The 144179-nt window shown below is 36.9% G+C and overlaps 1 protein-coding gene across 2 annotated transcripts; it reads right to left on the reverse strand.

Annotated features, from left to right (window-relative positions):
- Positions 1–17095: 17095 nt before the first annotated feature.
- RFX7 (regulatory factor X7) lies at positions 17096–113682 on the reverse strand. 2 transcript variants are annotated; one of them, XM_088797221.1, is made up of 10 exons: positions 113548–113682; positions 113229–113391; positions 73988–74021; positions 47918–48000; positions 46163–46285; positions 30167–30287; positions 28766–28846; positions 27905–28112; positions 24361–24656; positions 17096–23194 (listed from the first exon to the last, which is right to left on the reverse strand). In XM_088797221.1, the coding sequence occupies exons 2-10, from the start codon at positions 113387–113389 to the stop codon at positions 19931–19933; spliced, it is 4371 nt and encodes a 1456-aa protein (XP_088653347.1). In that variant the 5' UTR covers positions 113390–113391; positions 113548–113682; the 3' UTR covers positions 17096–19930. The 2 variants fall into 2 exon arrangements, with proteins under 2 accessions (XP_088653347.1, XP_088653348.1); XM_088797222.1 differs by having other exon boundaries at positions 113229–113394; positions 113548–113679.
- Positions 113683–144179: the final 30497 nt, after the last annotated feature.

Raw genomic sequence — 144179 nt, forward strand, 5'->3', positions numbered from 1 at the left:
ACTACAAGTTCTAGAGACTCAGCTTCCAGGAGCCTTTCGGCTCCTGCCTTTTCCCTCTGGGAACACTGCCCTAAGACCACCACATGAGGAAACTGGTCTAGGATACTGAATATAAGAGGCCAGGTGGAAGGAGGACCAAGGTGCCTCAGCTGACAACTAGTGTGAACTGCCAGCCCTGTAAGTGAGGCCATCTTGGACTTTCCAGCCCAGCTAACCCTGTGAGTTACGGGTTACAGCCCTATGAGTAAGCCCAGGCAAAGCCTCTACCTTTTAATAAGAGAACCCCAAAGAACTTGAAGCCATCTTTAGTCCATCACACTATGTCTGTTGTATTCATCTATTGCTTTGTAATTAGCTACGGCAAAACTTAGCAGTTTGAAACAACCTCCACATATTTACTCACAATTCTGCAATTTGGGTTTGCTGCACTTACCAGGACAGTTCTTAGCCTGTGGGTGGGCATTCAAGGTAGATTTTCCCACAAGTCTGTGACCCATTGTGACTGCTTGAACATCTAGGGCTTTGCTGGTGTGACCCTGTAATAAAATAAGACATATGCATTTGGTCTTTGTCCCTAGTTCCTGTCACAGAGCTCCTAAAACTCGTGTAATTTCCTGAATGATGGGCTGAGGGACTCTTGTAAATCATAATAAACCCCTTTCAACCATATATGAGTTTAAGTTAATATGATGACTGGTGGCCCAAAAGCCCCTAGATAGCTTTAGGATAGGGGCTGGTCACAAGAGAAACCAACCATGTGATTAGAGGGTTGGAACTTTCAACCCAAACCCCCCACCGACCTCCCCCACAGACCCCACAGGTTAAGGGCTCAATCCTACATGACTGCCCCCACCTCCAGGGAGGGGAGAGGAGCTAGAGTTTGAGATGACCACCCATGGCCAATGATTTGATTAGTTATGCCCGCATAATGGAGCCTTCACAAAATGACGAAACTGTGGTGTTCAGAGAGCTTCTAGATTGGTGAACACATCCATGGCTGGAAGGGTTCACACCCCAACTTCTTGGGACAGAAGCTCCTGTGCTAAGGACTCTCCCAGTCCCCACCTTATGAACCTCTTCCTTTGGCTAGTCCTGTGTATCCTTTATAATAAGCCAGTGAAAATAAGTAAAGTGTTTCCCTGAGTTCTGTGAGCCATTAAAGCAAATTATCAAACCTGAGGAGGGGGTTGTGGGGATTTCCGATTTGTAGCCAAGTTGGACAGAAGTGTGGGTAACCTGGGAGCCCCTACTTGTGATTGACGTCTGAAGGTGGGGGCAGTCTTGTGGGATTGAGCCCTTAACCTGTGGGGCCTGTGGTAACTCTGGGTAAATAAGTCAGAGTTGAATTAAATTGTGGGACACTCTGGCATCCACAGAGAACTGGAGAATTGCTTGGTGTGGAAAACCTACACACTTGGTGTCAGAAGTGATGTTGAGTAGAGAAACAGTTTTCCTGTAGCCAGGCATCTTTCAGCATTCCATCTGTGTAGCTGAACCTCTTTCTATGTGGCTTACAGCTCCAAGAGGGCAAAAGTGGAAACTGTCTTGAAAAATCTGGCACAGTGTCCCTTCCGCTGCATTCTATTCGTCAAGACAAGTCACAAAGCCAGCCCAGATTCAAGCAGGAGGGGAAATAGACTCCATGTCTCTCTGCGTGGAACAGAAAAGATCTTGTGGCCATCTTTAATCTACCACGGTGTATCCTCTGTCCATAAATTACTTGCATTTCTCCCACATGCAAAATACATTCATCTCCTCCCAAGACCTCCCAAAGTTTCATTCAATATGGTAGCAGCTCAGTGTTCAGAATTTCATCATCTGGATCAGGTCTGGAAGTGGATGAAGTTGCTTGGGTGTAGCTCTTCTCAATCTGGAAACCTGTGATCTATAAATGTAAGTTACCTGCCACCATAACTACTCCCCTGCAACTGAACCCTACGTGTAATGGTGAACCACATTCCTCTTCCCGGGGAGGGGGAAACTGAAGGCACATAGCAGGCACAGGTCCTTGACAATTCTGAAATCCAGCCACACATGTGCTGCCAGTTTCTCTGCTCCAGAGGCAAGGACTGTTAACTTACTTAGGGTCTGTTTCTGCTCCCTGGAAATGCTTCCTTAATTTAACTGTTGGCTCTGTCCTCAGACATCTTTTTTCTTCTCCAGGAGAAATGGTTCATGTTTGCAGCTAAGTACTTTCTATATCTGCTTCTTGCTCACAGAAAGTTGGGGACTCAGAGGTCTCTTTTCATTTTGAAAGCGTGTTCCTTTAGCCTGAGTGTGTACTATTCCTTTTAAAATGTTGTGGGTTTTCTATATATTGTTACAATCTACTTCAGTTGACAAAAGTCATCCACACATCTCTTGGAGACACGCCCTCTTTTCTGTGGGCTATGAAGTTTTAAAACAGGTCTTACAGACACACCCTCAACTTGATATTGACTAAGGTCACATTTTGCTAGCAGCTCCCTCAGGCCATTTCTTACTTTAAAAACCCTTGAGGGCAGGAAGTTCTGGAAAAGAGTTTTATTTTCCATTCCAGCAAGTCCAAGGTTGCAAATATTTTCTCTAAATTCTGCTTGAAAACTGAATTCCTCCCTTTTTGGTTCACCTCTCCTTCCCATATTTTATCTCTGGCAGCTAAAAAGAAACAAATTAGCCTCTTCATCATGCTATTGGAAATTTCCTTTGGTCTGATCCACAAGTTCATTAAGTTCTATCTACCATGCTACTGTAGTCATCAGCTTCGCTAATTGTTGCACTACTTAGCAACACAGATGACCAGCTTTCCAGCCTCCAATCGCAATGTCCTCTCTGCGCCTGCCATCCCTTTTAGCCCTTCCCCACGGCTCAGTCTCAGAATCACCTGTTCGCAGTTTCTGTTACAGCAGCACACCACTTCCAGTTACTTTCTGTTTCAGTTCTCTACTGCTGTGTAATAAACTACCCCAAAGTATAATGGCTAAAAACAATGACTTACAATTTCTCATGATTTTGCGGGTTGGCTGCAGTAATGTGCAACTTTCATCTAGTTGCTCGCTGGGGCTAGACTGTGCACCATGCACTCATCCTCCAGCCGGTGGCTCCATCATTCAGTGGTCGAGCCTAAGTCACTTTTCAGCATGGAGAGCACATTCCAAGAGAACAAACCCCAATGTGCAAGTGCTTATCTAATCTCCTTTCATCACACTTGCTAATGTCGCCTTGGCCAAAGCAAGTCACGCAACAAAGTCCAGAGTCAGTGTTTTAGGGGAAACCAAGGACATGAATACTGGAAGGCGCGATTTATTGGGAAGTTACTGTCTACCGCATTCTCCAACTTTCTCTCTTACTATTTTCTCCTTTGTTCACTATGATGAATTTACACTGTGTTCCTAGCTGTTCCTTGACACAGAAATCTCTGCTTTGCCTCAGCCTTTGTTTTTTATTTTCTCTACCCGGATCGTTCTATCTCTAGTCTTCAAAGGGCTGTGTCTTTTATATTCTTCCCATAACAGCTGAAATGTCACCCCCCTCATTACTATCACATTACCTTGTTCCTTTCTTTCTTTCCATCTGAAATGATCTTCTTTATAAATTTTCTAAGGTGTTTATTTTTTTCTTGCACCAATCAAAATAAAACATCAAGAGGTCTTGTCTACTTTGTTCACAGCTGTATTCATAGCACCCCAAATAGGCTAAACACATAGTAAGTACTTAATAAAATGTTCTGAATGTATGAAGAATGAACAAATGGATGGACAAATGAATTACCTAAATTTTAGTGTAAAGAAATTTAGAATAAACCTTTTTTTACAAAAACTATATCGAAATTTTAAATAACTGTCTACTTCTAAAAACCAGGAGTGATCCAAAATAGTCCTTTTTGAGAACTAGACTTAATATTGGTTATAGCTGAAATATTTAAAATAAATGATATACTTAAGATTTGCTTCAAAATAGTTTGGAGAACATGGGGAAATAGGCTGGGGTACAGAAGAAATGAGATTGACTCTGAATTGATACTTATTTGAGTTAAGGGTACATGAAGGTTCCTTATACTGTTCTCATATATTTGTTTGAAATTTCCATATTAAAAAGTTTAAAAATTACATGTAGATTAATAAAGGATTGAAAAGCATTAGAAAGATTATGACAAATTTTCACAACTATTAACTAATTTATTAATATTCCCACTTTTCCTACGTCTTTTAGAAAGAGATGTGTATGCTTACATGATAGAAGGGAAGCATTTTTAAAAACCATCTAGAAAAATCATTGAGATGATCTGAGGCTTATTTAGAAGTTGCATTTAATCTGTGATGGACCTCATTTTAAGATATTCCTGGAACTTTGCATTCAGGACAGATTTCTGTAAAGCAAATCATTTCCCCATTGATTTCCATTCAGTTGTGGAAAGCATGCTCATACTTCCTGTTGATTTCCTGTCTGCTAATTATAGCTCAAGGCAGGAGATGGGAAGTGCAGAAGCGCAAGTAGGCACTGGCATTTTGCCTTGATCTGGGGCTCAAGGCAGGTATCTGATGCGACACATTTTTGTGTTTTCTGCCTGGATCAAGAAGGAGAATAGGAGTTTGCTTCAACAGATGCCATTCTCAAGCTGACAGTCACTTTGTCTGGCTCTGATATCAGCCTGGGGAGTTGCTCAATGTTGGCAGAATTCAATTATGAAGGGACTTTTAATTATTGTATGTTTTCCATACGAGTCTTTATTTGGGGGACTATAAAAGAAATGTGGCTTTGTTCCAGGTATCAAGGACCCTGAAGACTCAAAGGGCTCAGGGACACCACCAGCCTTCATACAGTACCTGATATTTTCCACCCAGAACTAGAAGAAAACCATTACAAGTTTGAGAGTTGCTATATCCTGGGCATTCATTTAAGGAATCAGGACCATGGAGCCAAAACCATCCAGTGACAAAGCCTCCCGGTGCAATGAGCCATGGAAAGGATGATGTCGTCCTGTGGGCAGAAGACCAAGTGGCGGGTTTCCAGGCGGAGCGGGATGTTGCTCTTCTCTTCCTAATGACTCCAGATTTATAACCAGGCAAATCCATTCAGGAAGACTATTCTGCTGGGGATTTCTGCCTCTGGAATAGAGGTAAGAAACCAAATGTGAATGTGTTTTCATGGAAGTCTCTTCGCTGGGACTTTTCCTCACCCACAACTCACACACACTCTTCATGTAATGTCCGATTACAAAGGTGGTTGAAGAAAGGCCAAGACACAAATGAAGGTGTGGAGGGGAGAAACCTGGGGTAAGAGAGGCATATCTGTTTAGGGTGCTTTCAGCTGCAAGTAACAGTGAACTGGAAGTATGGGTTGCTTCATCCAGTCTTACCTCCCCAGACAGCTGCATGTTCTCAGGGAGGCCCTGAGTTTATAGTGGAAAAAACACTGGGCCGAGGGGCAGGCAACACGAGCACTAGTCTTGACTCATTGTTTTCCTCACCTTCCAAAACCTGTTTTCCCAACTTAATAAGGAAGGAGGATGGTCTAAATTCTCTAATACATCAGTTCTAAAGGTCCAGGAATCAGTAAATAAATGATAAGATAAAAACGTGTAGACTATTGGACAGGAGCAAACTTAGGAGGGGTTTGTAGTTAGGGCCTCTGGAGCACTGGGGCTTCCAACGGATGGGTAGCCGATCTTTGAGAAGTAGGACGAACTATCCTCACTTTGAGATTATGTTCAAAGCTCCAAACTGACCTTGACTTTTTGGAACAAGTTAAATGAAGTTATCTACCACAGTGCTTAATAATGTTAGTCTCCTGCTCCCTTCCCATAAGTGAAGCCCACTTTTCCTATGTACAACCAACTCACCCAGACAAGAAAGAAGACATGATTTGCAAATGCAAACACGGGCCTATGTCAAGACTTCTTTTAAAAGAGTACTTTAAATACATTTTAAAAGTATGTTAGCATCGCATAATTTTGCAAAGATTACAGTTGACTCCAGTCACTAAACTAAAAATAAAAATATTATATTTTTATTGGGATTCAGTTGGATTTGAGAATTTTCCCATTTACAGACTCACACAATAAAATAGGAGCTTAATCAAAGATTTGTTTAATGCAAATATTTGGCATCCTACCAGAAAGACCATAAGGCTATTGTCAAATCAGTTAAATTTCTGTTACAAGCACTAAGGGAAGCCATCTGCTGTGGTTGGCAAATAAATTAACATATTTGAAAATGCAAACACATCTCAGTCTCCCCCTACAGATCTCAAAGCCAGCATCTTGGCTATAGACAATTTGGATCTAATATTTAAGAACTTCAACTAAAATGATATCCAATATCTTTAAATAGATGAGAGAGCTTAGTTAATTAATGTTCTATTTATTTGCAATTTATGAAGGGTGACAATTTCTTAGCTTAATACTTTGTGCCTTCTTAACTCTACTTGAAATCATTAGTGGCAATTCAATTTAGCAAATGAGTCTAGTGCCTTGCTACCGACAAGTTGTTGGGTTTGGTGCTTTGAGCCGTATAATGAAAGAGGCCTTGAAAGAGTTTCCAATCTAGTGGGCGTGGGGATACATACCAGCTGGCCATACCAGGCAGAATACTGTCATGGAGGATGGAGTCCAGTGCCACAGGAGTCTTCTTATGTTATAGGCAGGGATGGCAAAGGCTTCCCCTCAGATGGCAGTTAAGGTGGGTTTTGAAGGGAAGTATGACTCATATAAAAAACAAAAACAAAATACAGAAAACAACTTGAGCCAGACTTAGAGGCACAGAAGTGTGTGCTCTGTTCAGGAAACAGCAAGTGGTTTCCTTTGGCTAAGTACGTTTTGTAAAATGAAGCTCAAAAAATTGTGTGGAACAATGGTGGGCATCTATTATATTTTTTGCCTGGCTTCGACTCCCCTTCTTCTGGAAACAGCACCTTGATTTTCCTTTAGGAAAAACTACCCTGCCCTTTTGTCAGCTCATGTAACTGGAAGCTGATTGGGCAATGCTATGAACACCATCCAAAGGAGTTTAAGTTGTATATTTTAAGTATCTTATTTAATAAAATGAGGAATCATAAAAACCTTTTTAAATGAAAAATTTTCAAATATATCCAAAAGTAAAAAAACAAAACAAAAAAATCCCCGCACACTATGAATCTCTAAAATCCCAGACAGCCTGTGTTTTCACTTCTGCATATTTTAGTATGCCTAAGCAGCATGGACAAACAAAATGCCATTATTACACCCTGTGATTGACTAATTCCTTGCGCTTGACTAATATCCAGTCCATATTCAAATTTCCCCAATTATCTCAAAAATGTCTTTTTCTGCTGGGTTTTTTGAATCATGTTCTAAACAAGGTACACACATGCCATGTGGTTTTATAGCTCTTAAGTCCTTTTTAATCTATAGTAGTCCCCCTCACCCTACTGTTTTCTTTATGCCACTGACTTGTTAAGAAAACCATGTCAGTTGTCCCTTAGAATGCTCCCAGTTCTGGATTGGTCTGATTGATTCCCTCTGGTGTTATGTAACTTGTTCCTCTATCTTCTGTATTTCTCATAAATGGAAATTACCCTATGTCTATTCATTCATAATGAATGAAATGTATATTCATTAATATTAATAGTAATGCTAAGATTGATCCGTGGTTTCAGGTGGTAACAACCTGATTCTTCCACTATTAAATTTCTTACCCATCCACTATCTATTGGTTTTATCCATTGATGGTCTTTGCCTGAATTCTATTCCATCAGGGATTGAAAAGCATTGGTTTTCTAATTTTATCTCTCTTTCCACACTTATTACCTGGAAATTTTCACTAAAGAAAAATTTTCTCTGTGTCAAGTATGGCTATTTGGCCATCCTAAATACAGTTGATACAGGAAAGGAAAATTTCCTTATAATTGCCAATTTTCAACATACTTTAAAAAACAATTTTTTAAAACTGCAAAATATAACAAGGTACAGAAAGCCACATAAAATAAATTAATACCTTAATAAATGACTGTAAGCAAACACCCTTGTAGCCCCACCTAGGTGAGGAAACAGAACTTTGACAGCCACCCCAGAAGCCCTCCGTGTATCCTTAATATAGTTTCTATGGTAATCATTTCTTTGCTTTGCTTTATATTTTATCATACAGTATGCATCCCTAAATACTATAGCTTATTTATCTGTTTTTTTAAAATTTAATATGAACTTTACTATGACTTTTTAAAAGTCTCTTTTACTCTATAGGCTCATTGCTTCCCCCCTCCCCATTTAAATTTATTTGTTAAACTTGACTGTTTGATCTATAGTTTCCCAGTTTCTGGATTTTACTGATTGCGTCCCCATGACACTGTTTCATGATCTATGTACTTTGTGTAAATTGGTAATTGGATATCAAGACCTGATAAGGTGTCAGTTTAATTTTTTAGAAGCAAGGCGACTTCATTGTGAGTTGTGTTCTTCTGTTATTAGACACACAATGTCTGTTTGCCTCTTTTTGTGATGTTAGTAGCTACTGAAGCCTTTTGTCTGGATCAATTCAATTTATTTGGGGTTGAAAAATGATGATATTACAATATTGTCACTCCTTCCTCATTTATTAGCTAGAATATTTCTATATAGAGGACCCCCGCCCCATATGCTATTTGGTTATTCAGGGGCACAGCTCACCCAGGAAAGGCAGGGCAGAGAACCATAGAATTAGAATATCACAGTTACTGTTTGCATTGTCTTGCTTTATACACACAACAGTCTCGGAAAACTCACCCATTCTACCACCACCAATATTATTGAAAAAGTTTAAAAGTTGTTTGCATAAAAAATGCGAAAAAAAGTTTGCATATACTCTCTCCATTGCCTATAGTTGTATTTTATCTACATTTTCAGAGCATATATCCATCACATAGTACCATGCTTCCCCAAAAATAAGACCTAACCAGAAAATAAGCCCTAGCATGATTTTTCAGGATGACATCCCTTAGACATAAGCCCTAATGTGTCTTTTGGAGCAATAATTACTATAAAACCCAGTCTTATTTTCAGGTAAACACAGTATGTACTCTCCTCTTTAACCAAAAGATAGTCTTGGTTTTTTATAAGACAGTAGATTTTAATGGTCACCACCAGTCCTTGGGTCGACATCTCTCTAGTCATTTGGACATCTGAAGTTTGTTCTAGTAGATTCTTTAAGAAACGTGCGAGAAAATAACATTGAATGATTGTGCCCTCACAATGTTTCCAACAGAGGATGCTGTCAAACTTAGATTTCTTTGTATTTCTCTTATTATGAGTCAGGTTGAACATGTTTTTTTCATGTTTAAGGATCATTTCTTTTTCTGTTCATCGTTCGTCCACTTTCTATTGGGTTGTTGGCTTCCCCCTTCCCCCATTTTTAGAAGCTCTTTCCTTATTAGGATTATTACCCCTTTTTATGTGATATGGCTTACAAATATCTCTTCCTACTTTGTCATTTGTTGTTTGACTTATAGGGATTTTGATATGTGACCTCATTATATGTTTAATATCTTCTAGGATTAGACACTCAAGTCATTTTTCAGGTTTTTGGGGGGCTATAATTATTTATGGTCTCATTTTTAATGTATATTCAATTCATCTAGCTCTAGAAAAAAATCACTAACATTTTTGTTGGGATCATTTTAAATTTATCAATTAACTTGGGGAGAATTGATATCTTTATGATGTTGAGCCTTCCCATGTAAGAACATGGTTTCTCACTCGATTTGCTCTGGTGTAACTTGTGTCTTTCAGTAAAAGTGTCTTAAAAGTTTTCCTTATATAAGTTTTGCATATTTCTTATTAAGTTCACGCCTGGATATTTTACGTTTTTTTGTTGCTAGCATTATCTCTTGCATTGTATCTTCTAGCTGTTCGTTTATATATACGTAGAATATTGACTTCTGCATATCAAAAGCTTTTGAGTTAAGGATTTCTATGGTGACACTACATAGAAATTATTAGAGAAATGAAAGATAACTCAGTATTTCAAATGAGAAATGAGTCCAAGTACTAGGGTGGGGTGGGGAGGAAAAGGAAGAAATAAAGAGATACGTAACTCAAAACATATGACTTGGAAACTCATTTGATATTGAGGAGGGGATGAAGGAACAGGCACATGAGCTTTCAACTGGGTGACTGCAATGATGACAATGTTGATAACAGATAATAGGAAGAATAGAAAGTTGAGGAAAGAGAGAATTAATTTCAATTCTGCACAATTAACTTTTGAGACTAAAAGTCAGAGAAAGGTCAAATCTGAAAATTTAGATTTGGAAGCCATCAGGTAGAGCTGTAGGAGTGTTTGAAATGACTAGGGAGAGAAAGTAGAACAAAAAAAGCCAATGGTAGAATATGAAAGGATTTCTATATTTCAATCATAGGCAGAGGGAGCTGATGATCCCTGAAAGAGACCAAGAATGTAGGGTCTGAGGTAGGAAGTGAATCAGAATGCAAAGTTATAGAAACCAAAAGAACAAAGTCACTGGGTTTACTAATTATAAAATCACCAGTAATTTTTGAAACAGCCATTTCAAAACTGTTATCAGGGTAAGATAAGATTGTGAAAGATTAAGTAATCGTATTGACCAGGGGTAGATCTATGTAGGACATTTAAACTGTGTGTATTTCAAACCTGTGAAATCCAAATACAAGATGATTTAAATAATCATGTAGTTAGCAGTTACACAACCATGATCAGATGAGAATAACTTGACCTAAATTAAATTTTATTAATGGTAATTTGTTTATGGCCATATAATCCAAATTCAAAGTTCAGCCCTTTGTCTGAATACACATTCTTACTTCACCTCCTGACGGATGTGTTTGTGGCTTCAAGTAAAACACCACATTTAAGTGCTGAAAAACTTTTCCCACTCCTACATAAATGTCCTTTTATGTAGGCATTTATAACAATCATAATAGCTTATACTTAGGGTTTACAAAATACTGTCATATCTCACCAAAGATTCTGGAAAGTAGCCAGGACAGAGATCACTATTCTTAATAAAGTGCAGAAAGGGGAAGGAATGACAGAACCAAGTCTAGATCTCACATGTTCTTGACTCCTAGCCTCCGCGCATGTGTTATGAGTCCGAGTTAAGAGTAGGAAATGCTTATTGAAGGCACTTTAAGAAGAAAAAGGCTTAATGTAGGGAATTAGATGCTTATACATCAATGGAAGAAAAAGCTTCAGACTGTGCATCTAGAAATGACTTCATACCTGGAAATGAGTTCATACCTGGAATCACTGGAGGTCAGGAAGCCAGACAGGGAAGTTGCTGCTGCTGCTGCTACCATCACCACCACCACTGGACTGTATTGCCATTCACAGAACCGGTGACTTGGCACTGGAACACGGACCCTTGAAACCTAAGACCCTCAAGTACGGACTCCAGAACACTGCTGCTGAAAAACTATGACCTTGCTTGCAAGAAAAAGGAGGAGGAGGAGAGCTCCTTCTTCATTTTCATCCTCCAAACCTTTCAAGAATGCATCTAATAGACGGAATGTAATTCATATCCAGAACCTAAGCTGTGAGGGAGTCTAGAAAATGTAGTTTTTGGCTTCCCAGGATCTGCATATCGGGAAGAGGCTGGAATGAAACTGAGCAAGCCAATCCACAATATTTGCCACAGCCAATTCTTTTGTCTTCATTCAAGATGTTGGCAAAAATAATGAATGGGCTGGAACCATGTGGCCCACCACTAGAAAACGCTCTCCAGATGGATGTCATTACTGGTATTCAAATAACTTGCCCAGGAGTCATGGTTGTAATTGGCAGAACTGAGACTTCAACCCAGGTCCGACACCAATAATTAGAAAGCCTATATTGCCTTTCCATTTGATTCATTAATTCTCTTTAGTTGTTTAAACAGCTTATAATCCACCTAATTTTATCCTAACCTATTTTTTGGGGACAGCTATGAAACAATAGTCAAATGCTATGCTAAACTGAGGGTATTCTTTCTAAGACTCCTCTCCTGATTTACCAATTCCAGTGAAAAAGAGATGCAGTTTGCCATGGTATGGAATCCATGATGGTTTAGTGAGCCTCCTACTAATCTAACATTCCCCACAACTGCTTAAAACCTCCTGGAAGCAACATTGAGTTAGAATTTAGATTTGCATTGAGTGACAGAGAAGTCAAAGTAATTATGACTTAAACCAGAAAGAAATTTTTCTCATGTAAAACACATCCAGAGGCAAGCAGTAGGGACTAGCAGGGCAGCTTCCTTCATAGCCATCAGGGCCTCAGGCTCCTTCTGTGTTGTTACTCCATCATCTTCAGCATGTGACTTTACCTCCAAGTCCAAGAGAGCTACTAGGGTTCTAAGTCATCACATGTGCGTTCCAGCCAGCAGGGAGGTAGGAGGGCAAGAACACTGAAAGTTGCACACAAACCTTTTGATTACCTACTTTTGGTTGAGTACTTGGTAAGTGGCTCCACTTAACTGAGGGAAGCTGGGAAATGTAGTCTTTCATGCAGATGACTAGGAGAACGCTACTAGTGGCCAACAGTAGTCTGCTACAGTGACCTCACTGTATCCTGCAATACTCTCCGTTGTGCATCTTCCTCATTATGTTGCAAAATTTCAAAAGTGCAGTTGTCTTCCTAGCACCTGGCATAGAGACTGACATATTTTAGGCACTTTACTATTTGTTCAACAAACAGCCTAGTTTTTATTTTCTAATGAAATTTTAAAACTGGTTTAAAAATATGATTAAGTATACATCTAAATAATGTGCTTGAAAAGTTGTGTGTAAAACAAAATTTTGTATTTAAATCTTATTTCTTACATGACTTCCAATACGTTAGGGCATGTATTTTCATGGGGGGTATAGAAGGAAAAGAACTAAAAAAATTACAGGAAAGTTACAAAATACACGTAAAATCCAAAAGCAACATAAATGAAAAGGAAGCATAAGGGATATAAGGATTGGAGGTTAAAGAGAAATAAAGTCCCCACAACAATCAAACTTAGTCATAGTTTTTAAACCAGAATGGAAATTCCAAAGAAGCCACCAAACCAAACTACAGTAGATAGTTTGATGGTAAAGAACTATGCTTCGGAACCAAATTAATCACAGCTCTTCTTGTTACCTTCATTTAACCCTACCAGTTAATCTCTGAGTTAAAATTTTCTCACTTGAAAAATAATATTCTTTCAGAATTGTCTACAATGAGGAAATGAGAATATGCAAATTATTTAAGTGTCTAGTGCAAGGAAATATTCTACATATCGTAGCAATACCATTCTCATGATACATTTTATTTATAAAATTACTTTCCCTTCTCTTCAAAATTCGGTACTTAGAAATAAAATCTATTTTGAAAACTATAGGTATTTTTGTTTTTTCTTTTCCACACATATAAGCAGATCATAGTTCCAGGCTGGTCATAATTTTTTAAACTTTCAGATGAAATATTTTTGAAAAATAAGCCTATCCACAAATTTGTAATTCTAACTAAAAAAATCATTTATCGCAACACATATCAAAAGCAACCTCTGCTTTACAGATTTAACAGAACAAAAATTTTGGTCTTCTATTATGGTAACAAGTGCTGAGGCAATTTGCATCCATAACAATAATACCTGATTTTTCAACTCAGAGAGGGAAGGCAGTATATCAGTTAACAGTTTACAGTAGTAAACAGTCTACTTCTAAATGTAGTCCTTACTAAGAATCATTTTTTGCCTGTTCTTGGCTCCTCAGTGTGAATTCTTACCTGTTTTCTACTATATAGAGGTATACATATAATTGGCACCTTTTAAAGAATGTATAATTAGCTCTTTACAAGACTATGAGCCCATCAAAGGCGGGCACAAGATTTTAAGTCTCTCGTATCTTTCCTAGGTTATGGAACTCATTTTAGGTGGATGACCACAGGCTCCAGAAAATGGGCCCTCCCCCTAGCTACCCTGTTTCCCTGAAAATAAGACCTAGCTGGACAATCAGCTCTAATGTGTCTTTTAGAGCAAAAATTAATATGACTATATTATTATTAATATAAATATATTAATATAATTATTATTATATTATTATTAGTCTATATTATATTCTATATTATTATTAATATAAGACTATATTATTAATATAAGACTATATTATTATTATATTATAAAGACCTGGTCTTATATTATAGTAAAATAAGACCAGGTCTTATGTTAATTTTTGTTCCAAAAGACGCATTAGAGCTGATGGTCTGGCTAGGTCTTATTTTTGGGGAAACACAGTATAAAAGATGAATAAAGAATCTAAGCTAATTGGCTTTAGCGTGAGACTGACCTTGTTTTGTCCAATGAGACTAAATGGCAGATGGAGGGTGGGGAAGGAGTGCCTAATGGGAGATTCTGGAATTGTTTTCTCTCTGATAAAAGGCTGAGAGCTGCCCTTACCACTTTGTCTGGGATGTATGAAGATACAATATTTGGAGCTGTGGCAGCTATTTTGTGACCATGAGGCAATAGACACAGGAAAGCAAAGTTGAGGATGATGGAACAGAAAAACAGAATCTGGTTCTTGATAACATTGAGCCATTGCATGAATCCTGCTCTCTCCAAAATGCTTAAGCTAAAAATAAGTGTCCTTATAGCCAGTGCTAGGTTTTCTCTGACTTGCAGCGAAAAGCATCTCATGTATTACACAATATTTTTTCCCAGATTTGCTTACTGGTTCATTATATCCACTGGTTCTTACTTTGTTCACCTGCTCTTAATTAAATTTTCTTTTCCTTTGGTTACTGAGAATTCTAATACTTATTTTAAAGTAACAAGATAGTTCATTGTTTTCATCCTGAGTGATTACTGATTGTCGTTCTTAGGACTGGTTTCATTTACAAGTACTTTAGAACTTTGGTTTGAGGCTCGTCTCGTGTGGGTCTTCCTGTTCCTCACCTCCTCCCTTCCTAGTCTCTACTCTCTTCTTTCCTTTATAACTGCTTCCACCAGCTGTCCACACTCGGGGCTCCAGTCCTGTGGTGATAGTAGGCCTATCCCAGATCTATGCACACAGACAAGTAGGTCGTTTAACTCGGGACCTGGCTACAATATTATTGTCCGAGGCACTGGTTGTGGCTGCGTCTGTTTCAAGAGTGAGGACTTTCCGCAGCCGCGGAGGTCCACAGCGCTGCGAGAAACCACCCACAGCGTGGGCTGGCCTCCGTGTGCAGGAGGCGCTGGGGGCCCTGGGGCCACGGAGCTGGGGCGGGCGGTCCTGGCAGCAGCCAGGTCAGGGGCTGGTATCTCGGCCTCAGCCTCTCGGGGACAGAAGAGCCACGGAGGAGCTCGCCACTGAGAAGGCGGCTGGGGAGAGCCACCCGCTCGGGCTGTACAGGTAATTGATCTGTAGACTGCCAGATTGTTGTAGGAATATTGACTCCACTGACAGATTGTGGTAGGTGTACTGGAAGTAAGTCGAAAGCAGCTCTTTGAGGTGCTACACTTCCTGGCAGAGAACTTCACCTTCTACCTGGGCCTGGCACTGTTTACCTATGAGAAGCACGTTTTTAGATCCGTTTTCATCCTTGGAGCTTTCGTTACCATCTTCCTGGGCAGAGCTGCGCCTATCTACCTGTTCTCCTTCTTCCTCAACTTGGGCAGGAGTAAGGTTGGCTGGAATTTTCGACGTAGGACGTTTCTGGCCTCAGGGGAGTGGTGGCATTTGCACGGCCGAGACACGGCATCCAAAGCTCGCCAGATGACGTTCACGACCCATCATCGTCTTCTTCACCACCTGATACTTGGAGGCGCGATGCCCACATGTCATGCTTTAATGAGCTAAGGGTCGAGGAGCCTTCCAAGAGGACCAGAATGAAGAGTGCTGGCAGCACTTCAGAGTTGGTGCTCTTAAGTCTTGTAATGGGATGGTCCAGAATCTGCTGGGGGAAACTGGGCAAAGCAGCAGTGCGAGGGGATATTCAGGCTGTTGTAACTTTGACCACAAGTACTCGTAGCCCATCCTCAAACAGTGGCCCCCCCCATTAACCACCACTCTCCCAGCCTGGTGTGGCTCATTAGATGCCTGACCAGTCCCCAAGGGTACGATAACCAAGAGCCACTGAGAGAAAGACTGCTTTTATCCTGAGGGTGACCTCACCTTGACTGTGGGGACAGCACACTGACTGCCAATGACTCCTCAGGCTCCCACACGGCTTCCATGAGCCTCCATGGTGGTCGGAGAACAAAGAGCATCTTGGAGGTGCTGGAACAAGACCTGGGAATGGGAGACCAGGTTTTAAGCTGGGCCACTGCCTAGTGTTCCTCCTGGAGCATAATGCATGAGTTCCCCCCAAACCCTGAAGCGATGGGGTAGGCCCACCGGTCGGGTGACGCTGGCTGCATGCTCCCGTGTTATTTGAAGTGGGACAGTGTCTGAATGGAACTAACACTTCTATTGTATTGAGGTCTGAAGACATCTTAACATTTAAAATTTAACCTAAGATGCAGATGGTGGGGGCTGAAGTGTCTCTAAACCCAGACAAATACAGAACTATTACCACTTTTTCACACAGTAGCGTGCCATTCAGAGTTAAACAAATTAAAAAACAAAACAAAACCATAGCACGTTTTTTAAAAAAAAAAGTGAGGAGACTCCTTCTCAGACTCTGGTTTCATTACTCTGTAGGAATTGAAATTTCTGGCTTTTTCCTGCTTCCAAACCTACAACTCAGGTTCAGATTTACAAGTTCAATAAACTTACCAGTTTGTATTTCTGGTTCACCTATATTGCTTTTGGATACAGTTGTGCTTTAAATTTTTCTCCATTTTTTTCTATTGTCTTTCTTTTCAAAGCTCCAAAATATATATTATCTCCATAGGCTAACATTGTAAAGCAAACATTATGTGAATGAGCAAAAGAAATGATGGCTTTTTTGGACATCGTGAAAGCTCTATGCCATGTACCATTCATTGGCAACAAATCCTAAGTGAACAGCAGAGATCTGATGAGTAAAATCTGTGTGTCCTTCTGGATGAACAGCAGAGAGCAGATTAGCAGCACTGTTCTGCCTTGTACTGATTTTCACCCATTTCCCTGAATTTCATGAGCTCAAAGAAGGGTATCAGGTCTGTTTATAAAATGGCACGCTGCCTATATAAAATAGATCCCATAAATCACCTTACGATCCAGTCAGTTTAATATAAAATGTTTTTAATTGTTCTTGAAAACATTTAAAAAAACAATTTTTGAGCACTTTCAATAAAAAAAGAGAACTGAAATGCTACTGCAATATTCAACTACTGTAGTTTCAGCAGGTACAACAGACAACAAAACACTGGGAAATCTGACTTTTTTGCACTAAATGAAAACATGAAACAGGGCTTGTTTTTTTCATTTATGATGTAGTTAAGCACATTATAGTACAAGACTATTATATGAACCTCAGATGCACTGCACAAAACACTTTCCTTCTTTTTCAGTTCAAAAGTCAGTGCTTATTGCAATTATATGCAAAATTATTTACTTCATGAAGTCCTATCATGATAAACAGTATGCAAAATGTTTTAAACATCAAAACAATGAAAATAATCTGAGAAAAGAACATATTCAACAATAACTAAGCAGAATTAGTAAACATAAAAAAGTAAATAACTTGTGAATAACTATGCTTGCCTGGTTAACACTGAACCAGTTTCAATACAGCCAAGAAAAAAAAAGTGGTTACAGGAATACCTAGTACTGTACAAGATAAGTCAATAACACTCATGCACATTTTGTGATCATGTATTAACATGGTGAAGCAAACTAAACTTAATTCTTCCTGCTGTAATATTCTCATGTAAGAGAATAAGAAATAGAAATATCTCATTGAGATCAATGCACATTGCTACATAAGACAATTTTATCTGTCACTTTGATGACATTTTGTCTTTTCATAATGAAACACATTTAAAAAGTTTAATCTGTGGACTGTATTGTTGCATTTATCCTAAGAGATGTGCCTACCACAGGTTCAACAAATTTAGTGCAATATATGAACCCCAGAAAGTTTGCTGGACGAATTCAACCAAATTTAAAGTGTTTGCTGCAATACTGTACAGGGGGTTAAAAATCCTCCAGTCTTGGTATTTTTATCAAAAAAGATTTCCATTATTTTTTTATTAGTAGGAAGCTAATAATGTAAACAAGGGATTAGAATGGCCTCAAAATCTCCCTTTCAGAGTATCTCATATAGAAAGGCTCCCATCATTTATTAAAATAAATCACACAGTTTCCTTTGGGTATTGCATACTTTGGTGTGCAGTAGTGCTGTGTCTCAATGTACAGTGAAGAAATAACTAGCATTAAGAAAAAAATATCTAACAGATTAAATCAAGATAACAGCAAACACACACAAATGCCAATAACTAGGACATATCAATATATAAACCTCTCAGCCAACCCTAGCACCATTTAGTTATCAAAATATGTTAATACCCTACCTTGCAAATTTATTGAATAAAACCTTATTAAATTAATCCCTTCATCACAACTGTTAAATATTCATTGACTGTAGTCTTCTGATTGGCTTACTAATTGAGGTAAAGGAAAGCTTAGCTAGGTTCAATGTAGTATAGAAATGGTTTAATGTTAGCTTTAAAAACTTAATGGCAATTTTTAAATCTATCTGAAAATAATCTTGAAAATGCTTAAATGGAGCTGTAAACTAGTGAGAAGATTTGTGTCAACATGAAATTCATAAATAATTATTCATAGAACAAAATGGGAGCCACAGAGAGAAACATTTTAAAACAAATCCTGAGTGCTTATTTTGCAATTGTGGTTATCACAATAAATAAATTAAGCATGTAATAAAATGCTCCTCTTCTTCAAGTACTATTGATATCCCCCTTTGTTTTAGCAGAGATATAAAGATTTGTGGCTTCAGACCTCAGGTGGTGAAATGGTTTTTGTTCAGCTTTTTTAAATCTTCTTCCTGCTTGTTTTTCAGAGAGGTCCCACGATCAAACTGTACTACCAGATTCAGGAGGAGTGAAGGAGTCAGTCACTAAATTGAGGACTTAAGAATATTATAAGTAAAAAAAACTTCAAAATAAATCTTAAGTAGACTTTTAATATGTGCATGCAGCCATTGTGATGAAATTAAGAAAATGCTTTTCTTTCTAAATTCCCCTATCTCAGTTACCAAATAGTAAAATATAAAATGTTTTCTAACATGCTTGTATTTATTCTGGTAAATTACAATGTTTGGAGTTATTTATACTGTGTGCATGTGTTTTGTGTGTGTTGGCTCCATATTAAAATCAACATTTTAAAATAAGACTAATGCAAGGTCATAAATATAAATGGCTACTAGTTTTTCCTTTTAAAAATTTTAATGCAGCTTTTGCTTTCCTTAAATTAATAGTTAATATTCCGTTATTTTCTCCCTATTGAAGCCCTTCATTGCAGGTGCAAATGGTACTGAAGTCCCAGAAAGTCCTACAGAGATTTTTCGTTCTACAGTAGCTCTATGCTTCAAGCCTAAATACTTGTAATAACCTGAATATTATCCCTGTTTCAAGGAAGACCTTCTTGTCTACAATTCCCCTTAGCTATGATTTCATATCTAAAAGATAATGCCAACAACAAAAAAGCCTATACCTAAAATCAATGGTTTCCTCTAAATTCTGTGTAGATCAACCAATGAATTAAAATGAACTTATACAAAACAAAGATCTAGACTGCTCTTGTCAAAGCTGGTTAGTCAATTGCTTACTAGCAAACAATGTGATTAAAACAGGGAACATTATAAAAACTTAAAACCTAACACTTGTTCTTCTACAGCCTACTGTCTTCAGAAACTTTTTAAGAACTGAGGCGAGTCTAACCATTTCCTATTGAAGAAGAAACCACTTCTGCAGCAAACTCTTTTAAAATGTCACAATTAATAGTGAGTGTTTCTGCTGCGGGAGGCACTTCCATTAAGACAAATACAATACATATGTCTTTAGATACAGTGTGCTACATATTATAAAACACAATTTAACCCAACATTTCAACAGTAGGATGGTCCTTGCTTTCTATCCATTCAAAACCTGATGAAGTCATAGAGCTCATGGATTCACTGCAAATTTGTTGAAACAATGGGTCATTCTTTAATTCTTCCAGTGTAGCTTCATCATCTTGTCCCTGATGACGACCTGGATCAAACAGTAGATTTGGGTCTAAAGTGTTCAAATCATTGATGCTGCCTGAGAGCTCAGAAGACAACCTGATATCGCTAGAGAAATCAGATGCACTAGTAGTGAGGTCAGAGGCTACCTGACCCACCAGCTGCTGGTTGGTTTGCAAGCCGTCTCCACTCAACAGGTCTTTAACAGTGCTATTGAAATCTAATTGTTGCTCTTCAATTTCTGATTGTGCTTGATTATCTCCAGGAGAAAAACTGATCCGATCGGTGCTATTACTTTTGGTGAGGTAAGATGGTGTTTGGAATTCATAAACAGAAGTGCTGGAATCGATCATATTTTGATTGGCACTAGGAAAAACAGTGGAAGTTTCCAAAATCTGAGTGAGATTCATCCGAGCGGTGTAATTGGACGGTAGGTTGTTCATGCCCAAACCTCTCATTGCGTCATCATTGTCAGAATCTAGTTTACTCAACAAAACATTGGTTATTTTCTTACTGTTTGTCTGCTTCTGAAGAGCATTCGGGAAGGCTGTCTGCATCATGACTGTCAATGGGACTGACTGACTTCTCTGAGCGATGTTGTTGGCACATGCGTCTGTGTGAACGTTTGTGAAAACATGAACTTCTGGGGTCACTGGGCTTCCGAAGGGGGTCACATTAGATCGGGGGATATTGGATACTGGATAGAGGGTACTTCCACTAAGATTACGTTGGCGATGGACAGCGGGGCTCACACTTCGGCATCTGAAGTTGCTGCTGGCAGATGAATTATTTCCTTTATTATCGAGGGGGGCGGGGACTGCAAAACCCTCCTGTTTGTTGGTGTTATTTACAGTGGCACCTTGATGCTGCACAGGCGAGACAGGAGTCAAACGACCAAAATGAGTGTCATGGTGTCTGGATTGAGACTGGTAAGACTGCCCAGGCACAGCAAACGCATGAGGTTTCCGGAAACGGTCTTCCACGAGTTCCTGATAGCTTGGGAGAATGCCATGGCCAGACACTGATGAATTCCCAACCCCACTATACCCATTATTCATCCATTCAAGCTTAGTTTTGTCAGGGTGTGTGGCCATGGGCCTCTGCATCGGTTTCACAGGACTACTTGAGACAATGCTGGCATCATGATATGCCATACTAGAGCTTATTGGGGTAAATGCAAATGGATTCCTGCATTCAACAGGGCTGGGAGGGACACTACTGCTGCAGTTAGAATGCGGGGTACCAATGGGCGTATGTCGGCTACTTCCTAAAGCACTATCCACAGGTGTGGTCTGGGCTAGCCTGGAGCAAGGGCTCTCCCGGGACAGACTCTGAGACCCAGCAATCATTTCCGAGGTTGGGGTTGGGGTTGGGGTTGGGGTAGGAGTGGGTGTGGGTGTGGGTGTGTGGATTGGAGTGCCATTGCTATGGATTGGATGATAGAAGTGGGTGCTGGAGGCGTGAGATGACATTGGAGCGCCTGGAGTTACTGACTGATTCTGAAGGGTCATTCCCAAACAGTTACCATAAGAATGAGAATTGTTCATTGACATTTGCTGCTCCATAAGCACCAGCTCTTCCACAATGCTATCTTGTGTGAGTTCATCATCAAAAGGAAAGTAGCTTTCATTTGTTTGGGAGACAGAAGGCTCAAACTCCTTCAGTTCGGACTGTAGAGGTAACTGATCTGAAGACTGTGCTTGTATTTGATTCAAAGAAGATTCTTGTATCTGGCTGTGTAGCTGCTGGGTATAGGTGTCCTGCGGCATTCCTTCTAATTCCCAAACAGATTTCTCTAAGTCACTGATATCAGAGTGCTCAGGAATTGTCATAACACTGATATCTTGCTGTTGTTCACAGCCGGCGGATACAAACTCAGAATCCTTAGTGACCTGTTGCCATTCATTTGGATTAAAGCTGCCATCTGTTTTTGAATCACTGTCTAAGAGAAAGACACTCCCTTCAAGTTTTACTTTTATATCTGGAGATGACGATGGTGTTTGCTGTTCTGAAGCTGAATCACTGCTAATAAGAGCAGAAGAATTCAAGGGTCGGTTTGCCACTGTGTGTGAATTGACATTTACTGATACCTTGCTAGGAAGCTGAGCACCGGCTGTTGAACTTTCTGTTTTCCCTGAATGTGGAACCTTTTGGTCCTTCTTAACACTGCCTGGCTTCTGACCTTGTATGGTAACTGCAGAAGGCTGCTCCACAATTGGTTTCTTTACAGGAGGCACCTGGGACTCTTGCAATGCAGATGACAGTCGCTTTCTTGGACTTCTAGTGCATGATTTAGGGTCTTTATTTATTGAGTCACCATTAGATGGTGAGCTGATGCTGGTGAATGTTAAGTTCTGAGTGGCAACTGAGAGAGTGAGAGTGCTTGGATTATTGCCTGCTGAAGTGCCTGGTAGATTTTCATTACAGCGACTTTTACATTTGGTCCTCTGGTCACAGACCTTAGTTGTTTTTATTTCAGTGACACCTTCATTTGAAGGTTTTTGCACTACTCCATCTGCATTACCTTTCTGTCCCGAAAGGGCACTCGGTGTTTTGGGGGCTTTAGTCCCATCAGAGTTCTCTTGGCACTGTACAGGATTCTCATCTGACGACACTTCCGGTTCCATTTTGACTTCCACAGCAGACGGTCCCCCAGCACCGCTGGCTTTGGAGCCAGGAGACTGAAGTGAAACAACAGAACCATTCTTGATCTGTGGGAAGGTCCGCGACTCTTCTGTTGTTCCTGTAGCACTGTTTACTGAGGCAGAAGGTTTAAGAGGGGCACTACTATTGCTGGGTGTGAGGGATATTGCTGTCATTTTCACCACATTTAGAGAACTCATGTGTGAAGTGGGTACAACAGCGGTTTTAATGGGGCTGCTAGTAAAGAGGACAGTAGTGGGAGAGCGGATGGTGAGTGCACTGGTGTTGGCTGGTTTAGGTAAGATCTGAGGGTAGCGGTGCCGGGCAGAACGATCCCCACCAGGACTGGCTGGAACGTTCTGAGGAGTCTTTGGTGCCTGTTTCACAGACTGCATGTGCTGAGTGACCACCTGTACATTGAGGGGAAGAACTTTGCCATCAGAAGAACTCATTGGACTTGGTGAAGTTACCAACTGCCTGGTCCGCTGGACCTGTTAAAAAGTGGAAAACAAGAAAATCAGATTTGACGAGTCTAGGATACAAACTGTTAATTCCTGTATATGTATAGTATTAAGGCATTTAAGAAATGTAATGCTTAAAAGGAAAAATAAGACAGTTCCTATGTTAGATGAGAGTTCTTCTAGACTAGGTTCTATATAATCAGACGCATCAATATTATAATAAATGCAACATAGTGCAATATAGTTACAAAACACAGTAATAGGTAAGAAGAACATTAAAATGATGAACACTTGCCAAAACAATGATTTTTAAGGAGGTTATAGGAAGAGGAGATAAAATCTTGAAGAAACATGCGACTATAAAGGTATCTACCCGAGTGTGCCAGGAAGGTGACTCACTCCCAGGGAGATGGTTGTGTAAGTGTCTACCTTGTGCGTTAGGAACTAAGCCACTGTGGGCAAGGTCTCAGACAAAACTACTGTCTCTCCAAGTTTGCTCTACGGGGAAGAGTGCAAATGTGGTTACCAGGAAGTCCGTGTATTAATGACATGATACTGATGATGATAAGAAAAACAAGGTGAAATAGCTCCTTAATAATAGCATCTATAAAAACAAAAATGCCATCTTGTTTTAGCACGCTGCACTCTCATTTAAAAGCTCCTTTCATCATAACCTCAGCTGTGTTGAGACAGGAAAGGAGAAGGCTGTAACTTCTATTTGTCGATAAGGACAAGAGTCGGAGTAGCTAAGGGACTTGCCCAAGGTCCTATGTCCAGCAAGCCACAGAACTAGGTCTATATTAAAGCATCGTCTATACACATTACAATCTCGCTCCATCTGAATGTTAAAAAGAAAAAAATATTAAACAAAAACTGTTTGTCATTGCATCATCTTGGCTTAGCTAGAGATCAAACACCTCTGAAAATGATTCATCTCTTACATAAACCTCTGATTATATGCATATTTGATGTATCTTGGATTTTTGCATTTTCACTTATTTTATAGCTCACTTTGGAATCAACAAAGTATATCCCGAATAAAAGACGACCAACTGAAGCTGAATCTATGTGTGGTCACAAAATCAGTTTATAACTGAATCTACACTTTTACTTGCCTTCTTCTCATGTGCCAGTTTTAATTAATTGATAGATTTCCCACCATCCCAGTAAGACCAAACACAATTTAATGATATTACCGGAATAGGACTAGGGACAGCTGCCACAACGATACCAATAGGTTGAGGAGAAAGGATTGCAGGATTTCCATTAGAAAGATTAGTCACTCCATTGGTTGTAGTGCCTTCTGATTTTTTTGCTGTGGATTCTCCTGGCAAAGGGGACTGTAATTTCTGTTCTTGCTGCTTCTTCTGAATTTTCCGTTGCAATTGCTGTTTAGCATCAATAGGAGATGGCAAAGTCTTCATTTGAGGCTGAAAGGAATTACTTTCAGCTGTAGGTATAAAAGCAGAAGGCTGGGTAATTCCTTTAATTCCTGAAAATAAACAGGAAGGAGAGCTAAAATAAATACCCTCTTTTATAGAAGGCAGGTACAACTATATTTCTTTGAATATGTAGCCATCTACTGGACAAAGCGACCCAAACCAGCAAATGTTACCTCACAATTTCTTTATAAAGAAAGCATAAGGATTAAATTTCCAATTTATAAACATGTGTCAATATAGTTTTACATGACACCTTAAAATATGGTTCCACTCAGGAGACAGTTTCAGTTAAATGCACAATAACAGATGAAGATTTTGAAGAGTAGTAGTAGTTATGCTGAATGTATTACATTTTATCAGATGCCAGAAATTTCCCTCCCTCCTTCTCTAATTAGAACTTGATTTTACTATTTAGCCCACAAGGGGCACTCAATAAATATTTGCTGAAACCATCCATACCTTAGAAAAAAATTGTATGGGGAAGGCTTTAATTTAATTCTACCAGAAATTCATGAAAACAGGTACTACTATATAAGTATTCCAGTATGATCTATGAGAAGTTCAGCAGTTTCTTAATAAGACAGAGGTTAAGATATTTTTAAATAGTGTCACTGAGAAAACTTTTTACATCAGTTAGTAAGATCAACAACGAGAAAAAGGAATGATACGATAAGCAAGAGATAAATTTTAATACAAGAAATATTGATTATATAGTATAATTAATTTTTTCAAAAGCTCATTTCCCATGTAAGATGTTGTAGGAAGATCGTCAGAAAGTAAGCTGTGGCTGGCACCCTGCTATTCCTTTCGTCAGTACAATTGCTACATTTCAATGTTCGTTAACAGCAAAAACTTGGAGTGGGGAGACAGGAAGGAGAGAAAGAAATAACTAAACTCTCACATACTCACTCCTCCCTAGTCACTCATCTTTTGACCTCTCTTCTATCCCCTAAGTACTATTTTTTCTCTTTAAATCCAGCTTGAATTGCAGTCTCCCTCTTGGCCCCCAGCCTCAGCTCTGGCTTCTGGGCACCTGCACCCCTCAGAGCCTCTGCCAAAGACTCAAAGCTGTCTTATCCCTCTTGCCAGGGTTTCTGGACAGGGATGAGTTCCAAGCAGCTGACTTAGAAAAGAACATTTGTAACACAACCTGTTCTCAATATGGAGACTAGATTTATTAAAAACCAAATTCACCTTCAAAGGAAGATTAATCACTACCAAAGGTATTAAAAAAAAAAAGTGGCAATGGCTGAGAACAAAATTTCAAGAGAGATTCTAAAAATGTCTTGAGTGATGATACAATTGTCGCTGTCAGCTTCCCAGGCTGACCATTCTCATACTGGGAAAACATGTTTATATACATAATATTTCCTATTTTGGTTTAAAAACACACTTTTCTTTACACGTATGCTTTCAAAGTTCATTCAATTCATTTCACGTTTCTTTCAGTCAGACTTTGTGAACAGTGTGGGAAACAAGAAAGATAGAGATGTTTCTTTTCCCATGATGCCTCCTCAGTCCTCAACTTGTTCAAGTGCTCTTCTAGGTGTCAGCAGGGTAGGAGAAACAGTACGCAAAAATGCTGAAGGGCCCCTATGTTTTAAAACCTCCTTTTGCCTGAAGATAAGAAGACAGTATGGTGTAATGGAGTTAACCTGGGCTTCTGAGGTAAATAAATCCAATTTCAAATCCTGGCCCCTCGACGTTTCTGCCCATGGACAAATGACTTAACCTCCCCAAGTCTGTTTCCTGATCTGTAAAATGGGATTAAATTTCACCTACCTCACAGGACTGCTGGGCGAATAAGTGAGGTGACATATGCAAGCTATCTAGCTAGATAAGGCTGTCCTAGCACTGTCCTACTCGTGTACAAGCAGACAGATGTAAGTCAGACAATTTACATCTTGACTCCTGTAAGAAATTATTTTGCTGAAGTGGGTCCCAAATTGACCATAAAATGAAAGGACAAAATAATTACAAACACACACACCACAAAAAACTTAAGGCTTCTGATGAGTACAAACTAAAAGAAACATGATTCATTATTAAAATGATTAAGTAAAAAAGTGACGTTATTTAAGAGACTATAATTCTGGCTGAGATAAATCTATTGTAGATATAAAAATATTTACATGGAACATTCGGAGGAATCATCTCTGGAAAACAAGTTTCACATTAATACATTTTTTCATAGAAATTATAATTTCCTATAGTAATAACACAATTTATTCACTCTTTTAGGTTTATAAGGTATGACCTAAATGAGACATTTAAAAACTTACATCAAACAGATACTTTTACATAGCTTTAATTTAGGAGGAAGTAATTTATCCCAACAATACTTGCAATTCCTAAAACTGCCATTTCAAAGATTCCCATTTGAAAATACTCACTTGCATATTAAAAATCACTCTTGCTATTTTATAGTAATGTTTCATAGAAGTTTTTTTTGTTGTTTGTTTTTAAATTTTTATAAGAGTTTATTTGAGCCAAACTGATGACATATGCAAGGGAGCATGATCTCAAATGCTCCAGAGAGTAAGTTTTGCAGCTTCTTTTTTGCATTTGAAATTAAGGAGGGGATGCAAAGGAGATTGGAGAAAGCAAGTCAGGGACTGGACTGCAGGACAGTTAACAAGACTATGTGCTCTCTAACAAGAGAGTTAGTACCCCCCCTTCCAGGGGTATCACTTCCGGCATTTCAAAGGTGTGTTAAACTAGATGCACTAGAACAACAGGGCTGGCTTAAAACCTGTCACTAAAGAAGTTACAGGCCTGGGATATGACTATGTACCCACCACGACTGCCCAGTTAGGAATTTTCATCAGACAACTTATTTTTTTGTGAGACTAAGGTACCTCTCACATGGTCCAAAGATCATTTTATTTGTTACCGTTAGTTTCTGGGAGAGGAGTCCAGCCAAGTAATTTTAAAATTTAATCTTATCTAATGTTTAATTTATTAATTTAGACACACACATATACTTAAAAGTACATACACACATATTCTTCCAATTTTAAATCAATGGAAAGATTGATATCAACTGGGAAATCTTCAAAGTTTCATATTTCAGCAGAGCAATATACGTAAGTATAGCTCTAAGCTTTAAAAGGAAAGGACTGTTATTAGTACTATTTTTGTTGGCTCAATAAATCCATATGAATTTAGTGTTAAGTGAAGTTACGCGTGAACTCATACATACAAATATTAAAAAGACAAATGCTTAACTCTTCTTTGCTACCAACTCAAATAGAGTAACATCCCTGTTGCAGTCAGCTTGTTTCCAACCATTCTGTACCTGGCGGTGCGGCTGCCATCACAGTTAGAGCTGCCATGGACTTGGTGCCTATGTAATGACTTTTTACAAGGAAGCGGGCTAATTCCAAGACCGTGTCAAATGGCTGGCTCAACACTTTCTGGGCCCACTCACACACAAGACGGCAGGCAGAAGAGATAACTTCTTCGTCAATATTTTGAAACTGCCCAGAAGGTTCAGCTCCTTCCAACTAAATAAAAGAAAATGAAACAGTTAACTTGTAAAAGAAAGTTCAGAGAAATTAAACCAAAGTACATTCAAGGTATGTATTCTTAATTAGAAGACATAATCTAATTCTGTTAGGTCAAAGTATCGTGAAGTGATCCGCTGGCAAGCCTACTGGTGCCTTGCAAATGAAAGGCCTATGCTTACACCCCCCAGTACACAGCCATCAGTAGCACTGTGAATATAACACTTAAATGGTTGTCAACCAATATGTAAATACTAAGAGATCTTTTGAATCTTTCTAAAGCCTCTTCTGACATCAATAAAACAAACTATGTCACTAGCCTTTCTCTTCTGAAAACATTTATAATATGCATACTATTCTACAACTTAACCTTTCCTCCTGACAATATATATTGTCAACATATATTATGGATGTATTTACGTATCAGTAAGATTAGACCTGTATTTGTTCCCCCTAATTTCAGGAATCATGTTGATGTAAGTCATGTACGCTAACATTTTTCAGCCACGGTTGAATTTTTTTGTCTCATTTATTTTGTAAAAGGCAGACGTCCTGGTCCCTGGTTTTATCTAAATGAGACCATGCAGTATGCATTTCAAGGTTGATATTAAGGTACATTTTAACTTACTAAAAAGAAAAGGCAGAATTCTTACCCCATCTCCAGTTTTGTGAAAGTCAAGATTGGGCAGTGTTGGCATATGAACAAAAGCTTTTTTCCTTAGTCCACTGTAGCAATATGTAATAAACAGTTAAGGTCTCAAGTATTCTAAATTAAATGAACTGCTTATATAATTAGCACCTGAGACGTAACCATATACGAAATGAAAATAAAATCAGCATGAAATAACAACTACTTTCTGAGTTTCTCAGTAAAAGAAACCTTAATATTATGAACTCAGGATTTTTACTCTTTTGAAACTAGAATAGTCTTTGTTACTGTTACTAGAATGTTACTGTCTTAAATGAAACAAAATTATTCTCATCTGTTATAAATTTAATGAATAAATGTTTTTAATAAGCTGTGCCAGCCACCAGTAACAGGTCAGAAGGAAAGGAATATCCAGATGGAAACCTGGCACAGAGAAGGGAAACTTTAGCCCAGGGCACTGGGACAAAAACAACTCTTAAGAGTGTCACAAGGGCTTTAACCTTTTCATTTCTCTTTTTCCACTGAAACACACAGGATTATCGCCTGTAACATGCCAAAGACACATTAAGACATTTCTGTTTGTACTCAGGAAACAAGGACAGTTCATGTAACAAGTGGTTAAAGAACACCTGGAAGCATTTTAGAAAAGCAGCCTTCCACCTTTCCCGTTCTCTCCTTTCCTCCATAGAAGTGAATTTTTACACTGTGAAAAAGGCCAACAGCTAAGCAGAGAGAAATGAAGTATTTCCAATATGACACAGAGACCCTTCATGTTACAATCTTCTTCCAAAAACAGGAAGAACTTTAATAAATTCTTAATTTTCATTTCCTTACTCCTGTTTGCTCTGAAGTATTTCTCTATCACAAGAGGGACCTTTTCCATACCCTGGCTTTAATTTTAATACAGACTTTAAATGGTTGGCTGAAAAATATTTTAGAGAACATTAATCTTCCGGTAGAAGTTCCACAAGAAACTGTTTTGAGTGTTGTGTATTCTGCCAAGGAGATCCTTATGTTTCTACATTAGAGGAAGGAAAGAAGATAAGCTAACATCTTTCTCCACTTTTATTGATAATTTACAATTGCTGTACTGTGGCAGACCTCAGTAATTCTTAGTGTTAAAAAAAAAAACGAGATCAGAACATTAAGTACACATTACAGTAACAGAGTAATGAAATCTATCACAATCCTAAGAACCACTATTTGTAATTTCTCTTGCAGTCTGTTAAGCAGCTGGGAAAATGACGTTTGTAATTATTCTACTAAGTACTTTTGAGTTGTTTATGATTAATGATTTAATGATTTAAATTTATTTCTAAATATAGTTGCCGGTTGAACTACAACAGCAGACATTCTGTGGTAAATGAGAACTTAAGGAAACTACTAAAAAACATTCTGGTAAAGGATATTTAGATTTGCCTCTCGTGCCCAGACGACGTGCCTTCATGTTTGGAAAGACATTCTTCATGATCTTTCCAAAGTCAGCAGCACTTAGTGGATGGTAACCAAGATTGTCACAATAGCTCCTGCAAAAGGAGGAGAGACCAGTTTAGAGAGCAACAGAACACAGAACTATACAGCATAGTGTTATTTCAGTATAATTCGATCCCTTTGACAAAGTGAAAAAACACATCATCTTCGAGTCATTCACCACAATTTTCACTGATAGCTGATCACCATTCTCCGGAGACGAACTCAGGTTTAGTTCGCTTGTTTCATCCTCAGGGTATACAGTACCGCTGCTTTCAACAGCATTCAAGAAACTTGCAATAAGAGACACTGGTGATACAAAGTTTTGCAACTACAATCCAACCCTGCACTTTGAAATAAGTGTATCCAGATCAAGCAGCAGGGCTACAAGTTTCCACATATATATCAAGCTCACGGACTGGATAATTTCCAATATAAACATTATGTACACCAGACATTGAGACAAAACTACTACACTGTTTAGAACAGAAACATGACATATTAGAACTAAGAGGCACCTTAGAGATCGTCTATACCACCACTCTCATCTTACCCATGAGGGAAAAGAACGAAGGCACAGAGAGAAGTTCTGAAGGTCCAGTGTTCTCCCCTCAGCCTTACTACCCGTATTATTGTCAGGAAAAAAGTACATTGTAAGGCAGTAACTTAAAATGTGACCAGAGAAACAAACCAAGTCTTAACTACTGCTGGAATCAGGGGTTCTGTTTCTCCAGAGGTGCCAGTCATAGGTAAGAGGCCAATCTGTCCTCGACCAGTTCAGCAGCAGACCAAGGGCACATCTTGTTCTGGCTACCAAGACCTTCCTCATAACTGTTGGGACTTTGGGAGAACCCCTAGCTAAGAAACGCCAAAGAGGAAGTCAGAGGAACTGCAAAGTACTTTAAGCAAATCTCCCCACCTCACCTCCCATTTCAGCATCAACCAAAGCAGGTTCTTGATGAAGTCATGGGGTGGTGAGCCAAAGAAAGAGCTTTAGGATGAAGCAAGAAAGGAAAAGCACTGGAAGACCTGCTGGGCAGGATATAATGGTAACGAACTCGAGTTCTTGCAGACTGCTGAAAATCCCGGCAACATGCCTGAAGTGACCCGAACACACGAAGTTGAACTGGGAGAGACGCAGGGACCCTTGAGAGTCTTAGAGAGAAGTATTACCCCTTTTTTGGAGACAGTGGTTGGTATTTTTCTTTTCTTTTCTTTTTCAAAGATTTTATTGGGGAAGGGGAACAGGACTTTATTGGGGAACAGTGTGTACTTCCAGGACTTTTTTCCAAGTCAAGTCGTTGTCCTTTCAATCTTAGTTGTGGAGGGTGCAGCTCAGCTCCAGGTCCAGTTGCCCTTGCTAGTTGCAGGGAGTGCAGCCCACCATCCCTTGAGGGAGTCAAACCAGCAACCTTGAGGTTGAGAGGATGGGCTCCAACCAACTGAGCCATCTGGGAGCTCAGCGGCAGCTCAGCTCAAGGTGCCATGTTCAATCTTAGTTGCAGGGGGCGGAGCCCACCATCCCTTGTGGGGCTCGAGGAGTTGAACCAGCAACCTCATGGTTGAGAGCCCACTGGCCCATGTGGGAATCGAACCGGCAGCCTTCAGAGTTAGGAGCACGGAGCTCCAACTGCCTGAGCCACCGGGCCAGCACAGTGGTATTTTTCTTGACTGTGCCCTCCCTAGCCCCAAACCAAATCCCACAAACTTCTGGTGGGGGGAGAGGGAAAAGATGCCCAGCAAACACATTCCCAACCATGCTGAAGAGGAGGGAGAAGGGAAAGGAGCTAACACATATCGAGAATTCCCTCTACAGAAGTATTAGATTAGACACGTCCTATTTAAATTGAGACTAAATGCAATACTCTAAGTGGTTCGGGGGTCAAAGTTTAAGTTACAAAGTGAAGGGGTGACTGTTTTTGGATGCTGACAATTTAAATGAATTGTATTAAGTCGTAACCATTTCAGTAGCAAGTTAAATCCGTCATTTTATGGCTTAAACCATCACAGAAAGAAAAGGTGAATGGAGTTCTTTTGCATCTCAGGGACAGAACACATGTTTCCTTGACCTGGAACGTAACTTCTCTTATCATTCAAGTCCCAACTTAAAAGTTACAATTTTTGAAAGCGCATCTTATGACTATCCTATCTAACGAAGTGCCCTTGCTTGTCACAACCTCACCATATTCCCCATCAGTGGACTCTGTTCCTTTTCCTCTCATGACCTAATTATGTAATAGCCAATTTACCCGTTGTCTCTTCAATCAGAGCAGTGACCCTATCTGTCTAGTTCACCATCTTACTCTCAGCACCAGGAACAAGATTTAAGAGTCACATTCTGCCTTAATACGACATTAAGTATGCCATATTTAAAATGACAAGAAACATTAAAGAAACACATAAGGAAAAAAAGCAAAAAAGAAACCACATCAAAAACAAAAGACTGCCCACTGGCTTCTATGACAACACTGGCAGATGGGCCTAAAAAAACTGATACCAAGTAAAGTGAAGCAGGGCAGTGAGCCTACTGAGATAAAATATCCATTCTATTCTCCCTCTGAGATTTTAATTTTGATGTTTTTTCATTCTATATCAAAATTTTTTACTTTGGTAGAAGTGGTAGGTGAAAGGTTGGCAAAGTTAATTACCAAAATGATCAATTTGCTTGTCAAATACAACTAATCCTGAGTGTGATTTCAGATTGTGGCCATCTGAATTCATCTGAATTTTGCTTCTTAATTACTCCACTAAAAGAGAATAACTCACCTTCTGGAAGAATGAGTCTTGTTTTTTATTTTTTTTTTATAATGACCATATCATTAAAATACTCTTTTGAGGATAAATATAAAAAGTATCTTGTAGACACATAAACAGCTCAAATCATTTATTCCTCCTGAATCAAACAGTAGGCAATGTTAAGAATAAAACTGTTCATGATTCAAAATTCTATACTTTGACATCTTGTATGTCAAAGACAAAATAAAGAGAGCCTCAGTTTAAAACCAACAGTAACAATGCCGGAACAGGCCCTCAATTTCTTAAATTTTGTGAAATCTTAAAACTGGAAATGAGCTCAGCAGTTGTACAGCTCAATTTCCTGCCAGATGTGGAAATGGCCGGACTCCTAAATGAGGGGTTACCTCAATATGAACACTTGCTCTGATGGGGAGGGCTCTACACTGTGAGGTAAAGCCTACCCAATTTTCAACAGTTCTAATTTTCAAAGAAAAAGAATTTCATTATAAGCATCCCTTCTTCACTGAGAAGATCTAGATACTCAATGATTGTTTTTCATCTAATTATTTATTGGTTATATATTTGTAATTATAAAGCCAGAGTTATATGACAAACTATAGGTCATTCCAGGCCATGTAGAAATCTTGGTTAGTTTATATCTCATTTTCATGCTTCATAATTAACTGCAGGTTGATTAAGCAAGATATGATGTCAATTAACACCTAACTCAGAATCAGATTATATTTATCTAAGACTCAAAAAGAGCAACAGAGAATGTTAAGATGCTCTAATGCCATTATTAAAGTGAGATAATTTGTTTTTTTCTCACTCTTTTTTTTTCAAGTATGCGTTTAAGACTTTGAAATTGGGCCGGCCCAGTGGCTCAGGTGGTTAGAGCTCCATGCTCGTAACTCCGAAGGCTGCCGGTTCGATTCCCACATGCGCCAGTGGGCTCTCAACCACAAGGTTGCCGGTTCATCTCCTCCAAATCCCGCAAGGGATGGTGGGCAGCGCCCCCTGCAACTAAGATTGAACATGGCACCTTGAGCTGAGCTGCCGCTGAGCTCCCGCTGAGCTCCCGGATGGCTCCGTTGGTTGGAGTGCATCCTCTCAACCACAAGGTTGCCGGTTTGACTCCCGGAAGGGATGGTGGGCTGCGCCTCCTGCAACTAAGATTGAACATGGTACCTTGAGCTGAGCTGCCGCTGAGCTCCCGGATGGCTCCGTTGATTGGAGCGCATCCTCTCAACCACAAGGTTGCCGGTTCGACTCTCGGAAGGGATGGTGGGCTGCGCCCCCTGCAACTAGAAAACGGCAACTGGACCTGGAGCTGAGCTGCCCCCTCCACCACTAAGACTGAAAGGACAACAACTTGACTTGGAAAAAAGTCCTGGAAGTGCACACTGTTCCCCAATAAAGTCCTGTTCCCCTTCCCCAATAAAAATCTTAAAAAAAAAACAGACTTTGAAATTAAGCCTCATATTCAACATGACCATCAACACGTCACTCAAAATTCTTGTTAGCAAATCAATCTTAAATGTTTAGTCATACCATTTAAAAATTAAATATATAAGTTAAAGGTATACATTATTTAAAGGTACAAAAATATAAACAAAAACCATAAGACGAGTGGCAAAATAAGACTCAAAGGATACCCATACATACTTGAACATTTTTTCAGTGCTTTGTATGTATTGGATCATTTAATCCAACAACCTTGAGGCTGGTATTTCTTTTTCCTGCAGAGTTGTTTTTATACTCCTTTTGAAACACTAAGTTTCAAACCATTATACAGGAGCTCCAATTTTCTTACAGATGTAAAAAAAATGGTCTCAACATTATTTACGTGAAAACATAAACATGTATTTCACTATATATAAGTACATGCCTGTTATTTATAGTGCCTAAGTTCAATAAGTGCCAGTTGATAAGGACGGTAATAAGTAGTCCCTAACATGCACTTAAGCTGTCTCATCGTAATAGTACATTACTATTACACATACAAAAAGTGTGATGCAAAAAAACGGTCTACAATACCATAGAAAATCAAGGAAGACATTACACGTGTATGAAATATTATCAAGTTTAACTACTTTAATGTAAAAAACATACTTTTAATTTGTGTGGGAAAAATTCTATTTGGCTATTGAGTTACATGAGTTCTTTCTACATTTTAGATATTAATCCCTTATCAGACTCCAATGATTTACAAATATTTTATCCCATTCAGTAGGTTGGCTTTTAATTTTGTTGATATTCCCTTTGCTATGGAAAACTTTTTCATTTGATGTAGTTCCACTTATTTTTGCTTTCGCTGCTTTTACTTTTGGTGTCACATTAAAAAAAAAATCATTGCCAAAACCTATGTCAAGGAGCTTACTGCCTATGTGTATATTTTCTTTTGGTTTCAAGGAGCTTACTGCCTATGTGTATATTTTCTTTTGGTTTCTGGTTGCAGAGTATCTTTTTCTATCCTGTTACTTTGAGTCTACGTGTGTCCTTACATATAAAGTGAGTCTCTTGCAGACAGTATATAAATGGTTGTTTTTTAAAAATCCTTTTAGCCACTCCATGTCTTTGGATTGGAGAATTTAGTCTATTTACATTTGAAGTAATTATTGATAGGTATGTACTTAGTGCCGTTTTGTTCATTGTTTTCTGGTGTTTTTGTAGTTCTTTCCTGTTTCCTTCTTCTTCTCTTGCTCTCTTCCTTTGGCTTATATTGCTTCCTCTTTAACCTTTGTGTTTACTACAGGTTTTTGCTTTGTGGTTACCATAAGGCTTACATATAACAACTTATATCTATAACAGTCCATTTTAAGTTGATAATAGCTTAAGTTTGATTACATTGTAAAGCCCAAGATTTTTACTCCCCCTCCACATTTTGTGATTTTATCCCACATTATTACATCTTGTGTATCCCTTAATTATTGTAATCAGTTATTTTTACTACTTTTGTCTTTTACTCTTCATACTAACTTTATAAGTGATTAATCCACTACCTTTACTATGTATTTGCCTTTCCAGTGAGACTTATTCTTTCACAAGTTTTCTTCTTACTAGTTTGTACCCTTTAACTTCAGCTTTAAAAAGTTCCTTTAACATTTCTTGTAAGGTTTAGTGATGATGAACTCCTTAAGCTGTTTGTCTGACAAATCTCTTTATCTCACCTTCAATTCTGAATGATAACTGCTAGATACAGTATTCTTAGAGATTGCTTTCTTTCAGCACTTAGAATAGACCATGCCACTACCTTCTGGCCTGCAAAGTTTCTTCTGAGAAACTCCTGATGGTTTTACAGGGGTTCCCTTGTATGTAACAAGTTGTCTTGCTGCTTTTCAGATTCTCTCCTTGTCTTTAACTGTTGACACATTATAATGTGTCTTAGTGTGAGTCTCTTGGGGTTATTTGGAACGTTCTAGGCTTCTTTGATCTGGGTACGTGTCCTTCCTCAGGTTAAGGAAGTTTTCAGCCACCACTTCTTCAAAGAAGAACTCTACCCCTTTCTCTCTTCTTCTGCGAGCCCTATAATGTGAATGTCAGTGTGTGTGATGTGTCCCATAAGTACCTTAACCTATCTTTACTTTTTCTTTAATCTGTTTTCTATTTTCTGCTCTGACAGGGTGAGTTCCACTGCCTTGTCTTTGAGTTTACTGATCCTTTCTTCTGCTTGATCTAGTCTGCTGTTAAACCCCTCCTAGTATATTTTTCAGTTCAGTTATTGCATTCTTCAGCTCTGTGATTTGTATTTGGTATTTTCTTATACTTTCCACCTCTTTACTGAAGTTCTCACTGTGTTTATCCATTCTTCTCCAGTGTTCAGAGAGCATCTTTATGGCCATTACTTTGAATTCTTTATTAGGTAAATAAGTTATCTCCATTTCATTAAGGTTTTTTTCTGAGGTTTTATCGTGATTTTCGATCTGGAACATATTCCTGTTTCTTCATTTTGCACTACTCTGTGTTTCTATGTAGTTTATGAAACAACTACCTCTTCCAGTCTTGAAGAAGCGACCTTGTGTAGGAGATGAACCTTGTCTTTTAACCAAGCTCTAACTCTTGCTTGTCTCTCAAAAACCTTTGGGCCTGTCCACAGATTATTATACTTTTAATAGCTTCCAGTATGTTCCAAGACCTGTCAGCATCCCAGAGGGGAGGATCTCAGCACCTAGACTTAGACTGATTGCAAGTCAGATCCCCCGGCAACAGCCTTAAATTAGTATGTAAATATACAGAGTCCCATGAAACTGAAAACATAAGCCTCACGGGCCACCTGTGCTAAGCGACCTGACCTGGAAGTGTCCTCTGGGTAAGTCACAAAAATGAGGGCTCCTGACGAGTGTATAAAGCTCTTTCCTGGGAGATACCAGCAAGCTGGAGCAAGGCAGAGGGAGTGCCAAGATGGCATCCACAGCATCCACTTCTTGAGAGCAGCTCTGCAGGCTACTAGATGTATACCGATCCTCAAGCCTGCCCCTCAGGCCAAAGCTCCAAGACAAGCAAAGAGGCCTCCTTCACAGAAAGACTGGGGGGCGGGGGGGAATTCCCCAGTCTACTAGGGGGTGGTAGCCTGCCAAAAGCTGTCTGACTGGCACAGTCCCTATGGAACCCAGGAATGAAAGCACCACTGACCAACAGAGACAGATGAGTAAGGGATGTCCCCTGGGCCACAGCTGTAAAATCAGGGCACCAGATGTAAAAACCAGGGCATGAGACACATGTAAGGCTTCTCTCTGGGAGACACTAGTGCTCTGGAGAAAGGCAGAGGGAGAGGTCCAAGATAGCACCTGGTCTCTGGAAAGGGTTACAGTCTGTCCCTAGATGCATATTTAATTAGAAGCTTGCCCCTCAGGCTGCATCCATGATAATTAGCTAATAGGCCTCCTTCACAGAAAGACCAAGCTTCTGTTGCCTCCCGCTGCGCTCTGGGGGCGTGTGGGGGGTGGGGTGGTAGCTGTTTAAGAACACTTTGTCTGTTAGTAACATTCATATGGGACCCACCAGCATAGGCCCCACTGGCCATCAGACCCAAGAGATGTAAAGGTGTCCCCTGGCAGCAGCTGCAAAACTCAGGGCACCAGACAAGGATCTAAGCTCCTTTCTGGGTGACTTCTGTTTATTAAAGTCCATAGGACCAGGTACGCAAGCTCCCCTGGCCCCCAGAGCCAGGTGATTACGGTGTCCCCTGGGTGGCAGCCACAAAAATCAGAGCACCAGATGTGTAATTCCTATACCATCTCTCTTCTCTAAATTTCCACCCAAATTCAATTTTACTACACTAATAGTTCTTCAATAGTTCAAACATTTCTGAAATCATGTTAGTAAAAGGATAAATTCAGATATGAACAAGGTTGTCTACATAAAAAACAAAACAAAACAAAAAACACCCAGTAAACTCTAACATCATCTTGTATAATCATATCGTTTTGTAGATGAAGAAACTAAGGAATAGAGAAGTGAAGATGATTTGCAATGGTAGTTACTTAGTGAGTGGTTATTTACATCACACTTGTGAGTCAAGCAGAGTTGTATACAATGGGTATTCAACACATATTTGTCGACTGGTGGGCATGCAACATTGTCAAAAGGTTTCTTCTGAAGAATAGTCAACAGTCACCAATCTGCTTAGCTGCATAAAATCTCAAATTGATAAATACATACAGCTATAATGTAAACAGTATGACATTCTTTTAGAAACTATGCTAGCAGAAAATGATGAGTAATATATATTTACCTGCCTTTAATGATTATATAGGAGAGAAAAATGAACAAAACAGGATATCCAATTGGCAAAAAATAAATAAAATTAGTCATCAAGGAAATGCAAATTAAAACCCAAATGGGAAAAAACCTAATGTCCATACAGAGGAGAATGGACAAAGAAATTATGGTATATATTTATAAATAGAATACTAAACATAATTTAAATGAATGAAACAAAATTACACAAAACAAAATGCATGAATCTACTATGGTATTAGGTTGGTGCAAAAGTAAATGCGATTTAAACGGTTAAAAATTGCAGAAACTTCCTAGTTCAGCCTGGTGCCCACCAGAACACAGCTGGAGCGTTCTCAAAGCTTTATCCCAAAGAAGTGTCATTATTTGTCGTGAGTGGTGGATTCTACAGAAGAAGCCCCCTACAGGCTATCTGACCTGTCATGGAGCTTGCCCACTACAAAATGCTTTCTCCCTTGCAGGGGTGGAAGGGTGGAGTGGGGAAGTTAAAAAGTATTACAAGCAAGTATGCTAACTTCATGGCTGCCTGAGACAGTGGATACAAGTTGGGGCAAACAAGATACTAACCAAAAAGCTTAAAAGAAAAAGCTGGGAAACAAGATGTCCATAGAAGCTTTGAAAAACTCCGACATATTCCTGGGAACCGTGGAAGGCCTTGCATATGTAAAGAGCTATGTGTACTTCAAGAACTGAGAAGGCCCCGAGCTCTCACCTCTGGCTAAACTTGAGGCTCTGCAAAAGCAGAAGTGAAGGTTAAGGAAGGGTTTTCAACTGCTGGATTGTTTATGGTGTACACACACACACACACACACACACACACACACACACACACACAGCCCGTTGGCAAAGCCTGGGACATTTAACTGGTCCAAGGTGTTTAAGGAAATCTCTGTCCAATCAATAGCTGACCACTAAGCTAACCAAGTAGAAACTTCAATGGCTCGACAAAAAAATGAGAGAATTTATCACTGGCAAAACTGGTCTTATAGAAGTACTAAAGGGAGTCATTCAGGCTTAAATGACAGGACACTAAACAGTAACTCAAATCCACATGAATCAATTTATTCTTCTTATATTGCTCTTTCTGTAGTAAAGGTAACTATAGGATCCAGTTCTTTCCACAAATTTGGAAAGTTCTCATTGACTATTTGTTTGAATATACTCTGTTCCGTTGTCTCTTTCTTCTCCTTCTGGTATGCCTATTATTCTTATATAACTCTTTCTGTAGTAAAGGTAACTACTTAAGTAAATTTAAACACACTCTATTTGTTGCTTTGTAACTCCTTTACTCTCCTATCTGATCCAGAAGACAGCTACATAAAGCCCCAGATAAAAATGTGTTGATGAGCACACGATGCATAAAAATGAATGGGGATGAAGGAGAGAACAGATATATAGAATTCACTCACACATATACATATATACTTTTACACAGATGGATATCTAAATTAATTAAGTTGGTATGGACGGGAGAGAGAGAGAGAGAGAGAGAGAGAGAGAGAGAGAGAGAGAGAGAGAGAGACAGACACTGTGTGTATACTCACACACATGGTGCCCCAAAAATGTATACATGTTTTAAGAAAGGAAAAAAACTATTAAAATTGTAATACTCAATATATACCAATAACAAAAGATGAATCCAAGTCACATTTGACTTCTGCAATTATAAGAGGTGCTCAAAGTAGTTACCATCAGCATCCAGACACTTCTGATTACAGCGAACTACTGATTGAGCAACGTTGACTAAAGTGTCCACATGTATACATTTTTTTGGCACTCCCCCCCACCCCCAGTATACACACACGCCATGCTTTTTTTAAAAAAATAAATTAAGGTGTTAACTAATCTCTAGGACAACTACAGAAGAAAATAATTTTTAAAATATACATAGTAAAAGAAACAAGTAAATTAAAATGGTTTGACAGAAAATACCTATTTAACACAAAAGAAGTCAGTAATGGGTAACTGAGGAATAAATACAGGCATAAGACATATAGAAAACAAATAGAAAATGGCAAGTGTAAATCCTATCTTCTCCAGTAATTACATTAAATGTAAATGGATTAAACTCTTCAACTGAAAGGCAGGGATAGGCAGAATAGATTTAGAATAAAATATGATCAAACTATATGAGGTATGATCATACAATATGGTGAATGTTTAAATAAAAAAAATGTATTACAGTAAAAGACACATTGCCATTAATCACCCTCGCTTCGAACACTCTTATCCCATCATCCTTGCAACTTTCTGAAGCAGTTCTGGAAGACCTCTTCTGTGAGTGCCGGCTGCCTCGATGTCCTGAGTCATTTTGACTTTGGGGAAGAGCCAGAAGTCGCACAGTGCCAGATCTGGTGAATAAGGTGGATGAGGACACACCGTAATGTTTTTGACAGAAATTGCCATATACCAAAAGTGATGTGTGACATGGAGCACTGTCATGATGGAGGATGATTTACGGCACACTTTAAACCACACCTCTCTCAACCATAGCTGATTTCTCACACCTGACTGACTATACCGAACAAGTTGAAACTTGTCACATGCTGTTACTAAGGTTTGATGCACTGCTTCCCATATTGAAGATCTCTGCCTTTCCGTTGGATGACACTTGGCAGCAGCATTCACTCTATTTTGTCATCACAACAGAAAGGCTCCGTGTCACACATCACTTCTGGTATGGCAATTTCTGTCAAATAAAAACATTACGGCATGTCCTCATCCATCTTATTCACTGGATCTGGCATGGTGCGACTTCTGGCTCTTCCCCAAGTCAAAATGACCATGAAAGGTAAATGTTTTGAATCGACAGGATATTGAGGCAGCCACAATGGTGTAACTAAAGACACTCACAAAAAAGGATTTCCAGAACTGCTTCTGAAAGTGGCAAGAACAATGGGATAAGTGTGTTCAAAGCGAGGGGGAATATTTTGAAGGGGATTAATGGCAATGTGTCTCGTATAGTAATAATTTTTAAAATGTAAACATTCACTGTAGTTTTTGATCACACCTTGTATGTCATCTACATACTACATATATATTTTAGACTCAAAGACACAAATAGGTTGAAAGTAAAAGAACAGGATATAGCATGCCAGAAGTAACCAAAAGAGAACTGGAGTGGCTATACTAATATCATAGAAAAAGACTTCAAGATAAAAATTGTTACTAGAGACAAAGATAAACATTATTTTATGATAAAAATTTCAGTCCATCAAGAAGATATAACAATCAACCTATTATGCACCTAACAACTGAGTTCCAAATACACAAACAAAAATGGACAGAATTGAAGGGAGAAATAGATAATTCAACAATAACTGGAGACTTTAATGGTACACTTTCAATAATAGATAGAACTAAGCAGAAGATAAACAAGGAAACAGAAGACATAAAACAGTATAAATCAACTAAACCTCACAGATATCTATAGAACACTCCACCATCTAGCCAACAGCAGAATATGCATTCTTCTTAAGTGCACATGGAATACTCTCCAGGATAGATCATATTTTAGGCTATAAAACAACTCTCAGTACATTTGAAAGGAATGAAATCACATAAAGTATTTTCTGCAACTATAATGGAATGAAATTAGAAATCAATAACTGAAGGAAATGGGAAATTCACAAATATGTGGAAATAATAATAGGTCAAAGAAGAAATCAAAAGAGAAATTAGAAAATACTTTGAGATGAATAAAAATGCAAGCACAACATACCAAAACTTACGGAATGTAGTGAAAGCAGTACTTAGAGGGAAATTTATGGCTGCATATACCTACATTAACAAAGAAGAAAGGTCTCAAATGAATAACTTAATCTTCCATGTTAAGAAACTAGAAAAATAAGAGGAAACCACAACCAAAGTAGGCAGAAGGGAGGGAATAATAAGGATTAGAATGGAAATAAATGAAATAGGGACTAGAACAAAATTAACACATCCAAAAATTGATTCTTTGAAAAGATCAACAAAACTGGTAAACCTTTACCTAAGCTGACCAAGATTTAAAAAAGACTCAAATAACTAAAATCGGGACATTACTACCAACCTTCTAGAAATAAAAGGGACTAAAAGAGAATACTATGAAAAACTGTATACCAACAAATTGGACAACCTACATGAAATAGACAAATTCCTAGAAAACCATAAAGTACCAAAATAGAATCAAAATGGACTCAGAAAGAAAGAAGGCAATCTCACCTATAAAGAGATTGAATTAGTAATTTTAAAAGCATCCACAAAAAAAAAAAAAAAAAAGTCCAGGTCTAGATGGCTTCACTGGTGAATTCCACCGAACAATTAAAAATTAATACCAATCGTTTATAAACGCTTTTGTAAATATAGAAGAGGGGATACTTCCAAACTCATTCTGTAAAGCCAACATTAACCTGATTCTAAAACCTGACAAACGCATCACAAGACATATACAAACCAATATCCCTTATGAATATGTATGTGAAAACCTTTAAGAAAATACTGGCAAACTGAGTCTATCAGTATATGTGATTTATGATTTATCCCAGGAGAACAAGATGGGTGTAACATGATTTAAAACTCCGGTTCTTTAAAAAATATATATAGCTGTAATCCATTTTGCTTTCTTTAGACAATATAATTTTAAAACTTTTAACTTGTTACTTCCTAATACTTGGATCTACTTCTCGCCTGTCTGCAGTCTTTCTATTTTTCTTATCTCTCAAGTTATTTAAATCCACATGGCAAATTATAGTTTTAGGCAATGCACAGTCAAATGAGAGAATGGCCTGGAACTCCCACATACTCTAATTCTGTGGAAACACAAACATTCTTTCTTCTTAGCATATGTTGTGAAGCTAATACATGTTACTGTGCTGTTTATCTTATAACACTCATTTGTATGCATATATACTAATTGTTTGTGAACTAATTCATACTTTGAGCAGCTTATTTATTCACACTATGTGGAAAATCCTAACCAACTTGACTTGTAATTACTTGCCTAACCTTTTCTACCCATTCAGTTTGATATTACTCAAATTTAACAAGTTTGCCTTCTCACCTATATGAACCACTCATGGAATCTGAGTTCCAGCTTGATATTCATCCCTAACTAGTTTTGTGACACTGGAAGAGTCACCTAACTTCTCTGGGCTTTAAAATTTACATCTATACAATGGGGATGGGAGTGTACTAGAAGACTTAAGTCTTTAACAATAGTGAAATTTTATGTCAGAGATCAGATTCCATTCCAATTACTGTTAATATTAAGTTAGTGACCACTATGTAGAAACACTGTGGGGAAACAACAGTAAATAAAATATATTCTTAGTGAAGTGTCTTTTTTGAACTACAATACCCAGACTCAGATACCCATACTGTATAGTACTACAGGATGTATGGTGCTGTACTGATTATAAAGACAGGCATAATTATCTGCATAATTCTTTCAAATTTCATGAAAAGAACTGATATTTTTTCTTAGTCACATTTATTATAAAAAATTTCCCTTACCTACTACTTCCTTTTAAAACTCTAGTCTAGGTCACTTCTTTTTATCTTTACTGAACTGCAAATGAAAAGCTCATAATTGGAGCTCCCACTACTCACCCCCAAAAATATGTTTTGGTTCTCTTTTGTTTAGGAAAACCCTTGAACTTTTCTCAGTGAAAAAAATTATAAGGATTTATGAAAACCTTAGAAAATGATTTAGAAAAATAGAAAAAATGTTATAGAAAAATAGACCATGCCTTGCCCAAGGCAGGAAACTTGAAGGAACATAAGGACTGCTTTCATGAGCCAGAGTCATACTTCCACAAATGTAGGATGCTGTCCCTAACGGTGATGGCAAAGGGTTGTGCAGTGGAAGGACATTACCTCAAAAATGTGAAAATCCTGGCTTCCCTTATTAATTCACTGTGGAAATGTCATACATTAATTTGTCTTTTGGAAAACTAGCAGGACATCTCTGGATAACTAGCTCTTCAACATTTCCTACTTCAGACAACTTTTAGAATTTTAGAGCTAAAAGAAACCTCAAATCTCTTCAATTGCCTCATTTTAGAGATGATGCAACTGACAAAAAAGTGGTCAAAACACTTTTCAGGTCACAAAACACTTGTTCAGGTTCATGTTTAATGACAGAATCTACTCGCTTGATTATCAAACCAGGGTTTCTTCAACATATCACACATTTGCCCAATATTAGCTTTTAGTGAATTCAAATTTGTTTCTTTGTAGTATCATAGGGTTATCTCTATTTTAACAAACTTGAAGTTAGTGAAGAATTTGTGAGATACACACAACGTGATTGTATATAAATATACACACACACACACTCATGTATTCTTGATGAGCGTAAGAGCTGTGTCTTATTAATATTATCTTCAAAACTTATTATAGGGATGGATACATTGCAGGTATTCAACAGATTGTTGTAGATTGAGAGAAAGAACTTTATAAACTTGGATTAATATGCACTGTTAGCTTTAATTTTCCTAAAGGGAAAAAAACCTAAAGCTCTTCAGTTTTACTTTGTTCTCTTGATCATTTCAGACATTTTTCTCTAAATTTTCTCCAGTTCCATTATGTTTCTTAAGGTGAGGAAATCAGAATTTTGAATGAGGGTAGCAAGTTCTCTTCCTAGATACCAATAGTCTTCTCATTAAGTGTAGTTCCTTTGCATTATCTTACATTGGTTAGCAGCAGCACTTATTTGACTGTTTTCTTCCAAATTGTGTAAGTACAACACATTAATGCTTGCTGGTTTGACATTTCAATACCCAGAACATTTTGGTTCTACTCACTCTGCCAGAATAAATTTCCTCTTCCAAATCAATTATAAAAATGTTAAACAAGACTAGATTTGGCATCTAATAATTTTTCTTTATCCAGAAAGGCCCATTAGCTTTTATACTTTTGTTTCCTGTGTTTAAATTATCTATATAATCAAAATCATTTGAGTGTCTAATATGTGTAAGTCACTGAACTCCTTTTTCCATGTGTAAGTAATTCACAACACTTCAGATATCTTATCTTTTTCTTTGGTTGGTACAGAAAAGGATTTAAAAAGTTTTAGATTCATGAAAAAGGCCTTTCAGAATAAAAACATATTTTAGTTTTCCACATGCACTGATTTATTCATTGCCTTCCACTGTCCTGTTAACCCCAAGACCCTTCCTGTTACCCTTAAGAATGCTACAGGAATCCACTTATTCAGCAATCCTACGCCACTGTCCCTCTACCCTCAGACACCTCTCCTGTCATCCAGGAGAAGTCCTTTTAGTCAGTAATCCTGTCCTTAGTTACATATGCTACCAGAGAAACTTAGAGGTGGAAGGAATATCAGAGACTTCTACATTAAACTCCTATATACCACCGTGATATTCACCAATGATAAAACAAATCATTGTAGCCAAGAATAGTACTTAAGCTTTTTAATACATCGGTGTGCCTGACATATACATACAATACTTACTTGTACTCATCATAGACTTCCTGTTTGGGGAGTGAAGTCTCAGGATGCTCCTCTAGAGTATTCCGAATCCAGAAAAAGGCATGCCTTTGCTGTGCCCGACTAGATGACATGGCATTCTGATCACTAATCGTGAAACGAAAACGGGTTTTAGTTGCACTAGACAGCAATTCGTGGACAATTTTTGAGCCAGGGCTAAAATGTTCCACTAAATAATTCTGTGTAAACACACTATAAATGACCAAACCAAACTCAGGACGTACAGCAGATGTCCAGTTATCTATAAAGAAGTGTCCACCTGTGGTTGTGGGTTATTTTCTATAGCTAGTGTCCGACTGAAGTGATTGCCCCGTTCCATCCCTCCCCATAGTCTCTAAAGTGGTTTAAGTGATGGAGCATTAACAACAGAAGGTATTTATTTTGGCCAAAATTACCTCTAATTGGGTATTTGGTCACTTAATTGCCTGTTCATTTGCCTAAACTTACTAAATCATCAAACTTTTAAGAGTGATAGAAAAAATTATTTTCTAATTGCTCAGCATTCTCAAGTAACTGCCCTGAAATCTTACTAAAGCACTCTATGCTCTAGAACAGGGGTGTCCAAACTTTCTTCAACATTTTTAAACAAAGGGCCATATGTGGTAAAATACACAAACAGCCGGGCCAGGCCACTCACTCAAGAAGTACGTATTGCCTCACCTCACCTCACCTCGTTTATTTAAGTAAACTAAATATATTTTTGGAATTTGCTGTGGGCCAATTAACAATGGATTGCGGACCGCAGCCAGCGCAGGCTGCAGTTTTGACACCCCTGCTCTAGAAGGAAATTCACACCAGAGAGATGTTAAAAGGACAAATCTCCCCCTATTGTCCTTTCTGTAACCGGGTCCCCTCCCAGGCAAACACCTCCCTTAAACACTGTAAGTTTGTATTACATGGCAGTGTCACTTATAAACTAATTGCATGAAATGGACACCCAAGATAATAAGAAAGCTCCTCTATTAATTCTGACATTGATCTCAGTTAACTATAACAATAATTTATTTAATTCCAAAGATAACTGAGAAAGTTTCTAGACAGAAAATGATTAAAATAGTTGTGAAATTTTTTCTGAGGGAAAAAAGGTATAAGCAACAGAATTTTCATTCCATTTCTTTTTACACACAATTGTAAATTAATAGAATGTTAAGCATATATGAATGTTAACTTATATGAATGAAATTAATTCTGAAAAACACTTAAACGGGTAAAGAAACTTTTAGAATGCATGAACCAACAACTTCTTTCTATATTTTCTAGATGAGACTATTACATATCTTTAATAATGAAAATATAGTAATAGCTTCTGGCATTTAAAAATATCTTACGTTTATCATAAATTCACGTTCCATAACGGCAATTTCAGTTTTTTTTTTTCTTTTTTATATTTTGTGATCTACTCACCTAACAATACCTACTTATCGGTTTACTCTTTAGTTTTCTGTTTAATTTTCACCGTCCCTATACTACATAAATATACTGATCTGTTTATAAAACATATCCCAAATTGCATTTCATAGTATTTACCCAGGTGCACAAATGAATTAGCAAAAACTATAGGTAAACACTCAACCAATTATGATCAAAGACTAAAATGATGTTTTGCCATTCTGATTTCCTGATTTCTGATGATTTTAAGAATAGTGCAACACAATAACAATCTCTCTCTCTCCAGATTTCCTATAAACACTAAAGTTAAGGCAAAGAAAAGAGACATACCTTTTCTCTCCATTGCTGAGACCAGAAGGCAGCTGAAGGTAGAGGTAGAGTTTCTCTAGGTCTGTAAACTTCTCAACTTCTTGCTGGTTACAAAGGATTAAAAAGAAAGATCATTTTAAAAACACATGTTTCTCCTTCAACACAATTTACTAACACCTTTCTAAAAAAATATTGACTGTCTAAATTTAAAATCAGATGAAATGAGTCACCTGCCAAAGAAACAAGATCTAGGCTTTTTTATCATCACTAAAATAATATCATAGAATTTTGGTAGCCTAACTAACTGCATTGTAATTGAAAATGTGGACAGGTAACTGGCATTACTGGTGGCAGAATTTATTCTTATATAATAAAGCACAGCTTAGACACAGATCCAACTTTTTTTTTAGAAAAAGAAAAGCTTAAAATGACATAACTGCCTATTCTTATTCTCACCAAAAGTCATCTACAAAACAGTTTAATCTTAGAATTGATCCAGACTGATTTAATCTACCAATTACATGTGAATAACTCCCAGATCCACATCTTGTTTCTTTCCACTGTCAATGGGGTATTTTCCAATTAGCTCTCATTCTAATACCTAATAGATTTACCAGCAATACTCTCCCCTCAAAGGAAAAAAAAAAAAAGGCAAAGCACATTTCCAAAAGACACTTCCTTTCTCAATTGTTATTTAATGCTTTCTTTTCTCCAGTTCCTGTGTTCAGTTTTGGAGTTTGCTTAATTTTGTTCCTCTTGGTGCATTCCACTTTAATCCTTTACTTACTCTTCTTTAACGTTTTCCCCCATACTCTACCAGTCTCTTTATTTTCCCAGCCACCACATTAATCTAGGTCTTCAGCTGTTATTCTTTTTACAATAAAGAAGAAATCATTTACTTATTTATTTATTCATTTTTATTTTCTGCCATGTTTCACAAACAATTTTACGGTAACTATGAACTTACATTGTGTATCACAATCTAAACAAAGACCAGAAATACACAGTTGAACAACATAGTAATAGTTCTTGTTCTTAAGGAACTTACAATGATTCTCAAATTATTAAAATGTTTACCTAGCTGATTTCCCTGCCTCTAACCTCTCCCCATTTAACCTGTCTTAAACATAGTTGCTACTGTGTTTCCCAAAAAATAAGACCTAACGGGAAAATAAACCCTAGCATGATTTTTTTCAGGATAACATCCCCTGAACATAAGCCCTAATGCATCTTTTGAAGCAAACATTAATATAAGACCTGGTCTTATTTTTGGGGAAACACGGTAAAATACTTTTTATTGATTATTATTATCTCCCACTTAATCTTAACAATGTCTACCTTATTAAATCCAAAGTAGGTTATATTACCAAAGAAACCCACAAAAGTATCATCATGGGCAACATCTGAGAAAATGTAATATAAAAAATCATTTTTTTTGGATAAAGGAAATATAGTGTATATATGTGCAATAGAATATTACTCAGCTGTAAGAAAAGAATGAAATCTTGCCATTTGCCACTGCAACATGGATAGAACTTGGGGCAATTATGCTAAGTGAAATCAGTCACTTATTTCTGAAAAAGACACATACTGTACGATCTCACTTATATGTGGAATCTAAACAACAAAAAGCAAACAAAGAAAATAAATAGCCTCCCTACCCTCCTCGAGTTCATGGATATAGAGAACAGATTGATGGTGGCCTGAGGTAAGGGGTGGGCAAAATGGATAAAGGGGCTCAAAAGGTACAAATTTCCACTCATAAAATGAATAAGCCACAGGGATGTAATGTACAGCATGGTGACTATGATAAATAAATAAATAATACTGTATTGAATATTTGAAAGTAGCTAGGAGTGGATCTCATCACAAGAAAAATAAATTTTTATAGCTATGTTTTGTGACAGATGTTAGCCAGACTTATTTTGATGATCATTTTTCAATATGTACAAATATGGAATCATTATGTTGTACACCTGAATTTAATTTTATGTCAATTATACCTCAATTAAAAAAACCTCAGGGAAACAAAACATTATTTTTGATGACTAAGAATAAAAAACCTTCATACTGTTGGAGAAACCTTGGATTCTATGGTTTCCAAATTTTACATATACTAGAGAAAAGAGCAGAGAAGAAATTCCAGGAGGAATTCAGAAGATAATCCAAATTAGGATAAGGTGCCAAACAGATGATTTAAAGACGGATGCCAGAAAAAATTTTGATAAAGATCAAACTCACTGCCTTGTTTTCTTTATTTTTGCCTTTCGAACAATGAAAACTTATTACTGTTAATTATTCTTTAATTTGTTATGTGGGACTCAATAGACAGAAGAAAAAAATCTGGAGTTTACTGAAACTGATAATGTCAAAATTCTATGAAGCAAATGTGAACAAAATGACTGAAGCATGTAGCGATGGCATTCTTTCTAGTCCAGCAAGGCTGAGTTTACTGTGAAGATTTTTGATTTTGGAGATACTGCGTTATTTATAGTTAATTACTGGCTTCTAAAACAATGATCAGTTGTGTAGTAGAAGACCTTAACCCTCTTTGATTACTATCAAGGCAAGAATATCAGGTGGCAAGTATGTTAAACATCAGATTATTTGGTATGTCTTGTAAAGATTTAAATGTCAAGAATAAGAGTTTTCTGTTCCATGTTAAGATTTACTGGTTGTCAAAAAGAAATATGTTGGCTGGATTTATGAAATGGAAGAACAAAGTTGCTTTATTTTTAGAGCATTAGAAAAAAGACGAACTGCATAAACTTTCAAAAAATATAATTTTTAAATTCAGCCACAAAAAGGACTGATAGATACAACATGGATGAACCTTGAAACATTATGCTAAGTGAAAAAGCCAGACACAAAAGACCACATACTGTATGATTCCATTTCTATGAAATAACCAGAATAGGCAAATCCATAGCTAGAAAGATTAGTGGTTGCCAGGGATTGAGGGGAGGGTAGTACAAAGACTGACTGCATAATGGTTTCCCTTTGGGGTGATGAAACTGGTTTTGGAACTAGACAGAGGTAGTAGTGGTTACACAACATTGTGAATATACTAAAATATCACTAATGGTAAATTTTATGTTATTTGTACCCTACAATAAAATTACACCGTAGAATACAGCTGGCAGACCAGATATATCTGACATATTTGACCTGAAATTTCAAATGACAAACTTCAACATCCCGATTTATTAGGTTTACAAGTCTTCCATTTTATTGAGTTGAATAACTTAAATTCTCAAAGCAAAATTATTGAAAATGGTTTCAAGTTTCGGGGAACCTCAAATATTACCTAGCCTGTTAAATGAACCAAGGTGATAATTTCCTACTGTTGTGGTTGAAGATCTTGCCTGAAAGCTTATGAGGACTTCTCATACATTTCAATCTTAGCAAAAAGATATCTAAAAGGAATTTTTGAACTAAAGTTTGATTTAGATGTCAAAGACATTCCAGAAAACCACTGTGGAAAATTTTGTGTAAAAATCTCCCTGTTTACTCCAGACGTTATGTGTCATCACACCATTTACATAAGGATACAGTTATGAAGCTGTTTTTTTCAAACCTTTGGCTATGAAAACAAAGCAATGCTACAGACAGCGTTGCAAATGACCTAGATAGTGTTTTGATCTTTCACATTCGGACAGAAAAGCTTGGAGCAAACAAACCGATTCAACTTTCACTTTGATATCATGTGATCCAGAGGAAAATAAAGGTGTAATGCAAGATAGGCAAAATCGTTACTTTTGGAGGTTCAAGATGAAGTTGGTTTGAATCCTACCACTTGATTCCCTTCCCTTCTGAAGCTTTGGCTGATAAACATTCACACTAAGAACTATCTAATATTCACACAAGGAGCTATCTAATTCCTTCTATGAGGTGCAAATAGAGTGAAGAGAAAGAACATGGGACACAAACAGTGCTTATCAAATAATCCATCTGCTCACTTATATTTCTCAGCCTCCACTGCAGTTAGCTTGGGGCCATGAAATGAGCACAAATGATGCATTTCATTTCATAGCTGACGTAGTTAGGAATCAATGTGTCACCTCTCTCCTTCTTCCTCATTTGTGCACCTTCCAAGGTATGTGTTTCACTGATTAGGTTACAACATGACAGAGTCTGTCAATATAGGTTCCCGAGGGACTAATGATTTGTGCATAAAATGATTTAGGTTGGTACAAAAGTAATTGTGGTTTAAAAAGTTAAAAATTGCAAAAACTGTAATTACTTTTGCACCAACCTAATAAATGAAAATAATTTTTGTGGTCAGATCACTGATGTTTCCAGCTTACTTTGTTACCAGCAACATAGCCTAGCCCATCCTGATTAATACAGAAAGTAGGCTTTTCCCTCTAGCACTTCTGAAAGAACTGAAGATCCCTATTATACATGCAGATAAAAATGTAGGCAGAAGAAAAGGGCTCCTCTCTGTAATCACAAAAGCTTTCATTCACTCATTTGTAGAGTAGTATTTAACTTGTTTTGAAATTTCAAATTATATTAACCAAGAACATATTTATGTTTTTCAAAATGGAGCATGGGCTAAAAAAAGGTCGAGAAGCACCAGTTTAGAATATACAGCTTTCACATTCTCTTCCACTTAACTTTTACTTAAAACAAATAAACAAACAACCTAGTTAAAAATTCAACTCTAGTATGTTTCGTATACATGATCCTACAATACGCCTGTTTGCCCCTCTACTTTCAGCCACAGAAAGTACTCAGAAATTTATACTCAATAAATTCATATTTACTGATTGTTTTAAAAAATGTTTTTCACTATGTAGTTACATCCCCCCCTCCCCCGCCCCACTAGACTGAAGATGCTGATTTGTCCAAACTGAATCATCTTTTGAGGTAGAATCCTGAAAGATAAGAAAGAGCCTGATGGGAACTCTTTAATATTTTAATATCCTATTTAAAATTGAAATTATAAAGTATTTCAAACAAAGTACACAAAGCAGGTAAACATGTATCACTATCCATATTTAAAATATGGTAACTTTCTGCCATTTTTGCTCCAGAATTCTTTGACTTCTAAACAGATTTATACAACAGTGTTACATGGATTGAAACCAGCTTATTCATTTTTCTACTGATAGATAACTAGTTATTATAAAACGTCACTATTTCAAGTATTGCTGCAATGAAGATCCTTATTTGTGACTGCTGTGTCCCTGTGTGAGAGCTTTTCTTATGGAATATACCCCAAAATAGAAGTACTTGGTCATAAAGGATGTACATGATCAATTTTATTGGGTATTTCCAAACTACAGCCCAAAACTGTTACGCCAATTTATATTTCCCACAGCAATGCTACAATTTCTCCACATCCTTGGTTAAAATTTAAGGTTTAAATGTTAGCTAATCTCATGGATACGATTACCCAAAGTATCTCACTGTTTTATTTCACATTTTCTGATGAAGATGAGACTGAGTATCTTTTCATATTACTTATCATTTGAGTTTAATACAATGGCTATCGAGTTTTATTTAGCATCAGGAACACCTGGAGAGCTTGTTAAAAGATTGTAGGACCCCTCACCTCCAGAGCTGTAGTTTCTGAATTAGTAGGTCGTGAGTGAGGGCCTGAGAACCTGGATTTCTATTAATAATAAGCTCCCAGGGATGCTGACGCTGCTGGTCAGAGGCTCACATCTGAAGAACCACTGTTCAAGGAACTGCACATTGAAAATGGGGATATTTTGGGTGGGGATGGAGAAGGCAAAGGGATTAGAAAGTACAAATTAGTCACAGTATAGCCATGGGGATATGAAATACAGTTTGGGGAATATAATCAATAATGTTGTAAAGATTATGTAGGGTGCCAGATGGGCACTGGACTTATTAGGGAGACCCCTTCATAGACTGTGTTGATGCCTGATCACTGTGCTGTACACCTGAAGCTGAATAATAATGAATGTCCAAGATAATTAGATAGATAGACAGATAGATAGATAGATAGATAGATAGATAGATAGATAGATAGATAGATAGAGGAGTACAACATAGGGGAAGATAGCCAGTGGAATTCTAACAGCTATATTCAATGTCAGAGTATTGTGAGGGGTGTAAATGTCTAAGTATCACATTGTTTTGTACACCTGAAACTAAAAAAAAGAGAGGGGGGATATTTTATCATGTAATCTGTATACTAATGCTCTACTGGTTAGAAACGCTGCTAATATCTTCCCCTAGTTATAGTTTATCTTTTCATTTTGTTTTTGAGTCCTGTGATAATTTCCAGGCAAATATACCAATCTTTTCATTTATAATCTGTGTTTTTTGCATCCTGTTTTGAAATCCTGCCCTATCCCAATGTCATAATGATAGCCCATGTTTTCTTTTTAAAGTTTTGTTTTTCACATTTATATCTTTAGGTCTTTAATTCCTCTGGAATTTACTTTTCCATAAGATATAAAGTATGGACCAAATTAAAATTTGTCCACAAGGTTACTAATTGTCCCAGTATAATTATTGAGTAATTCACCAATTCCCATCTAATTTTTCATGCCACATCTATTATGGGATTCTTGCTTATTGTAGGTTAAAAAGAATGTCATCTTTACTTTCAGTATTTAAAAACATCTTTCTCAGAGTTGGAATTTTATTTAGAAAAAAAAATCAACAATTTATTCTTGAGAAGGTCACGTAGCAAAATGCAGGATTCACTGACTTTTCCTGAATTGGTGTTCTAGAAACTTTTCACATAAGAATACCACTCATTAACTGATTAGTATACTAATAAAGCAGCTTTGGTTAGGTTAACAGTGCATCTCCTACTGATAAACTAATAGCTAATAAAAATATAGGACCTATATTATATATTACAGATGAATGAAGCAGCTGTTACATGAGCTTGACTGACTGACCCTTCAAATCTAACGTGTCTAAAGCAGTAGGATATAGTGGTGAGGTATAGGATACAGAATCAGAAGGGCTGGATCTGAGTTCCAGATTTGCCACTCGCTAGCTTGGTGATATTAGGCAAGCCATTCAAGCTGAGTATTAATTTTCAAATATGTACAACAGTGGCAAAATGCTCATAAAATTTTTGTTTTAAAAGTAGTGTACAAAATGCATGTATGATAAATATTCTGAAAATACAGAATTGCTTAAAATCAGATTTTCGCAGAAGAATTTATAATGCAGATTCCATCAAAAAGAATAGAATCTTTTATTTGAAAAGCAAGGTGTCTTAAGAAATTTAAGCAATATGTATGTAGCCTGGTGACCTCACTAACTTAGGAGGCACATCATAAGAGCAAAGCTCCTAGATTTTATATGTGAGCATTAGACTTGGCCATGGTTACTGAAGACAATGTTCCCCCAGCACTGACTTTCCCCAGGGTGAGTGCAAAAAAGGGTGGATACTCTTCCCTCCCAAGCCATCAAGACGAAATTGAAGATAGATAATATTTCCGAAAATAATTGTGCTACTGGAGACAAAGGAATCAATCTAAGCAAATAGGTCAGAAATAAAAGCTTTTCCCAGGTTGGACTTGGAACAAAATGTGTAACTTTCCACTTATCGCCTACTGTCATAAAAAAACAAAAACACCTGAAACAATATCCTATATTTCAAAAACAGAGTTAATTTTTAGCGTTTCTACTTGTCTCCTCAGGACATTTGCCTCTGAGCTGTCAATACATACCAGATGGACTGCACAGAACCAGGTAGAATTTTGAATGTCTTATTTCTGAAACTTGAAGACCTTCGAACAGATGGTAAGGAAATATGTTCCCACTATTTACTGGCAGAATACAGCAATAATACAGTCGGAGTGGCGAGATCTGCTCCTATTTTTCGGGACCATCTTGAGTCAGGTTTACTCTACAATTTCTCAAATGTTAATAAAAAAGGATTTCTTTTGTTTGACATAAATTTCTCTGCAGTGATGTGTTTCCTGTTATGAGAATTCCACCTCAGGTGTTATTCAGGTTGTTGTTTATTCCCCCAGGGTCACAGAACTGGGGAAGGGCTGATGCTGATGAAGAACAAAACAATTAAAAACTTAATTGAGGAGTTTTCATGCAACTCCTTGATAGTGAAATTACATCCAAGGTATACTGTGTTTCCCCGAAAACAAGACCTAGCTAGACCATCAGCTCTAATGCGTCTTTTGGAGCAAAAATTAATATAAGACCTGGTATTATATCATAGTATATTATAGTATACTGTATTGTATTACATTATTATATTACCCGGTATTATATTATATTATATTATATTATATTATATTATACCCGGTAAGATCAAGTCTTATATTAATTTTTCCTCCGAAAGACGCATTAGAGCTGATAGTCTGGCTGGGTCTTATTTTTGGGGATACACGGTATTATTTTTATTTCCAGAAGCAGCAGAAACTCTCCTGTTGAGATTTATAAACACCTTTCAAGAACTGTCCTCGTTAACAAGGACTGAGTTCTGATGAAACATGACTAACAGGGTATCTTAATTAGTTCTTTAAACTTTACTTTTCAAACTTGTACCAGAAAAAGGTTTTACAATTTTATTATATTTAAATTTGTATTTAGAACAGTCAGCTTAAAATCCAGAAACCTAAATTCTCCAGTTTGATTATTTGTTAAGTTACCATGTACAGAGCCAAATATATACACTCATAGAATAATCATACTTGACTTTGATTTGGTAAACTAGAAAACCAAAACATGAAAAAAAATTCTAATCTTCCTTCCCCTTAGGTGACACTGATTCAGGAGTAGTTCCTAAAGGCTTCTTTCTTCACCAGAGTCACTGACAGAAGGATTAAAAGGGGGAAGATAGAACCCTATTCTATAGCCTTTTTAAAATTTATGGAAATGTCAACATACGTGATATTGTATTTTCTCAGGCCCCAGAAGTTGTGAAAGCTGTCCTCCCACAGGACTGAATAAGGAAGATAGAGAAAAGGTCAAGGAATGAAGACTGTTTTTCAATGATGTTGCTGAGAATTCTTAATTTTCGGTTTTCTAACTTGCTATGAGAACCATGATGTGTGTGTGTGTGTGTGTGTATGTGTGATTTTCTTTTGAGAGCTACCTACTGCAAGCAATGTAAAGGGAAATTGTTTTTCTACTCTCAGTTCTAGAAAACATAAATCAAATGGGAAGAGTAATTTTTATTGTACTTATATTATTGTGAGGATTACTCTATTTATAAACCTACTGAATTAGATGTCAAATGAAATGATTTAATTTTCTGTTTGAAATGTTCTGCTCTGAGATAAGGAATATGTGATCTGAGTTCATCTGAAAGATGTCAGTTACTAAGGGATAGTTAAGGAAAATAAAGCAAGGCTAACAAGCAAACTTCAGCAAAACTCAAAATCTGTTTCTCACTTTCTTCTTACTAATTCTGCTGGGTGACCTCACGATCATCTGAAAACAACAAACAAAAAACCCCTTTCAACTTTCCTGAACGACAATCAATCCTAGAGGAATTCTGACTTCAAGAAGCCCAAAGGGGCTGCAGTGTAAGCACTGGAAAATTCACACCCCAAGGTACATATATGTAAGGTATTTCTCAGTAGATTATGTGTGTATTAATTAGGAAGGTTCTGCACAAAAAAATTAGAAATAGATTAAATTATAAAAGAAAAAAGTTAAAGAGCATGCCGAGGACATTGATTGCATCTAAACAGTGGTCATCACCCCCCCACCCCCCACCCCCAGTCTAGGCTTAATAATAAAAAAGGAAGGTGAATCTCTGAAACTGAAGTAATGCATAACATGTAGCAAGTATCATGGCTATAAGTACATAAGTGCCCAAATGACTAAAAACCAAATAAAATGCTGAGACAAGGGCATATGTGTTGTTAAAGTACTCCTACAGCAAGGTACTAGGGTCTAAATAGGCAGAGGGTACATACACCATAGATTCAAGTCCTTTTGAGATAGGGAGGACACATCTGTCCATAGTTAAACCCTACAAAAAATGACCATCATGGGATGATGACATACTATTTCTCTGGATCACTTCAGGTTATTGTCAATGTTTCTGTACTCTGTCTGAAAAGACCCTAGGGTCCCACTAGTAGTTGGTGGAGAGGGTGGGGGCACTAGAAAGAATAATAAGGTTTATCTAGATCATTCTAGTCACTGTGGTTTTAACGTTTTTCCAGCATGGAAAGAAAGGATGGTCCCTGAGAGCCCAGCTACTATTGTATTCTCAAAAAAATTACATTTCTAATTGAGTCTTCAAAATTACAAAGCTACACCCTCAACAAAGTAGGCCATGGAGAGGAAAAGTCAGTTGTTTAATTCCTGTCTGCTCCTGGTAAACTGTACTCCTTTTTCCCTTAGTCTACTTTTGCGTAACTTTGAAATGACTTAAAATGCAAAGTTAGAATAACTAGAAGACTGTAAGAATTTGTTTTCTATCAGAGCACATTTTCATGTATTATGTCATTCTTTGGATATAAATATATTAATGAAAACTGAGTTTCTTTCAGGTATTGGTAAGAGATTGCCATTGTAGTCTTTCCTGCTCCTCTTTGCGACAATTAAAATGAATTTGAAAGCTAGTTGACAATGATTAGGGTATTTTTGAATCATTATGAAACAGAAAAGTTACCAGAACTCATGATTTGGGCCTTAGTGGCCATGTAGAGTTTAGCCCCCTTGAATGGAACGAACAGAAAACACTATCTATATGTCCTCCCATACTAAGAGAGAATAAAATAACTCATGTGCTTCATGTATTTTTAAAAAGAGTTTAAAAGAAATCCTCCAAATGGCATGGCTTTATACAGATTATTTCTTTTTGGGCTACTCAAAACACAAAACAAAACCACCTATTTAAATCTAGCCCTTTCGTCAAGTTTTTCCCCCCCAAGTAATTCTACACAAAAATGCTCTTTTGGAAGTTAGTGATTTCTTCTCCACCAAGTAACGGAAAGGAAAAAGTCAGGTTCTGAGATAGGTCTTTCCTAACGGTAACCCCAGTGCAACATCAAGACACCCCCTATCTTCTATTTTAACAATAAACCTTTTTCAGGCCATAATGATTTTTAATTCGATATCCCAAACAAAATTTTCAGTTTCAATCAAGTCTGGGTCAGTAAGGTGACCTTGGTCATCATTTAGCATTCATTGTGACAAGAATTTGAGGTGACAAAGCATGCTTTCTCCCATAAAGGGGAAAGACAGGAAGTCCTTTCAAAGATTGTATACACCTCATATATGCCCCTTCAATGACATATTATATACCTCTGGAGGGCAGGAGAGGAGGTATGCTTCTTGTTAAGAATTACTCCTTGAGCAAGTTACTCAAATTTATGTATATCTGGGAATGTGTCATCTATCTTAGAAAGTTCCACTCGAATAATACTGGTCTAGTTCTCAGGAAGCAGACAGTCTATACCCTAATGTTTCACGTATCTTTTAGTTCCCATCCAATCACTTCAGCAGTAAGCACATTAAAAGAATTGGCTTCTAACTTAAAATGTTAATCATGGGATAGACTTGAAAAGTTTAAAAATTAAATGAGACCATTCATTCACTCATCCAGCATGGAGTATCTATTATGCTTTAGGCATGACCTTACATTTTAGTAACGAGAAGACAGTAAACAAAAATTAATATATATATATATATTACATGATGATGATAAATGCCAGGAAGAAAAAGTGTTGGAAGGGGCTACAATTTAGAGTGGTCAGGGAAGGTTTCACTGGGCATTAAGAAGATAAAATGTTTTGTACAATGGCTAACCAGTAGGAAAGACTCTCAAAAGAGTTACCATTATTGTTTCCTCTACCTTACTTTGGCTTTCTATTGCATGACTGGCTGTTGTAATGGCCAGCCAGGGCAGGAATTGATAGTAAAAAGAGGTCACATTTGTAAGAAACAAAAATAGAGGCTGTCTTCTCATTCTCTGCCCTCGTGAATACTATGGTAGCTCCTCCAATCCTGTAAAGAACGGCTCTCAGAAGAACTTTGCCCCAAAAGAATCTCACACAGAGGCCACAAACTTAAATGCCATGTAGGTAATGCAAATGATTAAAGTAGATTACAGGTAACGGAAATGTCTATGTTGGGGAGCTAAACACATGGCAAGAACTGAGAAGATTGGAGCACACATCAAGTTTGAAAGGGGTATCTGCTATGTAGGTCCAGACAGTTGCTGTCATGTAGAAATAAGGACCCCGTGTCCTAAGTTTTCAAGGGAAACCAGGCACTTAATTTTTTCTGTGAACTTTCCTGATTTTGAAATTTCAATTTTTAAATAAGCCAACCAATTCAAAATTTTTAAAATGTCAGTGTAAGCCAAACAAACACCTCTGTGGAACAGATCTAGTCTGTGGGTCTCCAGTTTAGCTCCCCCGGTCTACAGGGTCATGGGCTGAGTCCTTCTAGGTAGAATGTTTGATTCCCTTGACCGGGCCTGCTTATTATCATCATCCAGTCTTTATCTGAACAACTACAGGTTTTAATGTCCAGGATCTCTGGAAGATATAGTACTTAGATTCAGAGCAAGCCATAAGAATAAGATGCCCGATGCCAAGATGAAAAACTAGAAAGGTTATACTCAGAGTACTCTCTATTGTAGTGTTCCAGATATGAGTCTGGTGAGAATCCAGGAACTGCTGAACTTCCACAAAGATATCCATGATAAATGAATAGACTTTCTACAAGAACAGATGGCTTGCCCTGCCCACTTTCCCCTTACCTGTTCCTAACCAACTTATTACTATGCTAAACAGAATTTTTCAAATGGGGTAGTTAGTACCTCTGTTGTGATTCTCTCTTCAGGTTTTAGATTTTGTAATGGACAATTCATGTGTGCCCAGAAAGTTGGTTCTTAAGGTTTATTTAATAATAAGGCTTTGGTGCCCACTAAAGAAGGAAAATTTTTAGAGACTATCGCTTAAGCTGTTAATTTTTGTTCGTTTTCCTAAGGAGGACAAACACTATTCCAGTAGAGGTAGGAATAAAGAGCAGAGGCCCTGAAGGATTACTTAATCAGTACTCAGTACCTAAGATACACTGACTATGGATTAAGTACGATTTCACCCTGTCCAGTTTTGTACTGTATTCCCTTTGTAAATGAAAAAAGGGGTTCTGTGGCGAGTAACTGCACAGGGTGATCTGATCATAAATTCCTAAATGGGCAGGTAGGTCATGGTGGGTAGTCATGCCCCAGGCATATAACTTTTTAGTAAAACATTTATCTTTGCCTTAAGCGAGGCTTGTCCATTGTTTCTGTGCATCTAAGTTAACAAACCTTTGAAATGCCTCTTTCAGACCCCTGAGAAGTGTAACCACCCTCAAGAGAGCATATAATCTTGTTATCTATCCTAAAATCCAATATCAGGCTTACTTTCTCACACCTCATGTGATCTTCCTTAGTTCCCTCCTTAATTTCAAATGCATAAAAAAAGCTGCAAAACTTATTTTCTGGGGCATATGAGATCTTGTTCCCCCGCATATGTTGTCAGTTTGGCTCAAATACACTCTTATAAAAATTCTCTACAGTTTTGGATGTTTCTTACGTGGACACCTCGCAAGAGGATCCTACTGAGAAGAATGTTCCCCCGACCGAGGGAACCCACCTCACTACTGAATAATCTGATGATGGCAGCTGTCACCTAGTTTCAGGTTTCTCTAGCCCTCCGGAAGGACCAGGCTTTCTGGCAACTTCACATCACTTTCAATTTCTCCCTCCTAATGATAATCCTAGGAAGTCCTCCTTTGGTCAACTCTCACAAATAAAACCTATTCCAGGAGAGCTGACTTAGGTCAGGAAGCCCCTAACTCATCTGTGACAAGGAACTCATTAGACAGGTTCAATTTTTGCCCAGCTGAGTTTCTGTGGCTTTTGAGGTGCACAACGAAGCATGCTCTGTAAAGCAGTTGTTTTATTAGGCTCTGCTGAGTCACCAAAAAGGCCAGGACTGCATTGTTTAAACCTAGAAGTAGCTGCTTGTACATAAGAGTCCTCTCTTAGAACGCTGGTCAGCTAGCGAGTCCTGAAAGTAAAGCAGTACATACTCTTCCTGGGAGGTTTAAAATATGGACTTAAAAGGATTTAAAATACTCAGCCTCCCTTATTCCTGGTTTTAAGCCTTTTATCTCTCCAGCTGATTGGGGAAATAAGTAAACAAAGATTGTCTACTCTTATCTCTATGATCTCACTAGGATTGTTGTTGAATTGCCTAGTCCACTGAGACAAAAATATTTTATTTCTTGCTTTCAACTGATTTCCTGACAAAGCTCAATGTTATTTGTTTTAATGTTTACATATGGTCATTTCCCCCTCTTTTAACTGTTAGTCGTTCGAATAATTCCAAAGCAGAACTAATCCATTTAGGTAATCTGAATATTAGAACTGGTGGGAAGATTGCTTCCTGGTGGTATACACACCTAGAAGACAGTAATATAAATAGGAAGTTCTCAGTATCCTGGTAGTTCTGAATGGTAACATGTGGGAAATAATTTCTCTATTCCAGAACTTGCCCTATAGATTTTACCCATCACTTCCCAAATAATAGGCCCTAGACCACCAGTTTCATGAAAAGTTTTACGAGGGGAAAAAAGTTTGGAATACATTGAATACTTGTTAAGTTTCATGATATACAGCTGCATATTAATAATAGCTCTAAGACACATTTTATTTCAGACTTCATGAAACATATTTGACTTTTGGCATTTTTTTTTTTTTTTAGCATAACATGAACAGTCTATGGAATTATTCTTCCAAGGACAACACTGGACTATTATTTCCCATCCTCCTGTAGTTGATGCCCACCAAACCAGGCCTTTTCTACGCCAAACATTTAGGATTTTTTCTCTCATATTTTAGGCCTTGCTACAGCTTTCAGGTAAGTTCAATTTAACTGAACTTATGAGGACTAGTTAATACAGATTGAACAACTTTCACACTCTGCTGGGGTCTAGCTAATCCTCTGGTGTTGGATATATCAAGGGTAAGATTTTGCCTTGACTACAAAATAGGTTAGGAAAAATATATTTGGATCAGCTTTACAAATGTATACTGATACTATAAACGTAAAATTGTTACAACTTATGAGAAATTTAAGACATGCTGGTTATTATTAAAATTAAGTAAAAATCAACTCTTTATTGCAAAAACACTAACAAAAAAACTTTATTTACAATTATGCTATGACAAATATTTTCATTGTCTTTACTGATATAAAGCAGGCAAAGTGTGAGGCTTTAAAAATAGCAGAGATACATTATATTTTTTCACTTCTAGTATATTTCAGAGTGCCATAATTCTTCACAACTGTAATCAATTTGAATAACTAAAATTATTTTAGCTATAATATTTTGTTTTAGTGAGCATACTACGAGTTTTTTAAATGGCATTCAAACAACCTGCTTGCGAAAAAGAGACTGTATTTAGAATTACTGATTACTAAAATTCTGTAAGATAATGAGGCCAGCTTTTAATTTTTTCATTTCTGATCTATTTTCAAGGTGAAAAATTACTTTCAAGAACATTTCCTTGATTATAAAAAGTAGAATTAAAAAAAATTCATGTAGAAGCTCATATTTCAGACACTTTAAAAATAATAATATAGTTTATCTTAGTTTTTAAAAAGCCTGGGCTCTGGAGTGAGACTATCAGGATTAAAAGTCTAATTCTACCAATTAGCAAGTTTTATGACCTTGGGTAAGTTACTTAACCTGTCGGAGCCTGCTCCTTCATCTATAAACTGAGGATGGTAACAGATTAACCTCATTGTAAATTATGAGAACTGAATGGTGAAATATGTAAATACTTGTCTGGCACATAATAAACACTCAATAAATGCTAATAATAATAACAAATACAAAGAAACTGTTTAGAGGATATTATGTATATATTATGCATTCTTTTTAATAATTAGTTTGTGAAGAATCATTCAGCATTTACTGAGTGTCTTCCATGGACCATATGCTGTGCTAAGCACTGGAGATACAAAGACCATGAAGGACTGCTCTTACTTCCAAAAGCTTACTTTGGAGAAGACAAATTAATCTGGTGATTAGCATGCTATATGGTAAGAGCTTTAATAGGGGTACTGAGCTTTAATGGGGTGCATGACAGCAGGGGCCCTTAACATGAGAAGGTATGGCATATAAGTTGGATTCATACATCTATTGCTAAACACCTTCTTCTTTGTCTTCCTCTGGTATAGAAGATAGAAAATGCAATACTCTATGTTCTAGTTTCCCTTGCAGCTAGGGGTACCCAAATGACATTGCTCTAGAGGTTGAAGTTCCTGAGGTGGGTTTTCAGAATAAAGTAGGTGTCATGAAAATGCAGACAGAGCTTCCCTAGAAGAAAGTCCTTTTGCCCTTTCTCCCTTCTTCATGCCTCAGCACTTGGACAGAAGGCAAGTAAGTGCAGCAGCCATCAATGATCAAACAGGACAAAAGATAACACAGCCAAAAAGCAAGAGTGTAGGACTCTGGTGGCACTGCTGAATTATTGCACCATTTCCTGAATGCCTAACTTTGGACTTACTGGATGATACAGACTCTTATTTCTTTAAGCCACCGATAGCTGGCGTTTTCTTTTATCTGCAGCTGAATGCATTCCTAGCACATAAATTAATATTTCTGACTAGGTTTTTGAGCTGAGTCCAAAGGGAGTAGGAGTTATCCAAGGGAAGAAATCTGACAAGGGCACCGCTGGCAGAGCATCTACACGGGGGATCATGGAGTGCTGATACTGGCACCTGCTCGACAATATGCGCCTCTGGCTTCCTGGATGGCTCTGGCCAGGTGATTCCCAGCCTTCTCCATCTCCCACTCCCATGTTTCAGAGATTCAATCTCTCCCCTCAGTGATTACACATAGTGAGCATTCATTATTAAATGGTAAGTTCTGGGATCAACATAAAATGTGTTCCTTAACTAATGTTTAGCCTTCTAGAAACATAAATTTATGACAATTAAGCCAATTAGATCCACATGATCAATTTACACAGGCAATGCCGTCAACTGAAGCTACCATGTACACTGTATTTACACTAGTTATTTAATAAGCACAACTCCTTTTTGATCTATGATCCCTTTCCTTTTTTTACAGAACTAAACTAGGTTAAAACTATCCAAAGGCAGACAGTAATGGCAATCATGGCAGGGGCAAAGATTCACATGCAGGCCGGCTCCATTCTGCAGCCTGCGCTCTGGGCCATTCTGCTGCACTGCTTCAGCCCCTGAGTTCCTGGCCTCCGGGTCCCACTACACTCGCTCAGATCCTTCCTGAATCTATTCAATACGTTTTAGTTCCCCATTTGGGCTCTGAGGATGCGAATGGGGAGATTCAGGCTGGTTAATACTTAGTAGGAGAAAGTGTAAGGAAGGGGCATACCTAAGCTGAGTAGAACAGAAAAAAAGGGAAGAAAGCCAAAAAAGAAAATAAATGTTCTTTCCCTCTAAAGGAAATGTGACAGGTTTCTATTCTTACCGGCAAACTGTAAAGTAATTCCAAAAAATAAATTCAAATATTTTAACAAATGAATGGTCTCTAAAAGGCCTAAAATGAAGGAGGCAACAAACACTTCTTTATATTTTAAATTGCAATCTATTTAACAATTGATTCATTAGTTTCTACTCATTCACACATTCAATATTTATTGATCATTCTCATGTGCCTCTGGCACATTCCAATGAATATGTTCTTACACACAAGAAGCAATAAAAATGCTAATTATAATTATCATAGAGGTGACTACATAATACAAATAAAAAATAAAGGTAAATACAGGATATTATGGGCCGGAAGATGGATCAAACTCAGGCCTCAGAAATCAGAGACAGATTAAACTCATAGGCAAATTATGAAAACTGAATGGAGAATTATGTAAAACACGTATCTGGCACATGGTAATAATACTCCAGAGGTGACGATACCCTAAGATGAATCTTAAAATAGAACTAGGTATGTTCCTCTCCCCCCCAAAAAGGGGCATAGTGTAGGCCACTAGATCAGAGTTTCTTAACTTCAACACTACTGACAATTTTGGGCTGAGAAGTCTGTTATGGGTGATGTCCTGAGCTTTGTAGGATGTTTAAACAGAATCCTTGGCCTCTACCCACTTGATGCTGGTAGCACATCTTCAGTGTGAAAACTTAAAATGTCTCTGGATATTGTCACATGTCTCCCGGAGGGCAAAACCGCCTCTGGTTGAGAACCACTGTTCTAAACCTACGCTATCCAAAATGGTTGCTCCTAGCCACATGTCGTTATTGAACTTCAAATTAATTCAAGTTATATACAATTAAAAGTTCAGTTCCTCAGTCATACTAGCCACATTTAAAGTGCCCAATTGCTACCGGTGGTTAGTGGCTACCACATGGAATAGTGCATAGAGAACACATTTCTAACCACAGAACGTTCTAACAGACAATGCTGGACAATGTTCTAGACTGAGAGAATATATCTTCTCTTCTTTTAACTCCACCACTACTCACTACAGTTTGCAGATAGCTTGTGGAGGGAGTGGGTAAAGATGAACTAAATAAGAAAAGTAAGACCTGAGCATGAAGGGTCTTCAGTGCCTTAAGAGAGAACATCAGGGAGCCAGTGAAAGGTTTTAGGGCCAGGGTGTGAAATAAACAGATTCACATTTTATACACATGATTGTGAGGGTACTATGGAGAATGGAATGAAAGTGGAGAAACTTGAAGCAGAAAAACAGTTGCAGATTTCCAACAAGTATGGTGATCCAGATCAAGGAGCAGCAGTAGGGATGGACAGAAATGGAGCAATTAAGGAGACGGATTTGACAGGACTTGGTTTATGACTAAATGTGAGGTAAGTTGAGGAAGAGGGTGAAGTCAAAAATGACCACCAGGTTTTTAGGTTGAAGGAGCGAGTACATTCACTAATGTACTACGGGAGAAAGAACACTGGCTCTCCAAGATGTTCATGTCCTAATCCTCGAATCCCCAGAACCTATGAATCTGGTGCCTTACATAGAAAACGGACTTTGCAGATGTGAGTACATTAAGGACCCTGAGATAGGGGAGATTACCCAGTAGGCCCAATAAAATCACAAGTGTCCTGATAAGAGGGAAGCTGAGGGAGATCTGACTACAAAAAAAGAAGTGTCAGAGTGATGCAGTGTAAGACTCCAGCAGTCACTGCTGGTGTTGAAGACGTAGGCAGCTACTAAAAGCTAGAAAGGCAAGGAAACAGAATCTCCCCTCAAGCCCCCAAAAGGAACACAGCCCTGCTGACACCTTCATTTTGTCCTAGTGAGACCCCTGTCAGACCGCTGACCTACAGAATTAAAAGATAATAAATATGTGTTGTTTTAAGCCATGAAGTTTATGGTAATTTGTTATAGCATCATCAATAGGAAACTAACACAGATAGGTTCAGAATTTGCAGTATGATACAATTGAGATTGGTTCCAAAAAAAGGTGAGCTTGAAGTGTCTATGGGACATCCAAGTAAAGCTGGTCAATTAATAAATAGATGGATATATAGGTCTGGAGTTTAAGTTGGGGATGTATAATTAGGAGTCATCAGTATATTGAGAGCAATTGAAACCATCAAAGTAGATGAGATCACCATGGGCAAATACAGACAGAATGCAGCAGACTTAGGTAGAGGAAGAGGCCCTTAAAGAAAACTGGGGAGGAACAGCCTAAGATGTTCTTTCATTCAGGAAAACCAGAATGGAGTGGCATCTAAGGAATTAAAAGAATGAGAATGTACTAAACCAGGGGTTAAAGGGATGATGGTCAACAGAGTCAACCCAAAAAGCATTGTCAAGTTAGGAACTGGGATTGTCCATTATAATTTATCAGTAAGAGGTCATGGTATCCTCAATAAACAAAGTTTCAGAAGAGAGGTTAATGCTAGAAAACTTATTACTGGGGTTGAAGACTGAATGGAAGGTGAAACATGAGACATGAGTTCCATCAACACTTTTTATTAAACTGACTTTCTTCTTTCAAAAGAAGAAAACGGTAGCTAGAGAAGCATTGCAGGAAGTATTTTTTTTATAGATGGGGAAAAATTAAGCCTTTAACTATTACCGGGAAAAGGCCAATAGAAAATGAGAGAATAAAACCCAAGAGAAAGAGAATAAACAAAGTGAATCTGAGCCAGGAAGAGATGGGATCCAGAGTTCACAAAGAGAGCCACCAACCTTCAGACAGGCAGAAAGATATTTCTTCTGTTGGGAGACAAGGGAAGGATGGCAAAAACAGGTTACAGAAGTGAACAACTATTGAGCTGGGAATAAGAACTAGCGTTGATGCTGTGGAATACCTATACTGGATCTTTCTATTTTCTCAAGTGGGAGGTAGTATCATCTGCTGACAGTGGAAAAAAGAAGATATGGGTTTAAGCTCTTTAGTTAAATAAATTTGAAACAGTTTTGGTGGAGAATAGTGGGAAATAACTCATTAGGAAACAAAGAGGGTTGAAAGGGCCTGTACAACATTTTACTGAATCCTTAAAAATTGCTATTAATGGACCTCTGCATGTGGCCACACTGAATGTAGTACCTCATACTAAAGCAACTCTCCCAGCTTCAACTAGTAAAAACCTGAACGAAATACACGCAGCAACTGTTTTCAGAAATTGGATAACAGAGAGCACAGAACTGTTGTATCTCAGAGAAAAGAAACAAATGAGATGATTCCATCTAAAGGCAACCTCTGAACTGTGGGACAGGGAGGGAGAATCCAAGCAGAGCAGGGCAGTAGATGAGCTTAAACAGACAGAGACGGGTGTTTGAGAAGGAACAAAAGGAAGGAAGGTAAAGCAGTAACTTCAAAATCTACACAAATTCTTATGTACAACTGGAATCTCCTGCTGAATTTTCAATGTGTGTGGGTAGAGGAAAACTCCAAGAGGCTGGACAAAGTACTACCAGGGAACTGTAACTAGCAGTGACACGTTCAAGTTCTAATCACACAGAATTGAGAGATGTCAGTAAACACCCAAGGAATGTAGCATAGACGCCAGAGAGGTAACATTTTAATATGAAAGCTAAAATAACTTTAGAGTAAATGTCATTCTAGACCTGTCCCAACAAGGCGTAAACACAGCCTCAAAAGGATCAAACTGATCTAAGAGTAATTAGCTGATGGCCAAAGAAAACGTCAATACACTTTAAAGGTTGAGAACAGAGTCATCACTCTAAACAAACATACACTAAATTAAAAATTAGTAGACATGCAAAGAAGTAGAAAAACATGACTTGTAATTGCAACAAAAAATAATCAATCAATAAAAAAAACCCTTAGAATATAATTACCAAACAAGCACTTCAAAACAGGGATTATAAACATGCCTAAGGGTTTAAAGAGGAAAAAATAGAGAATATAAAAAAGAACCAGGTGGAATTTCTAGAACTGGAAAAAATAAAAAAAAAATCTAAAATGGGTAATTCATGGAATGAGATTTATAGCAGATTAGACACTCCAGCAGATTACAGACTTGAAAACAAATAAATAAAAATATCCTAAATGAAGCAAAAAGAACAAATATAGCCTTACTGACCTGTAGGAAAATACTGAGGAGTGTTAACACATGAGTCCTAGAATGGGGGGATGGAGGTGGTGAAAAAGAGTATTTGAATGGTTGGAAAGTTTTGAAAACTGATGAAAAAATACAAACCCATAGGTTTGAGGAAACTCAATGAACTTCAAGCAGGACAAAACAACAACAAAAATATACTAAGGCTGTTATAGTGAAATTTCTGAAAACTACTAATAAATAATCTTAAAAGAAGCCAGAGGAGAAAAAAATGAATGCATCACAATAGTCCTCCCTTATCTGCAGGGGATACATTCCAAGATCCCCAGGGATGCCTGAAACTACAGATAGCACTGAACCTTATACATACTATGTTTTTTCCTATACATAAATACATACCTATGATAAACTTTAATTTAAAAATTAAGCATAGTAAGAGATTATCAACAATAAAATTAAACAATGATAACAATATACTATAATAAAAGCTTTCTGAATGTGGTCTCTTTCTCTCCTTCTCAAAATATCTTATTGTGCTGTACTCACCTTGTCACTTAAAGGAAGTACTTTGTGACTTCTCTTTGGCACATCAAAGTTGCCAGCATTACTATTCTTGTGCTCTGGGGCCATTATTACCTAAAATAAGGGTTACCTGAACACAAGCACTACAATGCAAAACAGTTCATATGATAGCCAATATGGCTATAAAGTGACTAACCAGCAGGAAGCCTATACAGCATGGATGTGCTGGACGAAAGGACGAGCCACGTCTTGGGTGGGACAAAGCAGGACAATAAGAGAGTTCATTATGCTACTCAGAAGAGCACACAATTTAAAACTTATGAATTGTTTATTTCTGGAATTTTCCACTTAATATTTTCGGACCTTTGCTGACCACAGGTAACAGAAACTGCAGAAAGCAAAATCATGGGTAAGGGCGGTTTACTGTCTCTACAAGGAAACAAGATATGAATAACTACAAACTTCTCAATGAAGACTATGTAGGCCAGAAGAAATGCATCACTACTACTAAAATGTTGAAAGAAAAACTAGCTAGAATTCTATAGCCAGTGAAAATACGCTTTGTAAATGAAAGGAAATTAAAGACCTCTTATACTACAAGGAGATAAATATAAAAATGATATACATACATCAACTATACAGGTAATCACAAGACAAAGCTTGTCAGACCAGATAAGACACAAGCATACGATGTCAATAACAATAAAACATGAACTACAAAGATCCAAATTGCTTAAAAGTAAAAGAATGGAAAAAGATATACCAGACAAACAAATGCTAATTATAAGAAAGATGGAGGGGCTATGGTAGTTATCAGACAAAGCAGACTACAAAGCAAAGAACATTAACAGATAAAAATGGAAATATCATAATAAAAGAATCAATTCATAAATAAGACATAATAATAAATATTTACCCTAATAATAGCTTCAATACCTGACAGGATCAGAGAGAAACAAGGAAAAAAAAAAAAACCCTCACAATTGGAAATAAGAGATTTTAGCATCCCTCTCAGTAATAGAAATAACAAGGAAAAAGGAAATCGGTAAGGCTAAATTACATCTTAAAAAACAATAGCCAACTGGACCTAACTGATAATATAAAGAACATTTCATTGGTTGACAGTAAAACATACATTCTTTTCAAGTACATATGAAACACTCAATAAGATATCACATAAACTCAACTATTTGGAAATTGATATTTATATCTATATCTACCTATCTACCTATATCTATATATATCTACATATGTGTGTGTTCCATGGGTACATGAGAATACACACACACACACACACACACACGTTCCATGGGTAGAAGAATAAATCAGAATGGAAAATAGAAAAAAATTTAATTGAATAATGAAAACAACATAAAATTATGGGATGTAGCTAAACCAGCTTACAGGAAAATTTATAGCATTAAATGCTTGCAACAGAAAAACAAGTTCAATGTTTCTTTATTAAGGAGCTAGAAAAATGAGAGTAAATTGAAGCCAAGGTAAACAGTAGAAAATAAACAATATATATTAGGGAAGAAAGAAACAAAATGGAAAATTGACACAAACAAGAGAGAAAAATCAGAAGCCAAAACTTGATATACAAAGAAAGACCAATAAAATGATTAAACCTCTACCTAAACTGATCAAGAAAAAGGAAAGCAGATACAAATGGCCCTTGTTAGGAATGAGAGAGAATTGTTACAGATCCTACAGACAGTCAAGGATAATGAAGTATTATGAACAACATTACACCAATAAATTCAGTTATACAGCAGAAATGAAAAAATTCCTTGAAAGACACAAATACTAAAACTACATTAAGAAGAAACAGAAGCACTTAATAGCCCTATAAATTCTTTCCCACAGTTGGTTTCACTAGTGAAATCCATCCAAACATTAAAAGAAACAATTTAAAATAATTCCTTCCAAAAATAAAGAAAAACACTTCTAAACTAATTACATAATAATGCCAACATTATCCAGATATCAAAAAATAGAAAGACATTACAAAAAAAAAACAGATCTAAAGCCCTAATTAACACAGATGAGCCTTTAACAAAATTGCAAATCCAATGTAGCAATATATAAATGCATAATGCAACATACAGAAGTATAATTAATGTGGAGTTTGTAACAGGAATGCAAAGATGGTTTACTTTTTAAAAATTAGTGTAATTTACCATGTTAATAACAAGGAAGTATTATACCATGTGATTATTTTGATATGCGGAAAATCATTTGATAAAATCCAACGTGTTTAAGATAAAAACCCCTTAGCAAAATAGGAACAGAAGGGAACATGCTCAACTTGGGAAGAGCATCTATGGAAAGATATGCTAACATACTGTAAAATGAATAAATGAATAATTTCCCCCTAAGATTGACAACAAAGGAAGGGAGTCCACTCTCACCATTTCTATTCAACATGGTCCTGGAGGTCTTAGCAGTGTCGTAAGGTGAGAAAAATAATTAAATAGACATTTAGATTGAAATGGAATTAAGCTTTTCTTTATTCATGTGCAATATGAATGATTAGGTAGAAAATCCAAAGGACTCGCCATATAAACTACTAGATCTAACATGTGAACTTAGTAAGTGTGTAGACTACAAAGTCAATATAAATATTAAGCTGTAAAACATCGGAAAACATTTTTAAATGCCATTCAGGCCAAAAAATCTTAAAATATTTAGGAATAATTTAAGCAAAATAGATACCACCTATACACAGAAAGCCACAAAACACTACTGAGAGAAATTATAGAAAACCAACTAATATAGAGATATATCATGCTCATGGATTAGAAGACTTGTAATTAAGATGTGGACTGCCCCCAAATTGATGTATAAATTCATTATAATGCCAATCAAAATCTCCGTCACCACCTTCTGAGGTCTTAATAGCACTTGAATATATTTTGACAACAGATTGAATTTCTGGAGAGCAAGGGAATATCTTTTTTATTTTGTATTTGTACACCTAGCTTTGCTAGACAGGAGGTGTTCAATAATTTTTTTTTTAATTAAATGCAACAGCATCTGTATTTTCATTTGTAAAAGAGGTAACAAGAGTACCTACTTCATAGGGTTATTGTAACCAAAAAAATTTTTAAAAGATGACTGAGCGAAACGGGATAGCATCCTCATTAACATCCACTCACAACTATTAGATTAGAAAAGCATGGGAGAACTGATCAAATTACCTCTTCTCTGAACTACTTAATAAGCTAATCAGATATCAGACACTACAGACCCTCTCTCCCCGCCACACATACAAAAGTGAGCTTACACAGAATACCCAAACACGAATAAGAAAGTTCTGATGTCACAAGTAGAGAAAGAGGACTAACTATAATGACAGTTGGGGGAATCTAACAGTAGAGTCACTGAATGTTCTAGAGCCTAGAGAATATTCCATCAGCAGAGATTTCATGAAAGAAGTCAGTAGTATTCCAGCAGCCCTAGGAACTGCATGGCTCTTTCCTCACATGTTTAAGAGAAGACCTACGGAACTACAAATACAATCTAAATTTAAACTATTATGATGCCTTTAATGCCTGAAGGCCAGCAATCCAAACATGAAAAGTATACTATAGCAACAAAAACTAACCCAAGAAGCATTTTAAAAAGCTTTCATTTAAACAAATTCTTAGAGTTCTAGAAGTATAACCTAAACTTAAACTGTTATTGTTGCTTTAATTCCTCAAGTCTAGAACCCAAATATGAAAAAAATATGCCATCACAACAAAACTAATCCAACTAAAACATCTTAAATCTTATCTTTAAACAAATTCTTTGGAGTTATTAGGACAGAAAAATAAACATCCACTTTATTAAATGTTTAAGTGATCTTTAGTAAAAGCTAGTAAGTTTCAAAAACATGCAATTACCTCAGATTGTGATTTCATTACTGATAAGATAAAGGAATGTAGATACCTTATAGCCAGTTCACTCCTAGGGCTGTAATTAAATGTCAAGTTTTATTCACTAAAACTGGATTAGATTTAAAATAAACATTTACTGAAGAACAATATATTTTTATATAGTGGGGAAAGTCTTTAATCTTAAGAGAATTTTAAGATTAGTTATTTTACTTACCAGAATGCAGTCCACTTTAGATTGTACAGTTTTGCTGAAAGAAAAAGAAAGCTGAGTTATTAAGATAAATTTATTAAATATTTCAAATATTCTCAAACAGGGTAATTGGTCTTCCCTACTATGAAAACAGTAAGTAAAACTCCTTAAAATCAGGCGTCATATCCTAAAACTGTATTTTTTCACAAAGCAAAACAAAAATCTATTTCCCATTCACTGTACTAAAGTCAATCCCAAAACATGATCAGAATATTTTCTGAATTCACTGCTGCAATCAACCTGTTGTTACTCTGTATCATTAGATCACGTTCTGAATAAATACGTTTTTAATGATATATAAAAGTGTAGATGTATTATCATACTTAGAGATAGGATACAGAGTTTACATTGAATTGCGATATTTACTGTATGTATGCCACTATGGACAATAATTTGTTTAGCATTTAAAAGCCACAATGGTGTAATGTTATCTGTAGTTCTAAAGACTTGTTATAAGGCAGATTCTCCTGCCCTCTCTCTCATGTACAGCCGCGCGCGCGCGCGCGCGCGCGCGCACACACACACACACACACACACACACACCCAGGAAAGGGTTCCCTAGACATAAAAGTAATAATCAAGATGAACTAATATGGTAATAAATTGGAGGGAAATAGTATTTTTACAAATCAACCCACTATATATCAATTTAACTGAGCTGTTTAATATAAGTAAACCATTAATATATAACACAAATGAAGCCAGTATAAAACTGAACTATTTGGGTTTTGTTGTAACACAGTAAAGTGAAAATGCAATGAAATCATGCAAAAGTCCAGAAATAGTTTATACACAATCTTTAAAATATGTTACAAACCAAATTATCTTCCATAAAGGTTTAGAGACACATAAATGTCAAAAAAGTGGTTATTTACCTTTGCATGTAGCTAGAATAAATAAAAACCAGCATTTAAATCTCATTTCAGTTAATGCAATCAAAAACCTCAAAACTTTACAACTGTACTTAGATTTCAAATTTCATTTTTTAAAGAGCAAAGTAAGACTCAATTAAGTTCAATTGCAAAGTTCAGAATGACTAAAAGGAACAAGGTAAATCTAGGGAAGAGGAACTGAAATCCTCTCCTCAGAATCCCACAAAATATTTTCAGAGGTTTTTAAATTTTGGGGGATTATCTGTATAGCTTATCACTCATTAATAGCTAAGGTGCACTATTTTTCTCTCTTAGTAACTCTCAGTTTCCCTGAGATAGAGTGCTCTATCAATTTAGAAATTCTGCTAAAAAGTAACGTATCAAGAATCCAACCACTTCTCACCACCTGGGTCTAAACTACCACCATTTCCTGTCTAAAGTGTTACAATAACCTTCTAACTGGTCTCCCTGCTTCTCTGTCTTTATCCCACCACCACCAAGCCTGGGCTATTCTCAATGACGCAGGCAGAGTGATTCTTTGCCCAAACCACGGAAGTCCTTTGCTCCCCAGTCTTTAACATGGCCAACAAAGCCCTGCACGGTCCTCTGCTATCTTTTTAATTTCACCTCACTAGTCAACTCATTTATTCAGTTCCTGTCACACTGGCCTCTCCAGGCAGGGGCGGGGCCTTTGTACTGGCTTTTTCTGTCAGTGGCTGAGACTCTTCTCCCATATAACATGTGTTTGTTCCATTTTCTTTGTGGCTTTGCTATATGTTTTCTTTCACTGACAGTTCTTCCCTGACTTCCCCATATAAAACACTCTCTATCCCTTTTACCCTGCTTTACTGTTCATTGCTGTACTCATCACCTGTCATTTTATATTTTTATTAATTTATATGTTTACCAGCTATCTTCCTTGAGTAGAATTTAAACTCCATGAAAGAAAGCTCTGTCTGTTTTGCTCACTGCTGTATTATCATCTGGCACATGTTGGGTGTTCAATAAAATCTGCTATATGAATAAATGACAAAAAAACACACTCAGTCCCCTGTATGAAGAAAACTCTTTAGAAAGACCATTTAAGAAAGGAATTTAAGAGAAATTAATATGAAACTGAAAATGTGATTATTTTTTAAACCATAGATCTAAATATATTCCTCTTCTACCAAAAATGGACTGCTCTACGGGATATCTAAAAAGATGACTATGTCTCCCTATCACAAACAACTTGGCAAATCTCTAAAAAGCATATATAAAAGACAACTTTTTAAACAATAAACTTATAAAGTAAAAGGAAAGCACTTCTCAGTGAGATATGAACTTGACAATCACTTAATCTAGTCCTTTGATATTTTTGTACTTCATACTTAATATAAACCTAACAGAAGGATAGAGATGAAGTTCCCTTTGTTCTTCTGTCTAGTCCCATTCCCCTCCCTATGCTCCCAGACAACCATCGTTATTAATCTGATGTGTCGCCTTCCCAGTTGATATTTCAATATTTGTATTAGGTATACAAATATCTATAAGCATTATATTCTGTTGATCAGTGAAGCTTTAAATGTTTGTATAAATGCCATTACAATGTATATCTTTTGCAATTGTCTTCATTCAACATCGTTTTTGAGATCTATCCATATTGATACATAGGTTAAGTTCATTCACTTTAACTGCGGAAAAGTATTTCATTGAATTAATATATCAAATTTATTCATCCATTCCTCTATTCAAAGTCAGATACACACTTTCCAGTTTTTCTACAAATGATGTGTCAATACATGTCTTCTGGTATACATATGAAAAATTTCTCAGTTATAAATCTAGAACTCAATTTTCTGGGGCTCATGGATGTATCTTTTCAATTTTATTATATATTACCAAATTTATCTCCCAAATACTTGTATCCATTTATACTTCCATAAGCAGTAGACAATAGTCCTTATTTTCCTATAACCTTACGCAAATATATATATGCATGTCATTTATACATGATATATAAAATGCATATATTAAAAACTTGCCATTCTGAAACATACGAAACTTTTAAAAATTCTGTTATTTTCCCAATTACTATCAATGCTGTGTATGTTTTCACCCACTTATTGGCCATATGGGTTTTCTCCTCCATAAATTGTTTATTCATAACCTTTGCTCATTTTTAAGTGGAGTTGACTGTTTCTTATTAAATTATAGTAGTTATTTATGTATTCTGGATACTAACCCTTTGTTACTTATACTTTAACTTTGTTAAGGATATCTTACTAAATGTTAGTAATAATATTTACTGAAGTTTAAGTTTTTGATTGAGTCTAATTTATTTCTTCATTTATGACTTCTGTTTTATCTTAAGAAACCCTATCTAGCTAAGGTGTCATATTCATTTCATTCTAAAATTTTTCAAGTTAGCTTTTTAAAATTTTGATCTTTATTCTAATTAGAATTTGTTCTTATGTATGACATGGCCATATATATACATACATACATACATATATACATACATACATACATACATACATATATATATTATATATATATATATATATGTATTTTCTATCAGGCAAGTCAATTGTTTCCTATTTTATTATGCTAAGTTTCCATGTGTACTTGAATCTGTTTCTGGCTTTTTCTCTGTTTTATTATTAATCTACTTGTCTATCCCTGAGCCAACACCACACTTGGAATTTATTAGTGCGTAGAAAAATTAAGTCTAGTTATTTGATTGCATGACCCTCCTTGACCATTTTCAGAACAGTCTTGATAATTCTTGGACCTTTAATTTTCCAGGTGAGTTTTTCAGTTGTTCCAAGTCCATAAATGTCCTGCTAAGATTCATATTGAACTGTACTGATGTTATAGATTGAACCAGGGGAATCGATTTACAATTTGGATTTATTTTTGTTTGTCCTTATAAATGTCTTATAACTATCTCTATACCTTTTATTAGAAAGAGTCCTAAGTAGCTTATAAATGGTATTGTAAACTGTATCCTTTTCTTCCTATGATTCAAACTGGTTTCTGCTGATGTGTAGAAAAACTATTCGTTTTCTAGTGCTGACTTTATATCCAGTGGTCTTCCTGAACTCTTTTAGTTCTACTGGTATGCAGAGTCTCCTGTCAGTAATAAGTGCACTTACAATTAATGGAAATATTTTTCTTTCTAACCTTTTACCTCTTCCTCCATGACCCTTTTTCTTATTTAATTAGTTTGGCTAAAATCCTTTGTCTAATGGTGAAGAGTAGCAGTGATCCTTGTTCTATTTCCAAGCTTTGTTTCAAAATTTTAATATGATATATAGTAATATTCCATTTAGTGGGTGTTTTACAATTTTAAAATATTAAAATAGTCCTTGGAATATTGGATGCTTTGATTGACTCAATTAAAATAAAATAATGCTTCCATATGGTAACGTTCTGCTTTGGATAATGACAAGGTAAGTTACATTGGAGTAACCTTCCCATACATACGTAACAATTATAAACTATGGACAAAATATAAAAACAAACAAAGTGAAAGAGAGCAACTAAAAGCAGGTAGCAACTGGAGGGAATTCATCCTTGAAAGCAGCTGCACTGAGTAGGAGTTGTAGTAGTTACAAGGCGGTTGCCTGAGGGCACTTAACCCTGGCAGCAACCATCACTCAGGACTGAAGAGAATCTCTGTCTTGCCAGAAAAGGAGCCAGAGGACAAAGTCTGGGGTTACCAGAGCCACTGTAAAGTCAAAGATGAAATCCCAGAAAGGCAGGTGCCACAGAATTTCTGTATAAACTATAATCAAATATTTGGATGATCTTTGTTTGGAGAAGACTCCAAAGTTTCCAGCAAAAAGCAACAGCTGGAAAAGGGAAAGATCTGAGTTGAGACTTCGGCTGCTGCCTATTACAGCAAAGATAATGTTGGGATTTTGAATCCAGCCATGTTAACTGTCTACCAGGACAAAGAAATAATAATAATACTAAATCAACACTCATCAGAGAAAAATAACAGAATCCAAAGTCTACAATATATCACACACAATGTCCATGACACAAGCAAAATCCACCAGAATGAATAAACAGAAAAAAAGAGACCCAGAGTCAAGAAAAAAAGCAGCTCATAGAAATCAAATCCTAAATGATCTATCTAGATGTCAGAATAAGCAGACAAGGACTTCAGCAAATATTATACATATGTTCCAGGCATTTGAAGGAAACTATGATTACAATAAATGTACACATGGGAGAAATCTCAGCTAAGAAATGGAAGCATGAAATGAAAAACAAAAAACAAAAGATATTCTAAAACTAATAAGTACATCTGAATTTTAAAAATTCATTGAGTTACCTTAACAGGAAATCAGATACAGCAGAAAAATGGTCACTAAACTGGAAAATAAGTCAATACATCTTACTGAATCTAAAGAAGAAAGAAAAAAATATTCAAAAGAATAAGCAGAGCTTCAGAGATTTGTAGTACGATACCAAGTCGTCTAACTGTACGACTGGAGAGGAGAGATAATGAGGAAGAAAAATTAATGACAAATGGCCAGAATTTCCCCATATTTTATGAAAAACTCAAACTTACATATCCAAGAAGCTCAGCAAACTCCAAGCAGGAAAATTATAAAGAAAAACACACAAAGATGTAACATAGTCAAAAGGATGAAAACACAAAGATGAAAAGCAAATCTTCAGGAAGCCAGAGTAAAATAACATTATATGCAGTAAAAAGGTGGTATGAATGATAGCTGACTTCTATTTAGTCAACTGATTTGTAACAGAGGTACCAAAGCAATTCAAGAGATAAAGGAAAACCCTTTCAACAAAGGTTGATGGAATAACTGAATGTATCTATAAACAAATGAACATACCTCATTCTGTAAAAAAAATTTGAGTTGGATCATAAATTAACCATAAGAGCTTAAATCATAAAGTGCCTAGGAGAAATCATAGGAGAATATCATGACCTGAGAATATACAAAGATATCTTGGGGTACAGAAGCAATAACTTTAAAAATAAATAAATAAATAAGCCTCCATCAAAATCAAAATCAACTTCTATTCATAAAGAGACATCAAATAAGAAAATAAACAGGCCACCAATAAAAAGAAAACATTTACAAAACATACCTGGGAAAAGACTTATGCCCAGAATATATAATGAATTCTTACAACTCAATAATAAAGACAGGTAACCCAATTAATAAATATGCAAATAACTGGAATAGATAATTCACAAAGGATATACAAATGTTCAATAACCACATGAGATGTTCAACATCATTAGTCATCAAGGAAATGCAAATCAAAATCACAATGATATGCTATTATATACTAATAGGATGGTTACAATTGAAAGCACCAAAAAGTTGGCAAGAATTTGGAACTGCACCTGTCATACACTTTTGGTGGAAATGTAACAGGTGGACATGTAATGCTTTGCAAAAATTTAGTAGTTAAATATAAACCTATAATTTAAAACAACAATTCTGCTCCTAGGTATTTATCCAAAAGAAATGAAACTATGTCCACAAAACAGACCTGTATTAAGAATGTTTACAGAATCTTTAATCATAATAGCCCCAAACTGGAAACAATCCAAATGACAGTCAATATAAAAATGCATAAAAACGTGGTATATTCATAGAACGGAATACTGCTCAGCAGTATAAAAAAAACCCCAACTCTGATATGTAGAAGAATATAGATGAATCTAATGTACATTATACTGAACCAAAGATATCACCAAGAGAGGTTCATTCTGTACAACTCCATTTACATGAAGTTCTAGAATAGGCAAAATTAATCTATGGTGAAAGAAAAATTAGAAAAAGTGGCTGTCTCAGGATGGGGTGGAGGTTAAGTAGGAAACAGCATCCAGGGCCTCTGTGATATACTGCTCACTTCCCCTTTTCCAGAAAGGACTTGATCCTCCAGCTGCTGAAAGTGCTTTCAGCAGAAAGCCCTCATTTGTCAGCCCCCTAATGGGATTGCCTATGCTGAAGAAAACTTCACTTCCCAAAGTCACATCTCCCAGGGACAGCCCACAGCCAGAGGCTGATCACCTTGTGGGAATAAAGGCCCAGCTCCCTGTCTCAACTTGGGGCAACTCGGATGGGTCATCCCAAATTCAGAACTCTGCAGTTTTGCAGTTTAACTTTCGCTCTGCTTCCATTCCTTCCACAGACGCGAATAAGGTGGTTCCCAAAATAGGATTCCTGGACTAGCACCACCTGCGACTAGTTAGAAATGCAAACTTATGGGCCCCACTCCGTACCTACAGAATCAGAAGGCAGAAGGCCCATCACCAGCAAAAAGTGTTCTATCAAGCTTTTTGTGCCTCACTCTTAAATATACTCAGATGGGTATACAATTACTGTGTGTCCCCGAAAATAAGACCTAGCTGGACCATCAGCTCTAATGCGTCTTTTGGAGCAAAAATTAAGACCAGGTCTTATTTAATATAAGACCGGGTCTAATATTAATATAGTATATAATATAATATAATTAATATAATATAATACCAGGTATAATAATATAATACCGGGTCTCATATTAATTTTTGCTCCAAAAGACGCAGCAGAGCTGATGGTCTAGATCTTACTTTCGGGGAAACACGGTAAGACAGAATATTCCCCCTTTTTAAACAAAGGGTATGGGGGCGGCCGGTTGGCTCAGTTGGTTAGAGAGCGATGCTCTTAACAACAAGGTTGCCGGTTGGATCCCGACATGGGCCAGCGTGAGCTGCACCCTCCACAACTAGATTGAAACAACTACTTGACTTGGAGCTAATGGGTCCTGGAAAAACACACTTAAAATAAATGAAAGTTAAAAAAATAAAGTAAAAGGAGGGTGCGAAATCCCTACTAGAAAAAAATTTTAAATCCTCACAAAGGTAAAAAACAAAGAAAGAAAGAAATTGGGTACTATACATATTAAAAAAGACTTTTAATATTTCCAGAGAGCTAAAAAATGATGACTTAGAAATGAAAACTATCAGGCTGGGTATTTTCTGGTTGCTGTTTCATATCCACTTCCCACCCTTGCATTGTATTTATATGGCTCTTTCCATGCTGGTATCCAGTGGGCCAATATTAGTCACTGGAAGGAGATTAAAAAACACACCAAACAAACAAGAGATAAGAAGTATTTATTCCACTTGGCTTTCTGACAGACAATGAGTTAGTGGTTGGGGAACTGTGGTTCTTAGCAAGACTTGTAAGACCTTTATAACTCATTAAACTACGAGCATCTAAAACTACCAATCAAAAATTAAAGTTAAATATGTAAAAATTTAAATTAAAAATTTAAAGTTATCAAACAGGATAATGAGATTATCTACGGATACATTTGGAATATATGTGGAATTAACTTATATTTTAACCGCTACTTCAACTAGCTAAGTTTAAAAAAACTTTTTCAGCAGCAGGAAAAATATGCACAAAATACACTCACCACTCAATAATAAATAACTAATGTACATTTGACTATGCATTTTTAAAAAGGTAGATAATATTTGACTTTTTAATAGTTCGTTGTTTAAATGTTCATTTTCTTTTTGACTAAAGCTATTTTATTTCATCTGCAAATAACATGTTCAAATACAGTATATGTTGAACTTTAATATTTTTCTAAGTTTTTTGACATTTTATAAACTGTTGATAACTGATTATATTTGATATGCATTAAACGTATGGTCTCACTGGTTGTTTTAAAAAAGTTATTACTTTTATAAAAATTGTAATAGTATTGATATTTTGGTATTAGATTAAAAACTCATAATTTTGCTGTGGTATCATAATTACTAAGTTTATGGAACATGCTAACCATTCATCTTCTAAATCTTTCAGTTCAAGCTTTTGCATATCAAGTCAGATGACCACAAGGTTATAAAGTAAACCTTAATCCCAAACCAATGGAGTTGGGAAAAACACACCAATAAGGAGAGCACATAACAATGTAAGGAACAGAGATACAGTTTACGAAGCTTATTTTGTTTTCCCTAAATCAAATTACAGAGTAGAGCTGGGCAAATGTTTCTCACCTAGTGGGGGGCTACACAAGAGACAGTAAATTTAGGAAGCAATGTGATTTTAAAAAAAAAGAGAGAAAACTTTGTCTAAGCCTACTTTACCTCACAGAAACACCTCACAAAAATACCATATAATATTTCCCTTTCTTCAGACTTGAATATAATACAATAAAATACATTAACAGTCATGGGCCAATCATACATAGCGTATTAATACACTGTAAGTAACAGTATGCCTAAAAGAACAGTTAGAGACTTAGCTTGCTAGGAAAACTTGTTTATTGCAGATATCACGCTAAGAGACTCCCCCCGTCATACCTTCTAACACCAGGCTTGGCCTCCATCCAAAAGTTCAATACTATTTCTACATTTATCCAGAGTTCCCAAGTGTGAATTCAGAGTGATTCACAATCCCTATATACTTGACGAAAAATTCTTGTGTTGCAGAAATAAAGATCTGAGAATACTAATGACTAGACTTCACCCACGGAAACTCTGAGGTAGGGAGGTACAGTGTAATACATAAAACATAAGAAACTCTTGCATTCTAGCCTTGCCAGGACAAATCAACTCTTAGCTTCCTCTCCTGTAAAATAATTGTAATTCTGTTAAAAATATATTGACTTCAGATCTTTTTTTGTGGATTATGACTCAGCTCACAGTCCATCACAGTAAAACATATTTTTACCTTATACTTGTCCATAACAAATGTCAAACATTTACTTTTAGTTTGCTCAAATGAGAACAAGATTTTACATTTTCAAAAATAACCACAGTAATAGTGGTTAAATCTATAAAGACTGAAAGATATAACCAGAAACAAACAAACACAGAAACTACCCTTATTCCCACTATCTGGACATTTTGATTCATTTACTTAGTGCGATGTCTTAAAAATAATTGGGATCTGTTGGTGAGAATGGGAGGAAACTGGAATCATTGTACATGGCTGGGAGGAATGTTAGATGACATAGCTGCTGTGGAGAAACGGTTTGGTGTTTCCTCAAAAAGTTAAACATAAAATTACCATGACCCAGCAATTCTTCTCTTAAGTATATATCAAAAGAAATGAAAACAGGTATTCCAACAAAAACTTGTATATAAATATTCATAGATGCATAGTTGATAAGAGTCAAAAAGTGGAAACCCAAATGTACAGCAATGGATGGATGAACAAAATGTAGTATATCCATACAATGGAATACTGTTCAGCCATGAAAAGGAATGAAGTATTGATACAAGGTATGATCAAACAATATGGTGAATGCTTAAATTAAAAAAAATTATTACAGTAAAAGACACCTTGCCATTAATCCCCTTTAAAATACTCCTCCTCACTTTGAACACACTTATCCCATTGTTCTTGCCACTTTCTGAAGCAGTTCTGTAAGTCCTCTTTCGTGAGTGTCTTTAGTTGCGCTGTCGTGGCTGCCTTGATGTCCTAAACCATTTTGACTTTAGGGAAGAGTCAGAAATCACATGGTGCCAGATCCAGTGAGCAAGGCGGATGAGGACACACCGTAATGTTTTTATTTGACAGAAATTGCTGTATAGCAGAAGTGATGTGTGATAGAATTAATTCTTCTAGTTGAAATTAGTTTTAATGTTCAGAGCAACAAAATGAGTCTTATGATAAAATTAACAAACATTTACAGTATCCTTTGTGAAAAGCAAGAAGTTCATTTTTCATACATAAAAAAGTTTCAGGGCCGGGCCGGTGGCTCAGGCGGTTAGAGCTCCGTGCTCCTAACTCCAAAGGCTGCCGGTTCGATTCCCACATGGGCCAGTGGGCTCTCAACCACAAGGTTGCCAGTTCAATTCCTCGAGTCCCACAAGGGATGGTGGGCTCTGCCCCCTGCAACTAAGATTGAACACGGCACCTTGAGCTGAGCTGCCTCCCGGATGGCTCAGTTGTTGGTTGGAGCGTGGGCTCTCAACCACAAGGTTGCCAGTTCAATTCCTCGACTCCCGCAAGGGATGGTGGGCAGCGCCCCCTGCAACTAAGATTGAACACGGCACCTTGAGCTGAGCTGCCGCTGAGCTCCCGGATGGCTCAGTTGGTTGGAGCGCATCCTCTCAACCATAAGGTTGCCGGTTCGACTCCCGCAGGGGATGGTGGGCTGTGCCCCCTGCAACTAGCAACGGCAACTGGCCCTGGAGCTGAGCTGCGCCCTCCACAACTAAGACTGAAAGAACAACAACTTGAAGCCGAACAGAACCCTCCACAACTAAGATTGAAAGGACAACAATTTGACCATTGTTCCCCAATAAAGTCCTGTTCCCCTTCCCCAATAAAATCTAAAAAAAAAAAAAAGTTTCAATTTTTGAAATGATTCATTTGTAGAAAATTGTCCTGGGTATGTGAGGGGACTTCTTACGTGACTCGACACATAGCATGTGAACGACTTTGTTTTCTATAGTCTACAGCAGTGGCTGTCAACTAGGGATGTATGATAATCTGTGGGGGCATTTTGGTTGTCAGAATGTCTACTGACATTTAGTGGACAGTGTCCAGTAATGCCAAATATCCTATAATGCATAGGACTAGGCAGTAAATGTCAGTGTCCCTTTGAGGATAATTTCCTTTCAAAGCAGATCCTCAAAGATTCTTAAGAGCAGGCAAGAACTCTGAACAATGACTATTTTAAAAGCAGGGGGACTGTTTAATTATTGATATTATGAAAATTGAACTTTCAACTTCTTAGGGACATTATTCCACTCATTAAGTTAATATATTCTTTTCTACTATTATTTTAAAATAACCAAGCTGCAAGTATATAGAAAAGATATACAGAATAATGTAACACTCATGTACCTGCCAGCCAGTTTGACCAAATTTGAACATTTTACCTTTTTTTTTCCCTTAAGGAAGAAAATTTTATGGAAAAAACTGAAACTCCTATGGGCCCTTTTCCAATCTCATTTCACCTTTCTTTTTTCAGTGGTGAACCATTATCCAGAAATTGCTGTTAATCATTCCCATGAAAGATTATGTTTTTACTACAAATGTTGAGTATATCCATCCAGAAACAATATAAAAGAAGTTTTAATTACTTTATAGACATGAAATTATGATGCATGTATCATTATACCTTTTTTTCCTTTTACTTAATAGGCTTTAGAAGAAGTTTATCTATTTCGGTTTGTTTTAGTTTATCCATTTTAACTGTTACATAGTGTTATGGTTTGAATTGTGTCCCTCCCACCCCAAAATTCACATGTTGAAGTCCTAATACTCAGTACCTCAGAATGGACCTTATCTGGGGATAGGGTCTTTACAGAGACAATCCAGTTAAAATCATCATTCAGTCATTTGGGTGGGCTCTAATCCAATATGACTGGTGTGCTTATAGAAAAGAGAAATGTGGTTATAGAGACACACATAGAGGGAAGATGATGTAACAAGACATAGGGAGAAGGTCATCTATAAGCCAAGGAGAGCAACCTGGAAGAGACCCTCTCTCACAGCCCTCAGAAAGATCAACCCTGCCAACTCCTTGATTTTGGACTTCTAGCCTCCAGAACTGTGAGAAAATAAATTTCTGTTGTTTAAGCCACTTAAGTCTGTGGTACTTTGTTACAACAACCTTAGCAAACTAATATACATAGTATTCCATTGTCTGAACATACTACTTTATTTCCAACTCTACACTGTAACACAATATTGCAACAAACATTTGGCACATAGCTCTTGCTATACACGTTGCAAGACTTTTCTACAGATATATATACAAACATACATACACAAACCTTGCAGGGGAATTCTGGTAGGCTGATCTTCAACTTTCCATTATTGCTGAATTACTTCTCAAAGTATACTCCATCAGCTGTGTATGAAAATGATTTCTTTCTAGCCTCTCCAAAATCTGGTAATGACAGACTTTTGCCAATCTGATGTGTGTGAAATATTTTGTTGTTTTAATATGCATTCCTTTATTAGTGAGTTTGAACATCTTTATATGTTTACTGATCACTAAACTTAATTCTATGAACCGCCCACTCATATCCTTTATCCATTTTTCTACTTGGTTGTTTGCCCTATTACTATTACTGTTATCTCATTTATTTATAGGGGTCCTTTTATACTTTGGATACTAATCTTTTGGAAGTGATTTGAATTATAAATATCTTCATCTGCAACTTGTTTTTCTTTATATGGTGTTCACTGTTTTACAGAAAGCTTTTATTTTAATATAATCAAATTTATTAATATTTTTCTTCACTGGAAGTGCTTTTGGTGTCATTTTAAAAAAAATTCTTCCTTATCATGAGGTCACAGAGATTTGTTATTTTCTAAATGCTTGCTTCTCACATCTGGGGGTTGAATTTCCCTGGATTCTGTGCATAACATGAGGCGTTTTTTTCCCCCCCTCTTTTATACAGTAGTTAACTGAAGACCCCAGAGGTCAATCCTTTCCCTTATAGACAAGGCCTACCTCTTGTCAATCGGTTTCCTAAGTCTAGCACTTTTCCTGGTACACATTAGGCAACTTTAAATGTGTGATCAATAAAAGGAGAAATGGAAGAAAGAGAAGGGAGAGAGGACGGCAAGGTAGGAAGGGAGTGTGAGAAAAAATATTTGGATCATGGTCCTTGATGCAAACTAAGTATCAGAACCATACAAGTCAAGGGGGTAGACTGAAGGAAGATGGGCTTTCCAGAACTCTAGAATGTTGGAGGCAAAGATATTGCTCATATAACTGGGAGCTGACTCTGCTTTTTCTCTTCCAGGATAAGAATGTAGCCTTGCTGGTACTGAATTGGTTCAAAACCCAGAAAACTGTGATGTTTTGTAAATATCACTTGGTAACTATGTTAAGTTTTTTGCAGAATGTTCACAAAAGCCTAGATATATAGACTAAGATATACCAAGAATTTGATATAGCAACTGTAGCTGAATTTTTCCTGTAGGAAAGGTGGCAATATGCACCATAGGAAACATAGACAGATCAGAAAAGCTGTTTAAAGACATGCTGCATTTACTACTATTCAGAATAGTCATCTGGCTTTTATATCCTTAACTAAGTAATCCAAGAATGTACAATAGGTGGGTATATAGTCTCTTCCAACATTCTATAACTTGAAGGTCAAATGGGGGGGAGGTGGAGGGTGGAGGGAATAGAAAACAAAGGAGAAGAAGAATGGCACCTAAAATGACTTTTGCCTCAGAGGTCCTCAACAGAAAAACAGCTCCCAGAGCAGCATTGTAATTTTACTATAATATAAGACCGGGTCTTATGTTAATTGTTGCTCCAAAAGAGGCAGCTGATTGTCTGGCTACGTCTTATTTTTGGGGAAACACGGTATATGCCTGTTACTCAGATGAACTGTTTTTTTCTTGAGGTATATGACATCTCCTCCAAAGACTTCTGTGAAGATTAAATAAGATGATTTATATAAATGACATACTGTAATAACCAGCAAGTAACAGATTCTTAATGTTAAATGAAACTAAATCTAGCCTAACCCTTTCATTTACATTTAAGGAAATTGAAGATCGAAAAGGTTAAATGACTTGAGCAAGGTCACATTAATTTTTATTTGGCCCCACTGTCCACTAACAATGATACTATTATACCTGATAATCATGCCTCTGTTTTACACTGGGTTTTTAATTAAGAATTGTGCCCTGGTCTCATCATTTTGGAAGTTTGTTCTCCAAAAAACATTAGGTATTGCTAGTAAGTGAGCATCTTAGGTGAAGATTCTGGCTAGCTCCCAAGTCACACTCTTTACTGGCTTCAATGCCCTCTAGTGCTGATCTGCAGAAGCAGCCTCAGGTTCAAATACAGGCAAATGTACCTGGTAAATTACCTGGTAAACAGGTAACAGTGCCCATAACAATTGTGAAACATGAGTTAAGTGCATACACATAGAGACCCACCTATAAGGACGACTCTTTTCTTTGAGAGATGAGATGTTGAGAGGTTTTACTTTCTTTTCAAACTTTCAAAAAGCTTTTTACACTTTTTGTTCCTGTTTGAATTTTTATAATAAACATATAAAACTTTTAAAAATAAACTAAAACATGGAGCAGGACAGAATCATGTGGATAGCCCAGTGGGGAGAATTACTCTTCTTCCCCTACGGCATAGCTTCAGAAAAGAGTTATACAGCCATGCAACCTAGTTATCTTATGTTACATTATGAGAAAGCTCGGGAGATAAGGCAAATCTTTACATTAAAAAAAAAAACAAAAACCCACACGAATAAACGTAAATGACCTCATTTTCTTTGGATGTACCTTATGTGTCACCAAGAGAATTACATCAATATGTGTAAGTCTTTTTAAACTGAAAAGGATTAAACCAACTTATAGTATTTACTATTAGATGTTTAAATAATATTCTAAAATAAGGAAACCAAAGAGGGAATGACTATAAAGGGGTGAAATTAAAACAAAATTTCCTCAAAGATGGCAGACTCAGGCAATGATGCTTGATGTGTAGATCTGAAACTATTATATGTTAATGTCTCACGTAAACTACTACAAGAATACTTCTTTTTTTTTTTAAGGCGGGTGCAGCTCACAGTGGCCCATGTGGGGATCAAACCAGCAACCTTGGTGTTATCAGCACTGCGCTCTAACCAACTGAGCTAACCAGCCACCCCGAAGAATACTTCTTAAAACTGAAGTTAAATGACCCTTGTGTATACTGCCTTCACTCATGAGACCTGATTTACTCCTTTTTTCTAGGTTTTATCTGGGCAGTAAAGGGTTCAGTATCCCAATATCTGTTCCAAAAAATGAAGCCACCAAGTTCGATGCCCTAATGTCCTCCATTTAATTCCAACAATCAGAGCACTTCTGTCATAATGAAAAGTAACAAACATGAAAAACAATTTCATAGTTAACATTAAAATTCTCTCCCCCAAAGCACTAAAAGAACCAAAAGTAGAGAGCCTGATCTAAAAACAATCTATGAAGTAGAAGGCTATCTAAGGGGATCAAAGAATATTCAACGATCAAATGATGCTTCAGAGAGGAAGATACCAAGATGGATATACTTTAAAAGTAGAGTAGTTATCAATGGAAATGGGTAAAATAATTTATTAATGATATAGTCTGAAAGGTCTAGATTTTTCATCTTTCTCCCTATGCCTAAAGAATGGTATTAATTTGTTTAAGTGATACTTTAAAGAGACTTACGGGCTGAAGGACCATTTGATCTTAGGCCAAAAGTTTTCAAAACATAAAAATAGTGTCCCTCCTTGGACCAGAAAGTTTTACAAAAACCTAAGTAAGGAGGTTCAGCCTATGACACCTGTTAGTTTAAAGTGTTCATAGTCTAACTGCCCAAGAGAAATGTAATACAAGCCACATAAGTAATCTTAACTATCTAGTAGTCACATTAGTAGTAAAAACTAATGAAATTCATTTTAATAAAATATTTTATTAATATATCAAAAATATGACCACTGCAATATATAAGCAATATAAAAACTATTGAAATATTTTAGATCCTTTTTTACACTGTCTTTGAAATCCAGTATGTATTTTACACTTCATAACACATTTCAATATGATTTAACCACATTTCAAGTGCTCAACAGACCCATGTGGCTAGTGGCCAGTGTGCTAACAATGTAGGTTTACGGCGCAGTATGTTTCATGGGCTACACTTAAAAGAATGTAAGAAGATGACTGATACAGAGGTGAGCATGCAGACACAAAACAGATCATCTGTATTCTTTAATTATAAGACATACTCCTTACAAAGTATGTAAAACTGTCAATCTCTTGGGTAGACTGCCTTCAATCATGATACATGCAGAATAATTCCTTTCTAGATTTTACTACAATAATAAAGTGATCAGTGTCCCGATATCCACCCCCCCACACAAAAAAGTCACTAAGCTAATATCCCAGTGTCTTCCACGTAAAGCCAAGAATCACAAGCGAAGATGATAAAGCATTTATATGTGGTAGTCAGTAAGGGATTGTATTATAACATAGGCAGAAAATAGTTGTCAAGTATAAAGACGGAGTATGAAGATGTTAGAAGCCAGCCCATCTGGAATGTCTGGAACATATGACCATCTGGAACAGAGAACTGCCAAGTTAGAATATGTTAGTGACTTAGAGTTGCATTTTGACTGTTCCTCCCAATATAAATAGGCATCCCATAGGAAAAGTAGCCGATATTCAAGTAAATCAAGAATTGCTGAGTTAAATAAAATTAAACTTATTCTAGGTTCCCCCATCCCTATAACATACACTATTTATAGATCATAATGTGCTATCATGCCCTGTGTCCATTTTAGAGTGAGTTAGAAAGAGGGCTACAGTACTCAGCAAGTCCCAACTAATTTAACACAGAAACTGTTTTCATGGATAATCTTGAGGAACTAGTATCCCAAGTTGGAAAACAACGGGAATACTCCCATAACCCCAGGGAGAATCAATGCTAGAGTACGGGTGAGGGTTTTAAGGAAACCGTACTGTTGGGCTGACTTTGACGGTCTAGTTCCTAACAACATTCCAACACAAGCTCTAAGGACTAAATTATCAGGAACACCTTTTTGACTTGGTCAAGTATAAAAAGTAAACATTTGTCTGTACAGCTATCAAACCCACCTAATTCCTACATTCAAGTAATAATGGCTATGAATTAAAAAATTAAGTAAAATCCTACCCAAAAAATCTAATTTTGGCCCTATGCCCCTACAGACCAAAAAAGAAACGTTATAAAATCAGATGGGAGTAATTTATCTGAATTGAAAGCTGCTGCAGTTGAAAGCAGGCATGTTTCCAAACTTAGTGAACTTCACAGCACAAAGTTAAATAAGTAACCAAGCAATGAGAATAATTAATGAACATAGAAACATCTAAAACTGCCACATTGTCCAGAATCAAAAGGGATCAAAAAGCCTATAAGAGTACCAATTAATACCCAAAAAGCAAAAGAGAGCAGTTTCCCCAAAGGATGGAGATTTTTCTATGGCTTGTGGAAGATGTCATTGTTTTATTTATTGCTTATTATGTCTCCCTCGACTGCAATGCAAACTTTATGAAAGCACGTATTTTTGACTATTTTGTTTACTGCTATAACACCAGAGTTCTATAAGAATACCTGCCTAATAGCAGGTACTTATTAATATTTATCGAATAAATGATTATATGAATATTAAGGAAGAATACACTGTACAATATGATTTAAAATAGACCAAAACAAACAAAAAATATTTATAAGAAAAAGAAATCAAAAGAAATATGTTTTATAGATAGTGGAAATAAATTCCTTTTTGTTTTAGAAGTCTTCTATAATTAATATGCTTTGCTTTTAAGATATAAAAAAATAACTGTTCATTTTTAAAAAGTACATTAAGATTACATATTAAACAAGAAGAAATGCATATGGATAAAATGAACTAAAACATCTTTCTCACTAGTGATTCAAACTGTGACACTATTTAAATCATTATTTAAGTCAACGTTAAGACAATAAATATTTGCTACCAGAGCACTGTGGGAGCTAGAAAGATGAATAAGATAAGGTTGCTGCCCATCAGGGGCTCAACACCTACTGGGAAAGACATACACAGTACAAAATGCAGTGTGTGCAAACTGTGATAAGTGCTATATGAGAAGTACAAGGTAAAATGTGGGGAAAAACAGCAAAGAATACAGTAAACTGGGGTGGCCTAATTATGGTCTTGAAAGCTGTCTTTGAATATGCAGAGGGGAAGAGGGAAGCATTACTGCTAAAGGGTACGGACAAAGCCAAGGAAAAGAGATGGAAGACTACACGACAGGTCAGCCTTTAAGAGAACAGCAAATACTCCAAAACATCTATCAGGCAAGGGGTACAAGGCAAGGAAATTCTCCAGGGAAAGGCATACAACCCAAATGTGTGATACAGCTGCACCTAGTACTATGAAGATGTGATGGGCCACGCAGTGAAATGGAACAAGTTGAAGGAACTGACATTAAAATTTTGTGAAAGACACTATGCTAATCTCTGGTAGAGACACTGAGTGTAAGAGAAAGGAGGACAGAAAAGATAAACTAGAAACAAATTAGAAGTGTTTGGACTTGATCCTGGAAGCAATTTAAAAATACGTATTTTAAAACTGCTTTTTTCAGAAAGGCTCAAAAATATATAAAAAATAAGTTGTTTTGAGAATCATTCCCAACATTATTGAAAAGCAATATTTCAGTGTGTTTTTCTTCCATTCTCTTTTTCTAAGATTAGGGTTTTTGTGTGTGCATGTGAACACATATATGTGTATGTTTGACTGTGTGAGATTGTGCAACTGCTGTTTTTTTATCCCACTGATATTCTAACAAAAGAATTTATTCATTTATTCTCCTTAAACATTTTAATGTCATCATAACCATTCAAATTTTATTCTGTTCTGATGTGTCTTTTAATTTGGACTACAAGGTGAAAAAAATTAATACCTAAGTTTTTTGTTTTTCATTTTAAGTAGTAAAATTTCTTTTGGTTTGTTCTGAAACGTCTTCTACTACTTGTAATAGAAAAAAAATAAAAAAATCTTTCACTCCACCAGAAATTCATTTCTATTTCTTCAGTCATCCTAGGATGGGTTTTTTTGTTTTTGTTTTCCCCCCTTTTAACCATTTATTCATCTGGAATCTTGTTGATGACTGCTATAAACTGAGGCTCTAAATTTAACCAATTGCACTAACACCATTTCTTAAATAATCCACCTGCTGATTTGTGAGGTCCCTTTTATCACATATTTGTATTATAATTGAAATACAACTTGATTATGATTCTAAAATTTTAAAAAGCATGAATAACAGTAACAAACAATATTTCATTATTAATCATTACTAAACGTAATAGTTTTATATTTGGAAATCAAGGTATGAACAATTGCAGTCCAAAATTATGCAGGTCCAAAATATATTGTTTTGTTTTGTTGTCCATCTGTCACAATCACTCCAGAGCCCATCCATCTCTTATGGTACCACAAAGGTTAATTAGACACATGTAATATAATCAAGTAGCTAACATACTATAGCCCTGACATCCCAGAACAATTTCCTGTAAAACTAACTGGATTTCTCTGGCTGGGTTTGGTTATAGTCCCTCATAGTTCATTGTCTGCATCCACGAGATCGGTTGGCTGAGCAACCTGTTTTTCATATCGCACTGTTGATTTTCAACAATTGCTGTGTTTTCCCAAAAATAAGACCTAGCCAGACAACAGCTCTAATGCGTCTTTTGGAGCAAAAATTAATATAAGACCCGGTCTTATTTTACTTATAGTAATATAATTTACTTATACAATGTAATACCTGGTCTTACTTTACTATAAGACCGGGTCTTATATATTATAATAATATAATATAATATAATATAATATAATATAATATAATATAACATAATACCGGATCTTACATTAATTTTTGCTCCAAAAGATGCATTAGAGCTGATTGTCCAGCTAGGTCTTATTTTCGGGGAAACACTGTATAGAGAACTTATTCTACTATTTAGATAAAGCAAGACATAAGTTGTACCTCTTTCCAAATAGGTTGAAACTTTAGAATACTCACCACATTTCACATCTCACTTCAGGAGTTAGGAATCCCAAGTGTCATTTTAGCTTAATTCCTTTCTGTCTTCAACTGCTTGGAATTTGGTAGCCTTGTAGCTAGAGACTAAATCAAGCAAGCAATCAACCTAGCACAACCCTCTCCTTCTGTTAAACTTGCCTGCAACTCATACCTTCTCTACAGTATATTAAATGCTTTTGCATTTTTTTTCATATCAAAGGCTTAGCACATCTTTTCTTAAAATGTGATTAGGCTTTGAAACAACCTGATAAAGAAATATAGAGCTGTCAACTTCTCAGATTCTAAATGTAAAAAAAGCAAACATAACATTTTAATAAATTACATACATAAGTTTTTTTCTATTTAAAAATGGGGATAGGAAGGTGGGAGACAGCGTAAAAAGGTAAAAGAAGAGGGGCAAAAGGATGAGAACAAGAGAGCACACGACAATAAAACAAAAAGAGGATGGAGAAAAAATTCAGGGACACAAAGTAGGAGGTTCTGAATTATCTGCTATAAACAACTTGTACCACGTGAACATGAATGCTGTTTGAGGGAATAGTTCTCTTTTCATATTTCACTGGAAATTACCTCGTGTCTTATTTTAGACTAAACGATCCATATATAAAATACAAGTTTAAAGAAATGGATATAAGAAACCAATGCAGATATTTTGGGGCCTCAGAGTCTGCCTGACATAATGACTAGAAGGAGAGGAATTGGTGTTTAACTATAAAGAGGAAAAGGAAGTACGAGTGGAGTCATCATCGCACATTAGCTGTCCCACGGGAAGTCACCTGGAGGACAGAAAGCAAGGAATAGCTTAGGGGAGGGTCACAAACATGCTGTGGGCCAACTTCAGAGGCAGACGTAGAGAAAAAAAAGAAAGCAATGAAAGGAACTCAGAAAGAAAAACTGGGCTTAAATGTGCTAGGAGCAAAAATGGAACAAGAAAAGTAATAAGAGAGAAAACTGTAAATACTTATACACTGTTAAAACCTGGCATTTAACACAACAAAAGTGTGGCCCTGATGTAAATTACCCACTAGTGTTCAAGCCTGTACCCAAAGATTTCCTCATCATCATGATATATATGACCTATAGAATGGAAAACTATAAATCACTATGCATATACTGTATGAAACCCTCCCGAGAGGAAAAGTGTAAAAACAAAATTGGAGCCCCAAAGAAAAGTGGTACCCAACACTGGGATGGCAGTAAGAGTGGTAAACCACCCACCGGAGAACAAAAGGAGCTATCTTGCTGTTTGGAGGTTCTTCGTATCCATTTTTTATAGGAGAAACTTTTTTTGGAGTGCTCTTTTTTGTTTAAAAACAAACAAACAAAAACAAACAAACAAAAAAACAACTCTGAAAATCCCAGGGAGAAAGACATAGTAAGAACTTTATTGCTCTTGGGGTGGGAGGGAAGTAACAAGAAAGACTTTTTTTAAAGAATTGAAATAGATATAAAAGGATAAGTGCTTAGTTAATCTTGAATTCTCTGGAAATGGCCTTCAAGAAAGAAATCATAGCATCCCAAAATTAAGCCTTAAGGATCATAGGCTGTCGATATGCCAGACCTTCCTAAGGCTTTGTTTTCAAGTTAGGCTACATTGATCTGACATGTCATGATTTCCAGAGGTTAAAAATAAAAAAGTGTGGCAGTGACACTACAAAGTTTTTTCTCCTTCCCTATGTCCCCAATGAGAAATTATAAAGAAATTTAACAACTCTCTATTAAGGGCACTGAACAATAAAACATTGTATTACAAGGCAGTATACAATGTATACCAGTAAAATCTACCACACTAGGGAAAGGAGAACATGTAGGCGAGTTTCAGAAAAATGTTTCACACTGCAAACAAAAAAAACCCAACGTGAGGTTACACATACTACTTTGAATTCTGATAAAATGATTTCTTTTTGGTATATTAAATACCAAATTAAACTTTCTAAAATGTCATCTGTAAACAAAAACTTACAATAAGCTATACTTTTATACTATTGAAAATAGTATATCAAGAAAACCTAAGATTTTTAATGGTAAAAACAAGTTTGCTATTTTTACTTATAAACTTCTACTACACTTAGTAACTTAACACCTTAAAACACTACATGAGGGATTGGATAGTAGAAGGTGGGAAGAGGAATAGAAGGACAATTGCACCAAACCCCCAACTGAAGTCTAAAGGAAGTTTGGCAGTTACTGAGTTAGCTGGTGCATTCATTCTGCACTGGGGAAATACCTGTGAGAGAGATACAATCGCGGTCTTTATGGTGCTGATATTCTAACAGAAGAGACCAAGAAATTATAGAATTTATCACGATTGTAATGCATGGTAACAAGAATTAGAACCTAGGAGAAGAGTGATTAAGGACCTAACTTACCTTAAAGAGTCAGGAAAGTCTCCTTCCTTTTGTAGCTAATTGAGCTGAGCTCTGAAGGAGAAGTAGAAATTTACTAAAGGGGGTCGGGGTCCAGGTTGCGAGAGCTTGGACCAGGCTGAAGGCCAGCAAGTGAAGGACGGCAGGAACAAGGCCAATTAGAGATCTCAGAATGGTGTCCTAATCTATTAACATCACGCTCTAAATGCAATTACTTAATCAAAAGTTTGAGAATTCAAAAAGAGTAGTTTACAAAACTCCACTGCAAGAGGAAACCAAGGCTACTGGATTGTTATAAGGATAATCATTTGCATGGTCTTTAAAACAGTACTTCTATTGTGAATCCATAGTTTTTCATTCTGGTTATTTAAAATAACTGAATTATATATGTAACATATTTCACACCCTCTCACTTTTTACTAGTCTAGTTAGGTCATTTATTCCAAATTACTGATGATTCATTATACTCCAACAGATTATGAACATTTAGTCTCTTTGATGGCAAATCTTTCAAATTTAGTAATAGCACCAAAGATACTGTACTTGATGTGCAAGTATGTCCCTCTAATAACAGACCCTAATATGTCGCATCATTTTTTAAATACAGCTCTATTTAAAGAAAATGGTAACAGTTCTTGTTTATGATTATAACAATACCCTTAAAAAATTGGAAAAATAGAGACAAGGATAAAGAAAATGAAATCATTCATAGCTAACTGTAACACCTTGAGACCACTACTTATTACTACTTACAAGCATTTACTTCAACTTTTACACACACACACCCCTAGTGTGAAATGTCAGTAACCCATCACAACCTGGTCTCCCTGTCTCTGCCCTTGCCCCTCTAAAGTTTCTTCTTAACACAGCAGACTAGTGAGCCTTTTAAAACCCCAGTTGGGTCACGTCACTCCTCTGCTCAGAGCCTTCCAATGTCTCCCATCTCACTCAGAATGAAATCCTAAGCCTTAGTGCTTATGAGACCTGCACGGTCCTACAGGAATCCATCCCTACTCTACCTCTGACCTCACGGTGACCCTCTGCCATCCTCTTACCACTTGGTCTCCTGGGGTGTCCTTCTCAGGACCTTTGCATTTGCTGTTCCTTCTGCCTGGAAAACTCTCCCTTCAAATATCATCATGGTTCTCCCTATTACAGTACAGTAATATAGTAATAAGAATCAAAAGTAATCATAGCATCTTGTAAACAGATGGAATGTTAAGCTAAAAAAGTTCTTTGAATTTTATTGTGGTTAAAAAAATAACAGCCAACATTTATTGAGCACTCACCATGTGCCAGATTCTATACTAAATGTTTTACATGAATATCTCATTTGATCTTCACTCAACCTTATGAGATAAGCACTATTTCCATTTTACTGATAAAGGAAACAATGTCAAAAGGTTAAGTTACCTGGGTGGCAAACCTAGGCAACTAACTTCAGAATGCATTATAATGACTTATGCTGCTACACTGGACTGCCTCTTTGTGATTCTGATTGTTTTCACTTTAAAATAGTGAAATGTGTAAGATTTAAAAAATAAAATTACTATACTTTGTAAGCTTTTATGCTTGGCAGAGAAATTTTCTAACCATCTTAGAGAAACTTAATTTAAAAAAGAAAGTACAATCATCTCACTGGTTCAAAATATATTACAGAAAAGTGACAGCTGACATTGTGCTCTATAATTACAAATGTATAAAGTAAAAATACCTAAAAATGTGTGCCGCAGGAAGACTCACACAAGTATTTGACCAGTTATGAAGTGCAAGGTAATACTTAGACAATTCTTTCAGCAGTAAGTATCTAAATAGAAGCTGTTTTTCTAAAATCACATCTAAAGTAATGAAAGCCTCGTCCACAGAGGACAAAGGCAAGGAAAGACTGTAGAGAAAAATAGAGCCAAGAGTAACTTCATCTTTTGAGTCTCCAGAAATCCATGTCCTATTGTTAAGCCTCATCAACAAGTAAAACAGAAATACTACCTCAAATGCTCCTATTGCCTTTGAACCTTCAGGATTGTAATTAAATAACCTTTCCATTTCTAATCAATCCAGTCAATATAATTCACTTTTCAACTGCTTTGAAAAAATCAAAACATTCTTACTAGATCACGGTGATGATTGCACAAATTTATAAATATACTAAAAATTTACCACTGAACTGCATGATTAAAACAGGTGAATTTAATGGTATGTAAATTATCTCATTAAAGCTGTTTTTAAAAAAAATCAGCATCTACATAAGAAATGCTCAATAATTACTTGTAAAATTCTAAATGGAGGAAATGAAACAGTTTATACATAAAACTGGGCACATAAATATGAGCATTTTCCTTTGAGCTCTTTATAATTTAAGTACCTCACCCCTTCCTTGCAACTTTTATAGCAAAGGTTGTGAAGTATGTTACAAGTAATTGGTTACTAAATGTTAAAGTACCAAAGTCTATGAATAATACACCTGTAGACAATATATATAATTGGGTCTTGTTTTTTTAATATACTTTGACAGTTTGTCTTTTAACTTGTGTATTTGAACACTCACATTTAAAGTGATTATTGCTATAGTTGGATTAAAATGTATCAAATTTGTAACTGTTTACCACTCATTGCCCTTTTTGTTTCTTTTATCTTTCTTTTCTTTTTGTGTCTTCTATTCTAGTTCTGCCTTCTTTGGTTTCATTTGAGCATTTTATGATTCCTTTTCCTCCATTCTCTTAACATATCAATTATACTTCCTTTTAAAATCTTTCTAGTGGCTACCCTAGGGTTTGCAATGTAGTTTTATGACCTACCCAAGTCCACTTTCAAACACTACTGCTTCACAGTTAGTGCAAGTCCTTTTTTAAGAGTATTTCTCCCTCCCACCCCTTACAACATGGTTGTCATTCATTTCACTTATCCATAAGCTATAATCACCAAATACATTATTTTGAACAAACTATTATCTATTAGATCAATTAAATATTAAAGCTTTACTTCATCTTCATTTATTTCTTCTCACTCATCTTCATGTAGGTCTGAGTTTCCGACTTGTATCATTTCCTTCTCTTTATAGAACTTCTTTTAATATTTCTTGCAAAGCAAGTCTACTAGCAGCAAATTATCTCAATTTTTGTCTGAGGAAGTTTCAACTGACATACCTTCAAGCTGAGTCTTTCCTCAGTCATGTCCAGTCTACTGACGGACCATCAGGCATTCTTCATTTCTGCTACTATGTATTTAATTTTTAACAATTCCTTTGGATTCTTAGTTTCAACCCCTCTGCTTGCATTACCCACCTGTTCTTGGATGTTTTCTATTTTTTTTCATTAAAGCCCTTAGCATGTTAATCATAGTGGTGTTAAATTCATGGTCTGATAATTCCAAAAATCTGTGCTATATCTGCATCTGGTTCTGATGCCTGGTTTTCCTCTTCAGATTGTGTCTTCTGCCTTTTAGCATGCCTTGTAATTTATTGTTGAAAGCCAGACAATATTAGGTAAAATATTTACTGAGGTAAACATGAGGTTTTATGTTTATCTGGCTAGGAGTTAGGCTGTGTTTACTGTGGTGTCTGAGGCTAATATTTTCTCTAATGTCCTTGTTTTTGTCCCCCATGTTCTCTTTGGGAGTCCCTCGACTCCTTAAATAAGGTCTGAAGCTTATGGTTATTTTTATCAGTAATCCTATTATATTATACAGGAGCCCCACTGATGTGGTGATGATGTGGGGGTGGGAGTGAGCCAGATTGGGGTTTTCCTTCCCTCGGGCCAACGAGGCTTTGGTAAAGCCCCAGTTGGTTAGGCTCTGGTAAAAGAGCTTCCCTTAAGGCAGGCCTCGTTAACAAGAAGAGAGAGCTCTGGGCTATTTCAAAATGGTTCCTTTTCTCCTCCTCCCACTGTCCCTGCCGCCCATGCAGGAAGTAAGAGGTTTTTCTTACTGGTAGAATCTGGTAGGGCTCCAGGTAAAACTCAGGAAAGTGTGGGGACTTCCCTAAGGCTGAGACACTGAGTCTCCAGCAACTCATCAGTTGTACTTTAGAAAGTGCTCCCATCCACAGTGGCTTTAGCTTTGAGCTTCTGCCAACTGTAAGCTATGATTCTCTGTATCTGCCTGTCTGTCTCCAGTTTTCCAGGCAGCAGTTTGCCCCATGACCTCCATTCTCTGCGGATCTAAGAAGAGTGGCGGATTTTCAGTTTATTTGACTTTTTTTCTTGCGATGACAGGAGTGACGACCTCCAAGCTTTGTGTCAGACCAGAAACCAGAAGACACTATACTATATCGTCTTCACTGGAAGCTGAGTTAAGACTATCTCCAAAATATAACTCTCACTCATTTGCATTCTCATATGCTTTACGCATAATCCTGCGTTTACCCAAGGGAGACAGGACCATATCAAGCAGGTGACTATCATCCATTGTTTGCCCGTAAAGGGAGTGAAGATTGAGAACTGACATCTATATCCTTTGAGTAGTTTTCCCAGCATGGCAATGGGATACAGGAGTCCACGCACTGCTGCCCAAGGGCCCAAACCTGCCAGCAGTAGAACAACTCTGGCCATACCCACTCATTTATATATTGTCTATGGCTACTTTCCTGACACAACGGCACAGTAACATAGCTGCTACAGAGGCCTATCTCCTGCAAAGCCAAAAATACTACTATCTGGCCCTCTCAAGAAAAAGCTTGCCAACACCCTGGGTTATGCATCCCACATTTTCTTGCACATGTGATCACTGGTATTGTGTGTGTGTGTATTTGTGTGTGTGTGTGTGTGTGTGTCTTTTAATTGGTGATCTGGGCTGAGTGCAATGACGACTATCACTGTTTAATTTTTATTCATCAATTCATTTTACATACACTTACTGAGACTAACAATTTTAGTTTAGTAGAAATCTTTTACAACACAGTGTAAATGATGCTATAGCAGAATTATATTCAAATACTATGAAAATTAAAATAAACGAGTCATTAACTCTGTCTGAGGTACCCAAGGATTAATACTAAAGTTCTGCCACAGAGAACTTTGGCTTAATATTTCTTTATTAGAAGATATTTCCTCTAAGCTAGTGGTTCTCAAATTTCAGTATCTATCAGAATCATCTGGAGGGCTAGTAAAACAAAGACTGTTGGTCACAACCCCAGAATTTCTATTCCAGTAAATCTGAGGTGAAGCCCCCAAATCTGCATTCTAACAAGTTCCCAGATGATGCTAATATAACATTTTAAGAAACCACTGCTCTTAACAAACCCCGTAGAATCATATAAAGACAATTTTTAAGCTGAAAGGGTCTTTTAATCTAGTTGTTGTACCTCTCTGAAAGAACGAATATCAGACCAAAAAAAAACAAAAAAAACAATCAAACAAAAAGGCTCTATGTCAGATAGAAAGCCCTAGCAAACTAGGGGCTTTTTATGAATTTGAAACATTTCGGGCCCTCAAAATTTTTTTCCTGTTTTAGTCATTCCCGCCTCACTTCCCAGATAAAGCCACCTCCCTCTGTTATGTGCCCTTAACTCACAGGTTTCCTTTGCCATCCATCTTTAGGCTTTAGCCACGACTAACAGGTTACCTTAGCCTTACGTCTTGGCTTCTAAAATAAATACTAGGTCAAACCCTCCACAAGGACCACACTTTAAAGAAGCGATTTCCACTTCAATGTTAAGGAGTGTGTGGGGTAGAGGGTGCGAGGGGGGGTGTCTTCAAAATTTCTTGGGAATTAGGTTGGGACACAGATATAGCTGATCAGTCCACGAAACCCTAACTAAATACTACTGTATACTTATTCATAAAAGGTTATTGAACTATGTAGTAGTCATCTCAGTATTTTAAAAATGAGAGACACAATGGCTCTCACTTCGGACATACTTGTACTCGTACATTATTTTCCATCTAGATATAAAGTGAAAGATATTTGACCAGTAGAACTGAAACTCTAAATAAATGATTACTTCAGTTTTACCAATGCAATTAAAAAAAATTGTTTCTGTAAAACAACAGAGTTTAATAACCTGTTTGGGGAGAAAATTACCACATTAAAAATATCAAATATAGAAACTTTAATATGTAGAAGAAAAAAAATAAAGCGCCTCTAAGGATATAGTAGACAAAAATGGTACTAGTGAGTACCTACTGCTAGATGAGAAATAGAAAGATGCAAAAGGGGTTGCCCCTAGCTTCAAAGATCTTGTTAATTAAAATGGCACGGAGAAAAAAAATTACGAGTGTGTAAGTGCTTAATTGTACAGAACTCACTATGTACAACATGAAGTCAAGAAAAGGCCAATGTGGACTGGAACAGCTAAAGAATGTTTCATAGTATAATGATTTGAGCAATGACTTTAAAAATGGTTAAAGTATGATTAAGTAGGATTTGGAAACAGAGAAGTGGAGATTCCAGAAAAGATACAAAGGAATGAAAGCAGATGACAAAAATAGAAAACAAACAGTGAAGTGGAGTTGAATACTGGGGAACAGCAAAAAATAGGGTTGGGTTGACTGTATGGGGCTAGATTATACAGGCCTTTGAAAGCTGATGGAAATCTTTAGATACGACATGGAGGGCAAGGCGAAATTGAGGGTTTTTAGAAGGGAATTACCTGAAAAAGGATGTTTTAGAAGACTTAGTTTGGCAGCGATATACAGCATAGTTCAATCGGGGGCAGGGGGAAGGCCAGGGGCAGACAGTGGCTATGCTGGCGCTGTAATATTCCAGGAATGAGACGGTAAAGCACTGAGCTATCTATGGTCCTACAGTGGAAAAGAGAAAATAAGGAGAAACTTAAGTGACAGCGCAAACTTGGCAACTTGTTAAAATACTGGATATGAGATGGCGATAGGAGAAAAATCAATTATGAAACCAATGTTGCTAGCCTGACAGAATGTGGTATCTACCACCAAAAGGAGAATAATTGGAAATGAAAGCAAATTGAGGCAGCAAGGCACGATGGCACAGAAGAAGGGCTACTGTGGAAATGCCAAGCTTACAGTGACAATGGTAGCTTCCTGTTCTCTGGAGAAGGAGTGAGTAGATGTGGTTCGAGTTGTCTGTTCAACCCATTTCTTGACGTTAGCAAAGCAGTGAAAAGAGGAAAGCAATGGATGGCTGAGAAATAAGTGTCTGGATATTCAAAATTAAAGAACATCTAGAGGAAAGGCGATGGAAAAAAAAAATGTTAATCAGAGGTAAGGTCCACAAAAACAGGGATCTCGTATCCTTGCCCATGGAATCCCCAACGCCAGGTGGAGTAGCCGATACAAAAGCTGCTCTCAAAAAGGAATGAATGAGAATTTCCAAAGTGCGAAGGAATCAAAGTGAAAGAAAAGTTAGAGACGTAATGAAAGATAAAGACTGAAAAAAGGCCACTGAGTTGGCAAGAAGAGCAGGAAGCCAGATGCAAGAGTTGAAAAGGACAAGAGCACAGAGAGATCTAATGAAGTGGAGATGGTAAGCTGATGGAGAGAGGTCAGCTAAAAGGAAGAGTAGCAGGACAGACAAAGGGCATTCTTTCACTTGTTTGGATATTTTTCCAAACGAAAAATAACACCTGTTCATTTAAGAAAATGTGGAGAATAAAACAGGAGGAAAAAAATCATAGTGTTCCACCACCTAAATGCAAACACAGTTAACACTTTTAAAATGTATGTTTAAACTTATTCCACCAAAACTATGAGTGGGCTTACATATCATACAACTGCATAGAACTTGAGGGACTGGAGGGGAGGGAAAGGAATAAGGAAAACAGCAAAACCAGTGAGCAATGGTTACTGTAGTTCTTAAATTTTTTCTTAGTGGTCAATAAAAGTACTTTTCCGCTTTAATTATTTTTTATTATTGAGTAAAGATTTTTGCATATTTGTTAACTGTTCATATTATTCATCTTATAAAATGAGTATTTACATTCTTTATTCACTTACCTACTGACTTTTTCTCTTATGACTAAGAATGAGCTCTTTAAGTCACTGAGAGATCAACTCTTTGTTTTACTGCAAAATCTTTTTCTCCAAGGTTGTTTGCTGTTGTTTTAAGGAAATCAGTCATACGCATGTATAGTCACAGGAAAAGCAGCAGTGGAAAAGAACAGTTTGATGATGGTGACCAAAATTGGGTATATGTTGGAACAAATTCCATAAATACACGGAAAAGGATAAATTCAAAACGGGAAAACAAACTGCATCGGATAACGGAAAAGTTCATAGACAGAGATGCTAAGATACAGGAGCTGAGATATGGGATGAATGATATATGAGGGACCCCACACCAAACATTCTAGTTCTCTTCATGCAATGGCCATCCTTCAGGAGAGTCAATTCAGGGTACACAGTCCTCTTCCAAGGCTGTTACAGGAGCAGTTCCCACCCACCCCGCCCCTTTCTTCTCTACTTTTACTCTATATTCTTTCTTCTACTTTTGTACATTAAAATTTAGGTGAGAGGATTGTGATTGGTAGAAACCCCACTCCTCAGTCAAGCCAATTTTGTCCTATTTTCCTCTAATTATTCTCATTACCAACAAAGTTTACTGTCATCAACAACTCTCAGTCTAATTTCTGCTAGTGGAAATAAAGATTTCCCAGTAAGCACATTGATAAATGTATCTGGATCAATAGCGCACCCCTTGATTTTTTGTTAAGGCCACCACTCTGAATTTTGCCAATAAAAATATGTCCTCACTGAATCCCTCTCTCTTCTAATTCTGTACTTGTTTATACCATTGCTTATACCATCAATGCATTTAACAAAATCTTACTTTTGTTAAATTCAATCGATGATGCATACAACTATTCACACAAGGGATGAATGTTTTCAAGACAGAGATGGTGTCTTATTATTTTTTAATCTTCCTATGTCTATATGTAGTAGACAAATGGGTACTGCATTCAGTTTTCCTTGACCACTTTCGATTCTGTACAAGTTCCGGATGAGTCTTTGACCTTCGCTCTCCTTTGAACTATGTGTATACAGAATGTGGCCAAACACTCCTTACTAACATCTCTTCCTTCAGAAAAAGGGATCACACATTTAGCAATCTGACAGTTAAATGAAACACCAACTTAACTCCAAGCAAGATGTCACTGAACTGACTCTTATCTAATTAAACTTTTAAAATTTCATATATACTGCAAAAACAACGGCAAGTTCTTGGCTATTACATAATATTTTACTGTCATATTGTAAATTACTTATTATGTAGTGTTTGTTTTGTTTTAGACTTATTGTCTCTGAATTTCTATGAACTTTACATATTAGAAAATGAGAATGTTTCACTTAAATTCAGTAAAAATTCACTAAAATGGACTCATCTCAGGTAAGACCAGTCTAAATTACTGGGGGGAAAATTTTATACAACTCAGATCATTGTTCCCTGGGAGTTGGGAAAAGTTTCACCGAAGCAGTAGCACACGAGTTGGATCTTAAAGGTAGATACTTATACCAGCAGAAAAAAAATGTTTTAAGGTAGCAGGTAGAGACCCACATAAGCATAATTAGAGAAGGTAATGAAAGCAAAGAAAAAGATAGGGAAACTGAAGTAGTCACTTAATATAGTAATTTCCTGTTCTCATCTTGTAGCTACATGGTGATCAAAGTAGGAAAGTCACAGAAAAATAACAATACAAGTAGAGAAAGAAAACCCAAACTTAAGTACGTTCCAGGCTTAGTTTGTGTCTTAAATTTAGGTATCCTAAATGGCAATACCATAGCCCTAGGGATTAATACCCTCTAACATGACCAACAGTTCTAATGCTTTGCCTATAATAGAGCTCAGAAAGAAAAGGGGAGGTAATTATAGGTCATAAGTACCATCACTTCCTATCCCCACGCCCTAGGTAGCCATTGCGAATCAATCAGATTTAGCATGCAAATTCAAACCAATCTGCTAATCCTGTATTGGAATGAGTGTAAAAATATCTTTTGCTCTCTGAACCCTTGCTATCCCAAATCAGACTACGAATGGGTTTAGGTAAACATATATACACATATATTTTAGATAAGGCTATTTGGAGATGGTATTTCACACCTATGAATTCTTGTCTCCCAAAATTCCAAGACATAATAGATTGCAACCTGTCACTCTGATCTCTCACTCTTCGAATTCAGAAACCAAATAGAGAATCAAACAGCAAGGAATAGCTGTATGTTTTCAGTTTGTTCTAAGATACTAGGAATATCACTTCCCAGACAACTTTTTGTAATATATATAGGAGCCACCGTAATCGATACCTGGTAGAGGTATTGTGCATAATTAACCAAACCTCTTTGTTTTCCATTATCTCTTATAAATAGGAGGTACATAGGGGCGGCCGGATGGCTCAGTTGGTTATAGCGCGAGCTCTTAACAACAAGGTTGCCGGTTCAATTCCCCCATGGGATGCTGGGCTGCACCCCCTGCAACTAAGACTGAAGGATGACTTGGCTTGGAGCTGATGGGCCCTAGAAAAACACACTGTTCTCCAATTAAAAAAACAACAACAAAAAACGAGGTACACAGATAGGCCATGAAACAGAAATAGTAAATGTCTCAAGAAATAAAAATTAAATTATGTTTTCAAGCTTTGATTCATGTGGGTTAAGGTTAAGTGTTAACTATCTTAATCTTAGCAATCACGTGTATTAAGACTTCAGAGCTTATTGCTCTTTATTTATTACCCTGCACAGGGCAGGAAGATTCTTCCACCTATCGGTCCATGCTACTCATCCTCCCCTGAACTCTTAGAACCCTTGAGATAGAAAGACTGGTTGAAAAGGAGGCACTGGATAAGGAGGCACTAGTTTACTGTCGGAGATACAGAGCAATCATCTTTTTGTTTTGTTCTCCTTTGGACTTAGAAAGAACACTGTCACAATGATACACAAAATGTCTACCCTAAATGAAGAGGAAAAGTTGTGAAGCTCCACCCTACCCGGAATTATTCTGGAAAGAATACACACCTTTCTTATTTACATAACCACGTTTACAATACAACATTTACCACTGCCTTAAAATATTAAATTATTACTACAGGAACAAGGTTCTGTGTGAGGTGCTTACAAGAACTGAGCACCTCTTTATAAACAAAACATGCACACAAATAACCACCAGTGCAATCTCTCAACTAGCAACTAGTAAACTCCCCAACAACAGGGATTACTGAATAGCCTTACATATTTTTGCATAAAACAGCTCTTAGAACACTTTAAATGTAATACATGCTCAATAAGTATTTGCAGACTGAATCTCATACAACAGACCTCTCACACAAGGTAACAATAAATGAATAACACCTTTAGATAGTCCTCCAGAGCTAACACCCAAGGAAACATTGACACATCCTAATAATCCACCCATTGGAAATGTTCTGCTGATTGACTGTGATTAGTTAATGCTGTTAGTCCTCACTATGCTATAGTATACTTTATTATTGCTGTCAATATTAATTTAGTAACAAGAGTCATAATGTAAGCTAAAAAAAAACCACTTGTTGTAAGGTCATCTAATATAAACCTTTCATTTTCTGGACAAGGAAACTAAGGTCTACTTTTCCCACAATTGACACTTTGATACTGGTCACCTTTTTTCCAGGTCTCCTAAGTGAATAAAATAAACGTTTTATTGCACATTTTTGCTTAGGTTAATACTGCAAGGTTAGTCTTACAAGTGAATGGACATTCCTCAAACGCCAGTCTCCTACATACGTAGTACTTTGTATACAGCTGGTACTCAGGTAAGTACCAACACTGTTCTTGCTTAAAGTGCTCAATTTAAGTAAATGACAATATTCATCTTAATTATTTTCATTTGTACAATTTTAATGTGCAATCACTAATACAAAAAGTGATTTGATGTACGTTTTTATTCAAAGCATATTTCATAACAAAGAAGACACTTCTGCCTTTTCTACAACTGTGAAGCTCATTTTCATCTATAATACTAAAAACTAATAGTGATACAGAAACCAAATCAGTTCTGTACATAACATCATTAAAGACACCTCCCAATGAGGAGGGCAAATTGGTCAATTATTTATACATAGACACCCATTACCTAAGCTAAACAAGGTCAGAAAAGGGGGCTTGAAATTGCTTTTCTGGTCAGTATAGAAGACAATTTTATCAGTTTGAAACCATAGAGGAAAGCAAGGGAACTGCCTTCTTTCTGGAATAAAAACAGTGTTGGGATGCAACCATCACATCTGGCCTCAAAAAAGCATCCAGTCTTTGGTGTGCTTGGTATGGAAGACAGGTTGAATTCAGGGCAGGTAGCATGTCAACCAACTAATCAAAATATATGAAACCAGTTGATATACTAATCAGTCTCTAATTTTAAAGGAAAATGAAGATCATGGGCTATGGTTAAAATAAACTCTAAAGTTATGAGCTTTATAGTAAATGTTTCCCACTGCAGCTGAAGGAACTTATAATAACTATTTCTCAGACAGAGCTAATATATTGCCTGACCTAGCTAATAAATTGTCTGACCTAGACCCAAGGACAAAACTTAACTACTAAGTTCTAGGACAGGGGACAGAAATCTGGACTAATATGGCATCACTTATGTAAACCTGAGGATCACCATACTTTGCTCATTGTAACTAAGAAATAAGTTGAATAAAATTGCTCAATTTGGGATTAAATTAGAATTTAGACAATATCCCAAATGGTCCACATATATTCTACTTTGATTATAATTCTAAGTCTAAAATGTACTAGATTCAGAAGTCTGTATGACTTACAAGACTGAATAAAGACAGGGAGCTCTGGCCCCTGCACTGCTTCCAGGGTCTGATAATAAATCAGAGGAATCCTATAAGTTCCCTGTCATTCAATGTATCTGTTTCCATAAAGTGGACAGGACAATCACACATCTTATAGGACTGTTTTAAGAAATGGTTTACAAGGTCTTATTTGCAAATAAAGAGTTACATAAATGAAAATAACAATTGATAAAAATTAATTCTTTCCAGAACCCCTGAATTTTTTGAGTAAATACAGTATTAGAAAACTTTCTACAATGAAACATCAGGGTTTCTTTTGAATTTCTAGGTAAAGGTTTAGAGTCTATATTACAGCGTGATTGTAAATATGTTCGTCACTCCCACCCATGTAAGTATGATTATTCTTAGATCTAACTAATCACAAAGAAGATTGCAAATGTAATTTTTTCTATCATATTTTTTCCACAGCTATTTTATTCTACCAGGGTTTCAAGTAAAACTGCTTCAAAAAGAAAAAAAAAAATCACTTAGTAAAATTTTGTTTGTTTAAATACAATTTTCTTTTTTCTTTCTTTTTTTTTTTTTTTTTAACTATGAAGACACTGGGAGATAAGAGGAAAGAAAAATTTCCTTTGGTATTCTTTTTTTGGGTAACGAAAGAGGGGTGCGATGTAAATTAAATAAGTTTACCGGGAGGTTAGGTTCTGGCTTTGTTTTAGGTTGCCAGAATGAGTCTTCACTTACCAAAAAGATATGGGTTACTAGTTTTCTTTTTTTATTGAAAAGTTTATATTATAATTCTATTGTTTACAAAATATGCAGAACATTCTTACAGCATATTCAGGATTAAAACACACCTCTGTAAGTAAAGCTCCTTTTAAGTGAGGAGTGCAAAGGATCTGGATCTTTGTCCATGGAGTGGGAATGAGGAAGGTAAAGAAAGATGCAGGCCTGGTAACTTGGACTTCCGTTGAAGATATTCATAAGTATGTCACACGAACATTACAATACTACCAAGTTAGGAGTATTTTTATTTTCTAGACCTATCTTAAAAATACATATATCCAATTCTTACAAAACACGGTTCCGATCTCACTAAGTACCATAATTTCAACTTTGAATACGTAATCTTTTTTTCAAAGACTCATTTAATGCTTGAAATTATCACGGGCATACTTTTATCAAACAGCATTTTAGTTTAACAAACAAAAGTAAATAATTATGAAGTGATATAATAAAGAACTCATTGTCCAGCTAAAGGCCTAAATCACATAGTGTATTTATATTTGTAGAATAGGACAAGTACAGACTTGTTTGTGATCTGCAAGTCCAATAATTTAGAAACTCTGATCAGCCTAAATGCAAAACCCATTTAATAATTTTTAAATTTCACATTTCTGTTCAATGTCATTTCAAATTCTCATTAGTAATGTTACCAAAGATTGACATACGAAGTAGTACAAAACTGATAATCTCTCAGAACATGACCAGGTGATAAAAAAAGGTTGTAAAAAGATATTGTTGCCTCAAAAAATGTGAAATGAGACACCTAAAGAGTTGCAATCTTAGCTATTAAAAAAGATTTCAATTTAACATACATCTACTACTTTTTAGGAGGAGATGGTATTGAAGGAGCTTTCACTTTGTAACGTCTTTATATAAAAATTAAAACCTGTACATTTGGGGATTAAGATGATTGTTGCCCGTTATTTTTTCAGAGCAAGTATCAAAAACTGAAGGGCCTCCACCATAAGTTTTTCTCACATTAAAGTCAGCACAGTTAAGTTGCAATGAATGTGTAAATATATATGATTAATGAAAGAACAATTAAATCACATCATTTACCAAAAAGAGCACTCCGCTATCATTATTATTCAAACACTTCAATCAGCTGCCTATACGACTTACTCTTATTTTCAAAATATAAAATGAAGGTTCTTTTTCCCTTACTGTTTTCATAATAAATTAAAATGTGTATTGCTAACTCAACTAACAAACTGCCTATCTCAGTCTTTTCCCTGGCTATTCTTTTAAATTTGTGTTTCTTAAAAGATTTTAGTCCTTTTAACTGTGACATTATTTACCTGAATGTAAAAACCAAAGTGCTTAATTCAATTTAATGATGATTTCAGGAACACTAAAGTTAAACTAAGTTAACAGGGGAAAAAAACCACTCTGGTTTCTGGAAACCTTGATGGTAGTAGGATATTAACCATCTCTTCCTTTAAATTACAGCTTTAAAAAGGGGGTGAGGGTATCCATTGAAGAATAAATAAAGCTCTCTCTCTCTCTCTCTCTCTCTCTCTCTCTCTCTCTCTCTCTCTCTCTCACACACACACACACACACACGACAATCCTATTTATCTGACCTATTCAAGTAGCTACAACAGGACTATTGTCAAAGCCAAAAATATTCTCATTTAAAATATTTAAACTTCATTTTAAAATTAAAACTGAAAGCAAGATACTCAGCTGCCAACTACTGTGTAGTATGAAACTATTAAAGCCTGCACTGACCTACTTCATATCAGCATCATGACAATATGGATGTATGCCAAGAAAATAATGAAAATTACTATATAACAAACCTTAATTTTTTATATAAAAATTGTCACTGTTTAGAAGTGTGTAAATACTGTACTGCAATGCCAGCTGTTTTATGATACATTACTTTTTAAATTGCAATATAAAAGAAGTTTTGATATTTTACTAGTCAGATTCAATGACAGACATGCAACATTTCATTTTTAAAATCAGATTTTTTATACCACATTTAATTCTATTTTTAAACTTCTATTAAAAGCAGTCTCTTAGACCAAATTCCAAATATTGCTTTCCATTTTTAAAATAGCTCTACACTTTTTAAAAAATGTCAGCTAATGAAGAATACTGCAAAAAACAATGCAAGTTCACATTCAAAGAATATGTGCAATGGCTCTAACAGGATAGACTTAACTCAATGTATTTAATTATTAAAAGACTGCCACCAGTCTTTCACAGTTTAATGCGGAAATACTGGAAATTCTCATACAAGAAAGTACAGGAACAGCAAAAGCTATTTCATGTAGTTTCTAAAAAAGACACAGAAAATGGCAACACATTTAAATTAAAAACCACTTTAGATTGTAAACCACCACCTTAAAATAAAATATATTAAATATACTAAAGAAGCCCTTTCTTCACAATCAATGGAAATAATAAACTCCCTGAAAGAGAAATTTAATCTGAGAATAATGAAGGCAAAAACATCCAGAAACAGCAGCTAAAGCAACTGAAAGGAAGAGGCACATTAGGTTTTGTGCTGCCTATTAATATTCCTGCGCACAATGTCTGTTTGGTGAAAATTCACAATACACCTCTTCCTCCTGTATGACTGCAAAACGGAGTAAACACATTTCAGATTCCTCAGTCCCAAATTCATGCTACCATCATGCAAGATGACTTAATTTCGACCCATATTCCTCTCACACATAAGTGAAAACCACAAATAACTTGTTTATCTGCACTCACAATTAAAGAGGGGGTAAAAGCATTTGGGGGCTATGGAGACCAGGGGCTGATGCAAAGTCCCCACACCTCCAGAGGCCCTGTAAATATGCACCCGACTCTGGATACCCACATTCAATGAAAGCATCAGCCTGCTCCTCCGCTTCCCCTCCCGCCGCCCTCCACCCCCTTTGCAGCAGAAATGTGCCTGGGCTTTTTTACCCCAGCGATGGAGGATCCTCTTACCAGATGGAGTTCTTGATCTCGTGTTGCAGCGCGCTGGCCTCTGTCCCTGGCAGCCCAGGCACAAGGGCTGGCAGAGCCACCCCCGAGTTGGGGGCGTTGGGGGGAAGCTGCTGATGGGCATCAGGCTGCTGTGGTGGCGGCTGTTGTTGTTCCTCTGCCATCGCTGCTGGAGGGGTGGGAGGGAGGGAGGGAAAATGGGGGCGCGGGGAAGGGTGAGGAAAGAGACGGGGAGGGGAGGACGAAGGGGGTAGGAGGAGGGGGGAGGGGAAGAGGAGGAGGAGGAGGAGGAGGAAGGAAGCTGGATAAGCTAGGCCTTTACCCCAGGGCTCGAGTGAGTCGCTTTCGCCTGCCGCCTGGGGGACATCACCGGGGAGACCCAGCGGCTCCTTACGGCCGGGGCGCTTCACCGCGGGAGAGGCATGGCGGCGCCCCTCAGCCCCCCGCCGCCGCCTCCTCCAGTCAGCGGCCGGGGCTGGGGGCGGTGAGGAGGGGGCGTCTGAAGATGAGGTGGGGGGGGCAAGGCTCCCCCAAATCCAAGGAGAATGGTTGCTTGGGGACTTCGCGGCCCGGCCTTCCTTTCTTGCCCCCGGGGCTTTCTACTCCGGGAGCCCCGCGCTGCTGCAGCCCCAGGCTCAGCTCCACGCCACTCCCCACGCCACCGCCGCTCGCTCCCGGCCCCGCCGCCGCCGCCGCCGCCGCGGCCACCGCTGCCCTGCCAGCCCCCGAGGCAGCCCAGCGCGCGCAGCCGCACTGCGGCCCGGAGCAGACGGCAAAACACCTACCGCTCTGCCGGGCTGGGGTGGGGGTGGGGGGGCACGGGGGGGGGGCGTGGACCGGGGTGTGCGGGTGACGGGTGCGGGGGGCTGGGAGGGGGGCGCACGGGTGCGGAGGGCGGCGCGGGCCAGCGGGACCCAGAACGCGCGCCGCCGGGGAGGAGGAAGGGACTGGGCGAGCTGGTGGAGGAGAGCAGGAAAACGTGGGGGAGGTGCTGGCGGGATAAAGAGAACTTGCGTGAGGAGGAGAAACCAAATATAATATTTGGCGTGGAAATGGGATTTTTTTTTTTTTTTTTTGCATCTTCAAAACAAGGAAAGTAAAATTAATCAGCATTATCGCCCCTCCCCTCGACAAGTGAGGATTGCTTTCGCCCTGGGTAAATGGAGAGAATTTAAGCAGGTAAGAGGATAACCTGACTTTTCAGAAGCCCCCAAAGAAAAACACCCATTGGAATTAACCACCATATAGGTAATTCAGTCTTGAACGGAAATCGCAAGTCAGGAGCTGGGTTGAGTGCTCCTCAGTCGGGCATTCAAAGCCCTCCAAATCTGGCCCCACTTTAGCTATCCAATCATAGCTGCCTCCATCCCCCTGCAAGAACTCCCGGCTCCAATCAGTGAAGTCTCCATGCCATTCTCAACGCGCAGCAGATTCATTCTTCCTTCGTGCCTTTGCTCATGCTGTTCCCCTCACCTCCCCACCCCACCCCCTTTCCAGGAATGCCCTCCCTCCTCTATACCGCTCTCAAGCCAACCCAGCCTCTAAGGCACGGCTCAAGTCGCGGCTTGTCAGGGTCCCTGGCAGCCAAGGCCCCGGCCTGCCTATGAAGGAAACGTGTGTAGTTTTCTCAACATGGAGTCCCGGGCTCCAGCCACAAGCCCTTTCCTTTGGAGCCAGTTGAACCCCTGGACGCACTCTGCCACTTACCCCCCCCCCCCCCATTCACACTTAAGAGATAGCTTTGTCCATGAAGAGTAAGACTGCCTAGCTGAAACAAGCAAGTCCCCTTTAAGAGCAGAATTGGCTTTTCTAGGTGGGGCTGATCAGGGAGGCCTAAACTGCCTGGGTGTAGAAGACAACAGCCAAGGCCTCTGGCACCAGATGGAACAGCTGCTCGGCTCACACTGACCTTTCTCTGGGCCTGTGGGTGTTATGAGTGCTTCAGCTTTAACTTTCCTGACAGTTTCTATCAGGTCTCTACCTGACAAGATTCTCTGGCCACTTCCCTGCAGTGCTTGGACTTTGGGCCATGAGGTTCTGCCACCTTTTAGACTCTTTGTGGGTGGGAAATCTGATTGGCTTGGGCTTCCTGGCCGTTGGAGTGCTCAGTTCCCTGCCTTGGCCTGGAACCCTCTTGCTTTTGCACTCAGGCCTGGCCCACAGACTCCACTCCCAGATTCACCCTGAATGCATGGTGGGGAGAGAGGGAGGAAAGAACACCTGTGTGCAAAACACAGCTCCTTTATGAGGATTCCAGGCTTCTTGGTTTGTTTGCTCCCTGAATACCCTTTGCACTGATTGTTTCACACAAAAGAACTCCCTTTTCCATTACCTAAGGTCACTGTTAGCTTAGCCACTTTAGGGAAATACAAGTTGTTCATGAATTCATTTGCATATGTGCCTTGTATCCTATGTACCAATTTTTCTGGACCAAAATGATAGACAGGATATGTACTAGACAGAAGCGTTGAAAAATAAAAATAGCTAATGTTTGCTGAGCACTTTCAGTGTGCCAGACTTAGCACTTTCCATACATTATCATAGTTATTCCTCCCCAAACTGTATAATGTAGGTAATATTATTCTCCCAATTGCAGATGAAACAGAAGTTTAGAGGGGTTAAATAACATTATTAAAACTACCGAATTAGTAAATGAGTGAGCCAGGATTTGGATCCTGAAAGTCTTAATTCTAGAACCTGCAAGCCATGCTGAAAATGAGATTATACTGCAAAAATCCTGAATGTATTAGGTTGGTGCAAAAGTAATTGTGGTTTAAAAGGTTAAAAATAATTGCAAAAACCGCAATTACTTTTGCACCAACCTAATATATATCAGCTCTATATCCATGGGTAAAATGGAGGAAGTAAAAAGGCCTTGGGAAATGACCCTCATATTTAATTTTTTACCTGGCCAAAGGAGAATGATGGTTCCACGGTGCTACACCCTGGGAGGGGGAGATCCTAGGGTGTGGGAGATTCATCCATGAAAGGTAATGTATCTGAGACCTGCCAAAGGCCTTAAGAAAAGGAAGCTGAGAACCAAGACGTTTCTTTAAAAGTTCGCTACTGGGTGTCACACAGGCTGGCTTCCCGAGTGCAACTTTTGAGGTTTTTAATAGGTTCCATAAAGGAGCCATATCACCCCAGCCGCCACTAGAGGGCTCAGCAGAGCTGCCTCCCTGAGCTGCCCTCTAGTGGCGGTGCTGAAGAGGGCATCGCTGAGGCTTTGGGGCCTTGAAGTACTACAAACAGGTGATTGGAGGAGACATCTGGGACTCTTTTAGGTTCAACCAGCGACGAAAGGAGTGGCAGATAGTATCAGACTGAAGAGACTTTGTTGCCAGAATGAGACATCAGGGAGAAAAGGGTTATAGTCCCCACTACTCATTTAACATCTGGGAGTAGAGTGTGCATTTTGTTACCATCTTCAGAGAGGGCTGTGATACAATTATGCCACTAGAAACCTAAAAGAAACCTGATGAAGTTACCCAAAATCTTGGGTTGGGACTCAAGCTAAACCCAGACCCCTGAATAAAGGTAGCAGTGGAGCCATGTGCTTCTGAAACTGTGTATGTCCCCCTCTGTGTTGAAACCCTGTACTAAGGTCCTCAAGGACCCAGAATCAATGAAGCTTATTTTCTCAGACCTTCAGTTTGACTCAGTGAGAAGTCATGGAAAACATTATAGTAAGCATGAATTTTTAAGATTACACACTAAATTTTGAGTTTATATTTCCCAACCCTGAGGAGTATAAGTCTATTCTCCCGACAAAAGTGTACTCAGAAGTGGAAAATTGTGAGAAACACTGATATAGTAGAGAAGAAATAGTCCAGTTTTGGAGTGAGAAGACCTGGGAATTCAAACCCTCTGTTTCCATCTCTATAAAAATGAAAATAATGACCTATTTCACAGGGTTGTTATGAGGAACAGCATGGAAAGTGATATCTAAATCACAGAAGTGCTGTACACATATAGAAGATAATCTACAAGGTGGATGGATTGTGAACGCCTCAAAAGTAATGACTACAGTTTATTTATCCTAGTAGTCCTGGGATAGAATTCTTTACTCTTAGGTGTTCAGTAAATGTTTATTGAATTCAGTAGTTACCTAATCTTAATTTTCTTAGCCAAACACATTATACCATCTTGCTCTCTTGTGCCTGCAAACCTTGTCTCCTTTGTGAAACTAAACTTTCTATGCTGTCCAGACTGTAGCATATACATTTATCATAAATTTGACATGCCTGATACGTAATAGTATTGGGCACAGAAAATACACATAAATAATAAAACCTGGTCCCAACTTGAAGTAGTTTACATTCTTTGGAGCAGAGAAACATGTTAATATGTGTTAATTATACAGGATGATGAGCTCTAAAATAGAATCATGTCTACTAATACTGTGGAGACATAGTGGAGGGAGGTATTCCTGTTCAAGGTAAAAGAGCTGTTAGGAGAAGGCCTTTTGGCTAGCATTTGAATTGAGTCTCATTGGATGACAAGAAGTTCAGTAGACATAGCACTGAGCGAAGAGGATTTTAGGTCAAGAGCAGCATGAGCACTGGTGTGAAGCCATGACAGGTCACATGGGATGTGTGAATAGTGCATAGCTCAGTGTTACCTCTGTGCTCAGATTAGTAATGAAGTGTATAGTAGAGGAAAACGATGGGGCAAGAGACACAAGCCCATTTTACAAAATGTTACTCTATATTATTAGTCATGATTGTTCTGACAAAAGATGAGGCCTAAAACAGGTTTTGTCAGTGGTAAATATTGGTCAAGTGCTTAGAGTATACATTTCATTTCCACAAATTATGGTGGTTTACAGATACAGAAAAGATAAAGTTCTACCCTACTCTCCTTTTTTCCTCCTTAAAAGTAAAGACAAAGTATTTCTTCATTCTCTTTTCTCTTGATTATTACTTGCTCTGTCTTCTTCCATTACAAACTTTTCCCTCTAGAAGCTGAAAGAGAAATACGTTATCACTTGCATGTTATTATTTGAGGGAATAAGGAAGGAAGGCTTTCCACCTCCAAAAAAAATCATTCTCCATATCAGAAAGAATTGGTTAATTTCCTTGGGCTATGCTGTTGTCTTTCAACCTGCATGTAGTGCCAGAGGAGCTGATATATTAAGTTCCACTGCTGTAATATAATTGAATTTTCATCCTACTTTTAATAGCATTAGAGGAAGGGAGGTGGGAGAAGCAGGGAGGGAAACAATAAAAGAAGGAGCAAGATTACAGAAGAAAGAGGGTGTAGGATTCAAAACCAAATGCATACTGGCAAATTTGGATAAATATTCTCCATGTTACACGTACTAATGTAAGTATGATGTGAGAATATGAATTCTCCTGTTAGAGAACAAATACTCCATTGTGTGATTAAAACAATGGTATGTTAAGGCAAAGTTAGCCTAACTATTCAAATAGTAGGCATGGTAGTGGCGCTGCCACTACCTGGCTACGTGACCCTGTCTATACAAGCCATTCTTTCAGGTCCCTTTACTTATCTCTAAGGATTAATGGGATAAAGTTCTCATAGTGTACTGGCTCTTCAAGAGAAAGGTATTATGAAAATGAATACCAGGTCCTGCTTCGATTTCACTTAGAAATTTGTTGTGACCTTATACATGTTTATGTCGTGTCCTGCAATTCTCTTTATATTAAAAAAGGTTCAAGTTAATATGTTTGCATTTTAAAGGAAGTGTTTACTTTTACTTTGGGCTAAAAAGGTCCCAAGTACAAACCTGATATCTTGGAATTTCAGACCAGCAGCAGCTGTGAACAGAAGCAGGTAAAGTAAAAGCATATTTGCCTAACCCTAAAAGTGACAAAGAAAAGACACTAAAGCCAAACATACATGGAGGAAGTCAGTGATGGTGCAGTCTGAACAGGCAGAGCCTAATCAGTAATCACCAACTCTATCATTCCTCAGTTCCTTTCAAGGCACATTTAAGTGCCTATTATGTACAAATTATTATGCCAGGACCTCAGATTTAAAAATAAGTGGTAAACACAGTATTGTTCTGACCTTTAAGTTCATACTCTAATTCGAACACTAGACATCAGCCCACACATCTTTTTAAAAGTAAAGTAAAAATATAGGGGACAAACAACAACAAAAATAAGTGTGTAACAGGATAATTTATTGAGCTATTAATTTGGTTTATGTTCTCCGTATATTATCCCTCCCCTCCATTCCAAACAAGTTTCAGGGGAGTATTCCTAGGCAGAAGAAGTTGTCTGGCAGGAACTCTCTGTTAGACAACTCGGGGATGGGGGGCACCACTCACATTGTAAATGAAGCCTCCTGGACCACAGCTCCTTAAATGCAATGTCAGTGTTATCCCTGGAGTTGTGCCCAGAGATCTGCCTTCCAGGTTCCTTGCTCCTTGAGGAGACTTTGCTAGGGGATTAAAGATGTAAAGTCATCTGGGTAGCAAGGAAAAGGGAGGGAGGAAGGAAGGGAGAGAGGGAGGGAAAGAGGGAGAGAGGGACAGAGGGAGAAAGGAAGGAAAAAAGAAGGAGGGGTTGGGGATAAGTGGAATTATAGAAAAAGAAAAAATTTCCTAAACTGGAAAGGAGTAAAAGGTCGATATTCCAGTAGTGGGGATACCAGCTGTGCTTCCTAGAAGGACCCCAATAAATATTCAAACCTCGAATGGATGTGTGATAACTCAGAGAAGCTGGGTGCCCCTGCCACACTTGGTCCATGAGCAGAGTTTCGCTTGGTTTCTAGGGACCATATATCCCTAAAGAATGAGGGCACCAAAGTCCATCTTCCCCCATTTTCTAAGCTCAACGTAAATCTTCCGAGACTCTAGTGCAGCTCTAGGGAGGAAAGGAGGGAAGCCCAATAATACCTGGGATTGACTTTTCATCTACTCCAGCAGAATTAAGGCTAGAAGTACTCAAATTTGGGGTGAATTTAATTTGATTTAAACAAAATAAAGAAACATGGCATTTCTTGCACACTCAAACCTGTATTTGCAAATTTATACCTACTAGTGGTGGACACTAAATACAAAACAATGTTAGGTGAGATATGTAAGATTAAGAACTGCAGTGAATGGCACAGCTAATACCTGCTGAGTTTAGAGAAAGAAAAGAGCAGAAGTAACTAAAGTAATCAAAGGTGGCTTCATAGAGGACCCGGGATGGAGCTAGAGTATAAGGAAAGGGAAGGAGTTTATAAAGGTGGAAGAAAGAGTGGAGGCAAGTGAGAAGGGAAAAGCAGTGTGAACAGAAACAGGAACATGAGCAGGCACAAGAAGAGACTCCCAGGAGAGTGGCCTAATTGGAGTGAACAGCTGACGACTAAGGTTATATCGGGTACCAAATTCCAAGTCTGAGCTTCTGTACTCACTGTATAAGGCAGGGTTCTATCAGAGACCATAAGTAGATTTTATTATAATATTTATTATGTTCATATATTTAATATTTATTATAATATTATAATAGATCATTTAAAGGAATGGGCTTACATGATTGTGAGGGCTGATAAGTCTGAGATCTCTAAGGCAGGCCAGCAGACCCGAAACTCCGGAAGGAGGAGATGCTAAAGTCTACAGTTGGAGTTTCTTTTTCCTCAGGAAAATCTGTTTTACTCTTAAGGCCTTTCACCTGATTGGATGGAGCCCACCCAGATTATGAAATATAAAGTCTTTTACTTATAGCCAACTGATTGTAGATGTTAACCACATCTACAGAATATCTTCACAGCAACACTAGATTACTGTTTAATTGAAAGTTAGCCTAGCCAAGTTGACACAAAATTAAGTATCACATTCACTACCCTCATCTCTTCTGTATTTCAGAAGAGGAATGGACCTCAGGAAAGATAATTTCCTATGAAGTAGGCTAACTTGTCTCCTTTTCTTGGATATATTTATTTCTATGCTCTTTCTTGTACATAAACATACTTATTCCCAGGAACTTTCTATTTCTCTTCATCCTTTCCCCCTCTACCATCATCTGAAGTTACAGGAAGGAACAAGCGAGTATTGTGGTTGATGTTAGTTGTTTTCATTTATAGCACCTCTAGAGTGTCAGTGTCATTCGCCTGAAGCAACCAAGTCTCAGGCTGTCTGCTCCTTTTAAGGCTGCCTTCTAATGGGCTCTCTTGATGGAGGCCTCCATCCTTGTCACTTGTAGGCTTGGGCCCTGGTTGGTAGAGGGTTCAGCATCCAACACAAGGGCAACCAATCGGCTCACTAGATAGTGACCTGTGACCTGGCTGAATGTAAGAGCTTTGCCCAAGGAAGAGGTTAGTAATTAATTAACAAATTGATTCATTTCTTGGAGAATATGAATATGATAAAGAGAGAGGGTTAGGCAGTTGGCAGTAAAAACAGTAGCTGAAAGACACACAAGAGAAGGCAGGCCTCAGAAACCATTAGACAACAGCAAGCAGTAGAGGCAATAAGTGAGGAGAAACTGAGAAGACAAGCTGAAAAGGCCTATATTAGGAGCAATAGGCCCAGGGACTGAGTAGATTTTCTGATGGAGCTCCAGCGTAAGGGGGCACAAATGTGGAAGATAATTGGCCAGGCCTTATTCTGGGAAATCCAGAAAAACCACCTAGAAACCCAGGAACATACATACAAGTGATCTCATAGATACTTCAAGGCAGCTCAGGAACTAAAAGTTCATTTAGATTCCAGTGCAGTTCTAGCAACTGATTTATCTTCTCATACCGAACAGGACAAGGTTTTCACTGTTCCCTTACTTTGGTGAGAATCTCTCATCCTCCAAATGACTCTTAAACATATAGTTATAACCCTGATCACCTGAAGGGCTCAATCATATGTCAAAAATTGCATTCTCTCAGAAGTCTCCCCTTATCCATTTCCCACTCCTCACCCACCCTGTTTGAATTAACCATCTCTTTTTTATGGTCCTATAGTACCTTCCACAACCTTGTGTCAGAGACACTTTCTCATTATATGGTAAATGTAGGTGTACTTGTCGATTTCTTATATCTACCCTCCCCACCCCAAGCTCCTAGTACTATTGTTCTCTGTATCTCCAACATACACATAGTCCCTACCAAAAAGTAGCCAAACAATAACTGTTTACTGAATGGAGTTATTGAGTTAGAAAGAGTATCTTTTGTTCAGGCCAAGAAAAAAAAAAAAAAAAGCAGAATGCCAGAAAAAACAGAATGGGCTAATTAGAAAACTCAATAGCTAGTCTATAATAATAGTGCAGGAACTGAGAACTTAGTTAATTCATAGTTAAAATTTACATCTCCATGGTTCTACAAAAATTTCCCACGCAGCCAATTTTGTCTGTTCAGCTTAACATTTGTTGCTACAATTCTCCAGTTTTAAAGGTACTTTAGCCAGCCCTGTTCCTTTTAAGGAGAAGAGTCAGCTATGTTCTCCCTTTATGCTCCAGTTTCTCATCTGAATTCAGATCCACACTCCTAGGTGGGCCAGGCTCCAGGCTCACTCTCAGGGAGACCCCCTGGGCTTGGGAGCTGAGAGTCCAGGATCCAAATCCCAGCCATACCACTTGCCACTTCTGTTGTCTCAGTCAAGTTCTTCACCTATCGGAGCCTCAGTTTCCTAATTAGTAAAAATGGGGATAATAACTTCCTCGCAGTTATACTGAGTCTTTGATGCAAAATATTTGTGAAAATACCTAGCACAATGCACATAGTAAGAGCCAAATACATGTGACTTTTCCTTCTTTTCTGTTCCTGGGGAGGTGGAGAGGAGCAGGGAAGACATAGGGTAAAGGACAAAGGCCCTGACAATGACAGGTGCCCTGAAAACCAAAAGTGCCAGCAGCCTCTGGACCATGTGCCACCACTTTAAAATCTGATAAAGCACAGGTCATGGTCACCCAAGGCCACACAGTACCTGAGGCAATTGTCATGGGAGATTCCTTGATTAGAGCATGGAAGGGCATTCAAACCCTGCCAGGTTGAAATTGGGGCACAGCAGATAGTGAGATAGGCATCACTGATGGCAAGCGACAAAAAAAATGTTTGCCTACTCCAAGCAAAGAAAATTGAGAGATTCATCAAATGCTGTTTTAGAGAGTTCTGGGAGTGTACCGAGGTGTCTGACAGCAAACCCCTGCAAATCACTAACCCCAGGCTGAAAAAGGAGAAAGAGGTGAAGGTGTTAATAATCACTTGGGAAATCTCAGAGTATTCATAGGAATTTCAAACATATCCATGCCTTCTGAGGTCCAGAAAGAAAGGTGATTGAGACCAGCAACACAGATTTTCAGGGACTTAAATGCCAAATAATGTGGGGGGTCAGAGTATATGCTTTCTAGCTACTCTAGGAAGAGTTCCCTAAATCAGTATTAAAAACTGATAAAGTTAGTTAGCTCATGATGTATTCTGAACAGGCTACTTGGCAGGCAGGGGATGAGGTATGGCAGGATGGTGGTAGAATTCCAAAACAGGATGAGCTCGTTAGCCAAATTTTTCTGACTGAAAATGTCACAACTGTCACTGATCACTGCCTAATGTGTCAAGTTTGTTATTAGGTGGAAAATAATTATAGCTCTTCTGTAACCAGCGTCTCCCACCCCCATGAACAAACACTTTTTAACTGAATAGACTACCCACTCTATTTTTAAAGGCAAGTGACTCAAGACTAAATACCCATTTCCATTAGAGTTGGTGAAAGTCATTTTATCATTTCAAATCCTCTCAGATATATTGTTGGAGTAGGGCTTCAAATTTCTTTGTGTGACAAAGATACTCTTTCTGAGTATGTTTTGAAATAAAAAATGGTAAGATAATAAGTTACCACCCACAAATAAATTATATTTAATGGTGTTTTGAAAGAGTTAATTTAAAAATCCTGCATATGAAGATTAAATTAAGATGTCAGACTGAAGGAAACATATCTCTGTCAAATCTCATGAAATGACAGAAAAGGTTGAGAGATGGGAGGGAGGGGGAAAGGAAGGAGAATAATTGGTTACAGGACTGGGAACCAAAAGTGCCACCAATGTATCAGAAATTTTGAGGAGATGGTATCGGACCTGGAGAAACAAACTAGAGCAACTGAACCACAAATACTTCTAAGCTCAAAACTGCTAAGAGGGTAGAAGCAATTTCAGGGAAGCTCTCAGCTGAGAGACATCAGATCCAGTGAGTAGAGGGTCCTGGGGTAACAACCAGAGTGATGAACTGAGACATTGCATTTGGAGCAACTGGACTACTGATCCCTTTTCCTCCTCCTGCTCAGAATGGTCCACGGAGTAAAGCAGTGAGCCCGTAGGTCCTGGGAACAGTAGCAGTGGACCTTAGGAGGGACAGCGAGACTCCTCACCCTGAAAATAAATGCTCTGCTGAGCAGTATGCTGTCCTTCTCTTCCTCTGTAATCACCAGTCAACCCACATTAAGCAGAAGTAGAGCGCTAACAGGGCTCCTCATTTACAAAGTACAAGAATAATCAAACACAAGAAAAGTACAAGTTAGTAGAGGTACCAAACTCAGTAAGTTCTGAAATAATAACTATGGAATGAGAGTTAGTAATTAAAATTTCAAAATAAGTATAAATTTATTTTAGAAATTTTATTTTATAATTTTAAGACATTAGAAGTAAAATATATACTTATAAGTATTAAACATATAACAATTATCCTCAAAGAGAATGAGGCTGCTATTATATCCATGAAAAGGAAGCAAACAGTGATCTTAGAGATAAAAAAACATGATTAAAAAAATACTAAGCAGATGTGGATCACCAATAGAATCTCCTTAAAAGGATGGCTATAGGATGAACTCTAACAAAATAAATAATAAAGCTAAGAAAGATGAAGATGTTAAAGAAACAATAGAGAGGAAAGAAACTTCTTAACATGTGGTCAACTAAATATGGCATATGTTTAAAAATTAGTAACATAAAATTAAACTCTAGATTAGATGTTGGCAAACTTTTTCTGTAAAAGGCCAGAGAGTAAATATTTTCTGCTTTGTGGTTCAGTCTCTGTTGCAACTACTCAGCTCTGCTGCTGTAGTGTGAAAGTAGCCATAGATAATATGTAAATGAATATGCCTGATGGTGTTCCAATAAAACTTTATTTACAAGACAGACAGCAGGACTGACAGCCTGCAGGTCAACACTAGATGTTGGGTTCTAGATGACTGCAACATAAAGATGGCAGAGACAAGTCATGATAGAGAGGAGGGAAGTTCTAAAACCAAGATCTCTCTCTCTCTCTCTCTCTCTCTCTCTCTCTCTCTCTCTCTCTCTCTCTCTGTCTGTCTGTCTCTCTCTCTCTCTCTCTCTCTCTCTCTCTCTCTCTCTCACACACACACACACACACACACACACACAACGAGAAGGCAGGAAAAAAGTTAAACTGTCAATAATCACAGTACATAACAAATGGATTCAATTTCTTCAATAAAGGCAAAGAATCTCAAATTTGGTAAAACAAGAGTACCAACATATCTTGTTATAAGCTATAAGAAATACATCTAAAAAGAAGGTTGAAAATAAAAGAACATGCTAAGATATATCAACCAAATACTAAAAACGGGTAAGGATGGTAACCTTAATGTTAGACAAGAATTTAATGTGACAAGATAAAGAACATTCACATTGATGAAAAATACAATTCCAAAGAAATTCTATTAATAATGAATCTTTACAATCCCAACACTGTAACACCAAAACTCATGTTTATAATATAACTTATAAAGTAAAAACTGATGGAAATACAACTAAGAATGAAAATATAGAGCCGTTTTGGAAGACTTCAAAATGCCTCAGAAACTGCCAGATCAAGTAGAAAAAAAGCAAGTAAGGTTAGAGAGGATTTGAATAAAACAATAAAGAAGCTTCATTGAATAGGTATAAAGGACTTTTCTGCAATAAGTGGTGAATGCACACTCTCTTCAAACACATGCAACATTATCTAGCTTCTAAAACACAAAGAAAATGTTAATAATTCCCAGATAAGAAATCACTTAGGTCACATTCTTTGAACACACTGCAATAAAATTTGAAATTAATAAACAAGTATAATTTTTATAAATTTGGAAATTAAAAAACACTCTTAAATAACTTTAACTTTGAATAATTTTAATAAAAAATGTTAATGAAGTTTCAATTATTTCAAAATAACAATAGCTAAAATTTATTAATCATTACTATACAACCAGCATTGTACTAAGTAATCTACATAGATATCTCATTTTATTATCACAATAATTCTGAGAGGTTGATTTCATTATCATCTCGTTTCACAGATGAGGAACCAAAACACAAAGCTCTGTTAAATAACCTGCCTAAGGGCACAGAGTCAATACATGATGGAGTTGGAATCTGAACCTGATAGTAGGGTCCAGAGCCAGTATATCTAACCACTACAATAAGAAGGACAATGAGATCAATACAAATCAAAATCTACATATACTAAGAAAAAATACACACCCTTGAATGAACACATTAGAAAATAAGAAAAGATTGAATTGAAGTAAACCATAGATACAATTCAAGAAGCTAAAGGAGGAACAATATAAGTATATGAGAAAAGCATAACTAAAGAAAAAATAGAAATGAGTGAAATAGGGAGAAAAGTAAATTTGACTAAAACTAAAATCTGATTCTTTGAAAAGAACCAAAAATGTCAAAAGTCTAGAATGTCCAGCCAAGGGAGAGAGAGAGACAGAGAGAGAGAGAGAGAGTGATCAACATCAGAATTGAGAAGGGGACATAATTATAGGTTTGGAGTAGATTCTAAAAAGTCTGAGATAAATACTAAATTTAAGCTAATAAATTAGACAAATCTAGATTAAAATGATTTCTATAAACTATAAGTCACCAACATTGGTCCAAGAGAAGATACTCACCTTAAATGAACAAACACCAAAGAGCACAGTACGTACATTGAAAAGAATCAAAATTCTATCTCTTATAAAAGGTCACCAAACACAGATCGTTCTACAAGAAAGGAACAAATAATCTCTTGCTATATTAATTACTAAACTGAAAGTATGGGAAAAATAGAAGTTTTCTATTTCATTTACATTGAGGCTGACATGGCCTGGATATTAAAACTATACAAGGAAAGCATACACTTGTTTATGAACACCAACACAGAACTCCTAAGTATTAGCAAAATGAATCCAGAAATGTATTTTTAAAAGTCATAGCTAAGTAGGGTTTATCTGACAAATTTAAGGTTGATTCAAAATTCAGAATATATTAATGCAAGTATTTATATTCAAATTAAAGAAAAATACATAATTATCTTGAGGTGCAAAAAAGCAGTTGATACAATTTGACTCCTATTTTTGTTTAGAAAGAAAACCATTTTAGCAAACCAGAAGTAGAAATTTCGCTATTTTAATTAAAGATGACGAAGTAGTAAAAGCTTTCCCACTTTTCAATATTGTTTTGAGAATCTTAGCCAATGTCATGTGATAAGAAAAAGAAAAGTTAAAGGTGGCAAACCAGGGGAAGATATTTTCTATTTTTAAATATATATAAACATATTACAAATATATTTTCTATATACAGACATAGATACAATATATAAAACACAAAAAATCAATAAGAAAAATACAAACAACCTAATATAAACATGTGCAAAAGATATAATCACTTCAATAAGAAGAAATATCAATGATGACTAGAACTATAATTTTAAATAACAGTGAGTTGCATTTTTTGCCCTTAGAACTGATAAAATTTTTAAAGATTCATATCTAGTGCTTATAAAAGTGTGAGGAATTAGGTATTTTCAGGTACAGTTGGTTAGAATATAATTTGTAAGGCTTTCTTAGAAAGCAATTTGGCAGAATTTACAAAAATTTTTACTCTACAATTTCTTTTACTCAACAATTTTGTTTCCTCAACTTTAAAAGAAATTAATTGTAGTGCACAACAAAATACATATTTGTGTGCGCAAAGAAAATTCAAGAGTGTTTGTTGCAGCATTGTTTCAAATAGTGAAAAATTAGGAATAATCTAAGTATCCACTGGTAGGTAAATGACTGACTTAATTATGTTACATTGGAATATTAATTGTTGGCGAAAAGTTCAGGTCATCTAGCTTTTTCATGCAGCCTTTTCAGCACTTCCAAATAGTAAACTTGGTTAACTGTTTGTCCATTTGATACAAATTCATAATGAATAATCCCTCTGATATCAAAAAAGGTTAGCAACAGCGTTGCAAAAAGTTCTCGAACTTAGTTGTCAGACCTTCGTATATGCATATATATCACAAATATCTTCTTTTAGGCTGTGTCTTGTTTCACTCTCTTAATGATATCTTTTGATAAATAGAATTTCAGAACTTTAACATATCAATCTTTTCTTTTATAGTTTTTGGTTTTTTGGGGACTTTTTAAAGAAATCACTGCTTACCCCAATGTAAAAAATATTCTTCTATGTTATCTTCTAGAACAGGGATCAGAAAACTATGGCCATGTGGTCTGCCACCTTTTTTGTAAATAAATTTTTATTGGAACACAGCCATTACCATTCATCTATGACTGCTTTTGTGCTATAATACCAGAGATGGGGAGCTGTAGCCAAGACCATCTGGACCACAAAGTCAAAAATATTGATTATCTGGTCCTCTACAGAAAAAATTTACTGACCTCTGTTCTAGAAAATTTCCTTTCATATCAGGTCTATCTCCAATTGGAACTAATTTTTGTAAAATAGAATTAAAGTCTGTTTGTTACATATGAATTACACAATTGTTTCGGCATCATTTTTTGAAAAAAAAAAAACCACACAAAACTCTTATTACCCTAAAATTACAGTGGCACTTTTGTTGTACATCAGGTTACTATATATGTGTGGGCCTATTTCTGTACTCTCTTCTGTTTCACTGTTTTACTTACTGTACCACACTGTCTTAAGTATTGTAGCTTTATGCTAAGTTTTGATATCTGATCTTGTAAATTTTACCTCAATTTCTTCTTCCTGATTTCTTGGCTATTATATGTTGTTTGTATTTCTGTATAAATTATAGAATCCTCTAATAAATTTCAACAGAAAAACCTGGTGGGATCTTGATTGGGATTGCACTGAGTCAATAAATTAATATTGGGAGAATTTACATTTTTACAATATTGAGTCTCCAAATCCATGAACATGGTATATCTATCTATTTGTTTAGTCTTTTTAATATTTCCTGGTTCTGCTGTACTTTGTAGTTTTCAGCTTAGTGAGCTTGCATGTCTTTCATCAGATTCACTTCTAGATATTTGAGGTTTTTCAAAGCTATTGTTAATAGTACTGTTCTAAAATTTTATTTATTAATTGTTTTTTACAAATACATAGAAATAAAACAGATTTTTGTTTATTGATTTTATATCTAGTGATTTAGCTAAATTCATTTATTAATTCTAATAGTGTATACATTCTTTTGAGTTTTTCTATATTTACAACCATTTCACCTGCAATGACAATTTTACTTCTTTCCATTATTCATACCTCATGATTCTTGTTTTGTGCCTTGTTGCATTAATTAGGATCTGCAGAGCAATGATTAAAATGAGTAATAAAATAAATATGTTTGAGCTGTTGCTGAACTCCAGGAAAAAGCACTCACCATTTTACCATATGATATGTTAGCAGTAGGCTATTTGTATATAAATTAATCATATTAAAGAAGTTCTCTTCTATTCCTAGTTTGCTGAGAGTTTTTTATTATGAACTAGTGGTTAATTTAATTGGGTGCCTTTTTGTATCTGTTGAGGTAATCGTATTCTAAAAGAACAAACTTTTGCTTTGTTGAGTTTTCTTGTTTCAGCTTTCTGTTTTATCAATTTCTGTTTTATTTTTATTAGTTTCCTTTTATTTTTTTATTCTTTTTGTAACTTCTTGAGATGGTGACTTAGAAATTGATTTTAATTTTTTTATTTGTTTAATATATGCACTTAAAGTCAATTTCCTTTTAAGCACTGTAAGTCAAAACGTCCAATTAGGAGAGAGAAATCACACAGTAATTTGAACAGAAAAAAATATAATGTAAAGAATTTTAACCATACCAGGGAATTGTAGTAATGAGAGATTAGAAAGAAATAAAGAGGATTCTAAAGAGTATAAGAATAGTAGATACAGGGAAAAGCCACTAATCCCTAGAGCCAAGATAGCACACCCAAGGAAGAGGCCCTCCCAGGCCTGATGTTAAGACCTTGCCGTGGAAGACACCACTGGGGATCACTGGATGGCAGAGAAGTTACTGTGGTGCCATCCTCTAAAATGGTCTCGATTGACCCTCTGGGGTGCCAGGGAAACTCTTCACAGAGAGATGTCTCACTGGAGGCCCTTTGCTATAAAAACCCCTGAGGGAGGTGCCAGGGAAAACTGCGGGCTGCTTCTGGCCACTGCTCACTGCAGAAGACTAGTGCTGGAGAAAGTGGTGCATCCTGGAGAAGCTTGCTCAGCCAGCACACCAGAACAAGGAAGCAAAAACTTTTCCTCCTGTAATGTATTTCCAGTGCCCTCTAATGACAAACTTAACAGCTGTCAAGGAAAAATGTTTAAAGGGCCCAAACCCATTTTCACAAAGCAGGAAAACAGGTGGAATTTGGAGCTGTAAGGCAATAAATAATTGACCAGCACACATTGCTTTAGCCACATCCCATAAATTTTGGTGTCTTGTATTTTCAATGTCTGATTTTTGTTTTGCTTTCTTACTACTGGGCTATTTAGAAGAGTGTTAGTTAATTTCTAAACACATAAAATTTCTAGTTATCTTTTTACTAATTGATTTCTAGTTTCATTCCACCATAGCCCAAAAACATGCCCTATATAATTTTAATTTTTTGAAGTTTGTTCAGATTTGCCTTATGCATAGCATATAGTATGTTTTGGTAAATATTTCACGTGCACGTGAAAAGAATATGTATTGTGTAGTTGCTTGGTGTAGTGTCCTATATACATATATCAAGTAGGCCAAATTTGTCAATAATTTTGTTCAAATATTCTATTTAATTTATGATTTTTGTTACCTAATTCTTTTGGGTCTAACACATCAGTGACAGATGTATTAAACTACGATTGGGAATTTTGCTATTTCTCCTGTACTTCTATCAATGTTTGCTTACATTGTTTGCAGCTATGTTATTTGAACATGAAAATTTAGGATTGCTGTTGCAACTTTTTGACTCTTATGAATAATACATTTAACTTGTTACCAGTTTTGGTGATTTTTAAGAGTTCTTATGAACATTCACCTACTGCTCTAGATGTGAACATAGTTTTCCTTTTTACTTGGTAAATATCTAGGAGTTGGATTGCTGTGTCATATGGTAAGTATACATTTAAATTGATAAGTAAGAGACTGAAAACTCATTTCCAAAGTAGTCATACCATTTTAAAATTCCCACCAATAATGTATAAAAATTCCTCATCTTCATCAGCCCTTGATATTGTCAAGTTTTTTTGTTTGTCATTCTAGTAAGTGTGTAGTGGAATCTCACTGCAATTTTAATTTGCATTTTCCTAAAGATTACTGATGTAACACATCTTTTTTATGTGCTTATCCATCTTTTTTGATAAAGTATGATCTCAAATCTTTCAACAAGATTTTTTTTCCTGAATCATTTGTATTCTTTTTAGTGAGTTTTTAGAATTGTTATATATTTGGGATGTGAGACCTTTAACTGATAAGCATTTTTCAAATATTTTTTTCCCAGTCTATCACTTATCTTTTTATTTTCTCATTATGCTCTTTTAAAGAGCTGAAGCTTTTAATTTTGTGGAAAAAAGTATCAATTTTTTTCTTTTATGGTACATGAAATTATTAACTAAGTAATCTGTCTCTGAGATTTGCATGACCTAAGAACACAAAGACTTTATCCTGTATTTTATTGTAATGGTTTTATAGCTTTCGATTTTTTCATATACCTATTATTCATTTGACTTAATGTTTTGTGTCATTTATGTTATGGATTTGAGATTTTGTTTTGTTTTGTTTTTCAAATGGATGTCCAACTTTTCCACACTATATTTGTTGAAAAGATGACTGATACTTTCTTAATGAATTGCCTTTGCAATTCTGTTGAAAATCAATTGGCTATATATGTGAGGGTCTATTTTTGGACTACTTTGTTCCATTGATCTATGTGTCTATCCTTTCACCAATATCACACTGTCTTGATTATTTGATTATGTATAGTAAATCTTGAAACCATGTAGGAAGAGTCCTTCAACTTTGTTCTTTCCAATTTTTTTTCTGTACTAGCTCCTTTACCTTTCCATATAAATTTTCTACTTTCTTAAGATAAAACTTAGATCACTGATTTGAGACCTTTCTAATTTTCCAATATAAGCAGTAACACTAAAAATTTCCCTCTAAGAACAACTTTATCTGTGTCCCAATAGTTTTGCTATGTTGTATTTTCACTCTCATTTAATTCCAAATATTTTCTAATTTTCTTTCCAAGATCTTCTTTGACCCATTAGTTATTTAGAAGAGTTTTTTCAATTAGCAAATACAATATTTTTTTCAGAAATCTTTCTTTGTATTTTAATTCTGTTATGACCAGGACACATAATTTGTATGACTTTAATTCTTTTAAATGTGTTGTTTGTTTCATGGCCCAGAATATCATCTATCTTGGTGAATGTTTCATATTTTCTTGAACAGAATGACTAATCTGCTGTGGTGGTTGGAGTGTTCTATTAATTAGGTCAAGTTGGTTGATAATGTTGTACAGGTCCTCTAATTTTTTATTGTTTTTTTTGGTCTAATTGTTTTATTGATCCCAGAGAGAAAAATGTTGAAATAGCCAACCACAATTTTGGATTTGTCTATGTTTTTTCAATTCTACCAGGTTTTGCTTCATGTATTCTGAAGATCTTTTGTTAAGAGCATGTATACTTAACATTTTTTGTGTGTGAATGGTGAACTGATCCCTTTGTCATTCTGTAATTTTCCTCTTTATCTCAGGAAATATTCCTGTTCTGAAGTCCAATTTTCTGATATTAATATTGCCACTCCAACTTTCTCTTGAGTAGTATTTGTGTGCGCTCCTCAAATTTCCAACCTGTCATGCCAGCCTTTGCAACCACCTAAAGATCCACTGGTTTTTCTTTAATCCACTTTAGTCCCTTTACCTGCACCAAGTCCAATCCTTAATCCAAACCCAGAATTAGCCAGTTTTCCCAGAGAAGGAAATTGCTTGCCAGCATAAACATATTAGAAAGGGTTCTTCCCTCTCTGGAATATTATTCAGTCTTTTGGCTTCCACATCACTGTGATATTTTTAAAAATATGATTTTTGTCATTTATCCATTTTGTTCTAATTGCTTCATTTGAAACATTGGCCTGATGCAACCTGTTAAATTCTATCCATAACTTGTACATAGTTTTTTTTAATTTAAGGAAAACCTTGTGCGTGTATTTACCTGTGACAGAGATTTTGAAAAATATACTTTGATTGATATTTGCATTCAGAAATATGTCGCAGGAGTTTATAGTTTTCTCATGTTTTACAGAATTTGAATCCACCTACTCTCATGTTTTGTTAAAAAGAGCTTGGGAGGAGAATAATATATAGAAGGCTTTGGCCTCAAAAGTGAGCTATGTGTTAAACATGAGAATTATCAAAGTATAATTTTTTAAAAAATTAAGACTCCTTTTTTATACAAATATTGTAGTGAGCATGTATTAAGGATTTCTTAACTCATTATTGAGGGAACCATGAAGATGGTAAAGCTGGTTCAAGGGAGAATTTGAGGAACTCAAGATATATAATTATTCAGAAAAAGGAAAGCTGAAATGTATTTGCTAACAGATGCAAACTAATTAATGTCCTACAGGGCAAGAGAACCATAACCATTGGGGTTACCTTTACTTCCAGAGAGAAATCTAAAGTTAATACCTAATTTCACAGAATCTTGCCCCTAATCAAGAGTAAACAGTAAGTCAAGCATAAGTAAAATCCCCACTTAAATAATCCTTAGACAAAGTCATTAGTGCTTTGGAGTGACATGAAAAAGGTATATACTCATCTTTTGCCTTATTTCCAAATATCAAAACATTTTTCTTCACATAATTATATTAAGCAAATATTTCAGAAATGCTAAGTTTGTGTACAGAAAAGCAGATTATAAGGATTGGGAGATACTTTGGAGACATTTTTTCTCCCTGTGATTCTTGCTAACAACTTTAGCGGGCCTTGTGGGAAGAGCCTTTGATGTCAGGGAAATGAAGGATGTTGTTTATTTTATTATTAAACCCTCATATTGTATAAGCCTTGAAAAATATATATGTTCTCATGCAGGAATAATTTAACCAGAGGGATAACCTTCCTCCTATCTTCTCAACATTCTACCCAAAGGCAAATTTTGGAGGGGTAATGATAGATGTAATTTCTGTGCATAAGGAATAAATGACATGAGCCAAGTTAAATAATGTCTGAATGCGATTGATACAAATAAATACAAGATTATGCCCATTCTATCCAATTTCAAATAGATTTATAAGAAAAGAAAACCTCATCCACAAGAAAGACACAAAAGAACATAACCCCAACAGGATATTTTTAATTTCAGAGAATTGATGTCCTGAAGAAATTTATCTGAAGAGGAACATAAAAGAATCATTGGAGCTGGGAATGATTTTCACATCTGTCAGTCCCTGCTGAATCTTTTAAATTCTCAACCCAGATTTTATGCCTAAAAGTGAACATTAATTAGAAAAACCAATGTTATTGCAAAGCCAGATGAATAACCAATGCCTGGCATATATCTGCTAAAGTAATTTTTGTGTTGGGGTATCAGTAAGTGAATTAAACCAGAAGCCCAAGCAAAGTTGGCCTTTATAGCTTCAGAGAGACTTAATGAGTTAAAGATTCTTTCTTTTAAATTCAGTGGTATCTAGAGATTTTTCCCCCACGTTTGTTAATTAAGTGATAGAAACCTTGTACTGAAGCATTTGAATGGCATCTGAGTTACTTTCATATTACCTCCAGAATTATAAAAGTGCTGGTATTTCTGAATATTAGGGTTCCTTAAAAGACATTTGTGTCACAGATTGGAAAAGGGAAGACTAAGAACTCTGTTAAGGCAAATGAAAAGACTACTCGGAGGTTAGTATATAAGTGCAAAACACTCAGATAGTCAAAATAAGTGAAAAGCAAAAGCAATCTATATAATAATTTCATAATAATTTTATGCTTTGAAAACAAATTTTTTTTTACATACAAACTTTTAGTGAGAATTGGTGGGACTGACTGTTTGCAGTCAGTTCTTATGGCTGTTACACTTTATACCTCTGCCCCAACACAGTATTCACTCCTAAGAACTACAGGTTGAGAAATTTGATGCACTCAGGGATAATGAGATGATATGGGTTTATGCTAATCAAATTCACAGGATACTGTTTCTATCTCTGAGAATATGAGTTTTATCAGTTCTTGTTTTCTTAAAATACATTTCCTCATTCCATCTCAAGCATGGATAGGCTATAACCTCTCCATGATTTAATTACAAAGCCGTTGCTCTTCCCAGTTTGTCCCACCTTTGAACTCACAGAGCATTTAGATCAGGTTGGAATTTTTTAGCATTTGATTAGAGAATGTTGCAAAAGTCCTGGAACAAAGAACTTATTCTTCAGAAAATATTACACAATTTTAAAGAGGACAAGATTTTAAAGAGGGGAAAATAATTTTATGTGAAAAGTATAAAGAAAACCACCAAATCAAATTAATGATAGTGGTTAAAATAACTTGAGTTGGACTTTTTTTGTGGAATCTAATGAAAAGAAAGATTTATGAAGATACATGCCAGCCCTGAGGAAAGATTCTTCTCCGATAAGGTACATAATGCAATAATGGAAAATACAACTATAGACGGAAATCTCACCAACAATGAGCTGAGGATAATGTGAGATGGAATCTTTGAAGAGAGAGACCATGTCCTCTCTGGTTCTGGCTTTGGAGCTGAAAATGGGATTCTCAAAGTGAGAAATTTATTGTATTTTAAATACAGAAAAATGAGTTATGGCACTAGGACTAGAATATCTAAAAGGAGTATGTTCAAATTATATAAGAGCTTCATATATATATATATATATATATATATATATATATATATATATGAAATTATTACTATGCAGTCATTATTATTTCATTGGGAAAGTGAGGTAACCAGCATATAAAGAAATAAAATTAGCAGTATAGGGAGCTTTGTGATCAGGCTTTAAAATGATCTAAAAGAAAATAGAAGTGTCACATAAAACATAAACAGCAAAATTTGGCATGAATCTGTAAGACTGGAAGGCTGGAGTTTCAATCAATAAGACATGCTAAGATGAGTGCCCCTCTACTTTCTTTATGGTATAAAAGATTAAAAATGTACACCTGTCTAGGGCTCTTACCATGAATGGAGCTTGCAGGACTGGAAGTTGCTCTGGGTGCATCAGTGAGTGAGTGCTGAGTGAATGTGGAGGTCTAAGGACATTACTAGACTGCTGTACATTTGGGCTATGCTAAATTTATTAAAAACATTCTCTTTCTTCAATACAGTACTTTTATATGACTGGCAGTACAGATTTTTTTATACCAGCATTACTGTAAACACGTAAGTAATGCATTGCGCTACAACTTTCCAACATCACTAAGCGATAGGAATTTTCCAGCTCTGTTACAATTTTAAGAGATCACTGTGGTATATGGATCCATCACTGACCAAAACATCGTTATGTGGGGCGTGACAGTACTATAGTATGTTTGACTGGAGTTGGGAGGGAGGGACCTCCTGGGATGGACTGACAAAAAAGGTGTTTAATTTTCGCCAGCATTTTCTAGGACCGGGAGTCTGCTCTGCCCTGACAAAAATCTGCTTCTTCATTCAGATTATTGCTGTTGCTGCTTCTTTTCCTTTCTTTCTTTTCCTGCATCAAAGAGACACTCCCTTCTCATACCTAACTTTGACCTTCTCCCTTCAGATGTCAAGTATATCCTTTTTGTTTATTGACACATCTGTTATTAGTTTGCTTGGAAATCAGTCTTATCTTAGTGTTGCAGCCTTCTTTATCTGGTGCATATATTTACATGTTACAACTCCTATGCTATTTTTTTATCTCTGGAAATTGAGTTTCTAATTAACCGTAGATTTTAATTATAAATATCCCTTTATAATGAAACTTCTTTGTGAATAGATGTAGTATGGCATCCATAGCATCTTCTTTATTATTTTAAGGATCCTGTGGTAAATTTTTCTAAATATTTGTTATCCTAACTAATACAATACCTCATTCTTTAGCTTTTCCTGTCATCAGGTGTCAGGTGCTTGAGAGTGGTTGGGAGGAGATTCCATGGGAGTGTTTGGTTGCGACGCAAAGACATGGAGGAAATACAGATTGGAATTTGAATACCAGCAGATTTTAAACACAAGTTCTGTTTTACTTAGGATTAATGTACGAACTGGGGTAATGTATCTGTAGACCAGTTGGGGGAGTAAAAACCCGGACACTAGGAAACCAAGGCAGAGATTAGGAAGGGTAGACATTATCTAAAGATTTCACTAATACCTGAATGAGAAAAGACCAGTGAGCATTAGAACATCACAGTAGTGGAGCCTATATCTTATTTTCGTTTTGCTATATATACATCTATCAAAGTAAGGTTAAGTATATATGTAAATTTTTTTTTTTTTTTTGGCTTAAACTCACTGGTAATAAACAGTCTATATTTTATTCCATAATGTCAGTCTATTTCTTCTCAGCTGCTTTCCTGGAAGCAGACCCAGTTCAACAACTTATTAGCTGAGTGTTTGGGGGCGATCTACTGTACCTTTCTGAGTCTTAGTTTTCTTACCTGTAAAATAATAAATCTCACTACCCTGTAGGTTGTTGAGAGCATTATAGATAATTTATGAAAAGTGCTTGGCTCAATAGAGGTGCTTAGTAAATGTAGCTATTACTCTTAGCTCTCATAACATTTTGGGTTTAAAAAAAAAATCAACTCACCAAGTATCTTTAAGGAAGCACCACTTTGGTGTCTGTCGTGCGGGGCGTTCGGCGGGGTCTCTGCTCCCGCTCCCCGCAAGAGAACGCCAGACATGGTGAGGCCAAAAAGGAACACCCACGGAGCCATAAGGAGGGGAGTCATATCACTATATTCTCTCTGGTGGAATCCGCCTCTCTCCAATCCGCTCTTGCTAGCTCAGCCACCATCTTCTTGCCAGCCCCCTTTTCTGCTAGCGTAGCCACAGCAGTTATATTAGTGGCCAATGGCTCACTGGTTACAGCTGACGGCTAAGTAGCCACAGCTGATGGCCATCCAATCACAGTTGATGGCCATTTACTACCTGAGCCAGCACCTTTCTACGTGAGGCCGAGAGCCTAGAAACTGCACTTTTGGGACTCTGTCCCCACAGTGTCCTAACTGGATGTATGAGTTAAGCAGCACCCTCTTTTGAATGTATCCAAGTACAAACTGTTTCTTTTCAGGTATTCAATTCTTTCTATATCCTGAATAACTTTTGGAAGACTTGACTCTTCCCGGTTCCTGCCTTCTATGGCCCTGCTCTTTTAAAGGCACTGACATTCAGCCTCACCAGAGTCCTAACCATCTTGCAGCCATTGCTTTTATCTGTGTCCATAAGAGGTAATATTTTATCAGGTTCAAATCAGAGCTATTGGAGTCTTGGATTAGTCTTACTGCGTTAAGCCTGGGTTTTGTGTGTCTGAGGAGAGCTGTGGCTTCTCGTATGCCCCAAAGACACAGCCTCTGGTCATCCCTCTGTATTATCTCAGGCCGTTTGAATTGATTTCTCGCTCAGGCTGTTGAGAATTCAAGCTCCCGCTTTGGAACAGGAGGAGCACTGAACCAAATCCGTGTGAATGGGACCCTGCCTGCTCATGAGGGGCTGGATCCTGTGCTCCATAAACCTGAAGCTTTGTTGGATGTGTCCTGCTAAAATACAAAACCACTGCCTCTCCTGACTTCATTATTTTCTAGTCTCTGTACCCTTACCCACTGGAATGGGCCAAATTTCAATGCCCGTCTGAATCAGTGGTGAATTTGCCATTTGAACACTAGCTTGCTTCCCCCGTGACCCAACTCTATAACTGGATCGGTTCCTCTTCCTGTCCCATTCTGGATTTGGGCCCTAGTATATCAGGGTCAAGCTCACAGAAGCATCAGCATTGCTAAATGTATGCAGGTATTATAGCTTTTAAAAAATTCACATAAATTGCATTCCGTACAGTAATCTTGTAGAGCTACCTACTCTCTACTGTGTTACCTCTGTGCTTCTTTTAAAATCTTCTAATTATCTAATTTTGTGACAGTTATTCTAGCTTGTTACAGAGTTTCAATTTCCATTTTGTTTTTAGAGCCCTACAAAAACTGGACATGTTGCTTTAATTAGTATTAATTTGGTTGTCAAATTTTCAAGATAAAGCCATTGTTTAAAGCTGGGGTATTAAAACTAGCTGGGGATTTTTCAAGAATCACTCATTATGACCCAATTTTAAAGTTATTTTAACTATAACATTAAAAAGAATCATTAGCAAGTCTGCATGCTATCTCTTTGGGCTACAATATCTCAAAGTTATGTAAAAAGCTAATTGCTAGCCAAAGATATCACTGTTCACTGTGTAAAATATGTCAACTCAGTTGTCTGTATCATGACAAGCAGAGGTTGAGTATATAAAAATAATTTATGTTTGTCTTTGGGATGCTTTTGCCCTTAAATTTGAATATGGGTGAGTCCAATGTCTAGGGACTTCAGGTCAAAATAATGAAACTATATTATAAAGATCTTAAATAAGGAAGCTGATAAGTACAATTATTCTACTTTCCCCCCCTTCTTTTAGTTGCTCTCCCAGTTTGAAAGAAGCAAGTTAAGCAGAGCTCCATTCCTCTTTGGTAGATTAGAATACTGAACACGGATGTTAAATCATGGGTCTGGGAAGAATTCAGTAAAAAATAAGAAGCTACTGAAATAAGGATTTTTAGATCCCTATTGGGTTATGTGATTAGGCTTTAAAAAAAAGATAGAAAGAGAGAAATGCAGGAAACAAAAAAGGAAGATAGATTGTATGATAGAAAAAATGTTTAGAGAAAATACTGTAGAAATTCTGTAACGAGAACAGGGAATGATATCTGGCCAAGAATTATACTGGCTTAGAATACACCTACCAAGCTCTGCATATTGTATGCCTTTGGGGGAGAGGTAAATTGGAGAAGGAAATGAAATAATAAACTAATGAAGTGAAAACTAGTGTCTTCGAAAATTAGGACATTTCTTATGTGCTAGGATATAAGAATTGCATATATATATATATATATATATATATATATATATATATATATATATATATATGCTATTTAAAAACAAACACTCTTTTGCATCATTTGAATAATTTTTTTATCGTCTACATCTTTTATCTATTACCCAACAGCAACAAACTTGAAAAAAGACATCATGAATTTGAACATATGCAAAATTGAACAGTAACAGCAAATGTTTCTCATAGTGATAAGTATCACTATACCTAGCTAGCTTAGTTTTCCACAAAATTTCTAACTTGAAAGACAGCATGCTTTGTTTACTGTCTGCAAGTAGACGGTGCATGCCTTGAGGCCAATTGTTATGTCATATTTCTTTATATCTATCACAGGCTTTACGAAAACACTTTGCACGTAGTAGGTGCATAGTTTTTGAATGAATGCAGGCATGTATACTAAATACATGAACATCTTTGGTTAAGTCTTAATGCTCCAAATAACAAGAACACAGCGATATGATCATTTCAGCCATTTTAATGTCCCACCAAATTGCCTCTTCCATGTTGATTGTGTGATCTGCAGGGAACAATGATGGCTACTGCAATTTCTTTTATTTATACTCCACCTCATTTACAAAAAAGTATGTAGATAAGACCAAAATTGCTCTATTGATCATGCCACTCTGGTGTTTCGTTTTTGTTTTTGTTTTGTTTTGTTTTTAATGCTAACCATTTTCAAACTCCTGTGCTGTGTTTTTTCTTTCATAGTCATTCATGTTTTGGTAAAAATATTCTTTGCTTCTGCAGATGTACTGATCTCACTTAACTACACCACACCATCTTTGTTGTAAAATTATGACATGGGACAGTTCTTAATATTTCTAACTATATTTTAATAAAGAAAATTAATTTAATGGTGTGTAGCTAGCTAGGCTTTTAAAAGATGACTTTCTTTCTTCCATTTCTTAATCATATACAAGGTCAGACAATTGAGTTCATGAACTCATCCTAGAAAAAGTGCTACACACCTCATTGCTGAATATCACTACAGTCACCTTTGAAGTACTCCCCTTGGGAAGCTGTGCACTGACACCAGTGCCTAGTCCACCTTCCAGAGCAATTTTGGAACTCTTTTTCTGGAATGGCCATCAGAGCTGTGGTCGTATTACCCGTGATGTCCTGAATGTCATAAAAATGTCTTCCTTTCAATATTTCCTTTATCTTTGGGTAATGAAAGAAGTCATTGGGGGCCAGATCAGGTGAGTAGGGAAGGTGTTCCAATGCAGTTATTTGTTTACTGGCTAAAAACTCCCTCACAGACAGTGCCGTGTGAGATGGTGCATTGTCATGATGCAAGAGCCATGAATTGTTGGTGAAAAGTTCAGATTGTCTAACTTTTTCATGCGGCCTTTTCAGCATTTCCAAATAGTAAATTTGGCTAACTGTTTGTGCAGTTGGTACAAATTCATAATGAATAATCCCTCTGATATAAAAAAACGTTAGCAACATCGTTGCAACAAGTTTGTGAACGTAATTGTCAGACCTCGTATTTAATATTATGTTAGGATTCTTTATTCTCTTGGACCTTAAATAGACATTGTAGTACATGTTGAAATGCTGCTGGGCAACTTGAAACTTAGCTGAAGTTGGAAAGTAAGAATTTTTCCTGGCTCCAAAGCACACAACTGTATGATTTTTCTCTAGCAATGTTCCAAAGCCCAGGCGTATGAAGAAGACAGATGGTTTAATTAATCTAGAGTCAAGGTTTTGCCAGATGTGTGTGAGGGATGAACAAAGGGGCCAAAATAATATTACCATAATTCACACTAAAGTGTTAATATCAATCCAGTACATAATCGTATTACAAAAGACTATCACATGGTAAACAGAGGAGGACGTGAAGGATAGTAAGAGGACAGTAAGAAGAATGGTAAAGAGAAATGGGATAAAGGATGGTAAAGAGAGGATAGGGTGAGGGAGAAAATGTCACAGGGTGCTATCTAACAAAAATACATTATGAATGATGCAACTTCAGGTCCTTTTGGAGAGCAGTCCTTCCTGGAAGCCCTCATGTCATATTTTTACAACTTTATAATTTACTTTAGAATGGTTCATTATGGACAGTGTGATATACATGTGTATAATTTTAATCTACATCTCAGTCAGGCTAATTACCATTGAGCTGGGTAGACACATCATTAGTGTGAAAAAAAAAAACACATCTTACATTCCACAGGTATCATCTTTAATATCTTTAATCAACACAGAGGGCTTGTTAATTAGCATAATACATGTTAGAGATTATTTTTCACTGGTAAAATAAGTAGTATTCAAAAGATGTGGATAGGCTAGGAATATTGTATTGGCTCTTCTACGTTGCTTGAACATGGATAGGGTGTGACAATCAGCGAACCCTTTAGTCTCTTCCCTTTGGAATAGCACTCTATGCTGAGAATTCCAATTCATTCTGGCTACAACCACTTAAGAAGGATTTTGTGGCCTGACTTCAAATAGATGATTATCTCAGTCATGTTACATCTGCCTTGAGTGAATCTTCCATGCAAATTACTGGAGTGCTTATAAGGAAAGAAAGCTAGGACTTTAGCAAGCTTACACTGCAGTTTGGGTGACTGCTTTTATTCCTGCTTACTAATAAGAATGTGTAAGTGTGGCAGAATTTGACCTAGAATTTGATTCAATTATGAAAATCCACGTAATAGATTATAGGGGGAGGAGACTGATAGCCCTTGCCTACCTCTAACAACTGGAAGCTTCCAGTAGAGCTAATAATCAGAATCAATTAAACTGGCTTAAGTCATTTTGGAAATACACCAGGTAAGACAGTCTGCTTTAGGAGGCCTTTGGTTCTTTGGTAGATGAATATGTGTTCTCTCCTTCTATGTAGCATTGAGTACCATCCTTGTAGAAATAGAAAATGTTAATGCTGAAAAGAAACTTAAAATCATATAGTCTGATTCTTCATGTTATACACGGAGAAAGTAAGGCTCAAAAAGATTGTTACATTCTCAGTTAATGCACAAGCTAGTTAGTGGTGAAACAGGGACTAGGTCATGGATCTTATGACCCAGAAGTCTCATTGCCACACATGGAGCCATATTTTCCAATCCAAGACACATGAGATATGTGATCTAGAAAGTCTGATATGATTTATGGGGCTGATAGGACAGAAGACTTGGGATTCCAAAGGTGCTAGCAAACCATCCTCATCGCTTTGAGTCGTCCTTACTGCTCCCTACTTACCCATTTCCCCACTGCTATGATTCTGTATTTTTTAATCTCCTTTCACCACACTAGGAAGTTCCTCATTAGCACAACTGGGGGATCCAACACTATTACATTGGCTCCTTTTTCCCATTTCTGTACCCTCTCATAATGTAGGTCAAGAAAAAAGTGTGTTTCCTTTTGTTATAAGGGTGCATAATGAATTTTTCTATTTGTCCAAACTGACCATTTCTTAATGGTCTCTGGCTTATCCATAAGGTAAAAATGCTGGAAAATTGTATAAAGTAAGACCTATTTCATTGTCTGACTACAGCCCGTGTTAATAATGGTAATTTTTAATTCAACAGTTTTGGACCCAAATTTAGTGATTTATTCAGAGTCCTAAATCTCCACCTCTGTGTTTTGTGAATGTGTACTTACCATTTGCACAAGACCCTTCACTCTCTCTGAAGGTCTAGGAATGAACACATGGTCCCAAAGGATACAATACTCCAAATATCATTAGTAAGAAAGTATATA

The sequence above is a fragment of the Rhinolophus sinicus genome, chromosome 3, assembly GCF_057876585.1.
Source record: "Rhinolophus sinicus isolate RSI-liver-muscle chromosome 3, RSI-T2T, whole genome shotgun sequence".
Taxonomy (NCBI): Eukaryota; Metazoa; Chordata; class Mammalia; order Chiroptera; family Rhinolophidae; genus Rhinolophus; species Rhinolophus sinicus.

Coding starts and splice junctions, on each gene's coding strand:
- RFX7 (XM_088797221.1), bottom strand. CDS start 113,389: ATGGCAGAGGAACAACAACAGCCGCCACCACAGCAGCCTGATGCCCAT. Junction 74,022..113,228: donor GAGATCAAGAACTCCATCTG/GTAAGAGGATCC, acceptor TTTTTCTTTCAG/CAAAACTGTACAATCTAAAG. Junction 46,286..47,917: donor CTCAGCAATGGAGAGAAAAG/GTATGTCTCTTT, acceptor TTTCACGATTAG/TGATCAGAATGCCATGTCAT.